Raw genomic sequence first — 119,038 nt, forward strand, 5'->3', positions numbered from 1 at the left:
AACAGGAACATGGTTAGACCTATACATAATATGCTGAACATGTTTGTGCCTGAAATATTTTATTTTTGTGTTCCTGCCTCTGACCTTTTTGGTTTTGCATGCCGGGTAGAGGTCCCATGAATTATCAGTTAGTTTTACAAACATGGGAATATACCAAGAGAATGGGAAGCACTGCATGTAACTTTAGATAGTCAACTGGTAAATAATGTTTGCAACAACGTGCGCTATCCATGGTCCTGAAGTTAACTTGGACAAAGGTGTTTCCAGTTAGGTATGAAGCAGCTTCCCTTTGAGCGCAGACGTCAATTCAACGTCTAGTTTTGACTTACATTTGGTTGAGTTGTCAACATGAATTCAACGTGAAATCAACAAAACATTTCACAATTTCATTGGATTTAGGTTTACAGTTGGGTGGGGGGAAAAAATACGAAATTCCCTTAACCATGATTACTTTTTAAAATCCAATCAGTTTTCCACATCATGTCATTTCATTTTTGTTGTTGAAATGACTTGGAAACAACGTTGATTCAACTATTTTTTCCCCAGTGAGTTGTGTCCAGGTAATGGAGCGATCCAGGCCTACAGAAATGAGTGAGTGAGTAGGCCTATTATTTGAGACACCGACCTTCAGACCCCAAGGCTCTCTCAGAACAGAGGAGGGTAGGTAAAATGCCAGTGAAAAGGAGCTTCATTTACAAGATTCATCCAAATCATAATTCTGTCCTTTAGTCATGTGATTCTCAAATCAAATTTGATTTGTTACATGCTTCGTAAACAAAAGATGTAGACTGAGTAAAATGCGTATTTACTGGCCCTTCCCAACAATGCAGAACCACCCCCAAAAAACAAATAATAATAAGAAAAAAATTGTAATAAATACACAATGAGCAATGATAGCTTGGTTATGTAATGAGTACGATGGGAGTAGCTGGGTCCAGGGGCAGGCAGAAGGTCACACACAGGGACTCCAAAAAGATAACAGTACAGGCAGGGAAAAGACTAATAACGTAGTCTGGGAGACTACGGTTGATGACAGGAAATCTGATAGGCAAAAAAAAGCGTCATTAGTGAGGATGGCCAAAAACTACAATACACGGGAGGACTAATATGGAAATAAACAGAGCTCTGAATAGAATGTGTATCAAAACAAACAATACCTCACGATTGGGTGCAAAGAACTGAACTAAATAGTGTGTGTAAATGACATACAGGTGATCAGAATTCAGGTGATTGGGATCTGGAGAGTGAGCTGCGTTCAGGGATCTATGTGTTTGAGAGTGTGCGTTGGAAGCAGATGTTACAGTACCCCCCCCTCCACGGGTGGCTCTTGACGGCCTAGGAAGTTGAGCAGGGGGCCTCCCACGGGGACGTAGAGCTGGGCGGTCAGGACGGTTACGGTGGAAAGCCAGGATCATGGCTGGGTCGAGGATGACCTGGGACCATTCTTCGGGTCCGTAACCCTCCCAATCCACCAGGTAGTGGATGCCACCACCCAGGCGCTTGGAGTCAAGAAGGGCTTGGATGGAATAAGTGGGTGCACCGACGACGTCAAACGGAGGGGGTGCACCAAGGTGTGCAACTGGAGTATGGAGAGGGCTGTACCTCACAGGCTTGAGAAGGGACACATGGAAGAATGAGGAGATCCGGTAATGGCAGGGCAACTGGAGATGGTAGGTTACAGGATTGATGCAGTGTGTTATTTTGAAGGGACCAATGAACCAGGGACTGAACGTTTTTCAGGGGTCACAAAGCCGGATGTCCCAGGTAGAGAGCCACACACGCTGCCCAGGGTGGAAGAGTGGAGTAGAGGGAAGCTTGATGTAGGTGCCGATGTGTGGTCTCCCAAACCTGCTCACTCCGTCGAAACCACTAGTCGACGGCAGGCACAGTTCCAGGCTCTGTCTCCCATGGGAACACGGGGTGTTGGTATCCCCACACTGAAAAGGAGTGAGAAATGCACCAGGGTGTTCTGTGCGTATTCGTCCCAGGCTAGATAGCAACTCCACTCGTGTGGTTGGTGGGTGCAGTGTTGGCAAAGGTACTTCCCTATTTCCTGATTCAGGCGTTTGGTCTACCCGTTGGTTTGGGATGGTATCCAGAGGATAGGCCGACCCCCAGTCGGTCGCAGAAGGCTCGCCACACCCTGGAGACGAACTGGGGTCTCCGATTAGAAACAATGCCTTCCGGGATCCCATACAGACGGAACACCTGTTGGAACATGCACTCGGCCATTTCCATTGCATTAGGTAGATGCAGAAGGGGGATGAGTCAGCACATATTGGAGAACCGGTCCACTACAACTAAAATAGTAGTGAAGCCCGACGAGTGGCAGATCAGTGAGGAAATCCATGGCAATGTGGGACCATGGTCTCCGGTAGGTAGTTGGCCAGGGCTCTTTGCCCATGCACAGACGGGACAGGAAAGAAAGTAATCTATGTACGTCTGCTGTTAGGGATGACCACCAGAGCTTGCGTCTCAGGAGCTCTGTGGTCCGGGTTATCCCGGGATGGCCAGAACTCAGTGAGGTATGGCACCACTGCATTAGTTGGGGTCTGACGGAGGCCAGAACGTAGGTCTTGCCTGCAGGGGTGTCGGGAGGTGCTGGGTCGGAGCATAGGGCCTCTTGGACGGCTGATTGGATTTTCCACTCTATGGGTCCCATGACACAAGATGGAGGCAGGATGGGCTCAAGAGCTGGGTTAGAGGAAGGGAATCAAATAGACGGGATAAGGAATCAGCCTTCAAATTTTTCTTGAGCCTCTTAGCACAATTACGGTGGTCAGTAAGGACCAGGAAAGGGTGATGAGTTCCCTCTATCCAGTGGCGCCACTCTTCGATAGCCAGCTTAATGGCGAGGAGCTCTCGGTTCCCGACATCATAGTTCCTCTCAGCGGGTGACAGTTTCTTGGAAAAGAAGAAGGTGCACGGTTGTAATTTGCGAGGTGTCCCTACCCGCTGAGAGAGAACCGTTCCTACGCCGACCTCGGATGCATCAACCTCCAGAACAAAAGGAAGAGTAGGATCTGGCTGCCTAAGGATGGGTGCAGAGGTGAAGAGGCGTTTCAAAAGCTGTAAGGGCGGTGTCGGTCCATTGGAGGGCACAGGTTTTTTGACTGGTGAGAGCTGAGAGAAGCGGTTGTGCTGGTGCAGTTTTAGATGAACCGGTGGTAGTAAACTCAGCAAAAAAAGAAACGTCACTGTCAACTGCGTTTATTTTCAGCAAACTTAACTTGTGTAAATATTTGTATGAACATAACAAGTTTTAACAACTGAGACATAAACTGAACAAGTTCCACAGACATGTGACTAACAGAAATTGAATAATGTGTCCCTGAACAAAGGAGGGGGGGGTCAAAATCAAAAGTAACAGTCAGGTGAGGCCACCAGCTGCATTAAGTACTGCAGTGCATCTCCTCCTCATGGACTGCACCAGATTTGTCAGTTCTTGCAGTGAGATGTTACCCCACTCTTCCACCAAGGCACTTGCAAGTTCCTGGGGGGAATGGCCCTAGCCCTCACCCTCCAATCCAACAGGTAACAGATGTGCTCAATGCGATTGAGATCCGGGTTCTTCACTGGCCATGGCAGAACACTGACATTTCTGTCTTGCAGGAAATCACGCACTGAACGAGCCGTATGGCTGGTGGCATTGTTATGCTGAGAAGGTCATGTCAGGATGAGCCTGCAGGAAGGGTACCACATGAGGGAGGAGGATGTCTTCCCTGTAAATGCACAGCGTTGAGATTGTTGTCATTGCAGGCAAGCTCAGTCAGATGATGCTGTGACACACCGCCCCAGACCATGACCGACCCTCCACCTCCAAATCGATCCCGCTCCAGAGTACAGGCCTTGGTGTAACGCTCATTCCTTCGACGATAAACACAAATCCGACTATCACCCCTGGTGAGACAAAACCGCAACTCGTCAGTGAAGAGCACTTTTTGCCAGTCCTGTCTGGTCCAGCGACGGTGGGTTTGTGCCCATAGGCGACGTTGTTGCCGGTGATGTCTGGTGAGGACCTGCCTTACAACAGGCCTACAAGCCCTCAGTCCAGCCCCTGTCAGCCTATTGTGGACAGTCTGAGCACTGATGGAGGGATTGTGCGTTCCTGGTGTAACTCAGGCAGTTGTTGTTGCCATCCTGTACCTGTCCCGCAGGTGTGATGTTCGTATGTACAGATCCTGTGCAGGTGTTGCCACACATGGTCTGCCACTGCGAAGATGATCAGCTGTCCATCCTGTCTCCCTGTAGCGCTGTCTTAGGCATCTCACAGTATGGACATTGCAATTTATTGCCCTGGTCACATCTGTGGTCCTCATGCCTCCTTGCAGCATGCCTAAGGCACGTTCAAGCAGATGAGCAGGGACCCTGGGCATCTTTCTTTTGGTGTTTTTCAGAGTCAGTAGACTCTGAAAGTGTCCTAAGTTTTCATAACTGTGACCTTAATTGCCTACCGTATGTAAGCTGTTAGTATCTTAACGACCATTCCACAGGTGCATGTTCATTAATTGTTTATGGTTCATTGAACAAGCATGGGAAACAGTGTTTAAACCCTTTACAATGAAGATCTGTGAAGTTATTTGGATTTTTGCGAATTCTCTTTGAAAGACAGGGTCCTGAAAAAGGGACATTTCTTTTTTTGCTGAATTTAGTTGGAAAATCCTAGGAAACATTGTAGTTCCTTTACGGTGTTAGGTTTGGGCCAGTTAAGCACGGCCGTGACTTTGCCTTCGTCCATGTTGACCCCTCCTGGTGTCAACACGAAATCTAAGAAGGTTACTGTAGTAATGTGAAAGGCCCTCTTCTCATTCTTGACATAAAGATGGTGGTCCTGTAGCCATTGGAGGACGTATTGTACGTGCTGTACGTGCTCTGCAATGGAGTGAGAGTAGTGCAAGATATCGTCAATGTACACGATGAAGAACTGGTTGATCATGTCCTGGAAAACTTAATTCATGAAGGACTGGAAGACTGCGGGAGCATTGGTGAGACCGTAGGGCATAACCAGGTATTTGTAGTGGCCACTAGCGGTGATGAATGCCGTCTTCTACTCATCCCCACTTTGGATACGGATCAGGTTGTATGCACTACGTAGGTCCAGTTTAGAGTAGATGGCAGCCTATGTCACGTTCCTGACCTATTGTTCCTTTTTCTTTTATTTATTTAGTTGGTCAGGGCGTGAGTTGGGGTGGGTTGTCTATGTGTGTTTTTCTATGTTGGGGTTTTGTGTTCGGCCTGGTATGATTCTCAATCAGAGGCAGCTGTAGATCGTTTGTCCCTGATTGAGAATCATACTAAGGCAGCCGGGGTTTCACGTGTGTTTTGTGGGTGGTTGTATCGCGTGTCTGTGTTAGCACCACACGGCACTGTTTGCGGTTTGTCACGTTTGTTGTTTTTGTGTGTTAAGTGTTCAGTCTGTTTTCATTAAATAATCATGGACACTAACCACTCTGCATATTGGTCTGATCCTTCTCGCCTCTCCTCCTCGTCCGAGGAGGAGGATTACGACGATCGTTACAGCCTGTCCAACTTGTGCTAGTGCGGATGGAATCAGAGGAAGAGGGATGCGATTCTTGATATTAAGGTCAACGAGGGGTCGGTAATCTATGCAGGGACAGAGACTACCATCCTTTGTTTTCCACAAAGAAGAAACTGGATGCAGCCGGAAGTGTGGATGGACGGATGAATCCCATGTCGAGGGCCTCTTCTGTATAGGTGTCCATAGCCTCATTCTCTGGGATGGACAAGGGGTAGATCCAACCCTTAGGGGCGATACCCCAGGAAGGAGGTCGATCACACAGTCCTCGGGGCAATGAGGGGGCAGAATGGATGCCTTTTTCTTGCTGAAGATGCTCTGGAACTGGGCATATACAGGTGGGATGTGGGTTGGAATGGCGGACTCCGATTATTCCATAGAGGTGGCTCGACAGGGTAGATTGAAGCAGTTCTTAAAACAGGTGGGAGACCATGACATCAGTTCCCCTTGTTGCCAAGAGATGGCAGGGTCGTGAAGGCTTAGCCAGGGGTGACCGAGGATAAGGGGTTCTTTAGGCGAAGACGACACCATTAACTTCTTATGGCTGAGGGCAGTATTGAGTAGCTTGGATGAATAGGGTGCCCAGAGTAAACTGCCTGCTACTCAGGCCCAGAAGCTAACATATGCATACTATTAGTAGATTTGGATAGAAAACACTCTGAAGTTTCTAAAACTGTTTGAATGATGTCTGTGAGTATAACCGTACTCATATGGCAGGCAAAAACCTGAGAAAAAATTCAACCAGGAAGTGGGAAATCTGAGGTTTGTAGGTTTGCCTATCCAATATACAGTGTCTATGGGGTCATATTGCACTTCCTAAGGCTTCCACTAGATGTCAACAGTCTTTAGAACCTTGTTTCAGGCTTCTACTGTGAAGGATGAGGGAATGAGAGCTGTTTCAACCAGGTGTCTGGCAGAGTGCCATGAGCTCACTCAGGCGCGCCCCCGTGAGAGGTAGCTGCGTTCCTTTTCGTTTCTAAAGACAAAGGAATTCTCCAGGTGAAACATTATTGAAGATTTATGTTAAAAACATACTAAAGATTGATTCTATACATCGTTTGACATGTTTCTACGAACTGTAATGGAATTTTTTGACTTTTCGTCTGGCCTGCGCGTCATGAATTTGGATTTTTTTTAACTAAACGTGCGAACAAAAAGGAGGTTTTTGGACATAAATTATGGACTTTATGGAACAAAACAAACATTTATTGTGGAACTGGGATTCCTGGGAGTGCATTCTGATGAAGATCATCAAAGGTAAGTGAATATTTATAATGCTATTCCTGACTTCTGTTGACTCCACAACATGGCGGGTACCTGTATGTCTTGTTTTTGTGTCTGAGCGCCGTACTCAGATTATTGCATGGTGTGCTTTTTCCGTAAAGTTTTTTTGAAATCTGACACAGCGGTTGCATTAAGGAGAAGTTTATCTAAAGTTCCATGTATAACACTTGTTTCTTTTATCAAAGTTTATTATGAGTATTTCTGTAAATTGATGTGGCTCTCTGCAAAATCACCGGATGTTTTGGAGGCAAAACATTACTGAACATAACGCGCCAATGTAAACTAAGATTTTTGGATATAAATATGAACTTTATCGAACAAAACATACATGTATTGTGTAACATGAAGTCCTATGAGTGTCATCTGATGAAGATCATCAAAGGTTAATGATTCATTTTATCTCTAATTCTGCTTTTTGTGACTCCTCTCTTTGGCTGGAAAAATTGCTGTTTTTCTGTGACTAGGTACTGACCTAACATAATCAGATGGTGTGCTTTCGTCGTAAAGCCTTTTTGAAATCGGACACTGTGGTGGGATTAACAACAAGTTTATCTTTAAAATAGTGTAAAATACTTGTATGTTTGAGGAATTTTAATTCTGAGATTTCTGTTTGAATTTGGCGCCCTGCACTTTCACTGGCTGTTGTCAAGTCGATCCCGTTAACGGGATCTCAGCCGATCTCAGCCGTAAGAAGTTAACTTCTTATGGCTGCAAGCCCTAAGTCGGGCTCAATATGACAACAGCCAGTCCAAGTGCAGGGCGCGAAATTCAAAATATATTTTTTAGAAATATTTAACTTTCACACATTAACAAGTCCAATACAGCAAATGAAAGATAAACATCTTGTGAATCCAGCCAACATGTCCGATTTTTTAAATGTTTTACAGCGAAAACACCACGTATATTTATGTTAGCTCACCACCAAATACAAAAAAGCACAGACATTTCTTTCACAGCACAGGTAGCTTGCACAAAACCGACCAAATAGAGATAGAATTAGTCACTAACCAAGAAACAACTTCATCAGATGACAGTCTTATAACATGTTATACAATAAATCTGTTTTGTTCGAAAAATTTGCATATTTCAGGTATAAATCATAGTTTTACATTGCAGCTACAATCAGAAATAGCACCGAAGCAGCTAGAACAATTACAGAGACCAACGTGAAATACCTAAATACTCATCCTAAAACATTTATGAAAAATACATGGTGTACAGCAAATGAAAGACAAACATCTTGTGAATCCAGCCAATATTTCAGATTTTTTAAGTGTTCTACAGCGAAAACACAATATAGCATTATATTAGCTTACCACAATAGCCAAAAACACAACCCATTTATCAGCAGCAAAAGTTAGCGATCGCAAAAAAACTGCAAAAGATATATAATTTTTCACTAACCTGGACAAACTTCATCAGATGACAGTCCTATAACATCAGGTTATACAATACACTTATGTTTTGTTCGAAAATGTGCATATTTAGAGCTGAAATCCGTGGTTATACATTGTGAAAACGTAGCAACTTTTTTCCAGAATCTCCGGATATATTTCTGACACTCACCTATTCTGACCAAATAACTTATCATAAACTTTACTAAAAAATATTTGTTGTACAGCAAATGATAGATACACTAGTTCTTAATGCAATCGCCGTGTTAGAATTCTAAAAATAACTTTAGTACGACATACAGCTTACGTTATAGCGAGACAGCGCCCAAAATCTGGGCGGAATATAATACTAAACATTTTCGACAGAAATACGAAATAACATCATAAATGGGTCCTACTTTTGGTGAGCTTCCATCAGAATCTTGTACAAGGGGTCCTTTGTCCAGAACAATCGTTGTTTGGATTTAGAATGTCCTCTTCGTCTGTCGATTTAGCAACCAAAGCTAGCCAAGTGGCGCGAAGCTGTCCATCGTCACCAAACGCAGAGAACGGAACGAAAAATTTCAATAATCTGATAAAACTATATTGAAAAAACATACTTTACGATGATATTGTCACATTTATCAAATAAAATCAAAGCCGGAGATATTAGCCGTCTATAACGAAAGCTTTTCAGAAGCCAATGCTGATGTCCTACTCGCGCCTTCCTGAACAAAGGAAATTGGGGTCATGTCATTCCAAGACCTCTCTTTTGACCTCAGATCAAGCTATACACTCCATTTCTTCTCTCACTGCCTATTGACATCTAGTGGAAGGCGTATGAAGTGCATGTATACTAATAGATTTCAAGCAAATTAATAGGGAGGCCCTGGAACAGAGCCTCGATTTCAGATTTTTCACTTTCTGACAGGAAGTTTGCTGCAAAATGAGTTCTGTTTTACTCACAGATATAATTCAAACGGTTTTAGAAACTTGAGTGTTTTCTATCCAATAGTAATAATAATATGCATATTGTACGAGCAAGAATTGAGTACGAGGCCGTTTGAAATGGGCACCTTTCATCCAAGCTACTCAATACTGCCCCTGCAGCCATAAGAAGTTTAACTGAATGACCTCAGAGTGAAGGAGGCCAATCTGAAGGGTGATACTTTTGGTCATGTGAGTCACAAGACCAGTTTCGAGAGGTTGTCCATCCAGCGCATTAATCCTAAAAGGGAGGATCAACAGGGATTAGTTTGACTTTTACCTGTTGTGCCAATTGTCAGTCAATTAAATTACCTGCGGCACCTGAGTCCACTAGTCCCTCCACAAACTGAGTGACCCCATTAGCAGAAAGAAGAGTCGGGATACAAAACTGCTTTTTGGTAATATTTAAAAACGTAGAGATGCCTACCCAGGCGGAAGTAGAGGGGTTGTGGTCATCCCTTCGTGGGGGGGCGAATAGGACAGCTATTGAGTAGGTGATTATTCTCTCCACAATAGAGGCACAGGTTTTCACGTATCCTCCAATTGTCTCTCGGCAGGCGTGAGAGGGGCACAGCCAAGTTGCATGGGTTCGAGGCTATTAGACCTTGATGGATGAGAGAAGGGCTTGGAAGACTCGCAGGCCATGGGCGACTGTATGTCTGTGGTCCACCAGTAAGTTGCCAATGCATATGGACATCCGGATGTATTGGTTTAGGTCATTTAAATCTCCTCTGCAGGCCAGTTCGGTCTGTAACTCCCGATTTAGACCCCTCCGGTAGACTGTAAGGAGCGCAGGTTCACTCCATCCACTGCCGGCAGCCATGGTGCGGAACTCAAGGGCATACTCAGTGGTGGGGCGACAGCCCTGTCGCAGCTCACATAACAGGTCCCCGGTTTGACGACCTGAAGCCGAATGGTCGACCAAATCAAAGTGTATTTGTCACGTGCGCCGAATACAACAGGTGTAGACCTTACAGTGAAATGCTTATTTACAGGCTCTAACCAATAGTGCAAAAAAGGTGTTAGGTGAACAATAGGCAAGTAACGAAATAAAACAGTAAAAAGACAGGCTACATACAGTAGCGAGGCTTTAAAAGTAGTGAGGCTACAAACAGTCACCGGTTAGTCAGGCTGATTGAGGTAGTATGTACATGTAAAAGAGGGGTTGGCGGGTGGTGGGTGGCGGGACACAATGCAGATAGCCCGGTTAGCCAATGTGCGGGAGCACTGGTTGGTCGGCCCAATTGAGGTAGTATGTACATGAATGTATAGTTAAAGTGACTATGCATATATGATAAACAGAGAGTAGCAGCAGCATAAAAAGAGGGGTTGGGGGGGGGGGGGGGGTCACAATGCAAATAGTCCGAGTAGCCATTTGATTACCTGTTCAGGAGTCTTATGGCTTGGGGGTAAAAACTGTTGAGAAGCCTTTTTGTCCTAGACTTGGCACTCCGGTACCGCTTGCCATGTGGTAGTAGAGAGAACAGTCTATGACTGGGGTGGCTGGGGTCTTTGACAATTTTTCGGTTCTTCCTCTGACACCGCCTGGTGTAGAGGTCCTGGATGGCAGGCAGCTTAGCCCTGGTAATGTACTGGGCCGTACGCACTACCCTCTGTAATGACTTACGGTCAGAGGCCGAGCAATTGCCGTACCAGGCAGTGATGCAACCAGTCAGGATGGTCTCGATGTTGCCGCTGTAGAACCTTTTGAGGATCTCAGGACCCATGCCAAATCTTTTTAGTTTCCTGACGGGGAATAAGCTTTGTCGTGCTCTCTTCACGACTGTCTTGGTGTGTTTGGACCATTCTAGTTTGTTGTTGATGTGGACACCGAGGAACTTGAAGCTCTCAACCTGCTCCACTACAGCCCCGTTGATGAGAATGGGGGTGTGCTCGGTCCTCCTTTTCCTGTAGTCCACAATCATCTCCTTAGTCTTGGTTATGTTGAGGGATAGGTTGTTATTCTGGCACCACCCGGCCAGGTCTCTGACCTCCTCCCTATAGGCTGTCTCGTCGTTGATCAGGCCTACCACTGTTGTGCCGTCTGCAAACTTAATGATGGTGTTGGAGTCGTGCCTGGCCATGCAGTCGTGGGTGTACAGGGAGTACAGGAGTGGACTGAGCACGCACCCCTGTGGAGCTCCAGTGTTGAGGATCAGCGTGGCAGATGTGTTGCTACCTACCCTCACCACCTGGGGGTGGCCCGTCAGGAAGTCCAGGATCCAGTTGCAGAGGGAGGTGTTTAGTCCCAGGATCCTTAGCTTAGTGATGAGCTTTGAGGGTACTATGGTGTTGAACGCTGAGCTGTAGTCAATGAATAGCATTCTCACATAAGTGTTCCTTTTGTCCAGGTGGGAAAGGGCAGTGTGGAGTCCAATAGAGATTGTATCATCTGTGGATCTGTTTGGGCGGTATGCAAATTGGAGTGGGTCTAGGGTTTCTGGGACAATGGTGTTTATGTGAGCCATTACCAACCTTTCAAAGCACTTCATGGCTACGGACGTGAGTGCTATGGGTCTGTAGTCATTTAGGCAGGTTGCCTTTGTGTTCTTGGGCACAGGGACTATGGTGGTCTGCTTGAAACATGTTGGTATTACAGACTCAATCAGGGACATGTTGAAAATGTCAGTGAAGACACCTGCCAGTTGGTCAGCACATGCCCGGAGCACACGTCCTAGTAATCCGTCTCTCCCCGCAGCCTTGTGTATGTTGACCTGTTTAAAGGTCTTACTCACGTCAGCTACGGAGAGCGTGATCACACAGTCGTCTGGAACAGCTGATGCTCTCATGCATGCCTCAGTGTTGCTTGCCTCGAAGCGAGCATAGAAGTGATTTAGCTCATCTGGTACACTCGTGTCACTGGGCAGCTCGCAGCTGTGCTTCCCTTTGTAGTCTATAATAGTTTGCAAGCCCTGACACATAAGACGAGCGTCGGAGCCGGTGTGTAGTATGATTCAATCTTAGCCCTGTATTGACGCTTTGCCTGTTTGATGGTTCATCGCAGGGCATAGCAGGATTTCTTGTAAGTTCCGCACCTTGAAAGCGGCAGCTCTACCCTTTAGCTCAGTGTGAATGTTACCTGTAATCCATGGCTTCTGGTTGGGGTATGTACGTACAGTCACTGTGGGGACGACTTCCTCGATGCACTTATTGATAAAGCCAGTGACTGATGTGGTGTACTCCTCAATGCCATCGGAAGAATCCCGGAACATGTTCCAGTCTGTGATAGCAAAACAGTCCTGTAGTTTAGCATCTGCTTCATCTGACCACTTTTTTAAAGACTGAGTCACTGGTGCTTCCTGCTTTAATTTTTGCTTGTAAGCAGGAATCAGGAGGATAGAGTTGTGGTCGGATTTACCAAATGGAGGGCGAGGGAGAGCTTTGTCTCTGTGTGTGGAGTACAGGTGATCTAGAATTGTTTTCCCTCTGGTTGCACATTTAACATGTTGATAGAAATTTGGTAGAACTGATTTAAGTTTCCCTGCATTAAAGTCTCCGGCCACTAGGAGCACCGCCTCTGGGTGAGGGGTTTCCTGTTTGCTTATTTCCTTATACAGCTGACTGAGTGCGGTCTTAGTGCCAGCATCTGTCTGTGGTGGTAAATAAACAGCCACGAAAATACCTCATTCCTCCTTGAAGAGGGCGTGGAAACGGGACTCAGAGGACAGATCAGAACTTTGAGCGGCCCACAGGGCCATGCCCCAATCCAGAGTTTTGCCTGTGAGTAGGGAGATGACGAAGTCCACCCTGTCTTTGTCAGAGGTGAAGTCAGCAGGGTGATGGTCTCATGGTTACATTGCATGAGAAATCCTTGACATTTAACTAGGGAGCCGTCGTATTTATTAGGCATGGATATGGAGGGAGATGAACGAGAGGAGGCTGTGGCACCTGATATCAGTGAAGCAGTAATGGACTGGCGAAGGAGGTCGCAGAGTTCATCGATTCGTTCCTCCTGTCGGGTTAGACGTAGCTGCAGATCCGCTGAATCCATCTGTAGTTTTTTAAATTTTTTAATTTAATTTTAAATTTTATCCCCTTTTCTCCCCAATTTTCGTGGTATCGAATCGCTAGTAATTACTATCTTGTCTCATCGCTACAACTCCCGTACGGGCTCGGGAGAGACGAAGGTCGAAAGCCATGCGTCCTCCGAAGCACAACCCAACCAAGCCGCACTGCTTCCACACAGCGCGCCTCCAACCCGGAAGCCAGCCGCACCAATGTGTCGGAGGAAACACCGTGCACCTGGCCCCCTTGGTTAGCGCGCACTGCGCCCGGCCCGCCACAGGAGTCGCTGGAGCGCGATGAGACAAGGATATCCCTACCGGCCAAACCCTCCCTAACCCAGACGACGCTAGGCCAATTGTGCGTCGCCCCACGGACCTCCCGGTCGCGGCCGGCTGCGACAGAGCCTGGGCGCGAACCCAGAGACTCTGGTGGCGCAGCTAGCACTGCGATGCAGTGCCCTAGACCACTGCGCCACCCGGGAGGCGCATCTGTAGTTTTTGTTGATGTTTTCTGAGGTTTTCTGTAATGGTACGATGGGAAACAGAGTGCTGGTTTCAAGCGCAGGGCGCAGCAGGTGTTTATTAGTAAAGGACCATAGGAGGCAGGTAACTTGGTCCAGGCAGAAAGTCACACACAGGGGCTCCAAAAAGGTAACAGTACAGGCAGGGAAAAAAGCTAATAACATAGTCCGGGAGATCAGGCAAGAGGTTGATGACAGGAAATCTGATAGGCAAAAGCAGAGGCAGGGAATAGGCCAAAAACGACAAAACAAGGGAGGACTAATATGGAAATAAACAGCGCTCCGAATAGAATGTGTATCAAAGGCCTCCCGGGTGGCGCAGTGGTCTAGGGCACTGCATCGCAGTGCTAACTGCGCCACCAGAGTCTCTGGGTTCGCGCCCAGGCTCTGTCGCAGCCGGCCGCGACCGGAGGTCCGTGGGGCGACGCACAATTGGCATAGCGTCGTCCGGGTTAGGGAGGGTTTGGCCGGTAGGGATATCCTTGTCTCATCGCGCTCCAGCGACTCCTGTGGCGGGCCGGGCGCAGTGCGCGCTAACCAAGGGGGCCAGGTACACGGTGTTTCCTCCGACACACTGGTGCGGCTGGCTTCCGGGTTGGAGGCGCGCTGTGTTAAGAAGCAGTGCGGCTTGGTTGGGTTGTGCTTCGGAGGACGCATGGCTTTCAACATTCGTCTCTCCCGAGCCCGTACGGGAGTTGTAGCGATGAGACAAGATAGTAATTACTAGCGATTGGATACCACGAACATTGGGGAGAAAATGGGATAAAAAAAAAATAAAAATAAAAAATAAAAAAAAGAATGTGTATCAAAACAAACAATATCTCACAATGACGGGGTGCAAAGAACTGAACTAACTAGTGTGTGTAAATGACATACAGGTGTGTGAACAGGTGATCAGAATTCAGGTGATTGGGATCTGGAGAGTGAGCTGCATTCAGGGGATCTATGTGTTTGAGAGTGTGAGCTGGAAAGTGGGCTGGAAAGTGAGCTGCGTTCAGGGGATCTATGTGCTTGAGAGTGTGAGTTGGAAGCAGACGTTACAGGTTATATACAGTACCAGTCAAAAGTTTCGACACACCGACTCATTCCAGGGTTTTTCTTTATTTTTACTATTTTCGACATTGTAGAATAATAGTGAAGACATCAAAACTATGAAATAACACATATGGAATCATGTAGTAACCAAAAAAGTTTTAAACAAATCAAAATATATTTTATATTTGAGATTCTTCAAATTAGCCACCCTTTGCCTTGATGACAGCTTTGCACACTTGTTAAAAGTTAATTTTGTGGAATTTCTTTCCTTCTTAATGCGTTTGAGCCAATCAGTTGTGTTATGACAAGGTAGAGGTGGTATACAGAAGATAGCCCTATTTGGCAAAAGACCAAGTCCATATTATGGCAAGAACAGCTCAAATAAGCAAAGAGAAATGACAGTATCACTACGTTAAGACATGAAGGTCAGTCAATGCAGAACATTTGAAGAAAGTTTCTTCAAGTGCAGTTGCAAAACCATCAAGTGCTACGATGAAACAGTTCTCATGAGGACCGCCACAGGAAAGGAAGATCCAGAGTTACCTATGCTGCAGAGGATATGTTCATTAGAGTTACCAACCTCAGAAAATTAATTAACTGCACCACAGATTGCACCTTACAGACTTCAGACACAGACAGTAACAGACACATCTCAACAACAACTGTTCAGAGGAGACTGTGTGAATCAGGCCTTCATGGTCAAATTGCTGCAAAGAAACCACTTCTTAAAAAAATATAAAAACATTTAACTAGACAAGTCAGTTAAGAACAAATTCTTATTTACAATGACGGCCTACCCTGGCCAAACTCTATAAACCAGACGACGCTGGGCCAATTGTGTGCCACCCTATGGGACTCCCAATCATGGCCGGTTGTGATACAGCCTTGAACCGAACAAGGGTCTGTAGTGACGCCTCTAGCACTGAGATGCAGTGCCTTAGACTGCTGCGCCACTAAAGAGCCCATTAGGACATCAATAAGAAGAAGAGACTTGCTTGAGCCAAGAAACTTGCGCAATGGACATTAGACCGGTGGAAATCTGTCCATTTGTTCTTAACTGACTTGCCTAGTTAAATAAAGGTAAAAAAAAAATGAGAATAATAATAGAGTTATTTAGAATTAAAAGGTACTCTTAACCTTGTTTGCTTTGGACTGATGAGTCTAAATGTGAGATTTTTGGTTCCAACCGCCGTGTCTTTGTGAGACACAGAGTAGGTGAACAGATGTTCTCTGCATGTATGGTTCCCACCGTGAAGCATGGAGGAGGAGGTGTGGGGGTGTTTTGCTGGTGAAACTGTGGTTGATTTATTTAGAATTCAAGGCATTCTTAACCAGCATGGCTACCACAGCATTCTGCAGCGATACGTCATCCCATCTGGTTTGTGCTTAGTTTAAATTTATTTTTTAAATTTATTTAACCTTTATTTAACTAGGCAAGTCAGTTAAGAACAAATTCTTATTTACAATGACGGCCTAGGAACAGTGGGTTAATTGCCAGAACGACAGATTTTTACCTTGTCAGCTCGGGGATTCGATCTAGAAACCTTTTGGTTACTTGGCCAACACTCTAACCTCTAGGCTACCTGCCGCCCCAACACTCTAACCTCTAGGCTACCTGCCGCCCCAGTGGGACTATCATTTGTTTTTCAACAAAGACAATGACTCAACACACACATCCAGACTGTGTAAGGGTTATTTGACCAAGACGGAGTGATGGAGTTGTGCATCAGATGACCTGGCCTCCACAATCACCCAACCTCAACCCAATTGAGATGGTTTGGGATGAGTTGGACCGCAGAGTGAAGGAAAAGCAGCCAACAAGTGATCAGCATATGTGGGAACTCCTTCAAGACTGTTTGAAAAGCATTCCAGGTGACTACCTCAAGAAGCTGGTTGAGAGAATGCAAAGCTGTCATCAAGGAAAAGAGTGGCTACTTTGAAGAAACTAAAATATAAAATACATTTTGATTTGTTTAACACTTTTTTGGTTACTATATGATTACATATTTGTTATTGCATAGTTTTGATGTCTTCACTATTATTCTACAGTGTAGAAAATAGTAAAATAAAGTAAAACCGTTGAATGAGAAGGTTTATACTGGTATTGTGTATATATACACAGTGTATTCGGAAAGTATTCAGACCCTTTGTGTCATTTTATTATGTTAAAGCCTTATTATAAAATGTATTAAATAATCAATTTCCTTATCAATCTACACACAAAACCCATAATGACAAAGCAAAAACAGGTTTTTAGAATTTTTTGCAAATTGCACATTTACATTAGTATTCAGACCCTTTACACAGTACTTTGTTGAAGCACATTTGGCAGCGATTACAGCCTTGAGTCTTCATGGGTATGACGCTACAAGCTTGGCACACCTGTTTTTGGGGAGTTTCTTCCATTCTTCTCTGCAGATCCTCTCAAGATCTGTCAGGTTGGATGGGGAGCATCGCTGCACAGCTATTTTCAGGTCTCTCCAGAGATGTTTGATCGGGTTCAAGTCCGGGCTCTGGCTGGGCCATTCAAGGACATTAAGAGACTTGTCCAGAAGCCACTCCTGGGTTGTCTTGGCTGTGTGCTTTGGGTTGTTATCCTGTTGTAAGGTGAACCTTCGCCCCAGAGGTCCTGAGCACTCTGGAGAAGGTTTTCATCAAGGATCTCTCTGCCACTGAAACACATCCCTACAGCAATGCTGCCACCACCATGCTTCACCATAGAGATGGTTCCAGGTTTCCTCCAGACGTCGCTCTTTGCATTCAGGCCAAAGAGTACAATCTTGGTTTCATTAGACCAGAGAATCTTGTTTCTCATGGTCTGAGAGTCTTTAGGTGCCTTTTGGCAAACTCCAAGTGGGCTGTCATGTGCCTTTTACTGAGGAGTGTCTTCTGGCTGGCCACTCTACCATTAGGTCCTGATTAGTGGAGTGCTGGAGGGATGGTTTTCCTTCTGGAGGGTTCTCCCATCTCCAGAGAGGATCTCTGGAGCTCTGTCAGAGTGACCATCGGGTTCTTGGTCACCTCTCTGACCAAGGCCCTTCTCCCTTGATTGCTCAGTTTTGCCAGGCGGCCAGCTCTAGGAAGAGTGTCAGTGTTCAATGCTGTTTTCACTTAGTCATTATGGGGTATTTTGTGTAGAGCAATGAGGAAAATGTTTCATTGAATATATTTTAGAACAAGGCTGTTACATAACAAAATGTGGAAAAAGTCAAGGGGTCTGAATACTTTCCCGAATGCACTATGTTTATCTTTTTAAAATATATTTTCCTCTTGCCCTACCACCCCTCCCCTAATTGGAGTAAACTAATGGACAACACTTAAGCATTTCCTTGTTTGCTTAAGGCTCTATACAGCTCGTTAAGTGCGGTCTTAGTGCCAGCATCGGTTTGTGGTGGTAAATAGACAGCTATGAATTTATTTAATGAAAACTCTTGGTAAATAGTATGGTCTAAAGCTTATCGTGAGGTATTCTAACTCAGGTGAACAGAACCTCGAGACTTCCTTAATATTAACTTCTAGTTCCTCCCAAACCCGGATCCGGGAGCACCCCCATCAGTAAAAAAGCTGACTAGCATAGCCTAGCATAGCGTCACAAGTAAATACTAGCATCTAAATATCATTAAATCACAAGTCCAAGACACCAGATGAAAGATACACATCTTGTGAATCCAGCCATCATTTCTGATTTTTAAAATGTTTTACAGGGAAGACACGACATGTAAATCTATTAGCTAACCACGTTAGCAAAAGACACCACTTTTTTTACTCCACCATTTTTTTCCTGCATAGGTAGCTATCACAAATTCGACCAAATAAAGATATAAATAGCCACTAACCAAGAAACAACTTCATCAGATGACAGTCTGATAACATATTTATTGTATAGCATATGTTTTGTTAGAAAAATTTGCATATTTCAGGTATAAATCATAGTTTACCATTGCAGCCACCATCACAACTCTCACCAAAGCGACTAGAATAACTACAGAGAGCAACGTGAATTACCTAAATACTCATCATAAAACATTTCTGAAAAATACACAGCGTACAGCAAATGAAAGACAAAGATCTTGTGAATCCAGCCAATATTTCAGATTTTTTAAGTGTTTTACAGCGAAAACACAATATAGCATTATATTAGCTTACCACAATAGCCAGAAACACAAGCCATTTACCAGCAGCAAAGGTTAGCGATCGTAACAAACAAGCAAAAGATATATAATTTTTGACTAACCTTCATAAACTTCTTCAGATGACAGTCCTGTAACATCATATTACACAATGCATATAGGGTTTGTTCGAAAATGTGCATATGTAGCGGCACAAATCGTGGTTATACAATGTGATTAGTAGCCAAACTTCAAGCAATCTGTCCGGCGCCATCTTGGAGAGGCACCTAATCTAATCGATAACTAATCATAAACTTGACTAAAAAATACAGGTTGGACAGCAAATGAAAGATACATTAGTTCTTAATGCAACCGCTGTGTTAGATTTTTAAAATTAACGTTACTACTACATACAGCGTGCGCTAAAGCGAGACCGCACCGAAATTCATGGCGGAATTATTGTTTAACATTTTTCAACATAAATACGAATTAACAGCATAAAGACTTCTTACTATTTGATGAGCTTCCATCAGAATCTTGGGCAAGGTGTCCTTTCTCCAGAACAATCGTCTTTTGGTTGAAAGATGTCCTCTTCTCCTGTAGAATTAGCAGCTAACGCTAGCTATGTGCCGGAGAGGTGTCCAACTCGCGATAGCGCGTGACAAAGAAATTCCAGAAAATCGCAATAAACTGATATAAACTGCTATAAGTCGGTTTAAATTAACTACCTTATGAAGTTTTTAAGACAAAAATCAAATTAAATCAGAGCCGGAGATATAGAACTGCTAAAACGAAAGCTTTTCAGGACGCCATGGTGATGTCCCTCCTGCGTCAGGCCCCCCGTTGAAAAGGTCGGACCTTCCGTTCCAAGAGCTTTTATAGTGCCCCAGATGGTGCAATCCACTCCATTCAAATTCTCACCGCTTACTGACATCTAGAGGAAGGCGTATGCAGTGCATGTAGCCCCATAGCTTACATGGGAATTTATAAACTGACCCTAGAACAGAGACCTCGATTTCAGAAATCTCACTTCCTGACAGGAAGTGTGCTGCAGAATGAGTTCTGTTTCACTCAGAGATATAATTCAAACGGTTTTAGAAACTAGAGAGTGTTTTCTATCCAATAGTAATAATAATATGCATATTGTACGAGCAAGAATTGAGTACGAGGCAGTTTAATTTGGGAACGAAATTATTACAAAGTCCAAACAGCACCCCCTATTGAGAAGAAGTTTTAATATCCTCCTGGAATTATCTGTGCAAATCATTTTGTGATGAGAGGTGTGTTGTAGTACTAGGCCTAGTTATCATAACTTTGCCTTGATATCCAGATTGGCTATCATTATTTTGTTGAACAGCTAATTTACCAAGGGAATGTTGTTATACGAATATGTCATTGCAGTATTGTCCTTATACTCTATCATCATTAGTAATAAAAATAGCCTAGAAGTCAGAGAGGAAAATCTATTCATATTCTCCGGGATATGTTGTGGGGGATGTCTGTCCTTGGGGACCTGACAAGCTTTGTAGAGCAGCCACTCACTCTTTTCTGTCATTACTAACAGCAACACAAGAACTGCTATCATATTAAATAGCACTGATCTATTAACAAACGTTGCACTGATCTCCCAGAGATGGAGTAGGAGGATTAGTGGTGACTAGCCTGTATATGACTAGCCTCTGTTATTATTATCATCATAGGGTCTACTCCTCATTGGAGGCTAGTCATATCAGGATAAAATGTTGACATGGTAACCCCAAAATCCTGATGCAGACTCTGACTTCAGTGTCCCCGTTACAAGTATACAGTGTAATACATATGTCGTTCCAAGGTTGCTATTGATAGAAGGCGAAACTGTAGTTATCTATAATGATGACTATCCTTTCTCCTCCTGCAGGCCAACCTTTCTCTCTGGCTCTGACCACCAGTCAGCCAGACACAAGTCCCGGGGCTCTTAAGGTTCCCATGACCACAGCGCCCCATGGCCTGTATCACCGAGACCCGTGCCCCATCCCCCTCCCTCTCAGAGTTCAACACCTCCCTCTCAGAACACACCCCTCCCTTCCGGAACCGGCTGGACGAGTCCCCCGCCTGCACCCCTGAGATGGATCTGACCCCCACCCAGTGTGTCCTGCGGAACGTACTATCCATCGATACCGGGGGTGCTCCGGAGCCTGAGGGTGGGGGAGGTGGAGGAGGCAGCCATAATGAAGAACACACCTGCGAGGGACACAGCCCCACGCCGAGCGAAGAACAGCAGGAGCACTTTGCCAACAGCGTGCTGAAGCTCCATGAGAATGGGGAAGGAGGGGGGAGGGGAGGAGAGGGCCAGGACGCGGAGGAAGGTGCGGTCCAGAGCAAGGCTGATGATGTGAGACTGCTGTCGGGAGGAAGTGGAGGGTTTCTGGAGGGACTGTTTGGGTGTCTGAAGCCAGTCTGGACCATGATCGGCAAGGCCTACTCCACCGAACACAAACACAACCTGGAAGGTAAGAAGAGAGATAGGGATTGTGTTTAGAGTCAGGAACTTCTCCTGACAGCATGACCTGACCAGGAAACAATGCACACTATTGTGTGTGATCACAATTTGAACAGATTCAATGATAGCTTTTTGGTATGCCTTTACAGAAAAATAAATATATTTAAGTATGGATGAAAGCGTTGAAACACTACATAACCAAAAGTATGTGGACACCTGCTTGTCAAACATCTCATTCCAAAATCATGGGCATTAATATGGAGTTGGTCCCCCCTTTGTTGCTATAACAGCCTCCACTCTTCTGGGAAGGCCTTCCACTAGATGTTTTGCTGCAGAGACTCGCTTCCATTCAGCCACAAGAGCATTAGTGAGGTCGGGCACCGATTTTGGACGATTAGGCCTGGCTCGCAGTCGGCGTTCCAATTCATCCCAAAGGTGTTCGATAGGGTTGAGGTCAGGGATTTGTGCAGGCCAGTCATGTTCTTCCACACCGAGCTCGACAAACCGTTTCTTTATGGACCTCGCTTTGTGCACAGGGGTATTGTCATGCTGATGTAGGAAAGGGCCTTCCCCAAACTGTTGCCACAAAGTTAGAAGCATAGAATCGTCTAGAATGTCATTGTATGCTGTAGCTTTAAGATTTCCCTTCAATGGAACTAAGGGGCCTAGCCCGAACCATGAAAAACATCCCCAGACCATTATTCCTACTCCACCAAACTTTACAGTTGGCACTTTGCATTGGGGAAGGTAGCGTTCTCCTGGCATCTGCCAAACCCAGATTTGTCCGTCAGACTGCCAGATGGTGAAGCATGATTCATCACTCCAGAGAACGCATTTCCACTGCTCCAGAGTCCAATGGCGGTGAGCTTTTACACCACTCCTGGCGAAGCTTGGCATTGCGCATGGTGATCTTAGGCTTGTGTACAGCTCCTCGGCCATGGAAACCCATTTTATGAAGCTCCCAATGAACAGTTCTTGTGCTGACGTTGCTTCAAGAGGCAGCAAGTGTTGTAGTAAGTGCTGCAACCAAGGACAGGAAATGTTTAGGCGGTCCTGTTCTGTGAGCTTGTGTGGCGTACCACTTCGCGGCTAAGCCATTGTTGCTCATAGACGCTTCCACTTCACAATAACAGCACTTACATATGACCAGGGCAGTTATAACAGGGCAGAAATTTGACGAACTGACTTGTTGGAAAGGAGACATCCCATGACGGTGCCATGTTGAAAGTCACTGAGCTCTTCAGTAAGGCCATTCTACTGTCAATGTTTGTCTATGGAGATTGCATGGCTGTATGCTGGATTTTATACACCTGTCAACAACTGGTGTGGCTGAAATAGCCGAATCCACTAATTTGAAGGGGTGTCCACATACTTTTGTAAATACAGTTGAAGTCGGAAGTTTACATACACTTAGGTTGGAGTCATTAAAACTCGTTTTTCAACCACTCCACAAATTTCTTGTTAACAACCTATAGTTTTGGCAAGTCGGTTAGGACATCTAGTTTGTGCATGACACAAGTCATTTTTCCAAAAATGGTTACAGATAGATTATTTCACTTATAATTCACGGTATCACAATTCCAGTGGGTCAGAAGTTTACATACACTAAGTTGTCTGTGCCTTCAAACAGCTTGGACAATTCCAGAAAATGATGTCATGGCTTTAGAAGCTTCTGATAGGCTAATTGACATCATTTTAGTCAATTGGAGGTGTACCTGTGGATGTATTTCAAGGCCAACCTTCAAACGCAGTGCCTCTGCTTGACATCATGGGAAAATCCAAAGAAATCAGCCAAGACCTCAGAAAAAAATTTGTAGACCTCCACAGGTCTGGTTCATCCTTGGGAGCAATTTCGAAACGCCTGAAGATACCACATTCATCTGTACAAACAATAGTACGCATGTATAAACACCATGGGACCACGCAGCCGTCATACCTCAATTTAATGGGCTCATGTCTGTTAAATTGTCTGTCTGTAATGGTGTGCCCCAAGGCTCTGTACTTGGTGGGCAGAACTGAAAAAGCGTGTGCGAGCAAGGAGGCCTACAAACCTGACTCAGTTACACCAGCTCTGTCAGGAGGAATGGCCTAAAATTCTCCCAGCTTATTGTGGGAAGCTTGTGGAAGGCTACCCAAAACGTTTGACCCAAGTTAAACAATTTAAAGGCAATTCTACCAAATACTAATTGAGTGTATGTAAACTTCTGACCCACTGGGAATGTGATGAAAGAAATAAAAGCTGAAATAAATCATTCTCTCTACTATAATTCTGACATTTCACATTCTTAAAATAAAGTAGTGATCCTAACTGACCTAAGACCTAAGGAATTTTTACTAGGATTAAATGTCAGGAATTGTGAAAAACTGAGTTTAAATGTATTTGGCTAAGGTGTTTTTAAACTTCCGACTTCAACTGTATAGTGTATGTTAATGGGATGATTAGGCCTACATGTGATTATGTATAATTATATCAACCAGTCGGTGGTAAAATTACTCAAATTGAAACACACCAGCATATTGTAAGCAAACCCACTCTGACTGGAGAGAGAAGGAGAAAGAGAAAGAGAGAGAGAGCGAGAGGAGAGAGAGATGGAATAAAACATGTGCACCTTTGCCAGATAGTGTGTGTGTGTGTGTGTGTGTGTGTGTGTGTGTGTGTGTGTGTGTGTGTGTGTGTGTGTGTGTGTGTGTGTGTGTGTGTGTGTGTGTGTGTGTGTGTGTGTGTGTGTGTGGGGGGGGGGGTGAGGTAAGGTGAGGTTCAAGTGTATTCACACACTCCATGTGTAAAGCTAGCTAGGGGTGAACTGGGGGGGGGTGTGGTATGTTATTTGAATCTTGAATCTGAAACCTGTACAATGCATATGTGCTACTGATTGAAAAAACTGAGATAAAGGAGATGAGGCTATGTTAGAATACCCCGCGTCGGTCTTCTTTGAACTAGATAAACGGAACAATTTAGACAGCCTTGTGGTGTTATTGCAGATCCCCAACAGTTCTTTGGAATTGATAGCCAATGGAAGCAGTCCAATATTACTACTACAGTCTGTAGGTAACGCTACAATGTTCCATCTTGTCAAAACAGGCCTGCCTGAGCTGCCTTGCCACAAAGGGTCTTTATGATGGTCCAATCTGCTTTTCCTTTCCTGTTATTTTATGGATTCAAAAGGGGAACATTGTGTAGTGTATAGGCAAGGTGCAGAGAGGTGGAAGCTCCAGATGTTTCGAGAATAATAAGAATGAATTAAATGAGTGCAAGAGATGGGGAGAGAGAGAAAGAGCGGAGGGGGGGGAGAGAGAGGTGTAGAAGGAGAGAGACAGAAAGGGAGAGAGAGGGGGAGAGAGAGAAAGAGAGAGAGGGATTGAGAGAGCATAGGACTACTCCATAGAAGCGTCAAAGGACATTCTTACTTTTAATTTCCCCATCCCTCTGCTCTACCTGTTCCTCCCCCACAAAGCTTTATCCATCTGCCTAGCAGTGACTGTGTGTGTATGTATGCATGTGTGTGTCTGTGTGTGTGTGCGCGTGTGTGCATGCCTGCACCGGTCGGTGGTGTGTGTGTGAGACGCAGGCAGGGAGGCAGACCTGTTTATGTCTGCAGCCTGGCTGCTACAATAGCCCTCCTTTCCCCTGGGACCCCTCCACCAAATCTAACTCATACATTATTCAACACCACACACTGACCCTGCACCTCTCATCTCTATTAACACACACAGCCGCAGCAAACACTATCTCACACACACACACACACACACACACACACACACACACACACACACACACACACACACACACACACACACACACACACACACACACACACACACACACACACACACACACACACACACACACACACACACACACACACACAGAGTAATATTCTGGGTAATACACTTTCTACTCTAAATCCTGCTATTGTGGCAAGGCGACTGTAACAAGACTTCTGTGCTCTAGAGGGGACAGAGAGAGGGAACGGGAGAAGGGGGATGAGAGGAGGAGGAGAGGTGAAAAGTAGTGGGAGAGGGAGGAGAGGGGAAGAGGAGAGGAAGGTAGGGATTTTGAAAGGGTAGCAGAGGAGGGGGGAGAGCGAGGGAACATGAGGGGAGTGTTGAGAGGAGGGGAAGAGGGGGATTTGAGAGGCTAATATGGAAAGATAGCAGAGGAGGGGTGGGGGGGATTCCCCAGGGATAGGGGTGATGGGGGTTGGGGAAGGGGAGTGTGCCTGGTAAGGGGAGACAGACAGACGGTTAACACAGGATGCAGAATTTACTGCTGTTCTGCTGTTCCCTTCCTTCACAGGGAGAATTTTCTGATACATTTATCAAATTAGCCAGGACGCTACGAATGATTAATGATTTACTTTGATGGATTCGTTTTTTCAGAAGTCTATCAATTATTGCCATGAAGTATGATTGTTATATTCTGTTGTTGTTGTAGTTGTCTTTCGTTCACGCATGGTTTGCACCGCATGGTTAGCTTTTGCAGAAGCAGCAGTTACTCATCCTGGTGTCCACAAGAAACACAAAACATGACAAGCAACAAAACACTGATACACTGATAGACAAGGACAGTCACCAAAATGTTAAATACAATGATCTAAAAACAATACAACAACAACAATTATGTTTGCGCGTGTGTTTGTGTGTGTCCCCTCACAGTCCCCGCCGTTCCATGAGATGTTGTTTAATCCAGTTTTAAAGGCGACTTTTCTGTTTGCTTGAGTAATTGGATATTGAAGGGAGTTCTATGCGATCATGGCTCTGTATAATACTCTGCGTTGCCATGAATTCGTTTTGGACTTGGGGACTGTGAAGGCCCCTAGTGGCATGTCTTTTGGGGTATGTATCGGTGTCTGAGCTGAATGTTATTTGATATTCCAGACAACCTGGAATTTTTAATCACAGTAATATTTCTCATAAGAATTAGATGAGAATCAAATCAAATCAAATGTTATTAGTCACATGTGCCGAATACAACAGGTGTAGGTAGACCTTACAGTGAAATGCTTACTTACAAGCCCCTAACCAACAAAGCAGATAAAAAAATATACGGATAATAATAAGAAATAAAAGTAACAAGTAATTTAAGAGCTGCAGTAAAATAACAATAGCGAGACTATATACAAGGGGGTACTGGTACAGAGTCAATGTGCAGGGGCACCGGTTAGTTGAGGTAACAAGGACATGTAGGTAGAGTTATTAAAGTTTCTATGCATAGAGGATAACAACAGAGAGTAGCAGCGGTGTAAACGGGGAGGGGGGGGGGGGCAATGCAAATAGTCTGGGTAGCCATTTGATTAGGTGTTCAGGAGTCTTACAGCTTGGGGGTAGAACCTGTTTAGAAGCCTCTTAGGCGTAGACTTAGTCCTACCGCTTGCCGTGCGGTAGCAGAGAGAACAGTCTATGGCTAGGGTGGCTGGACTCTTTGACAATTTTTAGGGCCTTCTTCTGACACCGCCTGGTATAGAGGTCCTGGATGGCAGGAAGCTTGGCCCCAGTGATGTACTGGGCCGTTCGCACTACCCTCTGTAGTGCCTTGCGGTCAGAGGCCGAGCAGTTGCCATACCAGACAGTGATGCAACCAGTCAGGATGCTCTCGATGGTGCAGCTGTAGAACATTTTGAGGATCTGAGAACCCATGCTAAATCTTTTCAGTCTCCCGAGGTGAAATATGTTTTGTCATGCCCTCTTCACGACTGTCTTGGTGTGCTTGGACCATGTTAGTTTGTTGGTGATGTGGACACCAAGGATCTTGAAGCTCTCAACCTGCTCCACTGCAGCACCGTCGATGAGAATGGGGGCGTGCTCGATCCTCATTTTCCTGTAGTCCACAATCATCTCCTTTGTCTTGATTACGTTGAGGGAGAGGTTGTTGTCCTGGTACCACACGGCCAGGTCTCTGACCTCCTCCCTATAGGCTGAATCGTCGTTGTCGGTGATCAAGCCTACCACCGTTGTGTCATCGTCAAACTTAATGATGGTGTTGGAGTCGTGCCTGGCCGTGCAGTCATGAGTGAACAGGGAGTACAGGAGTGTACTACTGTGCATGCTCATAGAAGTAGTTTAGCTAGTCTGGTAGGCTCATGACACTAGGCAGCTCTCGGCTGTGCTTCCCTTTATAGTCATAATGGTTTGCAAGCGCTGCCACATCCGACGAGTGTCAGAGCCGGTGTAGCACGATTCGATCTTAGTCCTGTTTGATGGTTCGTCGGAGGGCATAGCGGGATTTCTTATAAGCTTCCGTGTTAGAGTCTTGCTCCTTGAAAGCGGCAGCTCTAGCCTTTAACTCAGTGTGGATGTTGCCTGTAATCTATGGCTTCTGGTTGGGGTATGTACGTACGGTCACTGTGGGGACGACGTTATCGATGCACTCATTGATGAAGCCAATGACTGATATGGTGTACTCCTCAGTGCCATCGGAGGAATCCCGGAACATATTCCAGTCTGTGCTAGCAAAACAGTCCTGTAGGTTAGCATCTGCTTCATCTGACCATTTTTTTATTGATCTAGTCACTGGTGCTTCCTGCTTTAATTTTTGCTTGTAAGCAGGAATCGGGAGGATAAAATTATAGTCAAATTTGCCAAATGGAGGGCGAGGGAGAGCTTTGTATGCGTCTCTGTGTGTGGAGTAAAGGTGGTCCAGAGTTTTTTTTTTCTCTCCTCTAGTTGCACATTTAACATGCTGATATAAATTTGGTGAAACGGATTTAAGTTTCCCTGCATTAAAGTCCCCGGCTACTAGGAGCGCCGCCTCTGGGTGAGAGTTTTCTTGTTTGCTTATGACGGAATACAGCTCATTCCTCTGACTGTGGTGGTATGTAAATTGCTACGAAAAATACAGATAAACTCTCTAAGTAGGTAGTGTGGTCTACAGTTTATCATGAGAAACTCTACCTCAGGCGAGCAATAGCTCGAGACTTCCTTAGATATCGTGCACCAGCTGTTATTTACAAAAATACAGTCTGCCGCCCCTTGTCTTACCAGACGCTGCTGTTCTATCCTGCCGCTGCAGTGTATAACCAGCCAGCTGTATGTTGATAGTGTCGTTGTTCAGCCACGACACTGTGAAGCATAAGGTATCACAGTTTTGAATGTCCCGTTGGTAGTTTAATCTTCCACGTAGGTCATCTATTTTATTGTCCAAAGATTGCACGTTTGCTAGCAGAATGGAAGGAATTGGGGGTTTATTCGATTGCCTAAGAATTCTCAGAAGGCAGCCGGCCTCCTGGCCGCTTTTTCTCCGCCTCCTCTTCATGCAAATCACAGGGATCTGGGCCTGTTCCCGAGAAAGCAGTATACCGTTTGCGTCGGCCTCGTCAGACTCGTTAAAGGAAAAAAAGGTAGCAGTTAATCTCTCGTCAATCCTCAACCAGGAAAGACTGGCATGCATGTTGATGATGTTAGTTCTGCATGTGCAGTTAAGGGAAAGGCGTTCTGCTCTGTTTTGAGCCAGCTACAGCTTTGCTATGTCTTTGCTGCACTTGACCATATTAGCGGACAGTGTCAAAAATGCAGAAGATATTTTTATAACAAACATAGCCCTCCCCATGTTAACAACAATTTTATCAATATGACTTGACTGTTATAATTGACCATCCAATGTTATACCTAGTAGTTTAGCTTCCTCAGCTTGCTTAACGGTCACACCCTTTATGGACAACTCCAGTTGAGGTTTACAATGCTTTTTGTTTTAGATGTATTCAAGACCAGTTTATTATTAATCACCCATTCTGATACTGACCTTAACTCCTTATTTAGAATTTCAGTGAGCTCACTGGCTTTGGGTGCTGACATCTAGTGTGGATCATATTGATAATTTAAAGGTACAGTATGTACATGTACATAGTATATCAAGGAATGGTGTCCATCCTAGATGCAGTAATATTGGAAATATTGGTTTTCAGTTAATGTCATTCTGAAAGCAGTGACTCACTCACTCATAAACAGGATGTGTCTCACCCCGGCCCCTTTTTTCTGCCGATGCTGTATCACTGACCTCTTTTTTCTCCGTCTCTCCGCGTTCTCTCCCCCTCCCTCCTATCTCCTCTCCTCTCCCCCCTCCAGAGTTGTGGGAGGTACCGTTTGAGGACATCTCAGAGCTGCAGTGGGTGGGCAGCGGGGTCCAGGGGGCTGTCTTCCTGGGGAAACTCCACGGACAGGAAGTAGCTGTGAAGAAGGTTCGAGACATCAAGGAGACAGACATCAGACACCTGAGGAAGCTCAAACACCCCAACATCATCACCTTCAAGTGAGAATACCAGCAGAAATAGCACAGGTTTTCTTGTTCATCTGCTCATGTCGTCCCCAGTTTCCTCTTTTCCTCGCCATTAGTCCTCAGATATTTGTGTTCTGATCATGTATGCCTGTGTCTGGCTTGTCCATGTTTTTGTCTTATTTTTGTCTTATTCCCCTTAGAGAATCAATACGTTTTATTAATGAATTCCTTCCGGTAGGTACTGTAGGTTGTAAATAGTGATTATATATTCAGGGTCTTTCTGGCTCATTTCCTCAAGCCTTCTATAATCCCACTGTTCCCTCTCTTCCCTACAAAGACATATATAAGTTATAAAAAATATTATATGTTGAGTCATGTCTTTACTCACCCTCTCCCCTCTGTTTCTTCTCCTCTCCTCCCTCCAGGGGTATCTGCAACCAGGCTCCGCGCTACTGCATCATCATGGAGTACTGTGTCATGTCTTTACTCACCCCCTCTTCTCTTCTTCTCCTTCCTATTCTCCCTCTCTGCCTCTCTAGGGGTATCTGCACCCAGGCTCCGTGCTACTGCATCATCTTGGAGTACTGTGTCATGTCTTTACTCACCCCCTCTTCTCTTCTTCTCCTTCCTATTCTCCCTCTCTTCCTCTCTAGGGGTATCTGCACCCAGGCTCCGTGCTACTGTATCCTAATGGAGTACTGTGCGCAGGGCCAGCTGTATGAGGTGCTAAGGGCGGGCAGGAAAATCACCCCCTCCCTACTCATCGACTGGGCCATGGGCATCGCTGGGGGCATGAACTACCTTCACCTCCACAAGATCATCCACAGGGACCTCAAGTCACCCAAGTAAGTTCTACCTACATTGAATACTATACTTTAGCTTCATTGCAGTCCTGTTTGTGCTTGAGCCAACACCTCTGTTGTGTTCATTGTCATGCAAACATATGGTCATACACAACGTAAATATCAATTTATACGACTTACTTCCATTGAGGGTGTTTTAGTGTTAGTGTATCACGGTACCAGACCTCAAAACGATATTCTCGTTAAGGTCATTTGAATAGTTCTAGGCCAGGGAAACCTAGAATGGCTATAGCTGTGGCTACTGTACACTTTCCTGACTGTGCCTGTTCCCTCCAGCATGTTGATTACGTACGACGACGCAGTGAAGATCTCAGACTTTGGCACATCTAAGGAAATGAGTGATAAGAGCACCAAGATGTCGTTCGCCGGTACGGTGGCCTGGATGGCCCCGGAGGTCATCAGGAACGAACCCGTCTCAGAGAAGGTTGACATCTGGTAAGAGTAATCTCTGTGTCTCTCTGTGTCTCTCTGTGTGTCTCTGTGTGTCTCTCTCTCCCAAGGCACACTTGGCACACACTGGTTTAATCAATGTTGTGCCACGTAATTTCAATGAAATGACGTTAAACCAACATTGGAATAGACGTTGAATTGACATCTGTGCCCAGTATCCAGTATCTTGTCCCCACACAAAGTGAGGAGGATGGTTCTGGAGGCAAAGAAAAGTATAAAGCCACAGTTGGAGAATTAGAGAGCTCACAGAGTCTCTTAATTTACAATTAGACGCCACCCCAATGCCAACAGGCTCTTTGGAAGTGTTGCTAGAAAAAGCCTTTATTGACAGTAACCAAGAAATGTAAATGCCTGGAGCTTGTTAAAAGGCATTGGCACTTGGATTGGAACCAGATGCTATGGTCTTTGGCCACGCACACCAGCGGTGGGTTTGGCGTCAAAAGCAAGATGCATATGCAGAAAATAACCTCATACTTAGTGTCAAATATGGTGGTGGATGTTTGATGTTATGGGGCTGTTTTGCTTCCACTGGTCCCGGAGTCAACATCATCATGAGCGCTACCAAGTACCAGGACATTTATGCCAGGATTGTTGTCCTGTTGAAAGGTGAACCTTCACCCCAGTCTGAGATCCTGAGTGCTCTGGAGCAGGTTTTCATCAAGGATCTCTCTGTATGTTGCTCAGTTCATCTTCCCCTCGAGCCTGACTAGTCTCCCAGTCCCTGCCGCTGAAAGAAATCCCCACAGCATGATGCTGCCACCACCATGCGTCACCGTAGGGATGGTGCCAGGTTTCCTCCAGATGTGACTTGGCATTCAGGCCAAAGAGTTCAATCTTGGTTTCATCAGACCAGAGAATCTTGTTTCTCATGGTCTGAGAGTCTTTAGGTGACTTTTGGCAAACTCCAAGTGGGCTGTCATGTGCCTTTTACTGATGAGTGTCTTCCATCTGGCAACACTACCATAAAGGCCTGATTGGTGGAGTGCTGCAGAGATGGTTGTCCTTCTGGAAGGTTCTCCCATCCCCATGAGGAACTCTGGAGCTCTGTCAGAGTGACCATCGGGTTCTTGGTCACCTCCCTGACCAAGGCTCTTCTCCCCCGATTGCTCAGTTTGGCCAGGCGGCCAGCTCTAGGAAGATTCCAAACTTCTTCCATTTAAGAATGATGGAGGCCACTGTGTTCTTGGGGACCGTCAATGCTGCAGACATTTTTTGGTACCTTTCCCCAGATCTGTGCCTCAACACAATCCTGTCTCGGAGCTCTACGACAATTCCTTCGACTTCATGGCTTGGTTTTTTCTCTGACATGCACTGTCAACTGTGGGACTTTTAATAGACAGATGTGTGCCTTTCCATATCATGTCCAATCAATTGAATTTACCACAGGTGGACTCCAGTCAAGTTGTAGAAACATCTCAAGGATGATCAATGGAAACAGGATGCACCTGAGCTTAATTTTGTGTTTCATAGCAAAGGGTCTGAATACTTATGTAAATAGTGTATTATTATTATTATTATTATATTTGTTAAATTATTTGGGCAAAAATGTCTAAACCTGTTTTCGCTTTGTCATTATGGGGTATTGTGTGTAGATTGATGAGGAAAACATTTAATTAAATACATTTTAGAATAAGGCTGTTAAGTAACAACATTTGGGAAAAGTCAAGGGGTCTGAATACTTTCCGAATGCACTGTATATGATGGTGTTATAGACAGTATGGACAGCAGTGGAGGCTGGTGACTTGAAAAATTGAGGACGATTGTAGACCCATGGTATAGTGTTTCAAGTGTTTCAAAAATCGTCAAAGACTAATTATTTTATTCTGAAGCATTTAATAAAGACATTTACAGTACAATATTACGGGAAATGTATGAAAGGGATCACAGCAGTGATTGAATGAGGAAATGAGGCATGAGTTGAGGTGTTCAGAGGCTTGACCAGTGGAGGACAGGGTTTGACTGGGAAGACAAAAAACAATAACACACACATTTTTTTAATTTAACCAGGTAGGCCAGTTGAGAACAAGTTCTCATTTACAACTGCGACCTGGCCAAGATAACAACACATAGTTACACATGGGATAAACAAACGTACAGAAAAATCTACACAGTGTGTGCAAATGTAGTAAGATTCGGGAGGTTAGGCAATAAACAGGCCATAGTGGCGAAATAATTACAATTTAGCATTAACATTGGAGTGATAGATGTGCAGATGATGAATCACAGCACAGCAGCATACCACCCTGCATACCACTGCTGGCTTGCTTCTGAAGCTAAGCAGGGTTGGTCCTGGTCAGTCCCTGGATGGGAGACCAGATGCTGCTGGAAGTGGTGTTGGAGGGCCAGTAGGAGGCACTCTTTCCTCTGGTCTAAACAAAGATCCCAATGCCCCAGGGCAGTGATTGTGTTATGCTGATGAATGAGGACCCAAAAGCGACGTAATAGTAACAGAGTCTTTATTCCAGTAATAAACAAATAATGATTCTCCTGGATATTATCAATGGTCAAATCCTCTCGTCAATAGAGAGGAACGACTGGAGACGCGACCACAGACTGCAGGTCGCTTCAGGAAGGCACTGGCCGTAGCTGACATAGACACCTGCTCACACGCAGCATCTGAAGAAGGCAAAGAACACGACAGGGCGGAACAAGGACACAGGAACAGCAAACATCAAACAAGAATCCGACCAGGCAGAAGCGGAAAACAGAGGGAGAAATAGGGACTCTAATGAGGGCAAAATAGGGGACAGGTGTGAAAGAGTAAATGAGGTCGTTAGGAGAATGAGAAACAGCTGGGAGCAGGAACGGAACGATAGAGAGAGAAAGAGGGAAAGAACCTAATAAGACCAGCAGAGGGAAGCACAGGGACAAGACATGAAGATCAAAGACAAAACATGACAGTACCCCCCCACTCACCGAGCGCCTCCTGGCGCACTCGAGGAGGAACCCTGGCGGCAACGAAGGAAATCATCAATCAACGAACGGTCCAGCACGTCCCGAGATGGAACCCAACTCCTCTCCTCAGGACCGTAACCCTCCCAATCCACTAAGTACTGGTGACCACGTCCCCGAGAACGCATGTCCATGATCTTTCGTACCTTGTAAATAGGAGCGCCCTCGACAAGGACGGGGGGGGGGGAGGGAAGACGAACGGGGGCGCGAAGAAAAGGCTTGACACAAGAGACATGGAAGACAGGGTGGACGCGACGAAGATGTCGCGGAAGAAGCAGTCGCACAGCGACAGGATTGACGACCTGAGAGACACGGAACGGACCAATGAACCGCGGAGTCAACTTGCGAGAAGCTGTCGTAAGGGGAAGGTTACGAGTGGAAAGCCACACTCTCTGACCGCGACAATACCTAGGACTCCTAATCCTACGTCTATTGGCGGCTCTCACAGTCTGCGCCCTGTAACGGCAAAGTGCAGACCTAACCCTCCTCCAGGTGCGCTCACAACGTTGGACAAAAGCCTGAGCGGAGGGAACGCTGGACTCGGCGAGCTGGGACGAGAACAGAGGAGGCTGGTACCCAAGACTACTCTGAAACGGAGATAGCCCGGTAGCAGACGAAGGAAGCGAGTTGTGAGCGTACTCAGCCCAGGGGAGCTGTTCTGCCCAAGACGCAGGGTTTCGAAACGAAAGGCTGCGTAATATGCGACCAATCGACTGATTGGCCCTTTCTGCTTGACCGTTAGACTGGGGATGAAACCCGGAAGAGAGACTGACAGAAGCACCAATCAAACGACAGAACTCCCTCCAAAACTGTGACGTGAATTGCGGACCTCTGTCTGAAACGGCGTCTAACGGGAGGCCATGAATTCTGAACACATTCTCAATGATGATTTGTGCCGTCTCCTTAGCGGAAGGAAGCTTAGCGAGGGGAATGAAATGTGCCGCCTTAGAGAACCTATCGATAACCGTAAGAATCACAGTCTTCCCCGCAGACGAAGGCAGACCGGTAATAAAGTCTAAGGCGATGTGAGACCATGGTCGAGAAGGAATGGGAAGCGGTCTGAGACGACCGGCAGGAGGAGAGTTACCTGACTTAGTCTGCGCGCAGTCCGAACAAGCAGCCACGAAACGGCGCGTGTCCCGCTCCTGAGTAGGCCACCAAAACCGCTGGCGAATAGAAGCAAGCGTACCCCGAACGCCGGGATGGCCAGCTAACTTGGCAGAGTGAGCCCACTGAAGAACAGCCAGACGAGTAGAGACAGGAACGAACAGAAGGTTACTAGGACAAGCACGCGGCGACGCAGTGTGAGTGAGTGCTTGCTTTACCTGTCTCTCAATTCCCCAGACAGTCAACCCGACAACACGCCCTTCAGGGAGAATCCCCTCGGGGTCGGTAGAAGCCACAGAAGAACTAAAGAGACGGGATAAGGCATCAGGCTTGGTGTTCTTATTTCCCGGACGATAGGAAATCACGAACTCGAAACGAGCGAAAAACAGCGCCCAACGAGCCTGACGTGCATTAAGTCGTTTGGCAGAACGGATGTACTCAAGGTTCTTATGGTCAGTCCAAACGACAAAAGGAACGGTCGCCCCCTCCAACCACTGTCGCCATTCGCCTATGGCTAAGCGGATGGCGAGCAGTTCGCGGTTACCCACATCATAGTTGCGTTCCGATGGCGACAGGCGATGAGAAAAGTAAGCGCAAGGATGGACCTTATCGTCAGACTGGAAGCGCTGAGACAGAATGGCTCCCACGCCCACCTCTGAAGCGTCAACCTCGACAATGAATTGTTTAGTGACGTCAGGAGTAACAAGGATAGGGGCGGATGTAAAACGCTTCTTGAGGAGATCAAAAGCTCCCTGGGCGGAACCGGACCACTTAAAGCAAGTCTTGACAGAAGTCAGAGCTGTGAGAGGGGCAGCCACTTGACCGAAATTACGAATGAAACGCCGATAGAAATTAGCGAAACCGAGAAAGCGCTGCAACTCGACACGTGACTTAGGAACGGGCCAATCGCTGACAGCCTGGACCTTAGCGGGATCCATCTGAATGCCTTCAGCGGAAATAACAGAACCGAGAAATGTGACAGAGGAGACATGAAAGGCGCACTTCTCAGCCTTCACGTAGAGACAATTCTCTAAAAGGCGCTGGAGTACACGTCGAACGTGCTGAACATGAATCTCGAGTGACGGTGAAAAAATCAGGATATCGTCAAGGTAAACGAAAACAAAAATGTTCAGCATGTCTCTCAGTACATCATTAACTAATGCCTGAAAGACAGCTGGAGCATTAGCGAGACCGAACGGCAGAACCCGGTATTCAAAATGCCCTAACGGAGTGTTAAACGCCGTTTTCCACTCGTCCCCCTCTCTGATGCGTACGAGATGGTAAGCGTTACGAAGGTCCAACTTAGTAAAGAACCTGGCTCCCTGCAAAATCTCGAAGGCTGACGACATAAGGGGAAGCGGATAACGATTCTTAACCGTTATGTCATTCAGCCCTCGATAATCCACGCAGGGGCGCAGAGTACCGTCCTTCTTCTTAACAAAGAAAAATCCCGCTCCGGCGGGAGAGGAAGAAGGCACCACGGTACCGGCGTTGAGAGAAACAGACAGATAATCCTCGAGAGCCTTACGTTCGGGAGCCGACAGAGAGTATAGTCTACCCCGAGGGGGAGTGGTCCCCGGAAGGAGATCAATACAACAATCATACGACCGGTGAGGAGGAAGGGAGCTGGCTCTGGACCGACTGAAGACCGTGCGCAGATCATGATATTCCTCCGGCACTCCTGTCAAATCACCAGGTTCCTCCTGAGTAGAGGGGACAGAAGACACAGGAGGGATAGCAGACATTAAACACTTCACATGACAAGAAACGTTCCAGGATAGGATAGAATTACTAGACCAATCAATAGAAGGATTATGACATACTAGCCAGGGATGACCCAAAACAACAGGTGTAAAAGGTGAACGAAAAATCAAAAAGGAAATGGTCTCACTGTGGTTACCAGATACTGTGAGGGTTAAAGGTAGTGTCTCACATCTGATACTGGGGAGAAGACTACCATCTAAGGCGAACATGGGCGTGGGCTTCCCTAACTGTCTGAGAGGAATGTCATGTTTCCGAGCCCATGCTTCGTCCATAAAACAACCCTCAGCCCCAGAGTCTATCAAGGCACTGCAGGAAGCAGCTGAACCGGTCCAGCGTAGATGAACCGACAAGGTAGTACAGGATCTTGATGGAGAGACAGGAGTAGTAGCGCTCACCAGTAGCCCTCCGCTTACTGATGAGCTCTGGCTTTTACTGGACATGACATGACAAAATGTCCCGCAGAACCGCAATAGAGGCAAAGGCGGTTGGTGATTCTCCGTTCCCTCTCCTTAGTCGAGATGCGAATACCTCCCAGCTGCATGGGCTCAGTCTCTGAGCCGGTGGGAGGAGATGGTTGAGATGCGGAGAGGGGAAAGACCGTTAACGCGAGCTCTCTTCCACGAGCTCGGTGACGAAGATCTACCCGTCGTTCTATGCGGATGGCGAGTGCAATCAAAGAGTCCACGCTGGAAGGAACCTCCCGGGAGAGAATCTCATCCTTAACCTCAGCGTGAAGTCCCTCCAGAAAACGAGCGAGCAACGCCGGCTCGTTCCAGTCACTGGAGGCAGCAAGAGTGCGAAACTCTATAGAGTAATCCGTTATGGATCGATCACCTTGACATAGGGAAGCCAGGGCCCTGGAAGCCTCCTTCCCAAAAACTGAACGATCAAAAACCCGTATCATCTCCTCTTTAAAGTTCTGATAATCGTTAGAACACTCAGCCCTTGCCTCCCAGATAGCTGTGCCCCACTCCCGAGCCCGACCAGTAAGGAGTGATATAATGTAAGCGATCCGAGCTCTCTCTCTTGAGTACGTGTTGGGCTGGAGAGAGAACACAATATCACACTGGGTGAGAAAGGAGCGACACTCAGTGGGCTGCCCAGAGTAACATGGTGGGTTATTAACCCTAGGTTCCGGAGACTCGGAAGACCAGGAAGTAGCTGGTGGCACGAGATGAAGACTCTGAAACTGTCCAGAGAGATCGGAGACCTGAGCGGCCAGGGTCTCAACGGCATGACGAGCAGCAAACAATTCCTGCTCGTGTCTGCCGAGCATTGCTCCCTGGAACTCGACGGCAGTGTTGAGAGAATCCATAGTCGCTGGGTCCAGCCTGGTCGGATTCTTCTGTTATGCTGATGAATGAGGACCCAAAAGCGACGTAATAGTAACAGAGTCTTTATTCCAGTAATAAACAAATAATGATTCTCCTGGATATTATCAATGGTCAAATCCTCTCGTCAATAGAGAGGAACGACTGGAGACGCGACCACAGACTGCAGGTCGCTTCAGGAAGGCACTGGCCGTAGCTGACATAGACACCTGCTCACACGCAGCATCTGAAGAAGGCAAAGAACACGACAGGGCGGAACAAGGACACAGGAACAGCAAACATCAAACAAGAATCCGACCAGGCAGAAGCGGAAAACAGAGGGAGAAATAGGGACTCTAATGAGGGCAAAATAGGGGACAGGTGTGAAAGAGTAAATGAGGTCGTTAGGAGAATGAGAAACAGCTGGGAGCAGGAACGGAACGATAGAGAGAGAAAGAGGGAAAGAACCTAATAAGACCAGCAGAGGGAAGCACAGGGACAAGACATGAAGATCAAAGACAAAACATGACAGATTGGGGACACTGCTCTGTGTAGGGTGCCGTCTTTCGGATGGGATGTTAAACGGGTGTCCTGACTCTCTGAGGTCATTAAAGATCCCATGGCACTTGTCGTAAGAGTAGGGGTGTTAACCCCGGTGTCCTGGCTAAATTCCCAATCTGGCCCTCAACCATCACGGTCACCTAATAATCCCCAGTTTACAATTGGCTCATTCATCCCCCTCCTCTCCCCTGTAACTATTCCCCAGGTCGTTGCTGCAAATGAGAACGTGTTCTCAGTCAACTTACCTGGTAAAATAACGGATAAATAAATAAATAAAAATGAATGTGCACGTAGAGATACTGGGGTGCAAAAGAGCAAAAAAATAACAATATGGGGATGAGGTAGTTGGGTGGGCTATTTACAGATGGGCTGTGTACAGGTGCAGTGATCGGTAAGCTGCTCTGACAGCTGATGCTTAAAGTTAGTGAGGGAGATATAAGTCTCCAGCTTCAGTGATTTTTGCAATTCGTTCCAGTCATTGGCAACAGAGAACTGGAAGGAAAGGTGGCCAAAGTAGGTGTTGGCTTTGGGGATGACCAGTGAAATATACCTGCTGGAGCGCATGCTTTTTACCTAGCAAAGACTTATAGATGACCTGGAGCCAGTGGGTTTGGCGACAAATATGTAGCGAGGGCCAGCCAACGAGAGCATACAGGTCGCAGTGGTGGGTAGTATATGGGCTTTGGTGACAAAACGGTTGGCACTGTGATAGACTACATCCAATTTGCTGAGTAGATTGTTGGAGGCTATTTTGTAAATGACATCGCCGAAGTCAAGGATCGGTAGGATAGTCAGTTTTACGAGGGAGCATGAGTGAAGGATGCTTTGTTGCGAAATAGGAAGCCGATTCTGGATTTCATTTTGGATTGGAGATGCTTAATGTGAGTCTGGAAGGAGAGTTTACAGTCTAACCAGACACCTAGGTATTTGTAGTTGTGCACATATTCGAAGTCAGAACCGTCCAGAGTAGGAATGCTAGTCGGGCGGGCGGGTGTGGGCAGCGATCGGTTGAAGAACAAGTATTTCGTTTTTCTAGCATTTAAGAGCAGTTGGAGGCCATGGAAGAAGTGTTGTATGTCATTGAAGCTCGTTTGGAGGTTTATTAACACAGTGTACAAAGAAGGGCCAGATGCATGCAGAATGGTGTCGTCAGTGTAGAGGTAGATCAGAGAATCACCAGCAGCAAGAGCGACATCATTGATTTATACAGAAAAAAGAGTCGGCCCGAGAATTGAACCCTGTGGCACCCCCATAGAGACTGCCAGAGGTCTGGACAACAGGCCCTCCAATTTGACACACTGAACTTTATCTAAGAAGTAGTTGGTGAACCAGGCGAGGCAGTCATTTGAGAAACCAAGGCTATTGAGTCTGCCAATAAGAATGCGGTGATTGACAGAGTCGAAAGCCTTGGCCAGGTCGATGAAGACGGCTGCACAGTACTGTCTTTTATCGATGGCGGTTATGATATCGTTTAGGACTTTGGCTGAGGTGCACCCATGACCAGCTCGGAAACCAGATTGCATAGTGGAGAAGGTACGGTGGGATTCGAAATGGTCGGTGATCTGTTTGTTAACTTGGCTTTCAAAGACAGGGCAGGATGGATATAGGTCTGTAACAGTTTGGGTCTAGATTGTCTCCCCCTTTGAAGAGGGGGATGACCGCGGCAGCTTTCCAATATTTAGGGATCTCAGACGATACGAAAGAGCGGTTGAACAGGCTAGTAATAGGGGTTGCACAAATTCTGGCGGATAATTTTAGAAAGAGAGGGTCCAGATTGTCTAGCCCAGCTGATTTGTTGGGGTCCAGATTTTGCAGCTCTTTCAGAACATCAGCTATCTGGATTTGGGTGAAGGAGAAGCGGGGGGGTGTGGGGCTTGGACAAGTTGCTGCGGGGGGTGCAGAGCTGTTGGCCGGGGTAGGGGTAGCCAGGTGGAAGGCATGGCCAGCCGTAGAAAAATACTTATTGAAATTCTCAATTTTTGTAGATTTATCGGTGGTGACAGTGTTTCCTAGCCTCAGTGCAGTGGGCAGCTGCGAAAAGGTGCTCTTATTCTCCATGGACTTTACAGTGTCCCAAAACTTCTTGGAATTAGTGCTACAGGATGCAAATTTCTGTTTGAAAAAGCTAGCCTTTGCTTTCCTAACTGACTGTGTATATTGGTTCCTGACTTCCCTGAAAAGTTGCATATCGCGGGGGCTATTCGATGCTAATGCAGTTAGCTACACAGTTAGACAAAAGAGCTAAGAATGAGTTAGTCCAAGCAAGGAGTAAAATCACTGATGTGTAATAATGTGATTGTTTTTGTGTTTGTGATTGATTCTACATAGAGTAAGGAGAGAAAATTGATAGGGGCACTCACAGTGCATGGAGGGGAAACCAGTGGATGAGCGGGCACATGAGACGTGGCTTCAGTTCATGTCAGGAGAGAGTTGACAATGGTAGTGGAGTGGTCATCACCTCTTAAATCAGGGAACAGGAGGGGACTTAGCTGTAAATACAAATAGCAGATACATTCCATTACAGCTGCGCCATCGTCGGTTTGGACAATAAGTTTCTCTATGATGTTAAACTTAGACATCTCAAAATTCATAAAGTCAAATACAGACTGCGCATCTCGCCCACTTGACACATCAAAGTATCCCAAGAAACGTTCCTGAATAAAGCCCTGATCATCCACATACCTGACGATAACTGACATCTGCAAGCAGACTGGTGGCACCATAGGTCCCAAAGCAGTGGGGCAATTTTTACCCCCTGGGGCCTGGAGTTTTTCCTTATATGTTAACCTAATTAGGAAAACTCTGGACCCTATAAGGTATGACGGTGATTAATCAGTTGTAAAAAAAGGTTTTATATGGGCTATGATGGGACCAGGGGCCGGATTCACAAAACATTACTTATGAAAAAACTTAAGAAGCTGCTCAAGACAAAAAATAAGAAGTTCATAAGATAGTTCGTAAATGCAATTCCTCAAAATGTTCTTCGGGAATTCGTAGTTTTCATCGGAACTTCGTAAATATCTTTCTTCATAAGAACTTCGTAAATATCTTCTTATGTGGCATTGACATTAGTGACGTGCTTGAAACTAATAAATAAGCCTATGTGACAGGGGTGATAGGATTTGGCCCTCTATAATAAAGTGTTGATATTTACATTTTATTACATTTCTTTTTTTGCTTTATGTCTCGAGAATAAAAATGTTTTAGTTGGGCACTGGCGCCGAGGAAGACTCCAGCATTGGAGCGAGACTGGACGCCGTGCCTGGACTGGGCACCGAAGCAGAGGAAGGCTCCTGCCATGGAGCAGGACTGGACGCCGTGCCTGGACTGGACATCGGTGAAGAGGAAGGCTCCTGCCATGGAGCTGAACTGGACACCGTACCCGGACTGGGTACTGGCGCAGAGGGAGGCTCCTGCCGTGGAGCAGGACTGGACACCGTGCCTGGACTGGGCACCGGCGCAGAGGAAGGCTCCGGCCTTGGAGCTGGACTGGACGCCGTTCCCGGACTGGGCCCCGACGCAGAGGAAGGCTCCAGCCTTGGAGCAGGACTGGACGCCGTGCCTGGACATCGGCGACGAGGAAGACTCCTGCCATGGAGCAGGACTGGACGCCGTGCCTGGACTGAGCACCGGTGCAGAGGGAGGCTCCCGCCCTGGAGCGGGACTGGACGCCTTGCCTGGAAGCTCCGGACCGTTGACCCTCGCTGGAGGTTCCGGACCGTGGACCGTCGTTGGAAGTTCCGGACCGGGGACCATCGCTGGAGGTTGCGGACCGTGGACCGTCGCAGGAGGTTCCGGACCGTGGACCGTCGCAGGAGGTTCCGGACCGTGGACCGTCGCCGGAGGCTCCGGACCGTGGACCGTCGCCGGTGGCTCCGGGCCGGGGACCGTCGCCGGAAGCTCTGGACTGGTGACACGCACTTTAGGGCGCGTGCGAGGAGCAGGCACAGGACGTACCGGACTGGGGAGGCGCACTGGAGGCCTAATGCGTGGGGCCGGCACAGGTTGCACCGGACTGGTGACTGAGGGGGGTGAGGGGCTGAGTTTTAGTGAAAGCGCGGGAGACTGGGACAGAGGCGAAGCTGTACTATCGTAAATACAGTATCTTATGCATTCTAAATTACCGCCCATTTAGAAAAGGAAAATGCAATAAATATTTACTCTGAGCTGCGCTTCAGTAGGTTGGTGGTAGATGGAAGACCGTCTTGCCAAACCGAGTCCTCTGTCCTTTGAAGAATGTCTCTGGTGGTCACTGGATACGTTGGAGTAACGTCGATGTGTAGTAGACGGGATACTCTGACTGTCCTTCCTAACCTGCGTTTGTAGCAGCTGTTGCTAACTCAACGGCTAGGAGGTATCACTTCTGTAGTGAATACGAGTTCAAAGTTCATACCATTTGAAACCAAAGTCCATGCTGATGTTGGCTTAGTGCCGTAGTTATTATCTGAACCATTCTGACATCGGATCGTCATCCTAAATGTACCCGGAACAGGAAGTTATATTTTTGTCAATGGCTTTTATAGTGGAGGGAGAGGGGTGTGTCTGAAAAGTTTATAACCCATGTCTCTTCACAGGGGCGGGCCCCTAGTTGAGCAGAAGCCCAAATTTATGAAAATCCAAATCTCTCATTTGGAAGCTAAAATTACATTTAATCTCTTCACAAATAATTTAATATTCAAACATTTGAATTAAACAACAATTCCATGTGAATCCGATACCTCTGACGTTTAGACTTTCCACAGTAGAGTTTATGTCATTCTATCATTGATGAGAATGTGTCAGAGGGCAACCGAACTGACATAATATACCTTAAGTACCACCGCATATGTTCAGTTGGTCGGATTACCAGAATATAGTTCATTTCCCCCCACTTCTGATGTTCCCAGAATCTCTATGTTAACCAAGGGGTTTTCTTATGTCACATCAGTTATAGTAGGGAGAGGGAAAAAGGGGGAAAGAGGTATTTATGACTGTCATAAACCTACCCCTAGGCCAACTTCATGACATAACGTTACCAATTAGTTTACCCTGACCAGATGGACAGAGCGCATAGGATGTATGCAGCTGCTCTTATTAGTAGCCTACAGTTGATCAGACTGAAAAATAGTATTGTTTTCATCACATACAACATGTCCGATTTCTAATGTTTAGGTGTAGTCTAGGTTGCTGCAACATTTGTCATGAGTTTTTGCTTGTGTCTGAGCGATTATGTGTCTGCATCTTTGCTAAATAAATACCGGAGGAAAGTGGAAAGCCTACTTGAGCGTATACAGAAAAATGCGCCGCGTCAACCACTCTCCTTAATCATTTTTTAAATGGATGATGCGATGGAAGCTATAAAATCATTCTGAATTGTTTTCGACATCCTACAAAAGACAGTCGAAAGTTCAATATCAAATCAAACCTTATTTGTCACATGTGCCGAATACAACAAGTGTAGACTTTACCGTGAAGTGGTTACTTACAAGCCCTTAACCAACAGTGCAGTTCAAGAAGTTAAGAAAATATTTACCAAATAAACTAAAGTAAAAAATGTGTAAAAGTAACACAAGAAAATAACAATAACGAGGCTATATACAGGGGGTACCGGTACCGAGTCAATGTGCGGGGGTACAGGTTAGTTGAGGTAATTTATACATGTAGGTAGGGGTGAAGTGACTATGCATAGATAATAAACAGCGAGTAGCAGCAGTGTACAAAATAAATGGGGGGGATGGTGTCAATGTAAATAGTCCGGTGGCCATTTCATTAATTGTTCAGCAGTCTTATGGCTTGGGGGTAGAAGGAGTGGCAGAACTAGAGTTTTATACATGGGGTGGCCCAGTCTACTTCAGGGGGTCCATAGACCATGACATAAAATTAGTGTGTAACCCTGACCTGGCGTCTAAGGATCATGAATAAATCCTATGATTGCTGATTAGAGGTAGAAGTGATAATTCACTGAATCCGGAGTTCTTCAATGTGTCAGATAGTGTGGTCCAAAAGGGTTACTTTACTAGAATTCTTTAACATACTACGAATAGTCATCTACCTCGGAACTGCAGCTCAATTTCTCTCTCGCAAACACACACTGTACTGTACTCGCATACATGGAGAGACTTAGGTCACTCTGTTTTCATGAATATATAATCTCAATAAGTGTTGAACATCAAAATATTTTCAGAAAATAAAGCTCAAGCACCAAGGAGATAAAATAGCATTTGTGTGTTACATAAATTGCATAGTTTATTTACAAAATTATGTTTACAAAAAAAACACTACAATTTGACAAGCAGAAATGGACTTGAAAAACAAAAATTATTTTGGTGCCCATCAATATTACAGACTTACAGTATCATATTTATGCTCATATATATTATGTTAACTAATAACAAAGAAAAGTTTTGGAATTTGCCTAATCAAGACCAAATGATACCCTTTGGATTGATCATTTTAGAATGTCAGTGTACTAGCTAGTACACAGTGGAGGTTTTAATCATGACCATAGGGACCGCCTAAATGCCAAATTATCCTAGGTAGATTTAAAACAGCATAAGTCTGCGGTTCTGGTGAGAACTGGCAAAATGTTTCACAATGTCATCCATGTTGAGGGTGTGTCACGCCCTGACCATAGAGAGCTGTTTATTCTCTATGTTGGTTGGGGTGGGATAGTGACTAGGGTGGGTCATCTAGGTGAATTGTATTTCTATGGTGGCCTGATATGGTTCCCAATCAGAGGCAGCTGTTTATCGTTGTCTCTGATTGGGGATCATATTTAGGTAGCCATTTCCTCATTGTGCTTTGTGGTATCTTGTCTACAGATAGTTGCCTGTGTGCACACCAGTAGCTTCACGTTTCGTTTGTTCTTGTGCTTTATTGTTTTGTTTGGTGAGTTGCAGTTTATTAAAAATATATGGAACTCTATGCATGCTGCGCCTTGGTCCAATCATTACGACGAACGTGACAGAAGATCCCAACAACAACGGACCAAGCAGCGTGCCCGGGAGATAATGGCATCCTGGTCTATAGAGCAGATTAGGGAGAGAACATCCTGGACTTGGGACGACATAATAGCAGGAGAGAAGAGCCTGCCATGGAGGCAGGCGGAAACAGCGAGAGGGACAGCGACGACGTCGGGGAGGAAGGCCACAGAAACCCCAATCATTTTTTTGGGGGGGGCACATGGAGCAGTCGGCGGAGCCGAGGAGTGAATCATAGCCAGTCTGGGAGAAGGAGAATTTGGAGGAGAGAGAAATGGGAGAGTTGTTGAGTTGGTGGAGGATGCAGGGATTTGGAATAAAGGAACGTGTTGTCAGTTTGGTGCCACCTGAGTTAGCTCCCCGTACTCGTCCTGAGAAGTGTGTTAAAGTTCCGGAACAATTGATTCCGGCTATACACACCAGGTCTCCAGTGCACCTTCACAACCCAGTACGCCCTGTGCCTGCACCTCGCACTTGCCGTGTGAAGTGTGTTAAAGTTCCGGTACCATTGATACCGGCTATACGCACCAGGTCTCCAGTACGTCTCCACAGTCCAGTACGTCCTGTGCCTCCTCCCCGCACTCGCCATGAGGTGCGTGTCATCAGCCCGGTGCCATCTGTACCGATCCCACGCATCAGGCCTCCAGTGCGCCTCCACAGTCCAGTACGTCCTGTGCCTCTTCCCCGCACTCGCCCTGAGGGGCGTGTCATCAGCCCGGTGCCACCTGAACCGGTCCCACGCATCAGGCCTCCAGTGCGCCTCCACAGTCCAGTACGTCCTGTGCCTCCTCCCCGCACTCGCCATGAGGTGCGTGTCATCAGCCCGGTGCCACCTGTACCGATCCCACGCATCAGGCCTCCAGTGCGCCTCCACAGTCCAGTACGTCCTGTGCCTCTTCCCCGCACTCGCCCTGAGGTGCGTGTCATCAGCCCGGTGCCACCAGTGCCGGCACCACGCATCAGGCCTCCAGTGCGCCTCCACAGTCCAGAGCTTCCGGCGACAGTTCCCAGTCCAGAGCTTCCGGGGACAGTTCCCAGTCCAGAGCTTCCGGCGACGTTTCACGGTCCGGAACCTCCAGCGACGGTCCGCGGCCCGGTTCTCCAGCGACGGTCCGCGGCCCGGTTCTCCAGCGACGGTCCGCGGTCCGGAACCTCCAGCGACGGTCCGCGGTCCGGAACCTCCAGCAACAGTCTGCGGTCCAGAGCCTCCAGAGACGGTCGGCAGTCCAGAACCTCCAGTGACGGTCGGCAATCCAGAGCCTCCAGCGAGGTTCTGCAGTCCAGAGCCTTCAGCATGGGTTCTCAGTCCAGAGCCTCCTGCGACAATCTACGGTCCGGTTCCTCCGGCGACGACCCACGGTCCGGAGCTTCCAGCGACGATCCCCGCACCAGAGCCGCCATGGAGGATGACGTATCTGCGAGTGGAGTGGGTACTTCGCCCCGCACCGGAGCCGCCCCGACGCCCTGTGTCATCCATCGTAGATGCCCACCCGGACCCTCCCCTATTGAGTCAGGTTTTGCGGTCGGAGTCCTCACCTTTGGGGGGGTACTGTCACGCCCTGACCATAGAGAGCTGTTTATTCTCTATGTTGGTTGGGGCGTGATAGTGACTAGGGTGGGTCATCTAGGTGAATTGTATTTCTATGGTGGCCTGATATGGTTCCCAATCAGAGGCAGCTGTGTATCGTTGTCTCTGATTGGGGATCATATTTAGGTAGCCATTTCCTCATTGTGCTTTGTGGGATCTTGTCTACAGATAGTTGCCTGTGTGCACACCAGTAGCTTCACGTTTCGTTTGTTCTTGTGCTTTATTGTTTTGTTTGGTGAGTTTCAGTTTATTAAAATATGTGGAACTCTACGCACGCTGCGCCTTGGTCCAATCATTATGACGAACGTGACAGGGAGCTTGCCCTCCTTGACTCACACTGAGAATTCCGAGGTGACTTAACCTGTCATCAACCATTGTTGTCCTAAGGTGGGTTTTAATCAGTTTTAAAGCTGAGAAGCTTCTCTCGCAAGAAGCACTGCTGACTGGTGTAACAACAGAAATCTTATAAAGTCGAAATATCTCATGGAAGACCTCTTTATAAAGGTTCTAGAAACACAACAATATGAAGGAGAGTAGACAGTCTGTCCCTTCCACTTTTCTCTCCTATCAAGAAGCCGCTTGTTTTGATGAACCTCATGTTTGGGGTAGAGGTCGACCGATTAATTGGAATGGCCGATTAATTAGGGCCGATTTTCAAGTTTTCATAACAATCGGTAATCGGCATTTTTGGGCACCGATCATGGCCGATTACATTGTACTCCACGAGGAGACTGCGTGGCAGGCTGACGACCTGTTATGCGAGTGCAGCAAGGAGCCAAGGTAAGGTACTAGCTAGCATTAAACGTATCTTATAAAAAACAATCTTAACATAATCACTAGTTAACTACACATGGTTGACGATATTACTAGTTTATCTAGCTTGTCCTGCGTTGCATATAATCGATGCGGTGCCTGTTAATTTATCATTGAATCATAGCCTACTTTGCCAAATGGGTGATTTAACAAGCGCATTCGCGAAAAAAGCACTGTCGTTGCACCAATGTGTACCTAACCATAAACATCAACGCCTTTCTTAAAATCAATACACAAGTATATATTTTTAAACCTGCATATTTAGTTAATATTGCCTGTTAACATGAATTTCTTTTAACTAGGGAAATTGTGTCACTTCTCTTGCGTTCTGTGCAACAGAGTCAGGGTATATGCAGCAGTTTGGGCCGCCTGGCTCGTTGCGAACTGTGTGAAGACAATTTGTTCCTAACAAAGACAGCCAACTTCGCCAAACGGGGGATGATTTAACAAAAGCGCATTTCCGAAAAAATCACAATCGTTGCACGAATGTACCTAACCATAAACATCAATGCTTTTCTTAAAATCAATACACAGAAGTATATATTTTTAAACCTGCATATTTAGTTAAAAGAAATCCAGGTTAGCAGGCAATATTAAACTAGGGAAATTGTGTCACTTCTCTTACGTTCATTGCACGCAGAGTCAGGGTTTATGCAACAGTTTGGGCCGCCTGGCTCGTTGCGAACTAATTTGCCAGAATTTTACGTAATTATGACATAGCATTGAAGGTTGTGCAATGTAACAGGAATATTTAGACTTATGGATGACACCAGTTAGATAAAATACGGAACGGTTCCGTATTTCACTGAAAGAATAAACGTTTTGTTTTTGAAATTATAGTTTCCGTATTTTACCATATTAATGACCTAAGGCTCGTATTTCTGTGTGTTATTATGTTATAATTAAGTCTATGATTTGATAGAGCAGTCTGACTGAGCGGTGGTAGGCAGCAGCAAGCTCGTAAGCATTCATTCAAATAGCACTTTTGTGCGTTTGCCAGCAGCTCTTCGCTGTGCTTCAAACATTGAGCTGTTTATGACTTCAAGCCTATCAACTCCCGAGATTAGGCTGGTGTAACCGATGTGAAATGGCTAGCTAGTTATCGGGGTGCGCGCTAATAGCGTTTCAATCGGTGACGTCACTCGCTCTGAGACCTTGAAGTAGTTGTTCCCCTTGCTCTGCAAAGGGCCACGGTTTTTGTGGAGCGATGGGTAACGATGCTTCGAGGGTGGCTGTTGTCGATGTGTTCCTAGTTCGAGACCAGGTAGGGGCGAGGAGAGGGACGGAAGCTATACTGTTACACTGGCAATACTAAAGTGCCTATAAGAACATCCAATAGTCAAAGGTATATGAAATACAAATGGTATAGAGAGAAATAGTCCTATATTTCCTATAATAACTACAACCTAAAACTTCTTACCTGGGAATATTGAAGACTCATGTTAAAAGGAACCACCAGCTTTCATATGTTCTCATGTTCTGAGCAAGGAACTTAAACGTTAGCTTTTTTACATGGCATATATTGCACTTTTACTTTCTTCTCCAACACTTTGTTTTTGCATTATTTAAACCAAATTGAACATGTTTCATTATTTATTTGAGGCTAAATTGATTTTATTGATGTATTATATAAAGTTAAAATAAAAAATTGTTCATTCAGTATTGTTCTAATTGTCATTATTACAAATAAATAAATAAAATAAAAATAGTCGGCCGATTAATCGGCATTGGCTATTTTGGTCCTCCAATAATCGGTATCGGTATCGGTGTTGAAAAATCATAATCGGTCGACCTCTAGTTTGAGGTCCTCTAAATCTGACTCAAAGGTCTGAGCAAAGGCAAACAGAGGCTCCTCATTCAAGAATGTTGCACTCTTTGGGTTGAGAGACTGCATCCGTTGCATTTTCTCGCAATTCTTTGAAAAATGCCTCTGCAGCTCAGCTGTGAGACTGTCAAGCACCTGATAAAAGATAGCTCTCACCATCACTTTGGTCCTTATTTTTCTATCCTACAGTGCTCATCATCAATGACTCGTGAAATCTTAAGCTTGTTTTAGGCTGTCTTTTACACACTGTTTGTACACTTATTTTGCAATGCTCTGCAATCTCTTCAACCTCTTTCCATAGTTCTCCAAAGTAACCCTCGCTTATGTAGTCCTGTAATGTGTCTGTCATGGCACCTACTAGATCCACAGCCCTTGCTAGGTCAAGAGAGCTTGATTGGAGCATGTCAGAAAGACATTTGGCATCACCAAGCGCTATACAAAAGGTAACCAAAAGCCCTATTAAATGTAAATATATGTGAGAAAGAAGGCCCCTTGCCTCCACTGATATATCACCACTATTTTCAAGTGTGAAATCCTGTAGCACTCTCAGAACTGCTGGAAGCATGTCCCTCAGATTACGGCACGGTATCTGCATGTCCACCTTACATCCGTAAGTCTCTGTAGTTCCCTGGGCTGCTGTGGATACAGCTCTTTCGGAACTGCAAGCCACTTGAGATGAACATACGAGCCAGATACAAAGTTATAAAGCTTCTGCAGGAGAGCAAAAAAGTTAACTGCCTCAGGCACTGATTTTACAGCATCGACAAGAACCAAATTCAAACAATGTGCATTACAGTGCACATAAAATGCAAATCTTGCACTGTTTTTAATCTGTGCAGACACACCAGAATGCTTTCCGCTCGTGACAGATGCACCGTCATAGCCTTGCCCCACAAGATTATTTCTGTAGTCCAGACCATGTTTTTCAAGGCAATCAATTATCATTTTTGTGAGACTTGCTGCTTCTAAGCTTTCAGCTGACTGAAAGTTCAAAAAGCTTTTGTGGATGGCCCCGTTGTAATAGTACCTCACAACTAAAGAAATTTGTTCTTTTTTTCTTTAAATCTTTGGTTTCATCTGCAATTACACAAACGTAACTTTCTTTTACTTATCCTATTATTTCACTCTGTACCATCTCAGCTAAGCCCTCAAGAACTTTGTTCTGGATTTGGTGGCTTGTGTACTTAGCATTGCCACAGGCATTCATCCTTTTCTCTATGAGAGGGACATGCTTTGCTATTTCTTCTAAGATTGTCAAAAAATTACCCTTGTTGTGAGAGTCATCAGACTCTCGATGACCTCTCTGCACTATATTCTGAGTGGCAGTTAATAGGAGCACATCTGCAATTGTTTTAATGTAAGTACCGTTTTCCTCCACTTTCTTCTTACGGTCCTCATTTATGACATCTAACATTGATGAGTTGCTGTCAATAACCCTTTTATGCTGATTCCAAGCATGCATAGCTTTGATATGATGCTCTGCCTTCGAATGGAGCTTAAACCCAGAATCTTTAAACAGTGCCTGTTTCCAGCTACAAAAACCTGACTGTGATGTGAAGGCGGATTCAGGTGTATTGGGCAGAGAAAAATGCAGGCGAAACAATAAGGCGAAACAATAAGTCGAATCTTCAAGCCATGAATTGTCCTTATACCAGGAGCTGTTGAAAGCCCTTTTTTGTACTATGCTGAGTTTTGGGAAATGTTTTCAAACAGGGCTGTACAGGACCCTCTTCTCTGGATCTTTAAATGTCTGAAATAAACGTTAAATAATGTGTCATATCTCTAATGGAAATGTATAATTAAGGGATCCACAAGATTAGATACTAACAGCTGCTAACTCAAATGTGTAGTTTAAAGTATAGGCCTGGCCTACCATTGGGTCTTTTTGAAACAGAAGTCTATCTCTCCCTTTATTTTCATGTTTATTTGACCCTTTGCAAAAATAAGACAGTCTATGGTTACATCTAAGCATCCAATTACCCACATATTAGTCCAATCTCAATCTTAGTTACAAATCCCCATTATCATAACTGTACCTTCAAATCAACGACCAGCCTAAGTTACTAGTTAGATCATGGCTAGCTCTACTCTGCAGTAAGTAACTTAGCTAGCTATAATTTCATACACCTTTACGATAGAAAACAGGCTAACTGCAAATTGTGGTAATCTTTTGAGTAACGTTAACAGATTGATAATAACAATTGTTTGTTTTGAGTTCAAGTATGAAAATCTGAGTTAATGGATTTCATTAACTTAACACTAGCAGCCTACTAGTTACCCCACATTCGCTAAACATTCGTGTACTGTAACTTACAACACTGCACTGTATATGTGTGTATTACTAGCACAGATGTAAACAGAATGTTAGGCTAAATTGGGAACCGATCTCTACCTGATCAACTGTCTGTGACCGTTATGTAATCTTCTGGCCCTTCTTTGGACAATGTGTTAACAAACCTCCAGACGAGCTTCAATGCCATACAACACTCCTTCCATGGCCTCCAACTGCTCTTAAATGCAAGTGAAACTAAATGCATGCTCTTCAACCGATCGCTGCCCACACCCGCCCGCCCGTCTATCATCACTACTCTGGACCGTTCTGACTTAGAATATGTGGACAACTACAAATACTTAGGTGTCTGGTTAGACTATAAACTCTCCTTCCAGACACACATTAAGCATCTCCAATCCAAAAATGTAATCTAGAATTGGCTTCCTATTTCGCAACAAAGCATCCTTCACTCATGCTGCCAAATATACCCTCGTAAAACTGACTACCCTACCGATCCTTGACTTCGGCGATGTCATTTACAAAATAGCCTCCAACACTCTCATCCAATTTGCTATCACAGTGCCATCCGTTTTGTCACCAAAGCCCCGTATACTACCCATCACTGCGACCTGTATGCTCTCATTGGCTGGCCCTCGCTTCATATTTGTCGCCAGACCCACTGGCTCCAGGTCATCTATAAGTCTTTGCTAGGTAAAGCCCCGCTTTATCTCAGCTCACTGGTCACCATAGCAGCACCCACCCGTAGCATACGCTCCATCAGGTATATTTCCCTGGTCACCCCCAAAGCCAACTCCTCATTTGGCCGCCTTTCCTTCCAGTTCTCTGCTGCCAATGACTGGAACGAATTGCAAAAATCACTGAAGCTGGAGACTTATATCTCCCTCACTAACTTTAAGCATCAGCTGTCAGAGCAGCTTACCGATCATTGCACCTGTACATAGCCCATCTGTAAATAGCCCACCCAACTACCTCATCCCCATACTGTTATTTTGTTTTTGCTCCTTTGCACCCCAGTATCTCTACTTGCACATTCATCTTCTGCACATCTATCACTCCAGTGTTTAATTGCTAAATTGTAATTATTTCGCCACTATGGCCTATTTATTGCCTTACCTCCCTAATCTTACTACATTTGCACACACTGTATATAGACTTTTCTATTGTGTTATTGACTGTACGTTTGTTTATTCCATGTGCAACTCTGTTGTTTGTGTCGCACTGCTTTGCTCTATCTTGGCCATGTCGCAGTTGTAAATGAGAACTTGTTCTCAACTGACCTACCTGGTTAAATAAAGGTGAAATATATATATATATATATATATATATTTTTTAAATGGAGCCAAAGGTCTAACGTTAACTTACACAGCGTTGTTCAGGAAACCTAAACCCGTTGGTAAACCTTAAAACTTACTTCAAATATGATGCTTTCGCTAATCGCAAAAAGAGCTTGTGGAGCTGCAGAATCCCTCTACTTCTTCTGTATGTTCTTCTTATTCTTCTGTATCTTGCAACCAAAGTTAATATTCTCTCTTCCTCGTCCTCGATTTGAAAAATCTGCCGCCAAACGTCAAAATAAAGGCTTCTTTCAACAAGAGGTGAAATGAGATGTCAATCAGCATCAAACTGCCAGTAGCGAATTACATTTTGGGTTGGCACCCGGGGTGGCCAATCAGATGTCAGGGGTGTCCAGTGCCACCCCGGACACCCCTCTGGCTCAGCCCCTGGGTAGAAGCTGTTAAGGAGCCTTTTAGTCCTAGACTTGCCGTGCAGTAGCAGAAAAAACATTCTATGACTTGGGTGACTGGAGTCTCTGACAATTTTTGGGGCTTTCCTCTGACACCGCCTATTATATACGTGCTGGATGGTAGGAAGCTTGGTCCCAGTGATGTACTTGGCCATACGCACTACCCTCTGTAGCGCCTTACAGTCAGATGCCGAGCAGTTGCCATACCAGGCGGTGACGCACCCGGTCAGGATGCTCTCGATGGTGCAGCTGTAGAACTTTTTGAGGATCTGGGGACCCATGCCAAATCTTTTCAGTCTCCTGAGGGGGAAAAGGTGTTGTCGTGCCCGCTTCACGACTGTCTTGGTGTGCTTGGACCATGATAGTTCGTTGGTGATGTGGACACCAAGGAACTTGAAGCTCTCAACCTGCTTCACTACAGCCCCGTCAATGTTAATGGGGGCCTGTTTGGCCCACCTTTTCCTGTAGTCTATGATCAGCTCCTTTGTCTTGCTCACATTGAGGGAAAGGTTGTTGTCCTGGCACCACACTGCCAGGTCTCTGACATCCTCCCTATAGGCTGTCTCATCATTGTCGGTGACACTGTTGTGTCGTCAGCAAACTTAATGATGGTGTTGGAGTTGTGTTTGGCCACACAGTCATGGGTGAACAGGGAGTACAGGAGGGGATTATGTACACACCCCCGAGGGGCCCCAGGGTTGAGAATCAGCGTGGTAGACGTGTTGGTGCCTACCCTTACCAGCTGGGGGCGGCCCATCAGGAAGTCCAGGATCCAGATGCAGAGGGAGGTGTTTAGTCCCATGGTCCTTAGCTTAATGATGAGCTTTGTGGGCACTATGGTGTTGAACCCTGAGCTGTAGTCAATGACCAGCATTCTTACATAGGTGTTCCCTTTGTCCAGGTGGGAAAGGGCAGTGTGGAATGCGACTGAGATTGCATCATCTGTGGATCTGTTGGGGCGGTATGCGAATTGGAGTGGGTCCAGGGTATCCGGGAGGATGCTGTTGATGTGAGCCATGACCAGCCTTTCCAAGCACTTCATGGCTACCGATGTGAGTGCTACGGGGCGGTAATCATTTAGGCAGGTTACCTTCGCTTCCTTGGGCACAGGGACCATGGTGGTCTGCTTGAAACATGTAGGTATTACAGACTCGGTCAGGGAGAGGTTGAAAATGTCAGTGAAGACACTTGCAGTTGGTCCTCGCGTGCTTTGAGTCCACATCCTGGTAATCCGTCTGGCCCTGTGGCTTTCTGAATGTTAACCTGTTTAAAGGTCTTGCTCACATTGGCTACCGAGAGCGTTATCACAGTTATCCAAAACAGCTGGTGCTCTCGTGCATGCTCCAGTGTTGCTTGCCTCGAAGCGAGCATAAAAGATATTTAGCTCGTCTGGTAGGCTTGCGTCACAAGGCAGCTTGCGTCTGGGTTTTCCTTTGTAATCCGTAACAGTTTTCAAGCTCGGCCACATCTGACGAGCATCAGAGCCGGTGCAGTAGGATTCAATCTTAATCCTGAATTGACGCTGTGTTTGTTTGATGGTTCGTATGAGGGCATAGCGGGATTTCTTATAAGCGTCCAGATTAGTGTCCCGCTCCTTGAAAGCGGCAGCTCTAGTCTTTAGCTCGATGCGGATGTTGCCTATAATCCATGGCTTCTGGTTGGGATATGTACGTAAAATCACTGTGATGACGGCGTCATCGATGCACTTATTGATGAAGCCGAAGGCTGAGGTGGTATACTCCTCAATGCCATTGGATGAATCCCGGAACATATTCCAGTCTGTGCTAGCAAAACAGTCCTGTAGCTTAGCATCCGTGTCATCTGACACTTCGGTATTGAGCGAGTCACTGGTGCTTCCTGCTTTAGTTTTTGCTTGTCAGCAGGAATCAGGACCAAATGGAGGGCGGGGAGAGCTTTGTATGCATCTCTGTGTGTGGAGTAAAGGTGGTCTAGAGGTTTTTTTTCCTCTAGTTGCACATGTGACATGCTGGTAGAAATTAGGTAAAATGGATTTAAGTCCCCGGCCACTAGGAGCACCGCTTATGGATGAGCATTATATTGTTTAATTATGGCCTTATAGAGTTGATCTTAATCTCTATCCAACAATGTCACCAAGTTTCTCAACCCACAGAACCCCATAATGCTCTGTGGCACAAACCCAATACAACACACTAGGTTCATTCTCTGATCCTAATTCTATGATTGGATGGACAACATGTCAGTTCTTACTGCAAAATAATTTATTGGTTGAAGTGGTCATAATTATCATGTATGTCTATGGAAGGGGCTGAGGCCTACGAGCCTCCTAGGTTTTGTATTGAAGTCAATGTAGCCAGAGGAGGACAGAAGCTAGCTGTCCTCCTGCTACACCATGGTGCTACCCCAGACAGTGCTGTTGAAGTTACTGTAGACATTCATTGCAAAACAGTGTATTTTAATCAATTTTTTGGTGATATGAATATTTTTTGTATAGTTTTATCTAAAAATGATAACTTTAATATTTTATTTTAATGAAATTACTCTGAGCAGGATAGTCCTCCCCTTCCTCCTCTGAGGAGCCTCCACTGATGTACAGTATATGAATAGAAAAGGTGTGTACAGCAGTTGTTATAAAGGATGAGCCTTGACTAGAATACAATATATACAAACAAAGTGGGTAAAACAGTTTGTAAACATTATCAAAGTGACCAGTGTTCAATGACTATGTACATAGGGCGGCAGTCTCTAAGGTACAGGGTAGAGTACCGGGTGGTAGCCGGCTAGTAACAGTGACTAAGTTCAGGGCAGGGTACTGGGTTGAGGCCAGCTAGTGGTGACTATTTAAAAGTCTGATGGCCTGGAGATAGAAGCTGTTTTTCAGTCTCTCTGTCCCAGCTTTGATGCACCTCTACTGTCTCCGCCTTCTAGATGGTAGCGGGGGGAACAGGCCATGGCTCGTGTCGCTGAGGTCCTTGATGATCTTTATAAAGGCAATTCGTAATCCAATTCCAAACTTGCCTTGAGGCCACAGGTACTGTATGTGATGCCGTAGTCAGATGCGCTTCCAAAGCAACCCCAGAACAGGGAACCCCAGAACAGGGAATCCCAAGCCCCAATAGTGTAAAAACAAACATTTATTTTCCAGACAAAAGTTAATTTCATAGGCTATATCCATCGATGAACAAAGTCAAAGCGATCAGGTTTAAACTGTAAACACAATAGACTCGTAGGAGATGTCTTAGTTGCAAGTTGTAGCGTAGCGGTCAACAAAATGGGAAGGTACCGCCATACTCTTTGGCCTAGTAGACCTATACTGCAAAAAAACTAAATAGGTAAAGGGAAGGGGAACATGGGAAAAAAGGGGTGTGTCCAGGAAAAGCTCTATAATGCTTTTAAGTACCCGTGATAATCATAATAGAAACACATGAGTTCATCAACTATTCTCCATAATTCATAATTAAATATTTATACTTTTATTCAATAATATATTTTTTATAAATTGAGCAAAACAATAAATCTAGCACAAATAAAGAAAATGAGAATTTGGCTCCAACAATCTTCTTGGTCTACCTTTGACACCGGGTGCTGTAGATGTCTGGGAGGGCCCTCAGTGTGCCCCCTGACTGCACCACCCTCTGGAGAGCCCTGCGGTTGCGGACGGTACAATTGCCGTACCAGGCGGTGATACAGCCCGACAGGATGCTCTCAATGGTGCATCTGTAGCAGTTTGGGGCCAAGCTGAATTTCTTCAGCCTCCTGAGGTTGAAGAGCCGCTGTAGCGCTTTCTTCACCACATTGTCTTCACACTCTCCACTACGACCCCGTCAATGTGGATGTGGGGCGTGCTCCCTCTGCTGTCTCCTGAAGTCCACGGTCAGTTCCTTCACTTAGTTGACATTGAGGGAGAGATATTTTCCTGTCACCACTCCGCCAAGGCCCTCACCTCCTCCCTGTAGGCTGTCTCATCGTTGTTGGTAATCAGGTCTACCACTGTTGCGTCATCTGATGATTGAGTTGGAGACGTGCGTGGCCACGCAGTCATGGGTGAACAGGGAGTGTAGGAGGAGGCCCAGCATGCACCCTTGTGATGACCAGCGTATCGGAGGTGTTGTTGCCTACTTTCACCACCTGGGGTCGGCCAGTCAGGAAGTCCAGGACCCAGTTACACAGGGTGGGGTTCAGACCTAGGGCCCCGAGCTTAGTGATGATCTTGGAGGGCACTATGGTGTTGAGGGCTGAGCTGTGGTTGATAAACGGCATTCTTACATGGGTATTCCTCTTGTCCAGATGGGATAGAGCAGTGTGCAGTGTGATGGCGAATGCGTCATCCATGGATCTGTTGGGACGGTGTGCAAATTGTAGTGGGTCTAGGGTGCCGGGTAAGGTGGAGGTGATATGATCCTTAACTAGCCTCTCAAAGCACTTCATGATGACAGAAGTGAGTGCTACGGGGCGATAGTCATTTAGTTTAGGAACCTTCGCTTTCTTGGGTACAGGAACAATGGTGGACATCTTGAAGCAATTGGGACAACAGACTGGGATAAGGAGAGATTGAACTGGTCTGCACATGCTCTGAGAACACGGCTTGGGATGCCGTCGCAGCCTTGCGAGGGTTAACACGCTTACATTTCCTACTCACGTCGGCCACGGAGAACGAGAGCTCACAGTCCTCATGAGCGGTGGTGACCTGCATCGGCGGCCAGGGGAGCATAGTACACACATATGCTGTGTGTACTGTGTACATGTCTGACCCTTTTAATACTCAAACAAACATGTACACAGTGTTGTGTTCATTGTGTGTTAGTTCAGAGATGAAAACAACATTGGAAAAAGCATGGTGGGTACATAAAAGAGGCTGAAAAACAAACACAAGCGGGGTAGTGATTTGTTGTCTTGTAAAATGTGTGTACTAGAGTGGTTTCAGTCTTTATTGTATAATCATGTATTGCATTTATATAGTGCCTTTCCCCCTACAGTAGGTGCTAAAAGTGCTTTACATAGTAAGGGGGCAAACTTACCTCTTCCATGACCAATGTGTAACATCCATTTAGGGGAATGCATGGAAACCATTTTGTTCAAGAACACTCACCACACATCAGCTGTCATGGTGGAGAAGTGAGGTGTGATATATGCCAATTGGGAATCAGGGGGATGATTTGGTAGCCATGACTGAAAGGGGCCAGATTGGGAATTTGGCTAGGAAACCAAGGTTTAGAACCTTACTCTTACGATAAGTGCCATGAGATTTTTTTTTTAAACCACAGGACACCCTTATAACATCTCATCTGAAAGATGGCACCCTAGGCAGGGCAATATCCCCTTCACTATCCTGGGATCGCCTTAGACTAGAGGGAAGAGTGCCAGCAGCATCTGGTCTCCCATCCAGGGACTGACCAGGACCAACCCTGCTTAGCTTTAGAGGCAGGCCAGCAGTAGGATGCAGGGTGGTATGGAAAGGTTAGTGTTAAAGATTAGTTGGAGCTCATAGATCTCTCTCTCTCTTTCACTCTAGGTCGTTTGGTGTGGTACTGTGGGAGATGCTGACAGGAGAGGTGCCGTATAAAGACGTGGACTCCTCGGCCATCATCTGGGGAGTGGGCAACAACAGCTTGAACCTGCCCGTCCCAGAGAGCTGCCCAGATGGATTCAAAATACTGCTGCGACAGTGCTGGTGAGAATGGGAGGGAGGTAGAGAGGTGGGAAAGGGGTGGGAGGTAGAGAAATGGACAGATGGATGAAGGGAGGCGTGGAGAAAAGGCCATAAACATGGCAGTAACTGAGGAGGAGATAAACAAGAGCTACAAGAGCAGCTTTCATGAAAAAACTTATTTTCTTCGAAAACCAAATTTTTTTAGGCTTATATATATATAGTAAAACACATCAATTCTGGTCTTCATTTTGACAGTTTATTGCAAAAGTGATATACACTACATGGCCAAAAGTAGGTGGACACCATTTCAAATTAGTGTATTCGGCTATTTCAGCCACACCTGTTGCTGACAGGTGTATAAAATCGAGCACACAGCCATGCAATTTCCATAGACAAACACTGGCAGCAGAATGGCCCTTACTGAAGAGCTCAGTGACTTTCAACATGGCATCGTCATAGGATGACACCTTTCCAACACCCTTCTACAGCTGCCCCGGTCAACTATAAGTGCTGTTATTGTGAAATGGAAACGTCTAGGAGCAGCAACGGCTCAGCCGCGAAGTGGTAGGCCACACAAGCTCACAGAACGGGACCGTCGAGTGCTGAAACACGTAGCACGTAAAAATCATCTGTCCTCGGTTGCAACACTCACTACCGAGTTCCAAACTTCCTGTGGAAGCAACGTCAGCACAATACCTGTTCGTTGGGAGCTTCATGAAATGGGTTTACATGGCAGAGCAGCCGCACACAAGCCTAAGATCACCATGCACAAGGCCAAGAGTTGGCTGGAGTGGTGTAAAGCTCGTAGCCATTGGACTCTGGAGCAGTGGAAACGTGTTCTCTGGAGTGATGAAACACGCCATCTGGCAGTCCGACGAATCTGGGTTTGGTGGATTCCAGGAGAACGCTACCTTCCCCAATGCAAAGTGCCAACTGTAAACTTTGGTGGAGTAGGAATAATGGTCTGGGGATGTTTTTCATAGTTCGGGCTAGGCCCCTTAGTTCCAGTAATGGAAAATCTTAACGCTACAGCATACAATGACATTCTAGACGATTCTGAGCTTCCAACTTTTTGGCAACAGTTTGGGGAAGGCCCTTTCCTGTTTCAGCATGACAATGCCCCTGTGCATCAAGTGAGGTCCACACAGAAATGGTTTGTCGAGATCGGTGTGTAAGAACTTGACTGGCCTGCACGGAACCCTGACCTTTGGGATGAATTGGAACGCCAACTGCGAGCCAGGCCTAATCACCCAACATCAGTGCCCGACCTCACTAATGCTCTTGAATGGAAACAAGTCCCTGCAGCAATGTTGCAACATCTAGTGGAAAGCCTTCCCGGAAGAGTGGAGGCTGTTATAGCAGCAAAGGGGGGACCAACTCCATATTAATGCCCATGATTTTGGAATGAGATGTTCGACGAGCAGGTGTCCACATACTTGTTTTTGGTCTTTTAGTTGTCAATCTAGCTCTTTTTGCCCACAGCGGTTCAACTCTACCATTGAAATCCTGATGTAGAGGCACCTCTACGTCTGTGGTCTCCAACAGGTCGATCGCAAGCTACCTGCTTTTTAAATATTTAATTTAAAATATTCCTCCGATGCTCACACATCTAATTCTGAAAGTGAAAGCATACCTGTGAGATGGGTGGTAGTAGTTGTAGGTTGTTATACAGTACCCAAGACCAATCTGTGAGTAATTTGATCATTGGGATAAAAGCTACTGCGTAAATACTGCAATGCGGGTTGGATTGAAATGAGTGCCTAATCTTCATTTTCACAGTGACGATAGCACTTTTCTTCCCAAAACAATACCGAGACCACAATAAAAAAATTTTTTAACTGCATGGGGGATTCGAAGTGGCAATTAATGTCAGGAACTCGGCATATTACCACTGTGAGAGAACTATCCAGAGCCATATTTACTTGCGATGCACACCATTTTATTATCTGAGCATGCCAGTGGACTTCTAGTAAGTATGCTAGTGAGAAATTGTTGGGATCAGGTATAACTGCATTTACCCACCCCCAAAATTAGTATTTATGAGCAATTCTCCCCACCCACAACTTCTCACCTGAATGCATTTTATTATTTTGAAGGGGTTGGACAAAGGCTGAAATTGGAGTGGAGAGTTACCCTTTAAAAGGTAGAAGTAGACATGTTCTAATGTTGTTGTTTTGTCTGCTCCCAGGAGCTGTAAGCCCAGGAACAGACCTTCTTTCCGTCAGATCCTCCTACATCTGGATATCGCTTCAGCTGACCTGCTGTCTACCCCACAGGAGACATACTTCAAATCTCAGGTAAAGTAGAGCCCAGTAGAGTACAGTAGATTACTGCTCTCTAACCCTAACCCCACAAGAGACGTACTTAAAATATCAGGTACATAAGTAAATTAAACACTAGAATGGACATTTGCATGCCGGCAACATTACTACAGGACGGCCATTTAGAAATTAAACTTTCATTGTACAGTTGAGTAATTTCGAATTTTGTCCACAAATGTACCCACATTTCTATTATATGTAAATCGTTTATGATTAGTGAATTCCATAATATAATTATTTTGTTAGACATTTCTCACTATTAGCTGAAATTGTATTTTTTCAAAGCCATTTGAGCTGTCGTGATAGCTGTTAGAGGAAAGTGCTGCTAGGCAACCCCCTGGACTTGGCCGGGGAGGCCCTGGCCAAAGCCAGTGTGAAAGACTTGCTAGCAAACTTTTGTGCCTTCGGAATGTATTCAGACCCATTGACTTGTTCCACATTTTGTTACAGCCTTATTCTAAAATGGATAAACATTTTAAAAATCCCCAGCAATGTACACACAATACCCCATAATGACAAAGCGTAAACAGGTTTTTAGACATTTTTGCAAATGTAAAAATAAAAAACATAAAATACCTTATTTACGTAAGTATTCAGACCTTTTGCTATGAGACTCGAAATTGAGCTCAGGTGCATCCTGTTTCCATTGATCATCCTTGAGATGTTTCTACAACTTGATTGGAGTCCACCTGTGGTAAATTCAATTGATTGGACATGATTTGGAAAGGCACACTCCTGTCTATATATGGTCCCACAGTTGACAGTGCATCTCAGAGCAAAAACCAAGCCATGAAGTCGAAGGAATTGTCCGTAGAGCTACAAGACAGGATTGTGTCGAGGCCCAGATGTTTCTGCAGCATTGAAGGTCCCCAAGAACACAGTGGCCTCCATCATTCTTAAATGGAAGAAGTTTGGAACCACTAAGACTCTTCCTAGAGCTGGCCGCCTGGCCAAACTGAGCAATCGGGGGAGAAGGGCCTTGGTCAGGGAGGTGACCAAGAACCCGATGGTCACTCTGACAGAGCTCCAAAGTTTCTCTGTCGAGATGGGAGAGCCTTCCAGAAGTAAGGCCATCTCTGCAGCACTCCACCAATCAGACCTTTATGGTGGAGTGGGCAAATTGAAGCCACTCCTCAGGAAAAGGCACATGACAGCCCGCTTGGAGTTTGCCAAAAGGTACCTAAAGGACTCTCAGAAACACAATTCTCTGGTTTGATAAACCAAGATTGAACTTTTTGGGCTGAATGCCAAATGTCTCGTCTGGAGGAAACCTGGCACCATCCCTATGGTGAAGCATGGTGGTGGCAGCATCATGCTGTGGGGATGTTTTTCAGCGTCAGGGACTGGGAGACTAGTCAGGATCAAGGCAAATATGAACGGAGCAAAGTGTAGAGATCCTTAATGAAAATCTGCTCCAGAGCGCTTAGAACCTCAGACTGGGGCGAAGTTTCACCTTCCAACAGGACAACGGCCCTAAGCACACAGCCAAAACGACGCAGGAGTGGCTTCGGGACAAGTCTCTGAATGTCCTTGAGTGGCCCAGCCAGAGCCCGGACTTGAACTCGATCGAACATCTCTGGAGAGACCAGAAAATAGCTGTGCAGCAACACTCCCCATCCAACCTGACAGAGCTTGAGAGGATCTGCAGAGAAGAATGGGAATGTGCCAAGCTTGAGTATCATACCTAAGAAGACTCGAGGCTGTAATCACTGCCAAAGGTGCTTCAACGAAGTACTGAGTAAAGGGTCTGAATACTTATGTAAATGTGATTTAAGTTTTTTATTTGTAATAAAGTAGCAAACATTTCTAAAAGACTGTTTTTGCTTTGTCGTTATGGGTTATTGTGTGTGGATTGATGAAAACAAACAATTTAATCAATTTTAGAATAAGGCTGCAACCTAACAAAATGTGGAAAAAGTCAATGGGTCTGAATATTTTCCGAAGGCACTTTACTAAATAAATACTGCACTCTGACCCACAAAACTTATTTTCTAGATTCATGTAGTTGTATTGGCAAGTAATTGAAGTTCTGAAATAACTTATTAATTCTTTGAAACGCCCATGCGAGTAGAAATCCAATTTTTAGAGCTGAAAAACAATGGCCAGAGCTTACCCATGATGTTGCACGATTTAAATCAATAAGTCACCCTTTTAGTCAACATATGATATATTTGGGCTTGAAGTGACAAATCCGAACTGCCCACTCAATGTTGTGTTTTCCTATGAGATGAAGTACAAATAATTTTGTGCCTACTTTTTGGTTCAGGGCTGGGTTTTATTTAAATGTTACCACCCACAAGCATGGCCTGAATTTTTAAAATATTTATTAAAAACAAATGCAAAGTTATTCCTCTTCGCGACTGAGCCAAACATCCTTTCGACGTCCACTTGCTATTGCTGCTGTTTTAAACCGCTACTTTGCACTCTATATCTATATATCAATCTGTCTATTTGTCTAAATCCATTTGTCTGTTTGTAGCTTTGTCCAAGTTTATCTGTCTCACTTCTGTATCTCTTTGTCTTTTTGTAGCTTTATACGTGTGTCTGTCTGTCCATTTGTGCAATGCCCCGCGGCTACGGTGCGTGCAGGGTTGCTGGTTGAAACATCAAAGACTGGAGTTTGTATGAGTTGCCCTCTCGATGTCTCCATCCTCATGTTTACTGCCAGTGGATGACTTTCCTCAGCTTTGAAGAGTCGTAAGAAACTGTACGTGTGTCAGTCTGCAATGTGTATATCACCCGGGAGTCCTTTTTTAATTACTTGCCGGTGGAGCTGGGCTTTCAAATGAGGCTTTGACTCAATGAAGATGCTTTTCCAACCATCTACCCGGACGGCGAGACTGTAAGTAAAAGAGAGCTTCTCAGCTAGCTAGTTATCTGATCAAATGTAAATTATAAACGTGCCCCTTCTACAATAGTTAGCTACATCATTACATGAAATGCTTATGCAATAAATTAGCTAGCTAACGACATTAGCTTAGCTGTGATAAATGTATGATATCAAAACATCCGAATGAAGTGAGTTCAGTTCAAGATAGCTAGCTAGCCACCAAACTATTTGGTTTAGGACAAAACATATCCAAAACTTTCTAGGTTACAATGTACATATATTTACGGGTTTCTAGCAGAAGAGAGATTGCTCCCAGACAGACCCGCCACAGGCTTGTAATTTCTCTGCGCAAGCATCCCCACAAAGGAGGAGCAAGGTCGAGTTTATGACGCTCAAGTAGAAACTACAGTGGTGCTCATAATAACACAATCAACAAGAATAATTAGCTAGTTGGCTTGGCTATTCCCATTGCCTCTCCCCACCTATTCAGATGTAATGTTACCTCATGTTACTGTTGCTACTGACATAGTTGACATTCAGATGACTTCAAATACAGGCCTACTGGGTAAATCCGCAGCTCAATTGAGAAGCATCTCTAAGAAACAATACCAATACAAATCGCTATCTGAGGTAGGGTTCAGTGGAGCTGCGGAGAGTGTGAGAGGGTCAGGCTGCACTTGGGTGGGGAAGGGGTTTGGGGGCAGACAGTTTGACTGGACTTGCCAATGGGAATGAGATAATGAACTGCCTAATGTATGTAGCCTACAGTTCTCTAGATTATCAAACGTGTCATTTTGCCTGTTTATCACCACAAAGAGTTGCATGTGGATGGTACGCCATGATAGGAGTATCACAGAGACGCCAAAACATCCGTTGTCTTTCTGCATAATCTACAGCCGCCCAGTTCCAGCCAAAACACAAGAGCGTGTCTTCAAATACAGCAACACTGGTGCGCATGCCTGAAACCTCAGCTCCTTGCAGTCCTCAGCTCCTTGGACTATTCCAACGATGACTCCAGTTGTCACCCTGATGACGACACAAACACCATCTGCGATGGCGAACTGTAAGATGACACTGTAGTGAGCTTGTAATGTTATTTTATGACTAAATGTGTTGTAGACTAATGTTGACAGTGAAAAAAGTGTACCTCATACCGGCAATTACAGAGTCCGTAACACACCTGTTCACATGTTGAGGAATTACATTTTGTACGACGACTGTGTGCTGCAGCCTTTCCACCCCTGTCTGGTTTGCAGCGGTTCAAAGGCATACTGATCTCAATTGTCCAGATATGCCCTCACTGCGACCACATCAAGACGTGGAAGAGTCAGCCATACAGTGTATTCGGAAAGTATTCAGACCCTTTTCCTTTTTCCACATTTTGTTACATTACAGCCTTATTCTAAAATATATATATATATTTTTTAATCCTCATCAATCTACACACAATACCCAATAATGTCAAAGTGACATCAGGTTTTTAGACAATTTTGCACATTTATTAAAAATTAAAAACAGAAATACCTTATTTTGTTATGAGACTCGAAATTGAGCTCAGGTGCATCCTGTTTCCATTGATCATCCTTGAGATGTTTCTACAACTTGTTTGGTATCCAACTGTGGTAAATTCAATTGATTGGACATGATTTGGAAAGGCACACCTGTCTATATAAGGTCCCACAGTGACAGTGCATGTCAGAGCAAAAACCAAGCCATGAGGTTGAAGGAATTGTCAATTGAACTCCGAGACAGGATTGTGTTGAGGCACAGATCTGAGAAAGGACACCAGAAAATGTCTGCAGCATTGAAGGTCCCGAAGAACATAGTGGCCTCCATCGTTCTTAAATGGAAGAAGTTTGGAACCACCAAGACTCTTCCTAGAGCTAGCCGCCCGACCAAACTAAGCAATATGGGGAGAAGGGCCTTGGTCAGGGAGGTGACCAAGAACCCGATGGTCACTCTGACAGAGCTCCAGAGTTCCTCTGTGGAGATGGGAGAACCTCCCAGAAGGACAACCATCTCTGCAGCACTCCACCAATCAGGCTTTTATGGTAGAGTGGCCAGACGGAAGCCACTCCTCAGTAAAAAGCATATGGCAGCTTGCTTGGAGTTTGCCAAAAGGCACCTAAAGGACTCTCAGACCATGAGAAACAAGATTCTCTGACCTGATGAAACCAAGATTGAACTCTTTGGCATGAATGCCAAGCATCACGTCTGGAGGAAACCTGGCACCACCCCTACAGTGAATCATGGTGGTGGCAGCATCATGCTGTGGGGATGTTTTTCAGCGGCAGGACCTGGGAGACTAGTCAGGATCGAGGAAAAGATGAACGGCGCAAAGTACAGAGAGATCCTTGATGAAAACCTTCTCCAGAGTACTCAGGACCTCAGAATGTGGCGAAGGTTCACCTTCCAACAGGACAACAACCCTAAGCACACAGCCAAAACAACGCAGGAGTGGATTCAGGACAAGTCTCTGAATGTACATGAGTGGCCCAGCTAAAGCCCGGACTTGAACTCGATCGAACATCTCTGGAGAGACCTGAAAATAGCTGTGCAGCGACACTCCCCGTCCAATCTGACCGACCTTGAGAGGATCTGCAGAGAAGAATGAGAGAATGCTCTTGGGAAGGAGAGAAACTGATGTGGTGAGGTGCTGGGGGAGGTCCATAATCAACCACCTGTACTGGTTAGGAAATTGTGGCAGTGGACATCGGTAGCTAACCATGTCCAGGAGAGCATTGTGGCTCAGTTGGCAGAGCATGGTACTTGCAACGACAGTGTTGTGGGTTCGATTCCCACAGAGGACCAGTTCAAATATGTATACACTCACTACTGTAAGTCGCTCTGAATAAGAGTGTCTGCTAAATGACTGAAATGTACAGTGGCTTGCGAAAGTATTCAACCCCCTTGGCATTTTTCCTATTTTGTAGCCTTACAACCTGGAATTAAAATAGATTTTTGGGGGGTTTGTATCATTTGATTTACACAACATGCCTACCACTTTGAAGATTCAACATATTTTCATTGTGAAACAAACAAGAAACAAGACAAACAGAACTTGAGCGTGCATAACTATTCACCCCCCCAAAGTCAATACTTTGTAGAGCCACCTTTTGCAGCAATTACAGCTGCAAGTATCTTGGGGTATGTCTCTATAAGCTTGGCACATCTAGCCACTGGGTTTTTGCCCATTCTTCAAGGCAAAACTGCTTCAGCTCCTTCAAGTTGGATGGGTTCCGCTGGTGTACAGCAATCTTTAAGTCATACAACAGATTCTCAATTGGATTGAGGGCTGGGCTTTGACTAGGCCATTCATTTAAATGTTTCCCCTTAAACCACTCGAGTGTTACTTTAGCAGTATCCTGAAGGTCATTGTCCTGCTGGAAGGTGAACCTCCGTCTCAAATCTCTAGAAGACTAAAACAGGTTTCCCTCAAGAATTTCCCTGTTTTTAGCGCATCCTTCATTCCTTCAATTCTGACCAGTTTTCCAGTCCCTGCTGATGAAAAACACCCCCACAGCATGATGCTGCCACCACCATGCTTCACTGTGGGGATGGTGTTCTCGGGGTGATGAGAGGTGTTGGGTTTGCGCCAGACATAGCGTTTTCCTGGATGGCCAAAAATCTCAATTATAGTCTCATCTGACCAGAGTACTTTCTTCCATATATTTGGGGAGTCTCCCACATGCCTTTTGGCGAACACCAAACGTGTTTACTTATTTTTGTCTTTAACTTCTTGCCGCACGGATCCCTTTAGCGGGATCATTTTCGTAAACAACCGCTGAATTGCAGAGCGCCAAATTTAAAAAAAATACTACAAATATTTATAATCATGAAATCACAAGTGAAATATACCAAAACACAGCTTAGCTTGTTGTTAATCCACCTATCGTGTCAGATTTTGAAAATATGCTTTACAGCGAAAGCAATCCAAGCGTTTGTGAGTTTATCAATCACTAGACAAAACAGTAAGAACAGCTAGCCTCAAATTAGCTTGGTCACAAGTCAGAAAAGCAATAAAATTAATCGCTTACCTTTGATAATCTTCGGATGTTTGCACTCACGAGACTCCCAGTTACACAATAAATGTTATTTTTGTTCGATAAAGATTAGTTTTATAACCAAAAACCGCCATTTGGTTTGCGCGTTATGTTCAGAAAACCACAGGCTCGTTCCGGTCCTGAAAGGCAGACGAAAATTCCAAAAAGTATCCGTAATGTTCGTAGAAACATGTCAAACGTTTTTTATAATCAATCCTCAGGTTGTTTTTAACATACATAATCGATAATATTTCAACCGGACGGTAACCTATTCAATACTACAGCGAAAGAAAATGTCAAGCTACATCTCTCGCGCGCAGGAACTAATCAAAGGACACCTGACGCGTTTTGATAAATCTCGCTAATTTAAAAAAAATAAAAGCTTGAAACTGTCTAAAGCCTGGTCACAGCCTGAGGAAGCCATTGGAAAAGGAATCTGGTTGATACCCCTTTAAATGGAGGAGGGGCAGGCAACGGAACAGCGATTTTTCCAAATAAAAGGCACTTCCGGGTTGGATTTCCTTAGGTTTTCGCCTGCAAAATCAGTTCTGTTATACTCACAGACAATATTTTGACAGTTTTGGAAATTTTAGAGTGTTTTCTATCCTAATCTGTCAATTATATGCATATTCTAGCATCTGGACCTGAGAAATAGTCAGTTTACCTTGGGAACGTTATTTTTCCAAACATAAAAATTCTGCCCCCTAGCTGAAAGAGGTTAAGCAATGGCTTTTTTCTGGCCACTCTTCCGTAAAGCCCAGCTCTGCAGAGTGTACGGCTTAAAGTAGTCCTATGGACAGATACTCCAATCTCCGCTGTGGAGCATTGCAGCTCCTTCAGGGTTATCTTTGGTCTCTTTGTTGCCTCTGATTAATACCCTCCTTGCCTGGTCCGTGAGTTTTGGTGGGCGGCCCTCTCTTGGCAGGTTTGTTTAATATTGGATTTAATGGTGCTCCGTGGGATGTTCAAAGTTTCAGATATTTTTTTATAACCCAACCCTGATCTGTACTTCTCCACAACTTTGTCTCTGACCTGTTTGGAGAGCTCCTTGGTCTTCATGATGCCGCTTGCTTGGTGGTGCCCCTTGCTTAGTGGTGTTGCAGATGCTGTGGCCTTTCAGAACAGGTGTACACAGTTGAAGTTGGAAGTTTACATACACTTAGGTTAGAGTCATTAAAACTCATTTTTAATCAAATTTCTTGTTAAAAAACTATAGTTTTGGCAAGTCGGTTAGGACATCTACTGTGTGCATGACACAAGTAATTTTTCCAACAATTGTTTACAGATAGATTATTTCACTTTATAATTCACTGTATCACAATTCCAGTGGGTCAGAACTTTACATACACTAAGTTGACTGTGTCTTTAAACAGCTTGGAAAATTCCAGAAAATGTCATGGCTTTAGAAGCTTCTGATAGGCTAATTGACATAATTTTAGTCAATTGGAGGTGTACCTTAGGATGTATTTCAAGGCCTACCTTCAAACTCAGTGCCTCTTTGCTTGACATCATGGGAAAATCCCAAGAAATTAGCCAAGACCTCAGAAAAAAATTGTACACCTCCACAAGTCTGGTTCATCCTTGGGAGCAATTTCCAAATGTCTGAAGGTACCACGTTCATCTGTACAAACAATAGTACGCAAGTATAAACACCATGGGACCACGCAGCCATCATACCGCTCAGGAAAGAGACGCGTTCTCTCTCCTAGAGATGAACGTACTTTGGTGTGAAAAGTGCAAATCAATCCCAGAACAACAGCAAAGGACCTTGTGAAGAAGCTGGAGGAAACAGGTACAAAAGTATCTATATCCACAGTAAAACGAGTCCTATGTCGACAAAACCTGAAAGGCCGCTTGGCAAGGAAGAAGCCACTGCTCCAAAACCGCCATAAAAAAAGCCAGACTACGGTTTGCAACTGGACATGGGGACAAAGATCGTACTTTTTGGAGAAATGTCCTCTGGTCAGATGAAACAAAAATGGAACTGTTTGGCCATAATGACCATCGTTATGTTTGGAGGAAAAAGGGGGAGGCTTGCAAGCTGAAGAACAGCATCCCAATCGTGAAGCTCGGGGGTGGCAGCATCATGTTGTGGGGGTTCTTTGCTGCAGGAGGGACTGGTGCACTTCACAAAATAGATGGCATCATGAGGCAGGAAAATGTGTGGTTATATTGAAGCAAAATCAAGACATCAGTCAGGAAGTTAAAGCTTGGTCGCAAATGGGTCTTCCAAATGGACAATGACCCCACACATGCTTCCAAAGTTGTGGCAAAATGGCTTAAGGACAACAAATTCAAGGTATTAGAGTGGCCATCACAAAGCCCTGACCTCAATCCTGTAGAAGATTTGTGGGCAGAACTGAAAAAGTGTGTCTGAGCAATTGAGGCCTACAAACCTGACTCATTTACACCAGCTCTGTCAGGAGGAATGGGCCAAAATTCACCCAACTTATTGTGGGAAGCTTGTGGAAGGCTACCCAAAATGTTTGACCCAAGTTAAACAATTTAAGGGCAATGTTACCAAATACTAATTGAGTGTATGTAAACTTCTGACCCACAGGGAATGTGATTGAAGATATAAAAGCTGAAATTAAATCATTCTCTCTACTATTATTCTGACATTTCACATTCTTAAAATAAAGTGGTAATCCTAACTGACCTAAGGAAGGCAATGTTTACTAGGATTAAACGTCAGGAATTGTGAAAAAGTGAGTTTAAATGTATTTGGCTAAGGTGTTTGTAAACTTCTGACTTCAACTGTATATACTGAGATCATGTGACAGATCATGTGATTCTTAGATTGCACTCAGGTGGACTTTATTTAACAAATTATGTGACTTCTGAAGGTAATTGGCTGCACCAGATCTTATTTTGGGGCTTCATAGCAAAGTGTTGAATACATATGTACGCACAACTTTTTTTTTTCATTTCACTTCACCAATTTGGACTTTTTTGTGTATGTCCATTAGATGAAATCCAAATAAAAATCTATTTAAATTACAGGTTGTAATGCATTACAATATGAAAAACTTCAAGGGGAATGAACACTTTTGCAAGACACTGTAAATGTAAAATGTCCACAACTACCTTTTCCCAAACTGCCTGCACCAACTACTTACAGGCACAGAGGTCAGGGAGTGGCTCAAAACAACTACGTGCGAAAGTTGATGATCCCTCTATTTGTGTACCTTTGTGTTTATCAGAGTTACAACTACTCTATTCAACAGGCACCAAGGTATGTGAAAAGCCTGCTGAAAGATGTGGGTAAAGTCAGACCCATGTACCAGACATGTTCCAAAATAGGCTACCATTGCATGGTCCTAAAGTTTGCCTCAAATAATCCGATGTTTTCCTTTCCTGGAATGTTATGAAGGTATGCACAAATCAATTGAATGTTAAACATACTTGTGATGTTCACTCACCTGTCTGACATGCTCTCTTACAGATTTCTTCTAGCAGCCATGCACTACAACAAGACTGCAGACAGGCTTCAGGCAACCACCGCAGCCCGAGAACCCAGGTTCAAGATTCGGTTCCCTAAGTGGAAGAAAGGAGACTACTCCATCCAAGTCTTGAAACCTCATCCTACGTATGGTAAGTTATTCCCCTCCAGACACACAGTTGGTTAGCTTAAGCAACAGTGATTACTCACATTTTGTAATTGCCTGTATAAGTAATTTATTTTTCTAGGCTACGTCGACATACTCCTGGAGCTACTGTTCCAGGATGTTGTGGGAGATCCAGGGCCATACTAACAGCTGCCGGAAAGCGTGACTATCCTAGCCCCCCTCTGCTCCGAATACGGCCAACCAGAGAAGAGTGACGCCGTGTCCAAACACCAGTCTCGCTTTTCCTCTCTGGAGAATGCTTGAGTATCTGTCCAGAAGTTAAACATTGGTCTATGATAGATATAAGAACTGTTTGTATACAGCCATGGCAGACAGATATAACTGTTCAACTGCTTACCACACTTCACATCTACCTTTGTCTTTCTCGTCTGCTACGAGGAAGCAGCGATGTGTGGTGACCTGAGACGGGATGAGACAGCAGTTGCACCAGTTAATGTGTTCCTACCGACTTACACTGAATTACGGCGTCCAGAATGTAGTCTACACATTCATTCAAGTATAGTGAAGGAAGGTACATTACCGTTAAAAAGTTTGGAGTCACTTAAAAATATTGTTGTTTTTGAAAGAAAAGCAAATTTTTTGTCCATTAAAATAACATCAAATTATTCAGAAATACAGTGTAGACATTGTTAATGTTGTAAATGACTATTGTAGCTGGAAACGGCAGATTCTTTAATGGAATATCTACATATCTACAATATCTGCGTACAGAGGCCCATTATCAGCAACCATCAGTCCTGTGTTCCAATGGCACGTTGTGTTAGCTAATCCAAGTTTATCATTTTAAAAGGCTAATTGATCATTAGAAAACCCTTTTGCAATTATGTTAGCACAGCTGAAAACTGTTGTTCTGATTAAAGAAGCAATAAAACTGGCCTTTAGACTAGTTGAGTATGTGGAGCATCAGCATTTGTGGGGTTTGATTACAGGCTCAAAATGGCCAGAAACAAGGAACTTTCTTCTGAAATTCCTCAGTCTATTCTTCTTCTGAGAAATGAAGGCTATTCCATGCGAGAAATTGCCAAGAAACTGAAGATCTCATACAACGCTGTGTACTTCTCCCTTCACAGAACAGAGCAAACTGGCTCTAACCAGAATAGAAAGAGGAGTGGGAGGCCCTGGTGCCCAACTGAGCAAGAGGACAAGTACATTAGAGTGTCTAGTTTGAGAAACAGACGCCTCACAAGTCCTCAACTGGCAGCTTCATTAAATAGTACCTGCAAAACACCAGTCTCAATGTCAACAGTGAAGAGGCGACTCCGGGATGCTGAAGGTAAGTCACGGAATCCTATCACTAAGATTTGTTGATGTTGGATTTGGAGCCATAACATAATGGGCTGAGTAATATCAAAACATCATTTCTGCCATAAATCTTCTACTGACATCACATCATGATTTGTACAAAAGTTAAATTACATAGATCTCAAGTTAGGATTCCACCTACAATAACTTCAATGAACTAACTCTACATTTGTGTCATATGTTTTACAGGACTGCTGTGCTGCATGAGACCAGATGGACAGAGGCTGAGGCAGTGGTTGTAATTGCAATAAATACCGTTTTTTAAAATAGTTATATCCTTCAAATAAAGTAAAGATGCTTACACAATTTGACTCACTAAATTATTCTAATGGGGTTAGTTTTAAGCCAGTGTACGTGGGATCGGGGAACCTGGTCTGCACACGCTGGGATTACCAAGTGGACATTTGTTTTTAGGTACCCATGACACTAATGCACAACAACTTTCTGCCAACGATTTGCCTACCTTTCAGAACCTGTTATCACAATTGCAAACTAAGGGCTCGATTCAACCAGATCCGCTTTAGCCAACATCTGTAGAGAGTTGTTTTGACGGTGTCAGGGTAGAACTGCGTTAGAGCTGTCAAATCCTCAAGTGGCTCCCGGCATTATACCTAAAGTGGACAATGCCTTTGGCTGCACCGAGTCGCATTAACAGAATCCCATGCAGCCTTGTGTACAAGTTCGAACACTGGAATATAAAATGTGCTCTACACCTCGATTAGGATCAGCGATCCTAATTTCCTTTAATGATTTTTCTATATAGTATATATAATTATTTCTATATAGCCTACACTTTCTCATTCTGAACTTCTGACTGGAGTAGGGCGTGTGTGGTTTCGTGACAATGATCGCAAGAGCAGCTGCTCACCGATTTGACCAATGCAGTTCCACCTCTGACACCAACAAAGCATCCGCCAAAACGTATATGAGTGTCTGCTATCGCTGGTTAATGCTTGATCTGATTTGAAAACTTCTAAATTGATTAAAAGTTATTCCAATCTACAGAAAGCCTACAGGTGTGTTCTAGTCCACTATTATTTTGCTCAAGGTTAGATTTCCCGATTGACTGGGGGTTCATTGATATTTCAGTTATTATAGGGATGTCCAGTCTCCTTATAATTAGAAGCCTTCCTGTGCGCCAACATAGCATACTTTGCATTTACCTACCCACTTATTTCAGCATCCATGTCCCCATGTTCTTGCCTGTAAGCATTGCATACAGCCTGCAGGGCATATGGGTTGAGGCATATAGGGCAAAACCTGGGTGGTCAGTAGCATGCCACCAACACGTTTTTGCACTTTGCCATCACCTGTAAAGTGCATACATACACCACAGAGATCCTATTAAATTACATTCCTAATCCTATGGCATACACTTTCTGCTACAGGACAACCATTGCTATTCTTTTGTAGAATAACTATGTAGTGTAGGTGCATGAACAGTTCGCTCAAAGATTATTATAAACCCTTTACCCTTTCATCTGTGTTATGTGATGGTAGCTATATCATTGAAAATAGGTTTCTTGTGTGAACAACAAAGGGCTCATAACAACCACTATATGTCATGTTGTGTCTTTCAGTCATTTTTCCTTGCATGATTGATGACTATGTACCGAGAATGAAATGCAATCAGCAACATAAGCTTCCTCTACCTCTCTGCAGCACAGATTTTCACTGGCAGTGGACACGAGAACACCCATTTAGAGATAACATTAGATGGCAAAGTTTTCCCTAAATGCTTATGACAAACCATCTCCAGAACCAGCCATAGCCAGTGTTATGGTTAATCTTTTGAACACTAGCCTTAGCCTAAATATGGAATGTGTTTTTGTTTATTGTTGCCTAGGTCATCACTAGAGCATCATGGGTAGGTCACAGTCACTCGGAGGTATCTGGATGTACCAGTACCGCCACAGAGATTCTAAAGTTAGAGGTGCTTACACTTGCGAAACAGACCAAGCAGACAAGGCCGGGGTTTTGAGTTTGACAAGTCAATGAGAGAAGTGAAAAATTCTTCCTTGTTTGTTAATTTTCTTGAAATCTAAATGTACAACCTAGAGTTGAGCCAATGTCTAAAATAGTTGAACATGTTATTACTCCAACCTTGTGACAGTGACAAAAGCTACTTTATATTGAAGGAGTGCCTTTGATTTGACAGTCTGCACATTCGCAGTTCGGTGCGAGATGAATGTTAGACCCGAAGGCATGTTTCTGTGTTGTAGCTTACCTAGCCAACATTGCCTGGCAACGCCTACAAGCGTGATCAGGGATTTCTATTGGAGAAGCAGTTTCAGCCTATCTTCATACTGTGCTGTCTTTGGTACCACTGTATCACAGATAGAACAAGGAGCATATTTGGCTGTATGCTAGCTAGCTGTATGTGAATAAACCACCAGACTTTGGCAAGTAAAGTTACGTGTGTTTATCTTTATGCACATCTACATGGTGTCAAAGGCTAAAATCGACCAGCTAATACTTCTTGCTTCTGTCACAAGAAAAATATACTGAACAAAAATATAAACGCAACATGTTAAGTGTTGGTCCCATGTTTCATGAGCTGAATTATTTTTCCCCAGAAATGTTCCATAAGCACAAAAAGCTTATTCCTCTCAAATTTTGTGCTGGGGACAATTAAAGGCCACTCTAAAATATGAAGTTTTGTCACACGACACAATGCCACAGAAGTGTCACAAGTCTGAGTGAGCAGGCAATTGACATGCTGACGGCAGGAATGTCCACCAGATATAAGCTGCCTCCAACGTCATTTTAGACATTTTGGCAGGAAGTGCAACCAGACTCACAACCGCAGACCACGTGTAACCCCGCCAGCTCAGGACCTGCACATCCGGGTTCTTCACCTGTGGGATCGTCTGAGACCAGCTACCGGACAGCTGATGAAACTATAGGTTTGCACAACTGAAGAATTTCTGCACAAACTGTTAGAAACCGTCTCAGGGAAGCTCATCTGTGTGCTTGTCATCCTCACCAGGGTCTTGACCTGACTGCAGTTCGGCAGTTGTATCTGGTGGTCTGAGAGACTTTAGGTGCCTTTTGGTAAACTCCAAGCAGGCTGTCATGTGCCTTTACTGAGGAGTTGCTTCTGTCTAGCCACTCTACCCTAAAGGCCTGATTGGTGGAGTGCTGCAGAGATGGTTGTCCTTCTGGAAGATTATCCCATCTCCACAGAGGAACCCTAGAGCTCTGTCAGAGTGACCATCGGGTTCTTGGTTACCTCCCTGACCAAGGCCCTTCTCCCCCGATTGCTCAGTTTGGCCTGGCGGCCAGCTCTAGGAAGAATCTTGGTCATTCCAAACTTCTTCCATTTAAGAATGATGGAGGTCACTGTGTTCATGGGGTCCTTCAATGTTGCAGTCATTTTTCACTACCCTTCCCCAGATCTCTGCCTCGACACAATCCTGTCTCGGAGCTCTACGGACAAAACTTTCGACCTCATGTCTTGGTTTTTGCTCTGACATTCACTGTTAACTGTTAGAACTTATATAGACAGGTGTGTGCCTTTCCAAATCTTGTCCAATCAAGGATGGTCAATGGAAACAGGATTCACCTGATCTCAATTATTCTCATAGCAAAGGGTGTCATGGCCGTTGTAAGGAGGAGACCAAGGCGCAGCGTGGTATGCGTACATTCTTATTTATTTTAACGAATGAACACTGAACAAACTAACAAAATAACAAAATGAACCGTGAAGCTATATGGATAGTGCAGACAGGCAACTAAACATAGAACAAGAACCCTAAACTACCTAAATATGATCCCCAATCAGAGACAACGATAAACAGCTGCCTCTGATTGGGAACCATATCAGGCCACCATAGACATACAAAACACCTAGACCTACAACAACCCTTGACATACAAAACCATAAGACAATTCAAAAACTAACGTACCCACCCTAGTCACACCCTGACCTAACCAAAATATAAAGTAAACAGGTCAAGGCGTGACAAGGGGTCTGAATACTTATGTAAATAAGGTATTTATGCTTTTTATTTTTAATACATTTGCTAACATTTCTACAAACCAGAGGAGTAGGGTGGATCCGAGCGTTCTGACCTAACAGCAGTCAAGCTGTTGGCTAACGTTGGCTAGCTTGCTAGGCTGTAATCGCTGCCAAAGGTGCTTCAACAAAGTACTGAGCAAAGGGTCTCAATACTTATGTAAATGTGATATTTCAGTTTTGTATTTGTAATCCATTTGCAAAAATGTATAAAACCCTGTTTTTGCTTTGTCATTATGAAGTATTGTGTGTAGATTGATGAGGGGGGAAACATCTATTTAATACGTTTTAGAATAAGGCTGTAACGTAACAAAATATGGAAAAAGTCAAGTGGTCTGAATACTTTCCTGAATGCACTGTATATTCAAATAATAATACTATTTTTGTTGTAATACACCAACCCACAGTTTGGGAACCACTGCTCTACTGTACCCATAGAGATACACTATTACACTCCAGTGGCTTATGTCATAAACCTTAAACCAGAGGGTAATGTCACCCCTATTTCGATATAAATCCTGTCTAACAGCAGAAATGCTTTAGTTTAGTTCTACCACCAAATAATGACAGGGGCTACTAATAGATAGACCTGAATTGGGGGTGTGCACATATTGTTGTTGTGAATTTCACTTGGAGTGGAGAGAAACAACAACAAACGGGGAGGGGAGGGCACTGACACTGACAGCTAGCAGTGCACCATAGAATTAGGACATTGAATACTATGTAGAATGGGGATGAACCTTCTTATGATGCAGCCATTTTGGTCAGGGAGTTGGTCAACCACGGTTAGCCAGTGCTGTGATAAGATATTGTGTAAAATAATGAATTTGAAGAATATATCTACACTCTATGTTTGTTAGCTAGCTAGCCAGACAGGGATTATTCAATTGATTGTTCTAATTAACTGCCAATATGCCAACATTCCATTCAAACAATGCAGTCAATTCACAGCCATACAATGGCTGACACAAGTTGTTAATGCGACACGTATTGATATTGTATCATATAATAGCACTCACAGCTTTCCAATAAAACACATCTTTGACATTTACCGTCCTACATTTTAGAGGCTATTTTATACAGAAAATGTGTATAAAACCCGTAGAAACTGTGTTTATAATTATATGACTATATCTTAGCTTGACAATAATTATATTACACAATTTCGGATATTACATGGCTTACTTTCATTTTCCTGCATAAGTAAAATCAGGATTATGCCTCTACTGCCATTAATTCCAATTAGACTGGTTTGAATTTTCCCTGACCAATATGGCTACCATTTTCACCCCACTCTGTTACTTTGAGGGTTTATGACATAGCCCTTCTTGTAATTTAATAGGATCCAAATGGAGGGCACTAAGAGTTAGCTAGCTTTCTAGCTAGTCATGTTATCTCTTATTTTTGTCAAAGACGAGGAGATCAATGCGTCTGAATCCTTATGCCATAGCTAATTCCCAATTGTTTTAATGGGGACGAGAGGCGGGTAGGAGAGGCGGAGAGGAGGCACAGGGGAGAAGAGGCAGGGAGGAGGAGAGAGAAGGAAAGGCAGTGAGAAAAGGGGGGGGGGGTAGGGAGAAGAGGCAGGGAGGAGAGACAGGGAGAAGAGGCAGGGAGGAGAGACAGGGAGGAGAGGATGGGAGGAAAAGCAAGGAGTAGGGGAGGAGAGTCGGGGAGTAGGGGAGAGGAGAGGCAGGAAGGAGGGGAGAGGGGGAGAGGAGGAGAGTCTGGGAGGGAGGGGACAGAAGCAGAGAGGATGGGAGGAGAGGCAGGCAAGAGGGGAGGAAATGTAGGGAGGAGAGGCAGAGAGAAGGGAGGGACATAGAGGAATGAGGGATGGCTGCATTAGCTTAATAACAAGAGCCACACACACACAGAGGGACCGTGATAGACTGACATGCACGTGAGCACACACACTTACTCTCTCTATCTCTCTTTAAAACCTTTCTGTCCTTGTAAAAGACAAGACAAACAGACAGCAGCTAGAGGGACAGGTCAGAATGATACACAGTCAGGAAAATGTCCACGGTGTCCTTTCAGAATGTTTTCACTGTGTTTACTGAGCACGATTGAGATGCTCAGTGACATGGATTTGTTTTGACTGTTGTTTTGATTGACACATGGTATGTCTATGCTGCTGTCTGTCTGACTGTTATGACTGAGACACTATGGCCTGTGTTGCTGAGTTTTAACTAACACATGATCTGTTGCTGTGTCTGTGGTGCAGGCGGAGTGGCGAGTGGAGGTGAAGCAGCACTTTGAAAAGATCAAGTCTGAGGGGACCTGTATACACAGATTGGATGAGGAGATGATCATACGACGCAAAGAGGAGCTCAGGTACAGGGAGAGTATTATGGACGGATGAATGAATATTTGAGTGAGTGAGTGAGTGAGTGAGTGAGTGAGTGAGTGAGTGAGTGAGTGAGTGAGTGAGTGAGTGAGTGAGTGAGTGAGTGAGTGAGTGAGTGAGTGAGTGAGTGAGTGAGTGAGTGAGTGAGTGAGTGAGTGAGTGAGTGAGTGAGTGAGTGAGAAAGCGAGGGAATGAACATACAGAAATAATGCTACAAAAGATACATACATACATACATACATAGCTACATACATACATACAGTGGCAAGAAATAGTATGTGGACCTCCCGGGTGGCGCAGTGGTCTAAAGCACTGCATCGCAGTGCTAGCTGTGCCACCAGAGATTCTGGGTTCGAGCCCAGGCTCTGTCGCAGCCGGCCGCGACCGGGAGGTCCATGGGGCGACGCACAGTTGGCCTAGCGTCGTCTGGGTTAGGGAGGGTTTGGCCTTGTCTCATTGACCAGGTCGCCAGGTGTACGGTGTTTCCTCTGACACATTGGTACGGCTGGCTTCCGGGTTGGATGTGCATTGTGTCAAGAAGCAGTGCGGCTAGGTTGGGTTGTGTTTCGGAGGATGCATGGCTCTCAACCTCCGCCTCTCCCGAGTCCGTACGGGAGTTGCAGCGATGAGACAAGACTGTATAAACTACCAATTGGATACCATGAAATTGGGGAGAAAAAAGGGGTAAGAAAAAAAAGTAAATAAAAAATGATGTGAACCCTTTGGAATTACCTGAATTTCTGCATAAATTGGTCATGAAATTTGATTTGATCTTAATCTAAGTGACAACAATAGACAAACACAGTGTGCTTAAACTAATAACACACAAATTATTGTATTTTTCTTGTCTATATTGAATACATAATTTAAACATTCACAGTGTAGGTTGGAAAAAGTATGTGGTAAAACAAATTGTCTATAAATGGAGAAAGTTCAGCACTGTTGCTACTCTCCCTAGGAGTGGCCATCCTGCAAAGATGACTACAAGAGCACAGCACAGAATGCTCAATGAAGTTAAGAAGAATCCTAGAGTGTCAGCTTAAGACTTACAGAAATATCTGGAACATGCTAACATCTCTGTTGACAAGTCTACTATATGTAAAACACTAAACAAGAATAATGTTCATCGTAGGACACCACGAAGCCGCTGCTGTCCAAAAAAAACATTGCTGCATGTCTGAAGTTCGCAAAAGTTCACCTGGATGTCCCACAGCGCTACTGGCAAAATATTCTGTGGACAGATGAAACTAAAGTTGAGTTGTTTGGAAGGAACACACAACACTATGTGTGGAGAGAAAAAAAACACACCAACATCAAAATCTCATCTCAACTGTAAAGTATGGTGGAGGGAGCATCATGGTTTGGGGCTGCTTTGCTGCCTCAGTGCCTGGACAGCTTGCTATCATCGACAGATTTCCCAAGTTTATCAAGACATTTTGCAGGAGAATGTAAGGCTATCTGTCTGCCAATTGAAGCTCAATAGGACATCACCCAGAAGCTGGGTGATGCAACAGGACAATGACCCAAAACACAGAAGTAAATCAACAACAGAATGGCTTTAACAGAAGAAAATACGCCTTCTGGAGTGGCCCAGTACTGATCTCAACCCGATTGAGATGCTGTTGCATGACCTCAAGAGAGCAGTTCGCACCAGACATCCCAATAATATTGCTGAAATTAAACAGTTTTGTAAAGAGGAATGGTCCAAAATTCCTCCTGACCATTGTGCAGGTCTGATCCGCAACTACAGAAAACATAAGGATGAGGTTATTGCTGCCAAAGGAGGGTCAACCAGTTATTAAATCCAAGGGTTCACATACTTTCCCCACCCTGCACTGTGAATGTTTACACGACGTGTTCAATAAAGACATACAAACAAAACGTGTAATTGTTTGTGTGTTATTCGTTTAAACAGACAGTGTTTGTCTATTGTTAAGACTTAGATGAATATCAGATCAAATTGTATGACCAATCCAGGTAATTCCAAAGGGTTCACATACTTTTTCTTGCCACTATACATACATACATGCAGTGCCTTCGGAAAGTTTTCAGACCCCTTGACTTTTTCCACAGTTTGTTACATTACAGCCTTATTCTAAAATGGATTAAATAAAAAGAAATCCTCAGCAATCTGCACACAATACCCCACTAAATGCAAAGTGAAAACAGGTTTTTAGAAATGTTTACAAATGTATTAAAAATAAAAAACTGAAATACCTTATTTACGAGACTTGAATTGAGCTCAGGTGCATCCTGTTTCCATTGATCATCCTTGATGTTTCTACAACTTGATTGGAGTCAACCTGTGGTAAATTCAATTGATTGGACATGATTTGGAAAGGCCCACACCTGTCTATATAAGGTTCCACAGTTGACAGTGCATGTCAGAGCAAAAAACAAACCATGAGGTCGAAGTAATTGTCCGTAGAGCTCCGAGACAGGATTGTGTCGATGCACAGATCTGGGGAAGGGTACCTAAAAATGTCTGCAGCATTGAAGGTCCCCAAGAACAGGGTGGCCTCCAACATTCTTAAATGGAAGAAGTTTGGAACCACCAAGACTCTTCCTAGAGCTGGCTGCCCGGCCAAACTGAGCAATTGGGGGAGAAGGGCCTTGGTCAGGGAGGTGACCAAGAACCCGACGGTCACTCTGACAGAGCTCCAGATTTCCTCTGTGGAGATGTAAGAACCTTCCAATCAGGCCTTTAGGTAGAGTGGCCAGACGGAAGCCACTCCTCAGTAAAAGGCACATGGCTGCCCACTTGGAGTTTGCCAAAAGGCACCTAATGACTCTCAGACCATGAGAACCAAGATTGAACTCTTTGACCTGAATGCCAAGCGTCACGTATGGAGGAAACCTGGTACCATTCCTATGGTGAATTATGGTGGTGGCAGCATCATCCTGTGGGGATGTTTTTCAGCGGCAGGGACTGGGAGACTAATCAGGATCTAGGGAGAGATGAACGGAGCAAAGTACAGATCGATCCTTGATGTAAACCTGCTCCAAAGCGCTCAGGACCTCTGGGGCGAAGGTTCACCTTCCAACAGGACAACGACCCAAAGCACACAGCCAAGACAACACAGGAGTGGCTTCAGGACAAGTATCTGAATGTCTTTCAGTGGCCCAGCCAGACCCCAGACTTGAACCCAAGTGAACATCTCTGAAGAAACCAGAAATTAGCTGTGCATCGACGCCCCCCCCCCCATCCATCCTGACAGAGGTTGAGAGGATCTGCAGAGAAGAATGGGAGAAACTCCCCAAATACAGGTGTGCCAAGCTTGTAGCGTCACACCCAAGAAGACTCAAGGCTGTAATCGCTGCCAAAGGTACTTCAACAAAGTACTGTGTAAAGGGTCTGAATACTTATGTAAAATGTGATATTTCAGTTTTTTTAATATAAATTAGCAAACATTTCCAAAAACCTGTTTTTGATTTTTCATTATGGAGTATTGTGTGTAGATTGATCAGAAAAAATATAATGTAATCCATTTTAGAATAAGGCTGTACCGTAACAAAATGTGGACCAAGTCAAGGGTTCTGAATACTTTCCGAATACACTGTACATACATAGCTACATACATACATGCATACATACAGTTGAAGTAGGAAGTTTTACATACAGGTTGGAGTCATTAAAACTTGTTTTTCAACCACTCCACAAATGTATTGTTTTGACAAACTATAGTTTTGGAAGGTCGGTTAGGACATCTACTTTGTGCAAAACACAAGTCATTTTTCCAACAATTGTTTACTGACAGATTATTTCTCTTATAATTCACTGTATCACAATTCCAGTGGGTCAGAAGTTTACATACGCTAAGTTGACTGTGCCTTTAAACAGCTTGGAAAATTCCAGAAAATTATGTCATGGCTTTAGAAGCTTCTGATAGGCTAATTGACATCATTTGAGTCAATTGGAGGTGTACATGTGGATGTATTTCAAGGCCTACCTTCAAACTCAGTGCCTCTTTGCTTGACATCATGGGAAAATCCCAAGAAATCAGACAAGACCTCATTAAAAAAATGTACACCTCCACAAGTCTGGTTCATTCTTGGGAGCAATTTCCAAACGCCTGAAGGTACCACGTTCATCTGTACAAACAATAGTATGCAAGTATAAACACCATGGGACCACGCAGCCGTCATACCGCTCAGGAAGGAGACGCGTTCTCTCTCCTAGAGATGAACGTACTTTGGTGCAAAAAGTGCAAATCAATCCCAGAACAACAGCAAAGGACCTTGTGAAGATGCTGGAGGAAACCGGTACAAAAGTATCTATATCCACAGTAAAACGAGTCCTATATCAACATAACCTGAAAGGCCACTCCGCAAAGAAAAAGCCACTGCTCCAAAACCGCCATAAAAAAGCCAGACTATGGTTTGCAACTGCACATGGGGACAAAGATCATACTTTTTGGAGAAATGTCCTCTGGTCTGATGAAACAAAAATAGAACTGTTTGGTCATAATGACCATCGTTATGTTTGGAGGAAAAAGGGGGAGGCTTGCAAGCCGACGAACACCATCCCAACTGAAGCACGGGGGTGGCAGCATCATGTTGTGGGGGTGCTTTGCTGCAGGAGGGACTGGTGCACTTCACAAAATAGATGGCCTCATGAGGATGGAAAATTATGTGGATATATTGAAGCAACATCTCAATACATCAGTCAGGAAGTTAAAGCTTGATTGCAAATGGATCTTCCAAATGACAATGACCCCAAGCATACTTCCAAAGTTGTGGGAAAATGCCTTAAGGACAACAAAGTCAAGGTATTGGAGTGGCCATCACAAAGCCCTGACCTCAATCCTATAGAAAATTTGTGGGCAGAACTGAAAAAGCGTGTGCGTGCAAGGAGGCCTATAAAACCTGACTCAGTTACACCAGCTCTGTCAGGAGGAATGGGCCATAATTCACCCAACTTTTTGTGGGTCAGGGAATTTCAGGGAATTTTTACTAGGATTAAATGTCAGGAATTGTGAAACTGAATTTAAATGTATTTGGCTAAGGTGTATGTAAACTTCCGACTTCAACTGTACATATCAACATACAGCAAAAGCTTTACTGTGTGTGTTGTTTATGGCTGTCCAATGATGTTGATGATGTTGCTCACCAATTGTGTTCATTGCGCCTTTGCATACATCAAATTGAATGGCTAGCTGTGCTGCGTGTTTTAACCCTGTCCGTCCCGTTCCATTCTCTCTCTCTCCGTCTCAGGCATGCCCTGGACATCCGTGAGCACTACGAGAGGAAACTGGACAGGGCCAACAACCTCTACATGGAGCTCAATGCTGTCATGCTACAGCTGGAACTCAAGGAGAAAGAGCTACTCAAGTGATAATCCTATTCATTGTTGCACACCTTTACAATCAATATCTACCTGTGTGTACAATATTCATGCTCATCTGCCAAAGACACAAGCAGGGAGAGGGAACTGCAGACATAATGGAATACATAATACAGACGTTTGTGATATGTTTACTGTGGCTAAGTAATGAATGAATGAATGATGTTGTGTGTGTGTGTGTGTGTGTGTTTCCCAGGAGGGAGCAGTCCCTGGATAAGAAGTACCCAGTATGCGTCAAACACCACAGCTCCAGACAAGAACGCTCGTCCAACTCCATGGAGAAACTCATCAAGAAACGCAACATACCTCAGAAACTGGCCTCTCACACCAAGAGGTGAGACTGAGGGGGGGAAACCATTGAACCATTCACACTCACTAATCCCACACATTCAATCGCTGTCTGTATACATGTGTTTTTGGATTAAATAGCATGTAACACTTACCGGGCATACAGCTATTATGTATTATTACTGGTTGTAAGCATGTACAGTTTGAGCCCTCACTGTATATTGTTTATTTGGATACAAGGAGAAAGGCTGTAGCTGCATCTATTTCTCTTGACTTTGACTTTGACTCTATTTATTCAGTGTACTGAAACTGTAGACTTTACTCACTGTGTGTTCCAGTAGGCCAGACCTGCTGAAGTCAGAGGTGATCCTCCCCAAACTGGACTCCTCCATCACCCAGGTGACCATCCCCTCTTGCCCCCAGAAGGGCTCCACGTCCCCGGGGAGGTCGCGTCGGGCCAAGTCCCGCTACAGGAAGGCAGGGAAGGGCAGCAGTGGAGACCTGGCTGGGCTGAAGGCAGCCCTGTCCTCTAACCTGGGCTTGGCTAATACTATGTCACTGACCACCACCAACACCACACCCAGGTATTTACACTGAGTGTACAAAACATTAAGAACACCTTCCTAATATTGAGTTGCACCCCAACCCCCTTTTTCCCTCAGAACAGCCACAATTTGTTGTGGCATGGACTCTACAAGGTGTCGAAAGAGTTCCACAGGGATGTTGGCCCATGTTGATTCCAATGCTTCCCACAGTTGTGTCTAGTTGGCTGGATGTCATTTGAGTGGTGGACCATTCTTGAAACACACAGGAAACTGTTGAGTGTGAAAAACCCAGTAGCGTTGCAGTTCTTAACACAAACTGGTAGTGCTGGCACCTACTACCATACCTGTTCAAAGGCATCGTTTGTCTTGTCCATTCACCCTCTGAATGGCACACATACACAATCCATGTCTCAAGACTTAAAAATCCTTATTCAACCGGTCTCATTCCCTTCATCTACACTGATTGAAGTGGATTTAACAAGTGACATCAATAAGGGATCTTAGCTTTCACTTGGATTCACCTGGTCAGTCTGTCATGGAAAGTTAATATTTTGTACACTTAGTATACATTGAAAACTATCCTCAAATCGGCCTTCAGGGCCCACAATAAAGATGTATCCCCCCCCCAGCAGCAAGCAGCATCTGGACCCCAGTGCAGCTCTGAGAGGTCTCCAGCATGATCTGCTGCTGAAGAAGATGCCCTCATCCAGCCCGGACCTTATCTCCACCGATCTGGAGGCAGAGGGCCGCAGCAAGGGACAGGAGAAGCCCGGCCTGGAGAGAGGGGGCAGCCAGAGCGCCTCTGCTGGCCTGGGAGGAGGAGGTGATGAATAGTTATAATAATGTCCCATAGGGAAATTTGCTGGTGATATACAGGGATACATGGCGTACATATAGGCGGTGTCCCAAATTGCAACCTATTCCCTACGCAGGGCGCTACTTTTGACTAGAGACCTATATGGTGGTGCACGATAAAGGGAATAGGGTGCTATTTGGGATGCATCCATAATATATCACCTACATCACTTCAGTCACAGGACATAGATCACAAGACATGATCAAGACAGACATTCGTCAATAAATACACATTAACACAACATTTACAGTGTATAGTCCTTCTGTGTTTAGGAAATAAGGAAACTGATGCTGGTTGGTATGAATGACTTGCAGGTGGAGGAGGGACAGACGATCAGGCAGAGACCCCAATGCGTAGTGACACCCCCAGCGAGGACGCGGCCTCCATCCCGTTCTCCAGTAGCCCAGATTCGCCCTGTGGGAGGGGGGCGACAGCAGGGAGGGGGTCGGTGCTGGGAGGCCCAGGGAGAATACCCCAGGATGAGAAGGAGGAGGAGGAGACGGGAATCATAAGGTCACCCAGGTGCTACCTCACACCTGCAGCACTGCTCTACCGGAAACAAGTCACACGCAAACAGGTAGATCTGCCAGAAAAAAATATGTTTGTCTGTAATGCATAAGGTGCTGGTTCTTTTCCTAAAAACATTCCGACAATGTGCCAAATCAATTGAGAAAAATAGTTGTAAGATGAAGCTGATCCCTTTCTAAGTCTCATCATATCTCTTCCATGTCTCCTCCAGAGATGTGGTGTGTCCTCAGAGGAAGAGGAAGGGGAGGTGGACAGTGAGGTGGAGTTACCGCGGAGACGGTGAGAATATACATCTTATACATGATAGTGTATATAGTCAAGATTCTAAAGTATATAGTCCAGCAGGAAGAACCTCTTGGTGTGATAAAAAATAGCTTGTGTCTGAGTTATTGAGAGCCCCATTATTTCATCTATTTCCTCTCTTCCCCATGCAGTCGGCCAGTGAGCATCAACAAGTGCCAGTCCCTGTCCACCTTCAGCTCTGAGAACCTGTCAGCAGTGTCCGTGTCGGACGGAGAGGAGGGCAACACCAGCGACCACTCCCACAGTGGCACGCCCGACGTGGTCAGCACCAACACGGATGAGCGGCTGGACGACAAGAGCGACGACCTTCTATCCCAGGGGTCGGAGATCTCTGCCGACCCTACCCTTGACCCAGCCGAAGGCCTATCAGAGGAGGCCACCATCCGCCAGGTCAAGACCCAGCTCAACACAGAGCAGAGCTATGAGGTAGGCAGGGACAGGGTTACTCTGGGAACCGTAGAACTATGAGGTGGGGTACCGTAACAACTAGAACTGTGACAAAGTGTTACCGTGACAACTAGAACTATGGTAAGGTTACCATGAGAACTGTTATGTTTAGCAATAATCGACGGGAAATGATGAGCCGAAATCCTGATTATAATGCATGCTCTGATCATTAAGGCTGCTATCCCTATAACAGAAAATAGGTCTACATTTGGATTTTGCTCTTGTGTAGGGACCAGTGGCGGCCGCTGATTGGCTGGGTGTATGGGGGTGGTCGTGGTTGAAGTTGTCAACAAAGCAGCATGACAGAAATATGCCAAGTTTTCAAACTACCGGTAGTTCCAACAGCGTAAACACACTTATTTCACTTTTGCATGTCACATGCAGCCACTGTTTTGAACAGATTCGATTATACTATTTCGAATGAGCAGCCAGCTCACGAACAAACAAGTGCACCAGGGAGAACGCAACAAGCATGCAGATGCAACAAGGGAAAACACATGATCTAACTGGGGATAGCTAATGGCACAAACCTTGATGTGCTAGCCAGTTAACTTTCATTATGAAATAACTTTATTTGCGAGTAAGTCAGATATTAGAAATTGGCATGGGAGATAACTAGCTAGCAAGCAACCAGCTAGCTATAGCTAGCTACTTATATCAAAGGTAGATAACTGGTTAATTTGACCAAAATATTTACCAAACTATTTCTCAATGTTTCTCAAAATTACTGTAGCTGGCTAATTCATTTGATCATGCTTTGTGATACACCCGGTTTTATGCTGTTTTAGTCCACACAACATGGTGCCTGCCTTGTCACCTACAGTAGAACCTGATGAACACCGTGGGGGAAAACAATACAATTGTCCAGTCACAGTCATGCTTTTTTGTCCTACTATATCCGTGATGAGAAAGTTCTAGCTAGTTCCATCTGTCCTTGGACTCTTGTTGGATGTAGATGTCCGGTTTATCAGGTCCCAGGTTCTGATGACTTATGATTATATATTTCCAGATTAATTACAATGAACTTTATGCTTTAGCACCATTTGTACCTGACAGAGCAGATCTAGTCTCATGTGCGGACGTAAGCCACCTAGTGCGAGAGACTCATTAGGAGGGAGGCTAGACCAGACCCAGAAGTTCTGACTGAGTGCACATTTGAGTGCCCCAGGATGTTCCATTTACTTTGTGCTGTAAAAATTGATGCTATATGATTTCACAGCTTGTTATGCACAATGTGCACTATATATACAAAAGTACAGTGCATTTGGAAAGTATTCAGACCCCTTCACTTTTTCCACAATTTGTTACGTTACAGCCTTATTCTAAAATGGATTACATCGTTTTTTCTTCCTCATCAATCTACAAACAATACCCCATAATGACAAAGCAAAAACAGGTTTTTAGACATTTTTGCTAATGTTATAAAAATAAATGAAATATCACATTTACATAAGTTTTCAGGCCCTTTACTCAGTACTTTGTTGAAGCACCTTTGGCAGCGATTACAGCCTCAAGTCTTCTAACGCTACAAGCATGTCACACTTGTATTTGGGGAGTTTCTTCCATTCTTCTCTGCAGATCCTCTCAAGCTCTATCAGGCTGGATGGGGAGCGTTGCTGCACAGCTATTTTCTGGTCTCTCCGGTAGAGCTCGACCGATTATGATTTTTCAACGCCGATACCGATTATTGGAGGACCAAAAAAGCCGATACCGATTAATCGGCCGATTTTTATTTATTTATTTGTAATAATGACAATTACAACAATACTGAATGAACACTTTTATTTTAACTTAATACTGTATAATACATATATAAAATCAATTTAGGCTCAAATAAATAATGAAACATGTTCAATTTGGTTTAAGTAATGCAAAAACAAAGTGCAATATGTGCCATGTAAAAAAGCTAACGTTTAAGTTCCTTGCTCAGAACATGAGAACATATGAAAGCTGGTGGTTCCTTTTAACATGAATCTTCAATATTCCCAGGTAAGAAGTTTTAGGTTGTAGTTATTATAGGAATTATAGGACTATTTCTCTCTATACCATTTGTATTTCAAATACCTGTGACTATTGGATGTTCTTATAGGCACTTTAGTATTGCCAGTTTAACAGTATAGCTTCCATCCCTCTCCTCGCCCCTACCTGGTCTCGAACTAGGAACACATCGACAACAGCCACCCTCGCAGCATCGTTACCCATCGCTCCACAAAAAACTCGGCCCTTGCAAGGGGAACAACTACTTCAAGGTATCAGAGCGAGTAACGTCACCGATTGAAACACTATTAGCGTGCACCCCGCTAACTAGCTAGTCATTTCACATTGGTTACACCAGCCTAATCTCAGTAGTTGATGGGCTTGAAGTCAAACAGCACAATGTTTGAAGCACAGCGAAGAGATGCTGGCAAATGCACGAAAGTGCTGTTTGAATGAATGCTTACGAGCTTGCTGCTGCCTACCACCGCTCAGTCAGACTGCTCTATCAAATATCAAATAATAGACTTAATTATAACATAATAACACACAGAAATACAAGCCTTAGGTCATTAATATGGTCAAATCCGAAAACAAAACGTTTATTCTTTCAGTGAAATACGGAACCGTTACGTATTTTATCTAAAGGGTGGCATCCATAAGTCTAAATATTCCTGTTACATTGCACAACCTTCAATGTTATGTCATAATTATGTACAATTCTGGCAAATTAGTTCGCAACGAGCCAGGCGGCCCAAACTGTTGCATATACCCTGACTCTGCGTGCAATGAATGCAAGAGAAGTGACACAATTCCCCTAGTTTAATATTGCCTGCTAACATGGATTTCTTTTAACTAAATATGCAGGTTTTAAAAATATATACTTCTATGTATTGATTTTAAGAAAGGCATTGATGTTTATGGTTAGGTACATTCGTGCAACGATTGTGATTTTTTTCACAGATGCGCTTTTGTTAAATCATCCCCCGTTTGGCGAAGTTGGCTGTCTTTGTTAGGAACAAATTGTCTTCACACAGTTTGCAACGAGCCAGGCGGCCCAAACTGCTGCATATACCCTGACTCTGTTGCACAGAACGCAAGAGAAGTGACACAATTTCCCTAGTTAAAAGAAATTCATGTTAACAGGCAATATTAACTAAATATGCAGGTTTAAAAATACATACTTGTGTATTGATTTTAATAAAGGCGTTGATGTTTATGGTTAGGTACACATTGGTGCAACGACAGTGCTTTTTTCGCGAATGCGCTTGTTAAATCAACCGTTTGGAGAAGTAGGTTGTAATTCAATGATAAACTAACAGGCACCGCATCGATTAAATGCAACGCAGGACACGCTAGATAAACTAGTAATATCGTCAACCATGTGTAGTTAACTAGGGATTATGTTAAGATAGTTTTTTATAAGATACATTTAATGCTAGCTAGCACCTTACCGTGGCTCCTTGCTGCACTCGCATAACAGGTCGTCAGCCTGCCACGCAGTCTCCTCGTGGAGTGCAATGTAATCGGCCATGATCGGGTCCAAAAATGCCGATTACCGATTGTTATGAAAACTTGAAATCGGCCCTAATTAATCGGCCATTACGATTAATCGGTCGACCTCTACTCTCCAGAGATGTTCAATCGAGTTCAAGTCTGGGCTCTGGCTGTGCTACACAAGGACATTCTGAGACTTGTCCCAGAGCTACTCTTGTGTTGTCTTGGCTGTGTGCTTAGGGTCGTTTTGCATTTGGAAGGTGAACCTTCGTCCCAGTCTGAGGTCTCTAGGAAGACTCTTGGTGGTTCCAAACTTCTTCCATTTGGTGGCCACTGTATTCTTGGGGACCTTCAATGCTGCAGAAATTTCTTGGTACCCTTCCCCAAATCTGTGACTCGACACAATCCTGACTCTGAGCTCTACGGACAATTCCTTCGACCTCATGGCTTGGTTTTTGCTCTGACATGCACTGTCAACTGTGGGACCTTTATATAGACAGGTGTGTGCCTTTCCAAATCATGTCCAATCAATTGAATTAACCACAGATGGACTCCAATCAAGTTGTAGAAACATCTCAAGGATGATCAATGGAAACAGGATGCACCCGAGCTCAATTTTGAGTCTCATAGCAAAGGGTCTGAATACTTATGTAAATAAGTATAATTTGCTAAAATTTCAAAAAGCCTGTAATCGCTTTGTCATTATGGGGTATTGTGTGTAGATTGATGAGGGAAAAATGTATTTAATCAATGGCTAGGAAAAACTGTATTAATAACCAGTCACAATGCAGTAATGCCCATTGCCATCCTCTAACTCTGCCTCTCCACCTCACCCCAGGGCCTGTATGATGACTCTGAGTGTGACAGTGCTGAGCTGGACTACTCAGGCTGCACAGAGCCCCAGCCCCATAGGCTCCCCAGCACCAACTGGTGAGGAGGCCAGGCCACAGCCTCAGACTGAGACCCAGGCCCATTCCCCCCCAGACCTCAGCCCCAGCCTCCTGGACAGGCCTATGTACAGCCAACCAAACTGCCCCCACCCTCAACTCAACCTCCCTTCTCTCATTTCCCAGTCACAGCCTTGCAAAAACACTTCAACAAGCCAACTCACCTCACCTACAGGGACCTCTGCAACACCACACCACAGATGTAACTTCTACATGTTATAGTGATTCTTTCACTATCCGTTGTTCTTTCACTATCCGTTGTTCCTTACTTCTATATTTTGTCCAAAAAATTGTCATACTTTATTATCTATTCTATGTAAAGTCTCCCATTCAGATTATATGTCCAGGCTTCTGCACTTTGTATACTTGATTGGTACGGATTATTTCATGTCCAAAATCTTTTGTTTCCTCACAAGGATTGTGCACTGAGTGTCGTTTAATTTATTTATTGGGTATTAGAGAGAAAATCAATGTTTACATTCTTCTTCTTTATATTTTCACATGTATTTATAAATGTTTTTCATCAGGGATTTTGTTGTCCACATTTTTTTATACAATCTGTATTTTATTTAATGTAACATCAACTGTATGTAAATATTTGGACCTCTTGAGACACTTATTCAATTAACAAACATTTGTAAGAGTTGAAATGTGAGACTGGATCATCTAATGGTGCTGACTAATGTTTTACACTAGAGGGCGCTATTGAATTGTACCAGACAACAGAACTCAGGTGCATTCAGCAGGGCACAACATTGTGGATATTTCAGATAGAAAAAGATTATGTAGAACATACATACCTCTCTGACATGTAGAACAAATGAACCATGTCAGCTCTATTCGTGACATTTCTATCTGAACCATTCAACGTTTGCCTACTGAACATGGCCCTGAACAGATATTCTATTGGTCTGATACCGGATGCTGTTCATGACGATGATGACAGGGCATTAATAAGCATAGAAATATAATCTAATAATTATATTTCTATGGCATTAAAGACAGGTTGAAGAGAGCAGAACAATGATAGATAATGAACAACACCAAGCAATATGTCCACTAACTCTGAATCATTCCCCTGGCTGTAAACTAAAACTACAGCCCCTTTCTTCCAGGGTCTGACCGCACTTGTTTTTGTAGATTAACTATTGTATTTATTTGGTATTGCAGTCTTTATACTGTATTAAAATGCAATACTACGTACTAGGATACCATTGAGAACAAAACCTCAGGTCAAATCTCAAATGGCACCCTAATCCCCACAGCTCTGGGTCAAAAGTAGTGCACTTCATAGGAAATAGAGTGCCATTCGAGATGAAGCCTCAGTCACCGACCATGTGCATTGCCATCTACAAGTGTAAAGATACTAGATCAGATCACTAAAGCATGGTTGTAATATAGTATGTATGGGTTATACTTGTATTTTTTGTCCAAATGCAGATGTTAGTCAGAGCATGAGGCTCAGATCAAAGGGACTTAATCACCCATAGAAAGGGAATCTACCACTCACTAATTAACTATCCAACTCATGAGCAGCAGACTAGTGTGTTCCTAAACTAACTAGTTGTCTGGCAACTAGTTACTTTCCTGTCAACGAAGGTTGCGTCCCGATTCTAAATCCTTATCACCTAAATGTGCACTTGTTCACTTCCCTTCTTGGATTGAAAAGGAAAGATGTAAGAAATATGGTGGAACCACCCTCTACCAATCCAAATATATGTTTTATTATCCATGGGGAGGAGTGCGCAAGTGTGAACTCGGGCAGCATCGGGATGCAATAGAGGCCTATGTTTAAACAGCCTCCGTTCCATCCTCTCCTATCAAATGACTCAGCAGGTTCCATTTGATAAGCTATAAAATGGCAGCTCCTGTGTTCTGTAAGGTTTTATATATCCACTAGTATTTATTTTCTGTAAAAGCATACATTTTGTAAACAACGTTCAAAAAAAAATCTCTGAATTTATTCTGTCCTCTTAACTCTTAATTTGTTTTATTTTATAGGCTTTTTTTGCTCATCTTTCTCAAGGGTGCCAATCATTTCGGACCTGACTGTAGATGTGGACAAATAATGAATTGTTTTGTTGCCAATACAGCAAAACACCACTGCCCTATGGTGACTGGAGAAAGAGGCTCCTGTATGTTTCTGATTAGCCTGATGTGTTGATTTGTCTTACCAAGTCCCTATGGCAAATGTCACGTTAATGTTTGTACAGCACACCACTAACCGATTTGGCTCCAAGCTAGTTTCCAATATGCTGAATCAAAAACAGACTCCTCGTCCCTTTGAAAGTACATGTTTTGTTTTTATATCGCATCTGTGTACAAAAAATATATTTAAGAAACAAATAAAAATCACTGTTCAAAAACCCAGAAATGTGGGTGTCAGATTTTAATGCTGGGTAAGTGTTAAAGTGTTCATAAAATCATAGCAGTGACCATTCCTATGAACTTCAGTGCCCAGTAGAATAACTTATTGCCCATTATGAAAAGGAATAGATTTTATGGATGTTACACACACACGCGACAGGCACCAACACAGAACGAGAATTTGTCGTTTGAGCATTTCACATCTTTATTCCTGTAGTTTTTTTTAACAATGTCATGGCACCCAATGTCTACATTTCTTTCCAAAACGTGCACAAAAGTTACTTTATTTCCTGCAAATAATAAAAAATTAAATATGACTTGAGCAAAGAAAGCAAAGAGCAGGAAATGCATTTATTTTTTTAAATCGCCCCGTCTTAGTTTCAGCGATTCATAATATCTTAGTTTCTCTCCTCACACTCACAGACACGCCAGTCATAGTTCAGGAGTTCCTCTCCTTTGGTAGTTAAAACAAATATTTCCTCCATTGAAGAAACATGATCACGGGGGGGGGTCAAAAGTGAAGGTGGAAAAATAGGAATGACACAGAAACAAAAAAGTTTAGGTGACATGAATACATACACTTTGAAATTGTTTTCAACAAATGCAATATCCATGTCTTCTAGTAGTGTTAGAGCTGTTTGTCATACCCAAAATACCAGCAGTGACTGATTTCCCCTTTGATGACAAACACATATTCCCCCTTTTATTTTGCGAGCATAGTGACATAACAGGAAGTTACATAAGAAGTGACATCACCAAATCAAGGTAAGTTTGAATTTCTGCAATGGATAAAATTACTAGGGGATGCAGGATGGTGGTGGGTTGGGTGGGGGGCTAAAAATGCAGAAGAAAAAAAGTATATTTTGTTTGGACATTTATTTGTTCTTTGTATAAAACAAAAATACAAAAACTTTTAGAGAACTAAACCCATTCAGATTTTTCTACCTATACTCTTGTGATGGTGTCAAGAAAGACATAGAAAACTTTCTCCCTTCAACAAAAAAGAACCTTAGAACAAATCATTAAAAACATCCAACTGGGACACAAAGGGCCTTAACAAAAACAATTATGTAAAAACAGAAAAATGAACGCAGATCAAAATAAAAATCAGGTGGGTGGCGTGATTTTCAAAAAATAATAAAAAATAAACCGAGTTGGATAGTTGCATTGACCACTTTAAAGGAGAGAGCTGACTGATGGATCGATTGGTGGTAGAAGGTAAAATGTGGGGGGGGGGTTAGTGCAGATCACATCTATGCAGAGTCTGTTCTATCAGTTGGCCGCCAGTCCTGTCGCTTCAGAGGAGAGCCTGGAGAGAGACACATTGAGAGATCGAAGGGGGAGAGAATAAGCCATGCGTTTCAATTTAGAACGATAAAAACAGGACAAACTCACCTCTTCACAATTTAACCTTCTACAAACCTCCACAACACTTTTTTCAGCTCATAAAATGTCTACCCAATAGATAAGCCTCTAGAGGTGTATTAACTACCAATGGATAAGAGGATGTGGTTTCCTTGACATCAACCTCTTCGAAGAGTGTATTCCATATCCTTCCATTTCGCCTTACGGTCGCTGACCTCTGATCAGTGCTAATACATTGTAGTGCATCAGTGATTGCCAGCGAAAGGATAAAGGAAGCAGTTATGGCTCGAATCAAGAGTCCTAATCTAGGCATTACGAGGACATCAATTTCCTGAAATTGTAAAGGTCCAACAACCCATGATTAGCAGGGCTATATGATACCTGAGGGCAAATTATTATAGTGATTAAGCCCAACTTTACCCCATGTGGCAGATAGATGCATAAACAAAACAAGATTTTAACACTATAATGAACACTTTACAAATATAACTAGCTACCACACATACAGTTGAAGTCGGAAGTTTACATACACTTCGGTAGGAGTCATTAAAACTTGTTTTTCAACCACTCCACAAATTTCTTGTTAACAAACTATAGCTTTGGCAAGTCGGTTAGGACATCTACTTTGTGCATGACAAGTCATTTTTCCATCAATTGTTTACAGACAGATTATTTCACTTATAATTCACTGTATCACAATTCCAGTGGGTCAGAAGTTTACATACACTAAGTTGACTGTGCCTTTAAACAGCTTGGAAAATTCCAGAAAATTATGTCATGGCTTTAGAAGATTTTGATAGGCTAATTGACATCATTTGAGTCAATTGGAGGTGTACCTGTGGATGCATTTCAAAGCCTACCTTCAAACTCCGTGCCTCTTTGCTTGACATCATGGGAAAATCCCAAGAAATCAGCCAAGACCTCAGAAACAAATTGTAGACCTGCACAGGTCTGGTTCATCCTTGGAAGCAAGTTCCAAATGCCTGAAGGTACCACGCTCATCTGTACAAACAATAGTACGCAAGTATAAACACCATGGGACCATGCAGCCGCCATACTGCTCAGGAAGGAGATGTGTTTTGTCTCCTAGAAATTAACGTACTTTGTTGCGAAAAGTGCATACAACCCAGAACAGCAAAATACCTTGTGAAGAAGCTGAAGGAAACAGGTACAAAAGTATCTATATCCACAGTAAAATGAGTCCTATATCGACATAACCTGAAAGGCCGCTCAGCAAGGAAGAAGCCACTGCTCCAAAACCGCCACAAAAAAGCCAGACTATGGTTTGCAACTGCACATGGGGACAAAGATCGTACTTTTTAGAGAAATGTCCTCTGGTCTGATGAAACAAAAATAGAACCGTTTGGCCATAATGACTACGTTTGGAGGAAAAAGGAGAATTGCAAGCCGAAGAACACCATCCCAACCGTGAAGCATGGAGGACGCAGCATCATGTTGTGGGGGTGCTTTGCTGCAGGAGGGACTGGTGCACTTCACAAAATAGATGGCTTCATGAGGAAGGACAATTATGTGGATATATTGAAGCAACATCTCAAGACATCAGTCAGGAAGTTAAAGCTTGGTCGCAAATAAATACTTCCATACTTCCAAAATTGTGGCAAAATGGCTTAAGAACAACAAATTCAAGGTATTAGAGTGGCCATCACAAAGCCCTGACCTCAATCCCATCAAATTTGTGGGGAGAACTGAAAAAGCTCTGTCAGGAGGAATGGGCCAAAATTCACCAAACTTATTGTGGGAAGTTTGTGGAAGGCTACCTGAAACATTTGACCCAAGTTAAACAATTTCAAGGCAATGCAACCAAATACTAATTGAGTGTATGTAAATTTCTGACCCACTGCGAATGTGATGAAAGAAATAAAAGCTGTAATAAATCATTCTCTGCTATTATTTTGACATTTCACATTCTTAAAATAAAGTGGTGATGTTAACTGACCTAAGACAGGAAATTTTTACTCTGATTAAATGTCAGGAATTGTGAAAAACTGCATTTAAATGTATTTGGCTAAGGTGTTTGTCAACTTCTGACTTCAACTGTATTATCCAGGACAAAGTTAATATTCAAATAAATGAAACACGGCATGAGACCTTAACATAAAGATGGCATGAGAGGTGCTACCTGAGCTTACAGCAAGAGAGAAAATCCAACCAAAAGCTTTTAAAATTAGTAACGTTGAAGTCAGTCTGAGACAAGCGTGCCCATGCTGATGCAGTCTTTAGATAGAACGATCAGAACGATCAGGGACCTTCAAGAGGGTGAGCGAGACATACACCAAGCAGTGGACCAAAAGACATGGAGGAGAGAAGCCATATCTGAGAGTGTAACTTTTTTTGGATTAATTGTATAGTTAAGAAGCATGTGGCATAGGGCACAGCCAGGTTTAAAGCAGTGAGGACTAGGTACAGACAGCGCTAAGCTTGGCAACATCCCAAATGGCACCTTATTCCCTATAAAGTGCACCACTTTTGACCAGAGCCCACTTTTGACGAGGGCCCCGGTGAAAAGTAGTGCACTGTAGAAGGAAGTGCCATTTGGGACACACTTCACATCTGTACTTGTAGTTTCTATTACGGCCGTGGCTTTAGTACGGAGAAAGCCTTCGCCTCTTAGACTTGGAGCCCAGCTCGGAGGAAAGCTTTGGCTCGGGATTGGCTGAGTGGGCAGGGTTACTGGAGGAGGTGGGGCCAGTGGAAACGACATGGAGGGCCAGGAGGGGGAGGGGCTTAAGACTGAGCAGACTGGAGACACAGGGGACAGCAGAGGAGTTGGGTAGGAGTGGTGAGTCAGAGGAAGAAGGTCCTTGAGGAGCCAACGAGGACAGAGAGATGGAGGCGGAGGGGGGCGCCAAACAGGAGGAGGAAGAGAAGGAGGAAGCAGTAGAGGAGGTAGCGGCAGGAGAGGTGGTAGTAGTGGAGAGAGGAGGGCAGAGGAGGCTGGTGCTGTGAGTCTGTTCAGGGTTCGAGGAGGAGAATTTAGAGGACTCTACGCTGTAGAAACGAGAGAGACAAGAAGGAAAAAGAGGGACACACAGTCGGGATGGGTTCCAGGATAGGCTGGTGGGTATGGAAGGAGTGAGGGGTAGACTTCAGGGTTGGGAGGGTGCATGAGGGGGAATCATAAGCACAGACTGACAGTCAGGGAGGGGTGTGAGAGTGACAGGCATAAAAAAAACTGACAATAGTGGTCATCAATGAGTAAACATCATTAGAAGACCGACTCATGTTTCAATAGACAATGTGTGTGTTTGAGATCGACTACGTTCCAGCCGGACTGCACAGGATCACTGATCTACAAATCACCTTCCAACCCCGAATAACTACTCATTATGTGATAAAGACCAGCGATTCTGTGCCTCGTCTTGTTCAAACTGATCCCCTCAAACATGCCATGGATAGAGGTGGGGGTTAAGCAGTCATCTAACACAAACACATTGTACTGTAATCAGACTAACTGGAGGCACCCAAATATCAAAAGGAAGTGCCATGGTGTGGGGTAGATGAGATTGGGTGGATTCTCAGTTCTACTTAAAAAATAAAATATATATATTTTTTTTTTAAAGGGGGCTTGGTTGAATATTTGGCTACCTTAGTTCTGGAGAGCCACAGGCATTTGTGCCAACCCATCTCTGTTTTAGTTTGCGTTGGGCTGGATCAAAAGCCTACTGCACCAAGCAAATGTGGTGCTCCAGGACCAGCAGCAAAATTCCAGAAAGTTCCCAGAACCCAAAGTCCTCAGGTTTTTCAGAAAACATGGTTGGAGGATTTCCAGAATCAGGAGGGAACATGCAGGGAGGTAATCTTCCAACTGGGAATCTATCCCAGGAATTTAGGGGAAGTTTCTGGAATTTTGCAACCCAAAGTCAATTTATCCCTGACTCTAAAAGGACAAAAGATGGTAGTTGGTTAAAAAGCTTGTAACTAATGTGTCTGACCTGGCGTTGATGAGGTACTCTGCCAGGCTGATGGAGGCGGAGGAACCAGTGATGGTGACCTGTCTGTCTGCGGAGCCCTCCACAGAGTTAGCTATCTTTATCTGGGCACCCGACATCTGGCGAATCTCATTGATCTTAGCACCCTGGCGACCAATGATGCAGCCAATCAACTAGGAGGAAGAAAAACAGGAAGTCAGTTAAGCCAATCAATTACAGAGGAGAGAAACAGGAAGTCAGTTTAGCCAATCAACAAGAGGGCAGACAGAACCAGGAATTCAGTTACGCCAATCAATTAGAGTCGATTGATAGTGTGAAATGTCTAATCACTGGAGGGAAATGGAAGGGGAGGGTCAGAGTCATCACTGTGGAAATACTTACATCATTTGGAATGGTCATCTCATGGGAACTAGTCTGCGCAGAAGCATCCATCCCTCCTAAATCAACAAGCCAAAAATACATAAACAAAACAAGGATCAACAGGAACTTGGCACTCTTCGTGATATGTAAATGCCATTGTGGTGGCAGGTTCAACGTAACAAACTCTTAACTGGCATTTCAGCAGGTAAAGACTTCGTCGAGGAGTTATTTTTTTCTATCCGTGTGACACACCAACGATGGCCTGACAGCCAGAACATTTGCAGTTTGCCATTTGCCTCAACGAATAAAATTTAAAAAAGCATAAAATAACCGAGTGCGGTCCGCACTCCTGCTGATGGTTTCATTCGGTCAACACACCGGTTCTGAGCGCAGTAGTTTCAAGAACCTTATATTTTTATTTCGATTAAAAAAAAAAAATACAAACTATTGTATTGTGAAGTCCTTAGTACCTTGGAATCCTTGATTGCTTGGGGCCATTGGGAAGGGGCTCTGCTGCATGGCCAGCTGGTGTAACTTGGTGAGCTGTGGAGAGATAGAGGAAGACTGTGAGGGCAAGAGATGGGGGCAGGGAGGGAGGGAGAGAAATGGAAAGGAAAGAGACGGGACAAGAAGCACGGTCAGTAAAGCACCGAAACCATTTCATAATAGTAGTTGGAGTTGTGTTCATTACATACCAAACTGACTGGAGCAGTTAAGGGACTACCTGGACCTTTTCTGTTAAACTCTGTTGCGTGCACTAATGAACACATAACCCAGCCATCTCATTTTCTTTCTCTAAAATGGACAAGTGTTGGGTGGGTTGTGGAATCATTCTTCATACATTCGTACCCCATGGTCTTTCCACTGTAGCTCTGGAGAACTCGGACTCCGTTTGGAATGCTTGCTTATAGTCTTCTGGCAGATGGATATGACACTACATGTTCTCAGTACGTAGGAATAGATATTTCCTGGCCCGTACCAAACAAAACCAACCAGTCCCACACAACTACAGGCCATGGTATAATCAACACAGTAGTAGTTAAGACAATAACGTAAGATCAATAGTGAACATAAACATCATTTCTTATACCATAACCCAGTGCTATGTTAAATAAAAATGTTGAGAATGACGTTATTGGTTAATACACTACCAAATACACTAACTCCTCTAAATGATTTGTCTATTAAATGTCATCTCTTCACCATAAGGCTTGTTTCTGACCAAACCCTTCCTCTTAAGGCATTTACAACCAGGCTGGGTTTGGAGCCTCGGCCCTACAGTCTACCTAACACCTTTTCCTAGTGCACTGGTTGGAGGGAGGGTCGGTTAGGAATGGTAGATAAAAGAAATTGGAGGGCAGGGAGGTACAGAGGATAGGGAACTGGGGGGCATACATTGAGAGGTGAAGGGTAGGGATGATAGCATAAGGTCGGGAAGGTACGGAAAGGTAGGCCAGGGACAGGTAAGGATTTTGGGGGAAGGACAGAGGGTAGAGAGGATACGGACACCAGGAGGGAGACATTGTGACAACAGCACTTACATCTGGCTGGGGTATCGCATGTTGCCCTTGAACGGCGTACGCCTGAAAAGAGAACAACGTGTTCATAGGCATCCTGTCAACATATCACGATTCGCAGCCACAAGAGTACACGGGACAAACGTATGTTAGGATGCTAAAAGTATAAAATGTTATGCCTAAAAACAAGTTGATAATGTTGCTGCTTCCTGTTATAGATTTATAGTCCATAGTCTGCTCTTCTTACAGACAAACCACAACGAACCTGGGTATACAACATATAACCGTCGATAGATAAGAACCTGTAGTAGCCATTTATCAACCCATCTCCTTGTGCCAAAGTTTACGGTAGATGGCGAATACAAAATAAATACTAAAAACTGGACTGGATAATTTCAATAAATCACCACCTCAAGGGTAGTTCTACAGAGTGACAGGGGTTGTCTTTCATTTGAGTGATAGCTTAACTGTCAAATCCGTGTATTTGTTTATACAGAAAGCGACCCTGAATTATCTGTGCCATTTTGATTTTGAAAAAGAGTCAAATCCTCTAACGTCAAATCAAGAGAATCACCTCTTTCGATGGATGGACCCCATCCAAGAAATGTTAATGAAAACTTGCTCCTGAACGTATTTAGATGTGCCACAGAAAGGGGTGTGAAGACCTTTGCAATCAAGACGTCTGTTTTTTTGTTGTTTTTTCCCCCCTAACATTTCTATAATTTCTTTCACTTTGAAAATGTGGAGTATATTGTGTAAATCAGTGGGGGGAAATCTCAATTGAATCTTTTTTTTTTTTGTTGAGAAATTTAAGGCAACAAAATGTAAAAACGTTGCAAGGGTGTGTAGACTTTCACTAGGCATTGTACATCCATCTCAAACAACAATTTAGAGTTTAAAAATGGTTTGAAACAATTTAACTCGGCGCTCAGGACTAGAGCTTGTGTGTCCCCAAAACAAGAGTATATTTTTCTTCAACACACACAGATCCTACAGGTGTATCTCTCTAAATGCTCTCAATAAATTTTAAAGTAGCCAAATATTGAACAAATATTATCGAGAAAGATAACATTTCTAAAAGGATGTCAAAGCGATTGAAAACACAGAAAAAACAAAGCACGTTTCCATTCTGCCTAGCGCAGCATGAACTGGGCGTGGGTTGTCAGGGATTTTATCCATTCATTCTCCCAGTAACAGTAACAATGGTGGGTGGAGGGAGGTCTACTTCAGTTTAGGGATGGGGCTTTTGAAATAAGTTCACTATTCGAATAATAGCATGCATGTGTGTGGGATTTCTGGATATTTCACTTAAGTTTTTAACAGCACTGTGACGCCAGGGAGAGAGGCTGGCGCGATATTGCTGAAGCTGCAGAGGGGCCAGTGCTGAAGCAGAGGGGCCAGTGCTGAAGCAGAGGGGCCAGTGCTGAAGCAGAGGGGCCAGTGCTGAAGCAGAGGGGCCAGTGCTGAAGCAGAGGGGCCAGTGCTGAAGCAGAGGGGCCAGAGCTGAAGCAGAGGGGCCAGTGCTGAAGCAGAGGGGCCAGTGCTGAAGCAGAGGGGCCAGTGCTGAAGCAGAGGGGCCAGTGCTGAAGCAGAGGGGCCAGTGCTGAAGCAGAGGGGCCAGTGCTGAAGCAGAGGGGCCAGAGAAATGGGAGCAAGAAGACTCTGCTATGACGTATGGGAGTGCGTCATAGCTACACTGAAAAAGTTTTTATTAAATTAATAACTTGAAATGTCATGGTATATCCTTGTATGTAACATGGATATACTTGAAAAAAAAAGGCGTTTTCTCTGTTAAAATAGGCCCCTACACTCTTGCCCACAAAAATGAATACTCCCACAAGTATTTGAATACTAACGTCCGTTCAGATATTCAAATAAATGTGCACAACCAAAGGCTGGGCAAAAGTATCATACAGGGTTTATTATTATTATTGGTAAATTCCCTATAAAAATACAGCAGGACAGATAACAGATCAACTACAGGTTAGTTCTCAGAGGAACCACCCCCCATTCCCCTTCCCAGCCAGCAGTAAGTTGATCTAAACAAAAACATGTATATACATTTAAAAAAATATATCAAACATACCTGTCCTCCAGCAAAGATGACAGGGGATCCTGAAGGTTTTGGTCGGTATGGGATGGTGACCCCCTTAGGGGGAGACTGGATGAAAGAGGGAAGGGAAAGAGAAAAGGAGAGACAGGAGAGGAGGGATGGGAGAGAAGGAGGGACAGGAAAATGGGTTTAATTCAGACGTGTTTTCAAAACACTTTTGTATAAGCAAGCAAGAGATGCCAAAATGGGTACCAAAGAGGTTGCAAGGGTAAGTTGACGAATGAAGAAAATTATTAACATTTAAGCTGAATAGAAATAGATCAACAATTTGAGGATATTACTTACACCTACCTCGAGCATAACCACGCAGATTTGCTTGACACACTCAATTATGGACTGGGGGGTCCCTGCGATGGTGATGGCCCGTTCTGTAGAGTTAGGAAGCATGTCCCCTGCCACCTGTACCTGAGCACCTGTCGACTAGAGAGAGAGGAGAGATTGACTGGTCTGGAATTACATATTACACTAACATTTTTGTCATTTAGCAGACGCTCATATCCAGAGAAAACTTACAATCAGTGCTCTGAACTAAGGTAGGTAAAACGACCACCGATCACAGTCACTGCAAGTAAAACCTTTCAAAATAGCCACTTTCTGCTAAATCTGTGGAAGTCGGGGATGCAAACTGGTGCGGGCCCAAGACGGTGACACTTTTTTTGCACCGAAACATCCCAAAAATCCCTGCTAGGGGGAAATGTAAGTTAACTAATTAAACAAAGAATCTACACGATCAGTCTCTGTGTGTAAGATAAAGTGGTTTACGTGAACCTAACTCACAGCTAAAAAAAAAATTAAGAAAGCAATCCAATGTTATTTGTTGCCTAGACTTTACTGCAAACGACACTCAAGTCTTGAGAAAAAAACAATTTATTAGCCATGACAGCCTTTATAATAGAAAGCTTGTGACCACACAATCTAAATATTGCACTTCGGGAAAAAACATTTAAAGTAGAAATAGAATGAAACAGGGCTACATGTGTGCAAAAAATAACGTTCAGGGTAAAAATAAAAAATAAATCCCCCTTCACTCACACAAGTGTTATAGGAAAGTTCAACAAAACCAATATCTTTGGGCTACACTGCACATTATTACATTGTAGAACAGATGTCCACAGGCAGAAAGTGTACAATGTGCCAGCTGAGCATGATACCCTGTTGGCATAATTGAAAAAGTATATTGAAAAAGTGAGAAGGGGGGAAAGTGTGTGGTGTTCCTTTCACCTCTATAGTGGCATCCAGCTTAAGCCAGGCCCAGCTCCAACTACACTTGATCCCTGAATCCACTTGTTTAACAAGCAACGCCTGATTTTCACCTAATTCTCTCATTCTGAAAATTAACCACATACTGTAGAGGGAAAACATTAGCTCACAGATAGCAGTTAGTTCATTAGCTAGTTAACATTTCACACAGATTGCCAGGGTCCAGTAAGCAAGTAACACGTTATAACTTGAGGAACGGCAAGGAGTCGCATACCAGTTAATACTATAGGTTAGGTTTTGGTTAGGTTACTAAAGTTAGCTCATCTGATGTTGTAATGTTAGCTAGCTAGCTGTCTGACTTTATTAATGAGCTCATTTTAATAAACTCTATTTGATCAGTTAAGTTGGCTAAGGTTGCCCAACATTTCTCTGGCTAGCTAACGGAGAATTCGATCCAGCTAGCAAGATACTTAACATTGCTAACAATACTTGTTCAACCACACTTTCTTCCTCACATAAGGGCTGGGTGATATGGCCAAAATATCATATGGTATTTTTCACATTTGGCGGTATTTTATGTTTTTGATTAATAAAAGTTCTACATTTGCTTTATGAGTAGTGCGTGACCCTAGGGTGGCAACATATATTCTAAATTATTTCAATGGGTCTTTCTCCATTCAGATTGTTTTATGCTGTTCAATTTAACCTAAAATAATTTTCTGCATTTCCATCAATTTCCACGGTATTGGCAAAAATACAAAATGTATTTATAACCAAATGTTGCAATTGGGATTTAGATCAAAAACACATGGGTAAACTTTTGGAATCACAGAAATAGAATGTTTATTATAATTCTATAGTTGGAATATAACTAATAGTGGGCACTTTGAATAGTGTTGTTTGACATGACAACGAATGAAAATGCCATGGACGAGTTATTGTGACAGGGTAGGAACCAAAGTGATGTTCAGTGTTTCCTAGGGGACCTTAAAGTCTCTGGCTACATTAAATCTTTATTTATGTAGCCAACATTCATGCTTCGCCTATTCCTCTTTGATTTAGAAGATACTGTTGCACAAACATGCTGATTTAGGCCTCCACCAGCACTGGTATCAGGCTGTATTAGCTAGCTACGTTTGCTCTGACTCAGTACTTTTATAACTAGCGATTAGCATTAGTGGCTAACACGATTTAGCTTAACTTACTAAGAAAATACAAACTAGCTGTTTGCAGATGTAAGAAACACAAACTAATATTATAATTATAGAACGCTTGTGGATTTATATTAAGATCAAAGTGGAAACAGCATTGTTGTCATCAACATTGTTGCATGTGCTACATTGACCATGCAGACTGAACGAAAGTGTAGTCAAGCAACAACAAATGCGCTCCTTGAGTGACTAGATCTGTGTGGAAAGCGGCATGGAAAGAGAGAGCATAGAGGGATGACTCAAGTAGCGGAGTAAACTATAAAAACGGACGTTACACACTGCGCATCACATTTAACAAACCAAATATTAAAATACCATTATAGAAGGTAAAGTAAAAACCCAAACAGGTCCGTGCATCAATACCGGTATATAGTCAAATACGGTATACCGCCCAGCCCTACCTCACCCCAAACTTTCCAAATGCCAGTTGTTTTTCGGTTACAGCTCATGAAATACGCGTCATCACGTTCTCACCCCCATCTCTGTGGTCAGGTTTCTCACCTATCTCTTTGTTATCGTTCAGGGGACTCGCTGCTGTAACTGGCAAACTGCCTTTCCAGAGCGCGCGCTGATGCTGTAACAAGCAAATTGGTTGTCTCTTCTAACTTCAGTCGCGTGTTGCATTCTGTTAATGTGAACGATTGGCTGAGCCTTGGATACAGCCAGTATTGCTCCAAACGCGCATCACTTGTTCGCTTACAGCCAGTAGTGATCCAAAGCCAACTCCCACTTCCTCCCCCGCCCAAACTTTTCTCACCAGATCTACATGAATCACGTAGGCCACCTATTTTGGATTCAAAAATTGTAATTTAGCCAAAAGGTGACTAGCTTGCATTGCTGGCTAGTAAGAAAAAAACAAGTGCAAGTGTGAGTACATATGTTCTCCCACCCACCTCTCTGATTTCTTTGATCTTGCAGCCTCCCTTGCCAATGAGGGACCCACACTGGCTGGCTGGCACCACGATGCGGAGGGTGACAGGGGGGTTGCTGGTGGCCGTACTGTTCGTCATGGAGCTGCTGATGTCCTGGGAGAGAAGAGAGGAGAGTGATTGATCAATTAACTTACTCCAGAACGTCTACTTGACAACATCCTTGATGGATATGTGAAAGGTGCTCAGACACTCTTGGTGGACAACTGTAAACAGATGTATTGTTAATAAAGAACCTTTTTTCAAATCAACTTCTAATAGTCCTCTTGGATTAGTTGAACACCTCACACATCCAGTCAGTTCCTCTATTCATGCACCTGAACTGAGAGGTAGTGTTAATCGGTTCCGTAAAAATAGCCTCATCACATTCCCTATAGATGCCAAAGTGACAAATAAACAGTTGGGCCTGGACGAGACAGAGTAATTAAGTTACCTCTTCCAGCTTTTCGATGATCATGGAGAATGCTTTGAAGATGGCGGTGGTGGGGCCTGCCAAAGTGATGATCCTCTCAGGACAGTTGCCCTCTGAGATGTTGATGCGAGCTCCGCTCTGGACGCAAGGAAATTCACCATTAGTTATAAGAGTTAAATAAAAAAGGTGCAACTGACAGAACACAAACAGCTTTAGTGTCATTTAGAAACAGAAGGCATCTGTCACCTCTTCTCTCATCTTCTTCACAGATTCACCTTTCTTGCCAATGATGCTTCCAACCTCCTAAAAGAAAAACAAATGCATTTAGAACTGTAATTCCTAAACTTTAGTCACCTGCTGTGGGAGGTCACTCCTTGCACCAGCAATCTAATGGTCAGCATGACATTACCTAGCCTTTAGCACCGTGGGCTAACAGTCATCTGCTGTGGGATCTTGCTCACCTTGCCGTGCATGAGCAATCTAATGGTCAGGGTGACATTGAGTCCTCCTTCAATCACGCCGGAGTCCATAACTACCACTGGATGGGAGAGTAGCTGCTGCAGATGGGTCAAAACTGGGGTATGGTCACAAAGATTGGATCTGGAGGAGGTCAGACAAGAAAACAGTGAGAAAAGTAGGAAAAGTTAGAATAGTGCATAGGAAGAAGTATTATGAGGCGGAGGGAAGAGGAGGAGAACAATTGAATATAGAATGTGAGATCAGTGTACAGGCCACGACCGGTGGTTTTGGTTATTAATTCAGCCTATGACTTTGTACAAGCATACTAAATAGCTAGCGAACTATTGAACTCATAAAACTTAATAGGAAGGTATCAAGTAAACGATACAAGCTGCTGAAACCATCCAAATAATTATGTTTCTTACAACAGTAGCTGCTTTTAGTTCAATGGATGAGATTATCTGTAGGCACTGATGTTCTTACAAACTAATCAAATATATGCATAACACCTGATCTAAACTGATTGCCATCATTATAAGATGGGATAAATGTTGCGATAAATGTTGGCTGAGAGTACCACCAACTACATCGAGTTGCTATCAGGGATGTAAAAATGTACATTATTTTATTTCACCTTGTACCCATGTTTGTCCTGTGTAACTGTGGGCTTTTCTTTGGGTGCTGAATTCCGTAGTTTTTGATTAAGTCGTTTTGAGTGAGGTCTGTCATATTGCACCCTTTAATCCACAGCTTTTCAATGGAGTGCGAAGTTACGACTTCAAACGTTCTCTACTACTCGATACTTTAATACATATAAATGTTTTAACGCTTACTGTGTACCCGTGCTTGTCCCGATTGTCAGTTGGAATCCATAGTTTGATAAATCTATAACGCATTCTGTGTCCCTTGCCAAAACGACTGTAAAAATCTGCCGTGAAATGACGGTCTGCTCCTTCTCAACAACGACTAACGTTACCTATGCAGAGGACGCGTAAAATGCTACTTATTTATTTTTTAAACTGCGGATTTCAGCACCCAAAGAAAAGCTAGTACAAGGTAAGCATTGAACAATATATTTTTTTACGAGTATGGATTGAGAGTTGTACACTCCGCCAACACTCAACTCCGTAGAGATGTAGCTAACGTTATATGAATAGAGTTGAGTTCTCAACTAACTTCTGACCCCAAAAAATAATGGGGCCTTCTAGTATGAGGTTGCGTGTATGATTATCATTAGAACTGTATCATAATTCATGCAAAGTAACCTGCCATTAGACTAAAAGGAACACATTTAGTTGGCGTGGTCATCATAGCAATGGTTCACGTGTGCATATTTTAGCTTGCTAGTAGCACACTGCTGGCATGTTAGACTAACAAACAGATTAATGGTCCCAAGACTGAATCCCGAACGAAAGTAACTTACGGCTCAGTTCGAAAATGAATGGACAATGTGTCCGATTACTTGGCTGCAATGAATTTAACTTCACTCATAGTTAAAGCATACAGTTTAGCCTCACCGGCCGGCTCTAGTTTAGCATTTAGCTAGATTTACGACCTAGCATAGCGCGCTAACTAGCAAGTTAACTGAGTGGCTAGCATCCATATGTGGAGCATGTGTACATTGTATGAATGGCTGTGCAGTTGTCATTCACGCTAGCACTGTTTCAAGAATATCGGCTACAAACACCAACACTGGTCATTTACAAATGGACAAGCGTAAATAGCAGCCATTTGGCTGGCTTTGTGAGCTGCGTGCAAGTCGTGCGGCCTGGCAAATTCACGCGGTGTGGGTTTATTTGTGATTGTATTGCACACACATAGAAAATGTTCTTACCTGATCCGTGTTTTGGGATGCGTTGTCGGGGAGGGGTGGGGTTGTGAGGGTAGAAAGGGAGAGGTTCGGGAGGGTAGAAACCTGGGGGAGAGTTTTAAAAGGATTCGGGGAAGAGGGAAGTGTGAGATGATGATCGGGCTCCAGTCGCTGAGCTGCTTCTTCTTCCATGATATAATGGAGGTCCGCAAACAAACGTTAATGGTGCATGCCGCCACCTACTGTTTAGGAGTGTGGTCAATCACGGTGTACAACATTAGCTCCACATTTCTAAATCCTCCTACCTAATTCAGTACTTCTGAGAGAAAAAACAAAACTTAAAAAAGAGCCAAACTGACTTATAATAGACCCTCACGCATGCCCCAAATCCCTTCTAACCCCGACTTCAATCTTTCGGTCTCTTCAACATACATACTACCGTTTCACAGACCATACACTCCAGACACACACCATTCACATGCTTGCCAACCAGATGTAATGACGAGTTCACTGTACAATGTCCTAGGCGTAATCGAGCAAACACCTCTTCCTTCCTAATCTGACCTTTGAATCTTGGTCCACCGATCTTTCTTTGGAGGGCATATAAATGCCGGCCCTTGGGCTCAGAGTCCCATCTCTTCTGCCACACATCTATCAAAATGACTCTCACCTAACATTTGGCCTCACCTCTACCCAGTGGAACATTAATATAAATGATATCTCATTTTAAAGCTATTTTGACTATCTGGTCTACAATTGTATTCCCTTCCACACCCGAATGGGCTGGGACCCAGCAGAATCTCACTACTACAATTCAATTGTCCATAATAACATTAATGCCTCCAATAGGTCACTCGTACTAGATTTGCCAGATGATAAACTATTCAATACAGACAGGGAATCTGAGCATACTATAATTCTGACAGGTTGAACATCCTCCACCAACTGGAGGAGGATACTATCGCCAACAGTTCAATTGAGTATACTGACAGTTCATCTGTTAGTCTTCTACATATCAAATTTATAAATGCAAAAGCCTGCTCCTGTGTGCCCACTATCTTGGTCCTTGTATCATCTGTGAAAAGTGGTAAAAATGAAGAAGAAAAAAATTATACTAATGTAATTGTCAACCAGTTTCCCAATATCACTGACATCTGGCCAATCTTTTCTTTTCTCTACCAAGGTTAAATCAACAACAGAATCTGGGAGTAACCAAGGAGAAACATTCCCTATCACCACAGAAGTGCCAACCTCCAACTAGGGCTGTTAAGGTGACCATATTACTGCCACATCGGCGGTCACGAGTCATAACGGCAGTCAAATTCCACGTGACCATTTAGTCACGGTAATTAGGCTTCTCCAAGCTCTGATGCTGCTGATGGTCATTAGTTGCCTACGAAACTTGCTAACTGCCTGATACTCAGCACGCTATTGTTCCTCTAATCATTCTGACATCAATCCAAATGTTTCAAAAATTGAATCAAACACTACACGAGTGCCCATGAGCTCACGTTGCTCATAGGCTATGCAAATGCATGAGAAAACAGAGTTTTGATGGCCTCTATTAAAAAGAGGAGGGTTCCATCAGCATTCTATAGGATAGGCTTACTATATTTATTTATCAACTTTCCTAATATTAAGCACATTGCTTTGCAACAGGAGTATAGCCTACCTGACTGGCATGAAAATGAACCATGGGACAAGCGTCCTCCATTCGTTATTTAAGTGCATAGATGACATGTATTTTTTTCCCATGCCCCTGTTCTGAGACAGGTGCATGATAATGGTCAATTCTGAATCGTAACTGATATCACACATAAAAAAAAAGAGAACTATTGTAAAATACATTGTGTCTGAAAAATGTATAGAGTATGTACACTGCATTCGGAAAGTATAGACCCCTTCCGTTTTTCCACATTTTGTTACGCTACAGCCTTATTCTAAAATGGATCAAACAAAATAAGATCCTCATCAATCTACACACAATACCCCACAATGACAAAGCGAAAACAAGTTTTTAGAAATGTTTGCAAAGATAAAAACTGAAATACTTTATTTACATAAGTATTCAGACCATTTGCTATGAGACTCAAAATTGAGCTTAGGTGCATCCTGTTTCCATTGATCATCCTTGATGTTTCTACAACTTGATTGGAGTCCATCTGTGGTAAATTCAATCAAATAGACATGATTTGGAAAGGCACACACCTGTCTATATAAAGGTCCCACAGTTGACAGTGCATGTAAGAGCAAAAACCAAGCCATGAGACTGAAGGAATTGTCTGTAAAGCTCGGAGACAGGATTGTGTCGATGCACAGATCTGGGGAAGGGTACCAAAACATTTCTGCAGCAATGAAGGTCCCAAGAACACGGTGGCCATCATTCTTAAATGGAAGAAGTTTGGAACCACCAAGACTCGTCCTAGAGCTGGCTGACCAGCCAAACTGAGCAATCGGGGGAGAAGGGCCTTGGTCAGGGAGGTGACTAAGAATCCAATGGTCACTCTGACTGAGCTCCAGAGTTCCTCTGTGGAGATGGGAGAACCTTCCAGAAGGACCACCATCTGTGCAGCACTCCATCAATCAGGCCTTTATGGTAGTGGCCAGACGGAAGCCACTTCTCAGTAAAAGGCACCTGACAGCCCACTTGGAGTTCCCCCAAAAGGCACCTAAAGGACTCTCAGACCATGAGAAACAAGATTCTCTGGTCTGATGAAACCAAGATTGAACTCTTCGGCCTTAGTGCCAAGCATCACGCCTGGATGAAACCTGGAACTATCCCTACGGTGAAGCATGGTGGTGGCAGCATCATGCTGTGGGAATGTTTTCCAGCGGCAGGGTCTGGGAGACTAGTCAGGATCAAGCGAAAGATGAACGGAGCAAAGTACAGAGAGATCCTTGATTAAAACCTGTTCCAGAGCACTCAAGACCTCAGACTGGGACGAAGATTCACCTTTCAACAGGACAACGACCCTAAGCACACAACCAAGACAACGCAGGTGTCTCTTCGGGACTGAATGTCCTTGAGTGGCTCAGCCAGAGCCTGGACTTGAACCTGATCGAACATCTCTGGAGAGACCTGAAAATAGCTGTGCAGCGACGCTCCCCATCCAACCTGACAAAGCTTGAGAGGACTCGCAGAGAAAATGGGATAAACTCCCTAAATACAGGTGTGCCAAGCATGTAGCGTACTGAGTCTGAATTTCAGTTTTTTTTTATTTTATAAATTTGCACACATTTCCAAAAACCTGTTTATGATTTGTCATTATGGGGTATTGTGTGTAGATTGAAGGCAAAAACTATTTAAACCATTTCAGAATAAGGCTAATGTAATAAAATGTGGAAAAAGTCAAGGGGTCTGAATACTTTCTGAATGCACTGTGTATATATATATACAGTACCAGTCAAAAGTTTGGACACACTCATTCCAGAGTTTTTCTTTATTTGTACTATTTTCTACATTATAGAATTATAGTGAAGACATCAAAACTATGAAATAACACACATGGAATCATGTAGTAACCCCCAAAAAGTGTTAAACAAATCCAAATATATTTGAGATTTGAGATTCTTCAAAGTAGCCACCCTTTGCCTTGATGACATCATTGCACACTCTTGGCATTCTTCAAAGTACATACACTACCAGTCAAAAGTTTGGACACACCTTCCATGATTCCATATGTGTTATTTCATAGTTTGATGTTGTCACCATTATTCTACAATATAGAAAATAGTAAAAATAAAGAGAAACCCTGGAATGTCAAGCCGCACTGCTTCTTGACACACTTCTCGCTTAACCCGGAAGCCAGCCGCACCAATGTGTCGAGGGAAACACCGTCCAACTGGCGACCGTGTCAGCGTGCATGCGCCCGTTCCGCCACAGGAGTCGCTAGATTGCGATGGGACAAGGACATGCCGGCCAAACCCACCCCTAACCCGGACGATGCTGGGCCAATTGTGTGCCGCTTCATGGTTCTCCCGGTCACGGTCGGCTGCAACACAGCCCGTTCTCGAACCCGGATCTGTAGTGACCCCACTAGCACTGCGATGCAGTGTGTTAGACCACTTTGACACTCGGGAGGCCCCATCATCTGCAAACTTGATGATTCATTCGAGGCGTGCATGGCCATGCAGTCATGGGTGAACAGGGAGGACAGGATGGGGCTGAGCACACACCCTTGTGGGGCCCTTGTGTTTAGGATCAGCATAGTGGAGGTGTTGTTTCCTACCTTCACTACCGGACCATCAGGAAGTCCAGGACCTAGTTTCACAGGGCGGGGTTCAGACCCAGGGCCCCAAGCTTAATAATGAGCTTGGAGGGTACTATAGTGTTGAAGACTAAGCTGTAGTCAATGAACGGTATTCTTACATAGGTATTCCTCTTATCCAGATGGCGATTGCATCATCTGTAGATTTATTGGGGCGGTATGCAAATTGCAGTGGGTCTAGGGTATCAGTTAAAGTGGAGGTAATATGATCCTTAACTAGCCTCTCATGATGGTAATTTAGTTCAGTTACCTTTGCTTTCTTGGGTACAGGAATAATGGTTGACATCTTGAAGCAAGTGGGGAGAGCAGACTGGGATAGGGAGAGATTGAATATGTCTGTAAACACACCAGCCAGCTGGTCTGCGCATGCTCTGAAGACGCGGCTAGGGATTCCGTCTGGGCCGGCAGCCTTGTGATGGCTAACACGCTTAAATGTCTTACTCACGTCGGCCACTGAGAATGAGAGCCCATAGTCCTCGGGTTGGTGGCACTGTGTTATCCTCAAAGTAGGCGAAAAAGGTGTTTAGGTTATTCGGGAGAAAGACGTCCCGGACGTGTCTGGTTTTCCCTTTATAATCCGTGATTGTGTGGAGTCCCTGCCACATATATCTAATGTCTGAGCCATTGAATTGTGACTCCACTTTGTACTGACATTTTGCCTGTTTGATTGCCTTACAGAGGCCAAAACTGGACTGTTTGTATTTTACCATATTCCCAGTCATGTTGCTGTGATTAAATGAAGTGGTACGCGCTTTCAGTTTTGCATGAATGCTGCCATCTATCCACGGTTTTGGTTTGGATAGGTTTTAAGCATCACAGGGGGAACAACATCCCCTGTACACTTCCTGATGAACTCAGTCACAGTGTTAGTGTATACGTCAATGGTATTCTTAGAGGCAACCCGGAACATATCCCGGTACGCGTGATCAAAGCAATCTTGAAGCATGGACTCCGATTGGTCAGACGAGCGTTGACTAGACCTTAGCACGGGTACTTCCTGTTTGAGTTTCTGCCTATTGGAAGGGAGGAGCAGAATGGAGTCGTGATCTGATTTGCCAAAGGGAGGGCGGGGGAAGGCCTTGTAGCCATCTCGGAAGGGAGAGTACCAACGGTTGAGAGTTTTTGAAGCACGAAGACTAAGGCAATGTGTTGATAAAACTTTGGTAGCGGTTTCCTCAGATTGGCTTTGTTAAAGTCCCCATCTACAATAAATGCGGCCTCAAGATATACAATTTCCAGTTTGCACAAAGTCCAGTGTAGTTCCTTGAGAGCCGTTGTGGTATCGGCTTGAGGGGGAATATAGATGGCTGTGATGATAACCGAAGATAATGCATCCTCTGCGATAAATTCACTCGCCTTGGGGGGTACGGACAAAGAATCCTATTCAACTGGCAGCTTCATTAAATAGTACCCGCAAAACACCAGTCTCAACGTCAATAGTGAAGAGGCGACTCCGGGATGCTGGCCTTCTAGGTTTCTCAAACTAGACACTCTAATGTACTTGTCCTCTTACTCAGTTGTGCCCCCGGGGCCTCCCACTACTTTTTCTATTCTGGTTGTGCCAGTTTGCGCTGTTCTGTGAAGGGAGTAGTACACAGTGTTGTACAAGATATTCAGTTTCTTGGCAATTTCTCAGAACAAGAATAGACTGCTGAGTTTCAGAAGAAAGTTCTTTGTTTCTGGACATTTTGAGCCTGTAATCGAACCCACAAATGCTGATGCTCCAGATACTCAACTAGTCTAAAGAAGGCCTGTTTTATTGCTTCTTTAATCAGAACAACAGTTTTCAGCTGTGCTAACATAATTGCAAAAGGGCTTTCTAATGATCAATTTTTAAAATGATAAACTTGGATTAGTTAACACAACGTGCCATTGGAACACAGGAGTGATGGTTGCTGATAATGGGCATCTGTACACCTATGTAGATATTCCATTTAAAAAATTGTCTGTTTCCAGCTCCAATAGTCATTTACAACATTAACAATGTCTACACTGTACTAATCAATTTAATGTTATTTTAATGGACGAAAAATTAGCTTTTCTTTAAAAAACAAGAACATTTCTAAGTGACCCCAAACTTTTGAATGGTTGTGTATGTATTTTCTTTAAATACTGCAAAGTTGCTTAGGAGCTACAGTAGAAATAGAGCTGCCGTGTCTATCGTGACATCTTCTGTGTGTGTGTGTCTGGGCCTATTACCTTGTAGTTTTGCAATGGCTAGCCATTGATAACCTGGAAGAACCCAACACAATAGTGAGTGTCCCGTTGACCTGGCCTGCCTCCCTCTCCATGGAGTTGCGTTGACTAGTCTGGAACACACTTCCCTGCTGCACGTCTAGAGCCAGGACACACTAAAAGACATCCTATAAGAAAGGATATACACATCACTGCTTTAACTAGGATAGAATAGAATAATACATGTCCTATAAATAGAGGAGTTTTTTCCTGGTTAGGTTATATCAGGGAGAAAGTCCTGGCTTTATCTATTAATCAGGCACAACTCCCTACATTTTTTTCCTTCAGAATAAAAAACAAAACAAATGCATCATATATGCATCCATTTATTTTCTACAAAGATGCATGCTACCTGCCCCAATGCATAGTGCCAACTGTAAAGTTTGGCGGAGGAGGAATAATGGTCTGGGGCTGTTTTTCATGGTCCGGGCGAGGCCCCTTAGTTCCAGTGAAGGGAAATCTTAACGCTACAGCATACAATCAAACACCTTTGGGATGAATTGAACTGCGAGATGGGATGAACACTGACTGCGAGCCAGGCTTATTGGCCCAACATCAGTGCCCGACCTCACTAATGCTCTTATGGCTGAATGGAAGCAAGTCCCTGCAGCAATATTCCAACATCTAGTGGAAATCCTTCCCAGAAGAGTGTAGGCTGTTATAGCAGCAAGGGGGAGGTGCAACTCCATATTAATGCCCATGATTTTTGAATGAGATGTTCGACTAGCAGGTGTCCACATACACTACATGACCAAAAGTTTCTCGACAACGTTGAGTGCGCGAGGGGGTCTGTGCGCGCGGTGTAGTACCTTCCATAACAAGTTTCACTCTACAAAAAGACACAAGCACACTTACCATCGTTGGGTTTTAGTTCAGGAAAACTGAAATGAGCCAGTTCTTCAATAAGGCCCTTCAAGGTTGATTGGCATGAATTGATACTTTGTCTCTACTTTTTTCCGTTAAATGTTATCATTAAATCTGTATAGCTTACAGTTAAATGTTAGCATTAAATTAAATGGCCATAATAAGAGTATGGTGACAGCAACATTGACATGTCAAGCGGCGTAAAACAAAGTTCTCAGAGAAGTAAAAGTGTATTATTTTATATAAAAAGGATTGTTGTACATTTTACCCATTTTATGAGTTTCTCCTAGAGGGAGCTGTTGCCCATATTGTGAATCACTGGCCTGGGATTACAGGTAGCTCATATTCAGATGAGGAAGCTGCTATATTGTTCTGTTCTATATTCTGCAATATTGTTGTTGATTTTAATATTGTGGATATTAATCAGATTTGAATAATAAATCAACTTTTGACTAAGCTGTGTATCCATGTTTGAGTTTAGTCAATGGTTCTTATTTTAAACCTATATTGAAAATGGATTGTTCAGTATTCTTGTCATTTATTTTACTGAGGTCTTGGTTCAACAGGTGAACTGTAGTTGTATACTGTAGCCGGCAGAGAGGGAGAAAAAAATAATTGATCTGATGACATCACCAATTTGACTTATCATTACAGCGTTGTTAAAAAAAATTGTATTTAACCTTTAACTAGGCAAGTCTGTCACGATTCCTACAGAAGGTGGCTGTTTTGTGGGTTTTGCTGGACTGTTTCAGTCCCTGGTTTGTTTTGTGTGCGCCCTGTGTTTTGTGGGTTGGCTGATGTTCGCCGCTTTTGTGCATTAAATAGCACTACCACTGAACTCTCTGCTTCCTGCGCCTGACTTCGCACCCACTACACCCAGATCGTTACAAAGTCAGTTAAGAACAAATTCTTCTTTACAATGACGGCCTACCAAAAGGCCTCTTGCGGGGACGGGGACCTGGGATTAAAATAAAAAATTAAATACAATATAAAAACATAGGACAAAACACACATCACAACAAGAGAGACAACACTATATAAAGAGAGACCTAAGACAACAACATAGCATGGTAGCAACACAACATAACAACAACATGGTAACAACACAACATGGTAGCAGCACAAAACATGGTACAAACATTATTGGGCACAGTCAACAGCACAAAAGGTCAAGAAGGTAGAGACAATAATACATCACACAAAGCAGCCACAACTGTCAGTAAGTGCCCATGATTGAGTCTTTGAATGAAGAGATTGAGATAAAATTGTCCAGTTTGTGTTTTTGTTGCAGTTTGTTCCAGTCGCTAGCTGCAGCGAACTGAAAAGACGAGCGACCCAGGGATGTGTGCTTTGGG

At 44.1% G+C, this 119,038-nt stretch overlaps 2 protein-coding genes across 5 annotated transcripts; one reads left to right on the forward strand and one right to left on the reverse strand.

Moving 5' to 3' along the window:
- Positions 1 to 20,830: 20,830 nt before the first annotated feature.
- Positions 20,831 to 92,610, forward strand: LOC120065563 (mitogen-activated protein kinase kinase kinase 12-like). The gene is given in 15 exon segments (XM_039016628.1): positions 20,831 to 21,338; positions 29,393 to 29,576; positions 30,197 to 30,388; positions 30,683 to 30,841; positions 59,264 to 59,422; positions 61,590 to 61,698; positions 79,772 to 79,881; positions 85,109 to 85,225; positions 85,435 to 85,572; positions 85,868 to 86,110; positions 86,701 to 86,936; positions 87,248 to 87,504; positions 87,667 to 87,734; positions 87,890 to 88,184; positions 92,515 to 92,610. Coding segments are annotated over 15 exon segments (2,871 nt in total).
- Positions 92,611 to 95,170: 2,560 nt separating this feature from the next.
- On the reverse strand, positions 95,171 to 110,502 carry LOC120064994 (poly(rC)-binding protein 2-like). 4 transcript variants are annotated; one of them, XM_039015623.1, is made up of 12 exons: positions 110,341 to 110,502; positions 108,509 to 108,647; positions 108,294 to 108,350; positions 108,069 to 108,185; positions 107,600 to 107,731; positions 104,587 to 104,715; positions 104,269 to 104,343; positions 102,207 to 102,248; positions 101,136 to 101,208; positions 100,687 to 100,742; positions 100,309 to 100,478; positions 95,171 to 96,299 (listed from the first exon to the last, which is right to left on the reverse strand). In XM_039015623.1, exons 2-12 carry the CDS (start codon positions 108,575 to 108,577, stop codon positions 96,263 to 96,265), a joined length of 957 nt encoding a protein of 318 aa, XP_038871551.1. In that variant the 5' UTR covers positions 108,578 to 108,647; positions 110,341 to 110,502; the 3' UTR covers positions 95,171 to 96,262. The 4 variants fall into 4 exon arrangements, with proteins under 4 accessions (XP_038871551.1, XP_038871549.1, XP_038871550.1 ...); XM_039015621.1 differs by having other exon boundaries at positions 101,136 to 101,229; XM_039015622.1 differs by having other exon boundaries at positions 104,581 to 104,715.
- Between the last annotated feature and the right edge of the window lie 8,536 nt (positions 110,503 to 119,038).

Source organism: Salvelinus namaycush, chromosome 20, assembly GCF_016432855.1.
Source record: "Salvelinus namaycush isolate Seneca chromosome 20, SaNama_1.0, whole genome shotgun sequence".
Lineage (NCBI taxonomy): Eukaryota > Metazoa > Chordata > Actinopteri > Salmoniformes > Salmonidae > Salvelinus > Salvelinus namaycush.

Excerpts from the sequence above, each read along its gene's own strand:
- LOC120064994 (XM_039015620.1), bottom strand. The coding sequence starts at position 108,577 with ATGGACTCCGGCGTGATTGAAGGAGGACTCAATGTCACCCTGACCATT. Across the intron at positions 108,186-108,293 it reads TGAAGAAGATGAGAGAAGAG|AGCGGAGCTCGCATCAACAT; the intron begins GTGACAGATGCC and ends CCTTGCGTCCAG. Across the intron at positions 100,479-100,686 it reads AGATGACCATTCCAAATGAT|TTGATTGGCTGCATCATTGG; the intron begins GTAAGTATTTCC and ends TCTTCCTCCTAG.